The 144,179-nt window shown below is 39.8% G+C and overlaps 5 protein-coding genes and 1 long non-coding RNA gene across 9 annotated transcripts in view; 5 read left to right on the top strand and 1 right to left on the bottom strand.

The window, feature by feature from the left end:
- LOC120567532 overlaps window positions 1-1,844 on the bottom strand; it is a 4,564-nt gene extending 2,720 nt beyond the window's left edge. The window contains exon 1 of the long non-coding RNA XR_005640593.1: window positions 1,677-1,844. This is a non-coding gene — a long non-coding RNA (uncharacterized LOC120567532). The remainder of the gene's footprint in view (window positions 1-1,676) is intronic.
- A 10,482-nt stretch (window positions 1,845-12,326) lies between these two features.
- Window positions 12,327-25,829, top strand: LOC120564966 (proline-, glutamic acid- and leucine-rich protein 1-like). 2 transcript variants are annotated; one of them, XM_039810241.1, is made up of 6 exons: window positions 12,327-12,727; window positions 16,022-16,066; window positions 16,425-16,469; window positions 17,925-18,069; window positions 18,663-18,824; window positions 20,658-25,829. In XM_039810241.1, exons 1-6 carry the CDS (start codon window positions 12,677-12,679, stop codon window positions 21,782-21,784), a joined length of 1,575 nt encoding a protein of 524 aa, XP_039666175.1. In that variant the 5' UTR covers window positions 12,327-12,676; the 3' UTR covers window positions 21,785-25,829. The 2 variants fall into 2 exon arrangements, with proteins under 2 accessions (XP_039666175.1, XP_039666183.1); XM_039810249.1 differs by lacking the exons at window positions 12,327-12,727; window positions 16,022-16,066; window positions 16,425-16,469 and having other exon boundaries at window positions 17,960-18,067.
- Window positions 25,830-28,833: 3,004 nt separating this feature from the next.
- pdcd4a (programmed cell death 4a) lies at window positions 28,834-46,302 on the top strand. Of its 2 annotated transcripts, XM_039797508.1 has the most exons (12): window positions 28,834-29,285; window positions 31,320-31,382; window positions 35,616-35,918; window positions 36,054-36,151; window positions 38,473-38,586; window positions 38,776-38,997; window positions 39,101-39,198; window positions 39,507-39,621; window positions 41,071-41,178; window positions 43,558-43,668; window positions 43,784-43,923; window positions 44,568-46,302. In XM_039797508.1, the coding sequence occupies exons 1-12, from the start codon at window positions 29,240-29,242 to the stop codon at window positions 44,617-44,619; spliced, it is 1,470 nt and encodes a 489-aa protein (XP_039653442.1). In that variant the 5' UTR covers window positions 28,834-29,239; the 3' UTR covers window positions 44,620-46,302. The 2 variants fall into 2 exon arrangements, with proteins under 2 accessions (XP_039653442.1, XP_039653451.1); XM_039797517.1 differs by lacking the exon at window positions 31,320-31,382 and having other exon boundaries at window positions 28,835-29,285.
- Window positions 46,303-46,737: 435 nt separating this feature from the next.
- On the top strand, window positions 46,738-55,504 carry mogs (mannosyl-oligosaccharide glucosidase). 2 transcript variants are annotated; one of them, XM_039797487.1, is made up of 5 exons: window positions 46,738-46,846; window positions 48,126-48,489; window positions 49,658-49,881; window positions 50,048-50,241; window positions 52,926-55,504. In XM_039797487.1, the coding sequence occupies exons 2-5, from the start codon at window positions 48,141-48,143 to the stop codon at window positions 54,694-54,696; spliced, it is 2,538 nt and encodes an 845-aa protein (XP_039653421.1). In that variant the 5' UTR covers window positions 46,738-46,846; window positions 48,126-48,140; the 3' UTR covers window positions 54,697-55,504. The 2 variants fall into 2 exon arrangements, with proteins under 2 accessions (XP_039653421.1, XP_039653428.1); XM_039797494.1 differs by lacking the exon at window positions 46,738-46,846 and adding an exon at window positions 47,299-47,320.
- A 12,889-nt stretch (window positions 55,505-68,393) lies between these two features.
- On the top strand, window positions 68,394-72,187 carry LOC120572938 (early growth response protein 1-B). The gene is made up of 2 exons (XM_039822485.1): window positions 68,394-68,736; window positions 68,996-72,187. The coding sequence occupies exons 1-2, from the start codon at window positions 68,580-68,582 to the stop codon at window positions 70,324-70,326; spliced, it is 1,488 nt and encodes a 495-aa protein (XP_039678419.1). The 5' UTR covers window positions 68,394-68,579; the 3' UTR covers window positions 70,327-72,187.
- A 16,827-nt stretch (window positions 72,188-89,014) lies between these two features.
- Window positions 89,015-143,918, top strand: fbxo41 (F-box protein 41). The gene is made up of 14 exons (XM_039805653.1): window positions 89,015-89,120; window positions 103,989-104,794; window positions 106,154-106,383; window positions 123,808-124,015; window positions 128,140-128,213; window positions 131,756-132,144; window positions 135,467-135,705; window positions 135,831-135,946; window positions 136,408-136,560; window positions 136,722-136,817; window positions 136,938-137,056; window positions 137,445-137,603; window positions 138,458-138,573; window positions 139,696-143,918. The coding sequence occupies exons 2-14, from the start codon at window positions 104,246-104,248 to the stop codon at window positions 139,756-139,758; spliced, it is 2,511 nt and encodes an 836-aa protein (XP_039661587.1). The 5' UTR covers window positions 89,015-89,120; window positions 103,989-104,245; the 3' UTR covers window positions 139,759-143,918.
- The last annotated feature ends 261 nt before the right edge of the window (window positions 143,919-144,179 follow it).

Genomic DNA, 144,179 nt, shown 5'->3' with positions numbered 1-144,179 from the left:
ATTGTTCATATTACATAGCCATATTTATTCTGCTCTTATAACATTGCAATATATTTCTTGTCCTGCCTATGCACCACCTGTCTATACTTTGTATTAGGGCTGGATGATTAATCTAAAAATAATCGAAACCGAAATTCAGAGCCTATAACCGACGTAATTTTACCAAGTCGATTATTTCGGTCTTTTAATCCTATTAATATTTCCGCGCCGCCCACTGTGTGTTAATGTACTCTCCCCTTAAAACATATTACGCGGCCGGCGTGGTGTAGTCAATGGACTACCGCGTTTACATTAAAACTTAAATTACTTTTTTATTTTTATTTCATTGTAAAATCTACAGTTGTAGATTTAAGTTCAGTTGTTTGAAATATTTAATAAATAAGCATTAATTGCTATCTGTGTGTTGTTTCCTTATTTTAGATCACAAAGATTCTGCACTCTTTCATTAGAAAAAATAACCGTGAACATATTTACAGTAGCCTATAAGAAAAGAATTGTTTTTTAAATAATCGTTCAATAATCGTAATCAAGGTAACTTCTTCGATTAATCGTGATTATGATTTTAGCCAAAATCGTCCAGCCCTACTTTGTATATCACATTGCACTTTTCTGCTTTTCTGTCTTTGTACTTGTACTCTGCACAATGACAATAAAGTTGAATCTGATCTAATCTAATGTGCATTGGTTGCTGCCAAACAAACATGTACATGTTTTCTCTCTCATTACTCATTACTGTTGGCGGTTATTATTTTCTCCTAACTACATTTTGTTTTTACATTTCTGAATAATTTCTACAGTAATGCATCTGATGTCTGGTCAGTGGTACGTAAGAAAAACATAGATGAGCTTACTTAAGGATACACATGGCTCATGTGTTAATTCTTTTTAACCTGCAAGTAAAAACCTAAGTCTTTGAAATATAATATACAACATGTCGGTTGTGTTCTTTGGTCATGATACTTTGATGTGAAGCTTTGGATTTCAGGCAGTAGCGCGAGGTAACCTGATGCAAGTCTTCTCATATGATGTTTTGGTCGTTTCACTCAACGGCATGATAATCATGTTTGATAGCATGCGCTTGTATGTGTGTGTGTGTGTGTGTGTGTGTGTGTGTGTGTGCCTGTGTGTCAAGGTCTCCACTACCCTCATTAAGTTGACTATGGATGACTTGCCAGGACTTGTCATGAACCTCTATTTGGCCTGTGGTTCCAGACTGTGTGTGTGTGTGTGTGCGTGCTGAGTGGGGCGGGGTCTGTCAGTTTAATCCGCTGTCAAAGAGAGGAAGAGGAAAGTAGGGGTGCAAAACAACCTGTCAATCATGTGTGCTTTCTCTCTGAGCGAAAATCTGTTTTTGCCTCATTACATTATGTTTGCATCAACTGTTTACATAGAAACAATACTTTGATACAACAAAAAAAGAATGTAGGCGGGGTAAAATGAAATGTCAGAACAGGAAGCTGTTTGTGTCGTGAGAAGTTTGTGCACAAATTGTGCACAAACAGCAGATCTTTACTGCCAGCTCATTATTTAGCAGAGTCAGGGTGTGCTGTCTTTCCAACAGATAGTGACTCACATAATACAACTGCCTCTATGAAACCAAATACCATACTGAATGGGCACACATCAGCAAAAATACTTGAAATACTAACAGTGAATATCGCATGATGTCTACTCACATCAGTTGAGATAATGATGATGCATCATAAAGTAGAACAGCGTAAAAGCAGTAAGGCCTGCTGTGTCTGTGTAATGACATACAACAATGCATTGTGTTTTTTTTTTTATGTTTGGTTTGCGTGTGGTAGATGTAGGGGTGTACCACGCCACATAATGACAAATGTTTGCAGCCGGATTAGTCCTGTGATCCTTGTGTATCTGTTTCCTTGCAGTTCTGTTTGACAGCTGTAGAATATGCTATTAGCGCAGGGACAGCTGATTTACATTGCTGATGATAACACACTGCAGTCACACTTCAAACAGAGGCCAATGAGACTGATCCATTGACTTTGTCAGACTTAATCAGTGACAGCTGGTGGAGGATCATCTAGGGGGCATATGAAGGCCTTGTGCTGGATGTCAGGTATTATTGGCAGGTACTTGATTGATGGGACAAGTGATGACAAGGTATCTGAGTAAGTTTTAAAGCACCTGGAAACTTGTTTTCTTTATAACATTACATATTTTAAACAATGATCAAAGATAAAGTTATACATTAATAAGAGTTAAGCACTTACAACAATCTGCTTCAACAGTGACATCTCCCTGCCAACACAGACAACAAACCTAAACAAAACAGATTCTGATTCCTACGCTGTGTCTGAAATCACTCCCCGTTTACTATGTAGTGCACTTATATTCCGTTATTTTTTTTTTTTAAGATTATTTTTCGGGTTTTTCCGTCTTTAAAGTGGCCATATTATGCTCATTTTCAGGTTCATAATTGTATTTTGAGGTTGAACCAGAATAGGTTTACATGGTTTAATTATCAAAAAACACCATATTTTTGTTGTCCTGCACATTGCTGCAGCTCCTCTTTTCACCCTGTGTTCAGGTTTCTGTTTTAGCTACAGAGTGAGACATCTCAACTTCTGTGACATCCTTGTTGGCAGTTGCACATGCGCAGTAGCTAAGTAAGGCTCATACTTGCTAGCTAGCTGTTTCTTGGTTACATGCTGCCAGTCCGACATGCCGCCACTCCGACATGCTTCTATTCAGAAATGCTGCTATTCCCTAACCCTAACCCTAATGGAAACAAAAATTGTCGGAGCAGTGGGACGTTTGAAAACAATGGAAGTGCCGCCACTCCTACAATTAGACGTCAGTGTCGGAGTGGGGGTATGTCGGAATGGATGGCGCAACCCCTGTTTCTCTAACTGCAGTCAGTACGACGCAGGATTAGCCGGGAGACTTCTTCTAAACGAGGGCGCACTTCCAACTTTGCGTGGAATACCTGCAGAATAGTAACATGTAAGTAGTTCTTTTGTAGATTATGGTGAACTTGTGTGTGTTGTAGCAGTGCTTTGCTATTGAGAACGAGGGGGCTAACCGCTAGCATGGTTTAACCCCCTCGTTTCGGCTAGTGACGTAGAAAGCCCTGAGATTCCAGCTCACCCGGAGACTGAAGGCAGGTTACATTCGGAAACCTGTGTCTCACTCAAAACAGCATGGATGTTTTTTTTCCCAAGTTTGTATGCGTGTGGAAGCACCAGAGACACAAAATAACACCCCAAATCCCAGAAAAAGTGATTTTTTCATAATATGGGCACTCTAAGTTTTGACAGTAAGCTAAGCTAAGTGACAAAAAGGGGGAAAACATGCAGGAAATCATCACAGGTCAGATTCAAACCTTGGACTTCTGCGTCAAGGTATAAACCTCTCAGTACATGTGCACCTGCTCTACCACTGACCCAAACCAGCCACAACGCTGATATTAGGCCTACATTCTCTCATGTGTATCTCATGTGAATTCATGCACAATACAGTGCCCTAAAAATGTCCCAAAGTGGAATTTAAATAAAAAGTAGCATCGATGTTATGTACACTACTTTTTGCTAACAACCCAACAATGTCACATTTATAGATGTGATGAAAAAGACATGTCATGCAACACTACATCTTTCAGTGAAGATGTTAAATGATGAAGATTAGTAAAGATTCATAATTCTGCTCACTAGAGAGTAAACTATTCAGTAATATAGGGCATTGGTCCCCATCCATTTTGGCTTGTGACCCCTTAAAATGAAAAAAAGTCTACTTGTACTACCCTTCACCAGAGGTTATATGAGTGGTCAACATGAGTACTGAACTCTCTGACGTAGTTTCATTTGAAGGATTTTTAAAGCCCTGAAGAGGTCCAAGTATACAGAATTTCACAAGAAAAACAAATTTGATTTCGGATATAGCCTTCATTCTTATAAGAGGATGGGTGAGGATCACAGACAAAGAGGATCCTAAGAGGTTTTTCTTAAGAGGATATCACAGACAAATACAGATAATAAGATTTGGTTGACAACCAAATTGTCTTTGAACTTCTGAAGATCTCTGGTTAGGTATCTCAGTAAATAAAGAACCTGTGGCTTTGTATGTTTTCGAGTCTCAAGTCAAATGCAGTGCAAATTAGGGCCTTCAAAAGGCCCCAGGAGAATCAACATAAAGAGAATATTAGCCTACTTGCTTGCATATTATTAAGATTTCTGACACTAACATGTTTTCAAAGGCACAAAAAGAGAAAAAGAGAAACATAAGTGGCTGTAATTCAGTGCTTCTTATTGTGCTCCTCAGATGGAATTTTTCTCTCCCCTTTGGGGGCCCATCGTGCACTGTGCTGTCATTTACAGTGGCATTTTTTAAATGTCACATCATGTCCACGAGGCACAGGATGTGACTTGACTATGTGGTAAAAGCAGGCAGATGCGTGTTGCAGCACCAGACCTCTTTGCATTTCCCGGCAATGGCATTGGCAAATTATTAAGCTTTGGTGGTTGATTTGTGGACTTTATGTTTGGCATTTAAAGAGAAAAGGGAAGTTTAAAGTTGCATGACTTGTGTTTTTATCAGCCTTCCAGAGTGACATCACTGTAAAGACTTATGACTGTTATTTGATGGGCGGGTTTCAATTATACAGAAGCCACAGGAAACATTCCTTACTGTCTCATAAGGGTTTTATTTTTGACAACTCTGTCAAAGTCCACACTATAAACTCTTGAGTTGGGGCCGGGCCTGCATCTAATCTCCCACAAAACAACCTGTTTTTTGTCATCATCCCCCATGCTGTCATAGAGCATCCATTGTGTGTTGTAAAGACGTGACTGTCAGCTGTACATATGACAGTGGATGTTTCTGTACAAGCACCTACAGTATGTTGGTTGTGCAAGTGAGATTTTATCAGAAGGTGGAACAAAGAGGAAACAAACAAATATTTGTTTAACAAAAATACATTTTATATCAACACATTAATAAATACTACTACTATTGGTGCATGCTGATATAACAAAGTCATAGTATCATGACTAAGTTGTTAGCAGTTTACAGAATGCAGTAACCTTTTATTAATATAAAGGGCTGTCACAAGTTAAAAAGCTCTCTTAATTTTGGCTCCTTCGCTTTGTGGAAAGCAGAAAATAAATCACCATGTGCCAAGAGACGATTTAGTGGTTGTAACCATGTCTATTGAACCACACATGCGCCTGGCTCACATGGCTCAGGAGGATCTCCCCTAAACTGTCACTTTAAACTGTTCTCCAAATCTCTTTAAATAAATATAATGTATTTGTGAGAGTTCAAGAAATATAAACTTGCTTGGAGAAACATGCTTCTCATCAATCATCTATTTTTCTTCATGTATTTGTGGATGTATTGCTGCTGCTTTGTAGCTACACCCCTTCTGTGGATAGAAAGGGGTGATGACTCCGATGTGAGATAAGAGAGAGGGGGTGAGAGAGAGAGAGAAAGAGAGAGAGAGACGTGCTGCAAGGCCACATCTTACATACTGAATGCCAGTTTGCCATTTCTTCTGGGAGAAGCTATAAAGTAATTAGCAGAAGTAATTACTGCATAAATCACATGTCTAACCTCACCATGGAGAGGAAAACAAAATATAAAATGAGTTTCATTTTGAGTTTCCTCTATACTACATAAATTGTATAAAATTGAGTTTCATATCAAATTGGGCCGGATGGATGAAAATGGATGGATGGATATTCATATATTATGTATACATCATGTTTTAATGTTAAACACTGTATCTTTCTTACAATACCACAGCATGGAGCATTTATGTATTAGTTTTCACTAAAATAAAAACATAACTTCCCTTGCCCTTTAACATTTGCTATGGGTTTGTTGTTCTTGTGTGTGTGCCTGTGCGTGCACATGTGTTAAGATGGGTCAGAGGAAGTGTATTTCGTCACATTGTGTCATTGAGCAAACAAGTTGACCAAACATCTTATCTTTAATACGTGGGGAAAATACAGTAACTCAGGTTACAGTGTTAATATTTTCTCACAAGAAATAATACTGATCTATTTTATTCCAATGTTAGTACACAAATCCAAATGTAAGAGTATTGGAAAGCTAAGGTTTGTTTTATCTACTTTTAGTTCTTGTTTTAAGCACTTGTTCCAATGTCTATATCAGCTTTTTTTTGCTCCCATTTGAGTCCTTCACTTCAGGTTTTTAGTGTAGATCTACCAACAGTTTTGAAAAATAATTCTTTACAAATTCCTGTCTGCATGTGGTTCATTGACATGGTATGAAACATTGTGTGGTTACCAACCAGTTACCACCCATTACTGCTTTAACACAATATCTCTAAGGGGCTAACACACCCTGTTAGTAAGAACTCCCTTTAATCCAGGTGGTACAATGGGTTTGCACTCAAATACACATCCAATACTGGTGAGCAAGAGCTCAAACTTGTACTTCACTACCTGTTTAACCACTGGTATTAAATATGGGGAAAACAATGTAGGGCGGTGGAAATACTTTGGAAATACTTTGGAGTTTCATGTTCCCCTTTTGTGACAAGAGAAACAGAAAGAGGTGCATAGGCGGACTGGCAATCTGGCAGTTCTGGCAAATGCCAGAAGGGCCGATGCACTCTTGGGCTGATTTGGACCGCTGAAAAAAAGAAAAAAAGTTTGTAATAATATGTTTTAAATAAGGAAGCATTTTTGTTCTATTCTAAGATGGTGCCATGGTAGTTTATTTGAAGGTTTTATAAATTGTGTGTATTATTTAATTATGAAAGCCTGTAAGTGGCCCCCTCATGCTGCTGGTGCCATAATCTCACGTGAGCCTGGTTTTTGCAATTATGAAGCAAATAATGTCCCTTTCTGAAATTGGGTAGTAAGGGACGGACTTGCCAGGGCCGAATTGTTGTTCCGGTCTCCCCCTGAAGAGGTGTATGGCGGATAGAAATGATAAGCGATGATGGATAGATGAGTAAAGATAAACATGTCTCAAATAAAGTGCAGTTTCATTAGTATTGCTTTTACTGTAACAATACAACTGTAACTGTTTGCCCAAGTCTTACTAAGCTGTAGTGCTATTTTTCTATGAGAGGTCATTCAACCCTCCTCAAACATGCAGAAAAATGACTCAAAAAACAGCCTGTAGTCTGTTGCCCTCTAGTGACTAAAAGACACAAACTGTCATTGATGACCTTGCTGTATTTGTATAGTACATTCTCTAGTATCTAGTAGGTTTTGGCTGTGATGCGGATCAAGACACATGCCAGCCAATATTGTAATAATACAGCTGTTCATCTTCTCAAAAATTTCCACTATGCCACCAAAAAAAGTATTACATTTCTGAAATAGATTTGTTGATTTATTTCATTTCACTTTTATTCTGCCAGGAATATTTCCATTGGAATTAAAAAGTAGTTTACAAGGGTACAGGTCAAGACAGAAACATAACATTTTGTAAAATCAAATAATAAATTATGAACACATGCAATCTTAGAATGGACAATTCCAAACAAACAACATTTTAGCTACAGGGCTTGTGTATTTGATCTTTACAGCCACTAGAGCCAGTCCCACAATGAGCTTTCCTTAGTATGTGCCATTTCTGTGTCTGTAGATATTGAGGAGAGAGGAAGGGGGTGGGAAGGTGGGGGTGTGGCTTTGACCAACTGCCACTTTGCTCGTTTGAAAGCCATGATGTCTCTCTCTCATGGGTGGGCCAAATTCTGTGAGCGGGCAAAGCAGAGAAAGGCTAGGTAACCTTGCTCCTTATGACCTCATAAGGAGCAAGATTCCAGATCGGCCCATCCGAGCTTTCATTTTCTCAAAGGCAGAGCAGGATACCCAGGGCTCGGTTTACACCTATCGCCATTTCTAGCCACTGGGGGACCATAGGCAGGCTGGGGAAACGCATATTAATGTTAAAAAAACTCATAAAGTGTTTCATGCCATGGGACCTTTAAATGTAGGCTGGGTTGATACCGGATACTAAGAGCTGTGGACAGCCATGTGATAAGAAACAAGCTGAAAAACCTTTTTATTCCTCACTGCTCCATCCAGCTCTTGCTGTATTTCCTCTTTACCGACAATGCAGAGGAACGTCTGCACCAATTAAGGATTGCAGTTTTTCTAGCTCCACCTTTTAGTATTGGATCAATGTGCTAGGTAGGCTACCTCAACAGGGGGGTACCGATGAACAGAAGGGAATGTAGTGCTATTGATACCATCAACAACTTTTCACAATAGAAACGCAAAAAATAACCGTTCTAATGTGTAACGAACTGAACTGAACCGGACTGTCAGTTATGAAGTACTCGAGTCAGACTTGAGTCGCTATTCTCTGGAGTCATGACTCGACTCGCACACTAATGACTTGGACTCGAGGATTTATGAAATCTGACTCGAGCATTCATGAAATAGGACTTGGAAGTTGGATAAAGTTTCTGACTACTTTTATGTGTAAAAGGCAGCGATGGAGTACTCGAGTCCTGGACTCGGCCTCAAGTCGCTATTCCCTGGACTCGTGATTCGACTCGGACTCAAACTCAGGTAGCCTAATGGTGATTCGACTCGGACTCTTCTTTGGTGACTCGAGACTTGACTAGGACTCAACAGTTGGTGACTCAATTACTGCACTGCACAGAGTAGACTCAAGCTAACACTACGATGTTAGCTAGAATAGTTTGTTTAACAAAATAGTAAGAATATTTTTGAAGCAGTCACCAATTTTAAACCATTCCTAGCTTAAGGCTGTTTTATGCTTCTGCGGCAACTCCACGCCATAGCTACGCTGTCGCTCCTACGGCATTGTGACCCTTTCGGAGTTCTGCGTCGAGGTTGAACGTGTTTCTTTGCATTGCAGTGCATTTCACCGCCAGAATGCTAGGGGGTGTGTGGTTTCCAGAGGGTCAATCGCGAAACTCTGCCATTTCCGACAAAAGAGAGAGAGCCAGCAAACTTTAGCACATATTTTGGGCTTCATTTAAAGGGGTGATAGAATGATTATATAGGGTATTTCACACTGTTCCTTATGGTCTCCTAATGGGGTATGTAACATTAGTTGGGCTGAAAATGGCCTGGTTGATATTTTATTGGCCCTTATGCATCCCTGTGTTTTGGCCCTATTTAACAAGAGCAATTCTTCCAAATATGGTATGGTCATGAATATTTAGATGAGCTGCGCGCTGATTGGTTGAGTGAATCGCCAATACACACACATTAGAAATGCGACAGAATCTCAGACACTGCAATGTTTCATTACCAAATTCACTTCTGAGACTTTTTTATGCGAGAAATCAACTATATAAAGCTCAAATATGGGCCGTTTTACGAAAATGGATGGCTAATTGCAAATTTGGTAAAACTGTGTGTCGGAGTTCAGCTGCCTTTGTTGCTGCCTCGCCGCCCGGCCTGCCTTCCTCCACAGATCCCAGCCTGCTGTGAGCTCGATTGAGCTCCGGCACGGCTGCTGCAGCCCACAGCACCTCATACCCGCGCAAAGTCACCGTTTGGACTAATGGACAAGCTACCAAACACCGCTGCCCTGACAGATCTCCAGGGCCTGCATCTCCTCTCTTCCTGCTAGCTAAATGGCCCGTGTGTGAGAGTGAGAACGCGGTCAGCGAGCTTGTTACACCAGCAATCTCTTACCACATGTTACACACATGTCACGCCACTTAGCTATACAACATACCTAAAGGTCTTATAAAGCTAACAACGGTGTCCGATTTCAAGTTAATGAATATTTGTGAACTGTAAGGGTCGTTAGCTGCGACTGTCCCTTCAATCCTATGTGTACAGATTGCGGCTAGTTAGCTTCATTTTGGGTCGTAATTCGAGTATATTTACAGTTTGAATTTCGTCACGCCACTTATACAACATCTAACTAAATGTTTTATTAAGCTAACAACGGTGTCCGATTTCAAGTTAATGAATATTTGTGAAGACAAAGTGTTTCGTTAGCTGTGACTGTCCCTTCAATCCTAGCTACAAATCACGGATAGTTAGCTTCCTTTTCGCCTTAATTCGAGTATATTTACAGTTTGAATTTCGTCACGCCAGTTACACAACATCTAACTAAATGTCTTATAAACCTAACAACGGTGTCCGATTTCAAGTTAATATTTGTGAAGACTAGCTAGCTATGTGTTTCGTTAGCTGTGACTGTCACTTCAATCCTAGCTACAAATCACGGATAGTTAGCTTCCTTTTCGCCTTAATTCGAGTATATTTACAGTTTGAATTTCGTCACGCCAGTTACAAAACATCTAACTAAATGTCTTATAAAGCTAACAACGGTGTCCGATTTCAAGTTGATGAATATTTGTGAATTCCAGAGGAATTCTAAGAGGAGGTTAGCTAGCTAGCTCTCATTGATAGAGCTACATCCAGTCGCAGGCTCTATCAATGAGACTCGCGGACAAGCGGCGTTTATTTTCCCAATCGTTTGTTTAAATAACTCAACACATTATAATTACACACATTAAAAGAGTAACTGGAACCTGTGGTAACAGATTGCTGGTGTAACAAGCTCGCTGACCGCGCTTTCACTCACATACACTGGGCATTTAGCTAGCAGGAAGAGGGGAGTTGCAGGCCCTGGAGCTCTGTCAGAGCAGCGGCGTTTAGTAGTCCATTAGCGGTGTTACCGGTGACTCTGGGTGGTTGGAGTGCTGTGGGCGCCTGCCGTCGTACGGAGCTCACAGCAGACCAGGGTCTGTGAAGGAAGGCAGGCGGCGAGGCAGCAACACAGGCAGCACCGGCGCGCGGAACTCCGCACACAGTCGGACAAAATTTGCAATTAGCCATCCATTTTCGTAAAACGGCCCATATTTGACCTCTACATAGTTGATTTCTCGCATAAAAAAGTCTCAGAAGTGAATTTAATGCTAAAATAGCATATGAACAATGTATACAATTTCTGAGATCTGCACGACCTAGATTCAGAAGACTAACTGATCTCAGGTCAGATGTGTAGCCTATGCAAATGTTGGGGGGTGACAAACACAGACTAGAGCCAAATGAGGAGGAGCGCAATAGTTGACATCAACTATTGCGGCTCGTTGAGATTCGCCCGTTTTCAGAGGCAGTTTCAAATAGTGAGATTTGCAGAGAAAAGAGGTGTCAATGGGATTTAGAGGTTCTATGCATGTCCTAGTTACCCCCTAAACTGTCATTATTCAACTATGACAAGGTAAAATCAGTTTTGCATTCTATCACCCCTTTAATAAACATAACCTGTAGTAGTACACAATCGTATGTGTATTGTTTTGATTACAATGTGCGGAATTACTTTACGTTGCCTATTTATTCATTTATATTTCTCACTGTTAATCACTGGCGTCTGTACAGCACATTGACACACACACATATATATATATATATATATATATATATATATATATATATATACATATATATATATATATATACATATATATATATACATATATATATATATATATATATATATATATATATATATATATATATATATATATATATATATATACATATATATATATACATATATATATATATATATATATATATATATATATATATATATATATATATATATATATATATATATATGTGTCAATGTGCTGTACAGACGTCATTATCAACCATAGACAGTATCAACAGGGGTCGCTATTGTTGTTTATGTGTGTGTGACGTCAAAAACTGTAACTTGGTGCTGCGTTCCAGACACAGTTTTTAGCGTTCTAGGCAAAGTCACCACAAACCCTTCTAGCTAGCGGCTACCTAACATTGGCCTTAGCTATCTGTTACTTTACGTTGCCTATTCATGTCTATTTATTTTCTACTTATCACTGTTAATAAACGGCGTCTGTACATTATCAACGGGGGTCGCCATTGTTGTTTATGTGTGTGTTACGTCAAAAACTGTAACTGGGAGTAGCTACAACGATCTGGTACGAGTTCACGGGTAGTAGGTTACGGGTTTGACTGCCGTTCCAGGGGCACTTTCACATGGGTAGAAGGTTGTGAAAACACGAGTTATGGGTTGCCTGGAACGCCATTGTTACCGCTAACCTGATTGTGCTTCCAGATAGATTTAGATTTCCAATAATATGAATTACATTTGTAGAGTAGGCTAGCCTGCACAAACAAATCATCAGTGGGGGCGGGGGGAAGTTTGTTTATTTTACCTTTGTGAACTATGTTCAACATTGCGGTTCAGTTTCACTACAATTAATCACTACAAAAACGCACAGGTGTTATTGTTTTTAAGGTTTTACGATCAGCAGTAGTTGCAAAAGTGTGCCGTGTTGAGGCGTCTCTGTGCGGCTGTTGCTGGGAGCTCCGGCCAATCAAAGCCGCAGTGCTCCCATACAAGTACTTTGGGGGCTGGAGAAGCATGACATCATGCGCAGCTCCGACCCCTCTCTACGATCCAAAGAGTAAAACATCTTTATTTTACTACTGCAAACCAAAGTCGACGACAGAACCGTCTGCACTGTCATACTCCGCGGCCCCATCCATAAAATACACCGTGAATCTGGCCCTGGTACTCCGGGGTGCAGCGGAGTCTGGGAGGGGCGTCCGTCCGTCGTCCGTCCGGGCAATGGCGGATGGGGATGCCACCGTGTCTGTGGAGTGGGGCAGCGGTGATGGGTGCTTAGCAAAATAACCTCCCACTTCTGCATTTACATTTTCTCTATTACGCTTGGTATTCAGCTCTCGCCATGGATCCAGAGAAAACGTTGACATTCTGCTTCGGGCTGAAGGCTGAGGAGGTAACGCACTGCACAGCTTTCCTTTGATACAAACACTGCTGCCGACAGCTGGGCTTCAGTTGTTCTGCAGATCAACACGCTTCCTTCGGTCTGTGTTGTTGTTGACAAACAGTGGCCTCAACTTCTGTTCTGTACCGATCTGTGTTTCCATTTCCATTTCTCCATCTTGAGATTTTGTGTCTTTTGATATATTTCTCAAGGACAAGATGTGCATTGATTGCACCACTGCAGCAAATGTTTTTGTGTGTGTAGTAAAGTCAGTCAGGTATTGTTTCACTGTGATGTTTGTGGAAATGCTGTCTGTGATGCTGTAGTTAATTGCAGGTCATTTGATAATACGTTTTTTGAAGCATGGGTTCTCTTATGCACAACAAAATGTCCAGAATATTATGGGATATATTTGACACATATTTTAAAATGTAGGCTACTGGAAGGTCACTTAACTTAAATTCTAAATTGAGAGGGCTACCACAGACCGACAGTCAACTTTCTCTGTGAATACTAAAGGAATGTTATTGATTTCAGTAGTAATGTTATTGATTTCAGTAGTAGTTTGTGACTCATTGGCTTGTGTAGCATAGCTGACACAATCTGCCATAATGCACCAAGGATTTAGCTGTGATTAGAAGAGCTTTAACTGCCAAACCAGCCTAATAAATCTAATGTACAACTGCTTGTCCAGCAGAAGAACAACATACTGCTGATTCAGTACCCTAAATGATGTTTCCTTTTTTCAAGTCTGTTTAAAAATATTTAGACTTATACAACTGTTCATTGGCTTACATCTATTGAAAATACTCAAGGAGACCTCTCAGCCAGTTATTTTAACCACAGGTGGCAGAGAAAGGCTCACAGTCCACAAACTAGCATGTTCGTCACAGGTTTCATGTCATCTAGGATGAAGTTTGTGTGTGTGTGTGTGTGTGTGTGTGTGTGTGTGTGTGTGTGTGTGTGTGTGTGTGTGTGTGTGTGTGTGTGTGTGTGTGTGTGTGTGTGTGTGTGTGTTGAGGCTATGCAGAACCGTGGGATCCCAGGGTTTGAAATCATTTTGTGGTTAGTCCGTGGTCTCTAAGGAAGTCTGTATGATAACTTCACACCCATGTGCGTGTACTTGTGCCGTGTGGTGGGCTTACCACAGGAACTCCGCTCCCTCTTGAAACCCCCTTGACTCTGACTTTTTATAACTGTATAAAAGCTTCCTTATGAACCAACTGAGGTTAAATGTGACAGTTGGTTATGCAGCATGACATTTCTGTTGGGTTTTGATGTGGTACACTATTTAGTGGACAAATGCACCGTTTGCAACATGAAAGCATCTTGAATCTTGCAGCAAACAGGTGACTGTCAGTGGGGATGTTACAGATGAACCAGGACTCCTGCAGGAGAGCTCTGTATTAAACCACAATACTTTTTTGGTATCCACCAAAATATGTCGGACTACCAAGCATCCAATGCTGGTGTGCTTGCTCGGATTTGTACTGTCAGATACTTTCTGATTCAAATGATAATTTTGCTGGCTTTATTTTATATTTCGTGAAGCGTTTTTTTTGTTTGTTAAATTAATAAAAATGTTTAATAAAAAAAACATAAAAAATGTGGTGTTTAAGTAGTGTATCCGCACTAGAATCGGAAAATGTACCCAGCTATAATAGCACTGCCTGTGAAGATCATGTGTTTGTGGCCACATAGTGCAGCAGAAACTAATTATTACTTTGTCCAATGCTGCCTGTATGTCCTTGGTTAGACAGTGCTCTTTCGCAAAGTGTCATGTAATGTTGTGTTGTGCAATATTGATAAACCTGTGGATGCATCAGGTCTTAAAAAAAGCTTATCCTATGCACAGTTGTATATGATATACTACAGTAAATATGATTCTAGGATGACTAACGGCTACTATTGTCATTTGTGCAACCTCAGGGCAGTGTGTGGAGGTAGCTGCTTGCTGAATTTTGGCTCTTTGTCATTTTGTACTTTGTACATAGACAGTAGATGTGATTCTGAACCTGTTAATAGCTGTGTGTGCACTGGCATGTATGCGTGTACACACACACTGCAGCCAACATTGTTCCCTATGCTGACTACATAACCAGCAGCCAGTTGTTAACAAAAGAGATCTCATTTACATGGCTCATTTAAAGCCCCCAGTGTCTCCACATTGTTTTTTTACAGTGGCCCCACATCCAGCAGCACACACACAGGCATAGTTTCCTTTTACTCACCTGTCACTCATGCCTGAATGACATTTACAGAGGCGTGAGCGACACCCAGAGAATTTTTAAATCCGCACCGCTACAGAATTGCATTTGGGTAGAGTAAATGCACATATAGTAATTATTTCCACTGCAGATAATATTTGGACTCAAATCATTATATGATCATTCACTAATGGTGCCTATTTGCTAGCACCCATCCTTATAGATAGGTCAGTCTTTGCGATTGTTGTAGGTTTCATTGCCTGCTGAGGTGCTAAAAAATAATCCCACAAGGAAAATGTATATTCTTTAAAAATGACTAGATGTTTCAGATATATGTGACTGCTTTAGTGTCAGAATGCTTTGTAGATCAACAGAAAACAAATAATTTGAATTACTGATTTGTCAATGAATTCATTTACCAAGCAAAGATGCCAAACATTTGCTGATTCCAGCTTCTCAAATGTTAGAATTTTCAGTTTTTACTCTTTTAAAAAAAAAAAAAAAAAAAGGTTTTAGACTTTTGTACAGACAAAACCAGCAATCTGAACATTTCACCTTGGGCTTTGGGAATGCACGTCGGGTGGGGTCTATTTCCTGACATTTATAGACTGAACCGTTCATCACAGTTTTAGAGGTGTACCTTTTGCATGCATGTGTGCATTTGAAAGAAAAAGTGAGAGTGTCTGGGCTTTGGTGCCTTCTGTCTGCTGTCTCGACACAGAGGAGAAATGGGTTTTGTCAAAAAGCCATTGACCTTCCCAGCTCCTTGAAGAGCCAGGAGTATAGGGTAATCAGCATTGTCAGACTGGAAACTGCCTTTGGTGGTCTTTTTTTTTAATCATGTTTGATTGCTAGAATGCCAGCACAGTATCATTTGTTTCTTGTGAAGCATGTGCCCTTGTCAGTTTTAACATCTGCCAATCTTTTGTTGTTCTTGCCATTTACATCGTATCCTCTCTCTCTCTCTCTCTCTCTCTCTCTCTCTCTCTCTCTCTCTCTCTCTCTCTCTCTCTCTCTCTCTCTCTCTCTCTCTTGCTCTCGCTCTCTCTTTCTGTCTCTCGCTCCTTCTTAACCATTGTGCCTCTCTGTCTTTTAACAGATGACCATGTCCCTGCAGGGGCTGGATGGGACTGAAACTGCTACGGTAGGGAGCTCTACCTTCAACCACAACTAAACATTTGATATCACTGGATAATATAACACATTGTAAAGGAGTTTAAAAAAAAGCCTCCAAGCGTAACCACAGTGATTGCTATGGCAATGCATAATTTATTGTTAGCACTTCTCAATCTCATGTGTGGTAACTATGTACAAAACAAATTTAGCAACCCTATTCTTGCTGCATTATTATTGTGGTTCATGGATTTTATGAGGTGTCAAACATTTATGATTTTAAATGTCTGGGTTTAGTTCTTCACTTGGTTCTCTCCCTCACACTGACTTGCTAATGATTTAAGATGGAACTGTAACATTCACAGAGGTCCTTCCATTTCTCTGTTTAGGTGGCTGTTTCTCAGAAGGAGACTGACCTGCGCACGGTTAATGAGGTGTGAGATTTTTTTTTAAAAGTGAATCTTGACCTTTAGCTGCCAACAAACATACTGTCATCTCACAAAATAATCTTAAAGCTGCACTAATTAATGTTTGTATTAACAAAGGATTAAATGTGTGATGTGAACAGGGTCACTCGTAGGAAAGAACCCATTGAGAATTATCACCATCAGGACAGCATTTTAGCGTCTTTCAGCTCACCTTCACTGTTTTCACTAGCAAGGACCACACCACAACAATAGGTCATTTAAAGGTTTAATTGAAATTCAGGAGGTATTGGATGTAGAGGACAGAGGAATGGATGTATAGGGGAGGGTGTTGTCTGTTCTGGTCTGGGAGGACGTACAGAAGACTAGGGAGACTCAGTGTGTTGGTTCTGTCTCAGGTGTGTTTCCACCCGAGATGAGTACAACCCCCAGACGGTACCTGGAATGAGACATGGGAGAGGTATGCACCAGATTGAATAGGATGGGATGAAGGGAGAACGTACGGGAGAATGAAGGGATGTGAGTAGGGATGAGGTAGGAAGGAGAAGAAACGAAGGAAAAAGGGAAGATGGGTCGAGAAATCTGAGACAAACCGAGCAGGATGAGTTTACCAGGTATAAGTAGACTGGGCAGTTGATTAGAGGTGTGATTGAGGCCTGGTCCTGAACCTAAGTTAACTAATTCACTTCATTTGGTACAGTCTCAGGCTCATATCATCTCTGTTAATAGCTGCCGCAGGCTGCTATATTCAGCAAAAAGCTCTGATAATGCCACTTTACACTACCTGCAGAGCTCCAAACAGCAGGCAGACAAAGGTAGTGACTAGCTGTTGAGCTAGAGCCTGATATTTCCCTCAGGTGGAGAGACCAAAACAGACGTCATACAACAGCAGCGAATATTGGAGTTCTATTTGTCAGGTGAAACAGAGACATGATACCAAATGTCCGCCACGGTATAGTGATAATATGTCACTGTATTTACGGCTTATTGTGCAGCTAAATCAGGGTTAAGATCTGGCACCACCTACAGCCTGTAGTGTGATTTGCAAAAATCCACAGCTCCCTGTTCAGATACACCAATCAGGGCCAGGGAGGGTGTCTAACTACTTGACAATCACTGCTCATGCACACGCATTCATTCTCCCTTGTAGGGGGAGGGGCTTAGGAGACCGTCTTGGGTTTTAGCAGAAAGGGGGGAGGGACTGAGAAGTTGTCGATGTTCCAATTTTTTGGCTAAGTCCTGGATCTTCACAATCCTACCTACAGCACCTTTTTAAATATGTCAGGTGATAACAGGTGGTCGTAAGTATTTTGTCAAAGTACTTTTGTGAGGGTCGAGAATTAATTCTCAAGCTCATCCTGTCGTCTGTCGAAGGGAGTACCATCGCCATACCAACCATTACAACTTTTACTCTGCAGTATAATTTCCCTGTGGTGATATGTGCTGCGGTGTTTTGTCCACTAGGTGGTGAAGCATCACGGGGGTTCTGGTAGCCAGCCTGTTGTCAGTCCCAACTGTCCTGGTGTAAACGACAATCCAGGTTACCTGTGTGAAACGGGGCACTGCTGCGGAGAGACAGGCTGCTGTACCTACTATTATGAGCTCTGGTGTGAGTCAACTGACTTTACCTGACTTTTGGGGCTTTCCCTTCTCCATGCACATTAACTTTCATTGTTGTTATTATGTAATTTGTTTAATTTGAACTCAAACTAAGATACTGCCATGGGCAAATATTTAAAATAAACACTAGGAGGCACCAAACAACAGTTTTAACCTGCATGTTGCATCGCTATCTAGGTAAATCTGATCATTGGAAAATCACTTGACATTTGAAACGATGTTTTTCTTGGTCAGATAATCGGCATCATATTACATTGTACATTTACAGATAAAATTAAGGGTTAAGTAATTGGTTATGTTGAAATCAAAGGCTATATCCTTTGCTCCTACAACTGTAACCACTGCATTCATGAGCTGTCCACCCGGAAGACATTTCAAACTATACATAATTTTTTTCCTGAAACAAATTCCCTACCTCCAATACGTTATTTGAAAGTTGATGTCATGGTCAAACTAATGCAAACAAAGCTCGGAAATAAATCTAGCATCTTACGGTATGCTTTGGAAAATGTAAAGCAGTAATGTAAAAACATGACACATTGTTTTCATAAAGATGTTGGGTTCATTTCCTGTTCTCTTCAGGGTTCTGGCTGCTGTGGACAATGCTGATCCTCTTCAGCTGTTTCTGTGCTTACCGCCACCGCCGGGCCAAGCTGAGGATCCAACAGCAGCAGAGACAGAGGGAGATCAATCTGATCGCCTATAACGGAGCCTGCAACTACCCTTCCTCAATGCTGGACCTCAGTAGGTTTATTTATGTTATTTCATTTCACATATTTATTTAATTTTTGATGTAGATCTACTGTGGGGTGGGGGGGGGTGCAGAGTCTGATAATCTTTTAAAACATGCTTGTGTCTTTTAATACTGTTTTTTTAAAACAGTATTTTATATATTGAAATACATTTTCCAGAACTTATGCTTTGGTTTCCTTAAGGCTGATTTATGCTTCTGCGCAAATCGACGGCGTACCCCCGCAGACCCCTATGCGCCTACGCTGTAGCCTACACCGTAGCCTGACGTGCACCTCTCGAAAAATGTAACTACAAGTCGCAGCGACGCACGTCACTCGGCTGAGGCTTGGTAGCGTTGCATTTCCCCCCGACTCATTTCCTGGTTCTTCTCCATAAACAACGTGAAATCAAGGAGAGGGTTCACTTTTCCTGCTACAGATTTCCCACCGTGGTCCGAAAACACAGGGGAGACACTTTGTTTCTCTCACGATGACTCTAGAGTCGCTACTCGCTCCAAAGCCAATCGCCGTCACTCTCTCACTTTCTCCCTCGCTCTATCACACACACACACACACACACCCACACACCCACACACACACACACACACACACACACACACACACACACACACACACACACACACACACACACACACACACACACACACACACACCAATGCACAAGTATGAACATCAGGCCACTTACATAGGTTACGGTGAAAGCTCTGCGTGGAGCCTCCACAGAACCATAAATCAGCCTTTAGTGTGTTGGTTTCCTGAGTAAACAGAGAATTTTAACACATCTACACTCAGATACTATATGTCTGCAATTTTGATGTTTTATTTGGATCCCCATTAGTTGTTATCTCAGCAACGACTAGTCTTTCTGACGTCCATTTAAAAAAAAAAGTACTGAATAGTATAGACAACAAATACTTAACCTTGCACCCATACGGTACATATGGTTGATGCAGTCATCTCCACTCATTAAGACAGTTTTAATAATAATGAATAAAATAACAAAACGTTAAAAAAATTAACGTGTATTAAATGTAACATGTATTAAGTAGAACATCAATTAACCAGTAACCATTAAATAAAACATCCATGCTGCAAAGAAATTTCATTTTCAAAAAAGGCTAAGTCATAAACAAGTAGAATATGGTGCATTCAATGGACTAAAAAGGTTTAAGGAATTTGAGGCGTGGATGTTTAATCTCATCTTCTTGGCTATAAAGTCATTAAAACATGCCTATGCGTTTCTGCCATTAAGGCCTCCATCAGGGCAAGTACAAAATGGTTGTCTAGTTGCCCTGATGAAACTCGTAGGTGTGTTTTAATGACTTTATAGCCAAGAAGATATTGAAGGCTTTTAAAACGTTACCTTCTCTAGTGCCTCAGATTCCTTCAATCTTTTTTAAACTAGTAGGATCCCCAAACTGAAAAGCACCAGAGGGACACTTTGTACACACCCAAGCAGCACTCCATAAAGACTGTATTGTGACTGAGCATTTGTTAGACTATTTTAAGTCGGAGATGAATACACATTTTGTTGGTTACTTAGTAGTGTGTAAGTGGGATTGACTCAAAATAAACTACAGTGCCCATATTAATAAGGAAGCATGTGAGACAGCAATGGAGGTCTATGGCACAGAGGACAGGCTATATCAGGCTTTAGATATACAGGCAGTACTTGTTCGTAGTTTGAACTCATTGTTGGTTTGTGTCTTTTTATGTGATTTATTGACATTAAGAAAAGTATAGCATGCTGTATCTCCAGTCTTGTCCTTTTTACAAGTCAAGTAACAGACTGCGCATTTGAGCTGTGCCATATTTCTTGTTACAGGTTTTCTGGCTTCCTTCAAGTTGCCCTCCTACGAGGAGGTGGCGGCGCAGCCCAGCACCCCTCCTCCGCCTTACAGCTCCGTCTTCGCCCTGCAGGGAGGTGCCATGGGGGGTCCTAGCTCCTCTTACCCCCATCATCACCACCACCGTCACCCCTGCCCTCCCTATCTGGGCCCCGGTCCCAGTGGCCTGACTTCCTCCCAGAGCTCTGACAACTACACTAGCTGCTCCTGCGAGTCGTGCTCCCTCACCTCCCCCTCCAGCACCTCCTTCTCTGTCCAGGTGACAGACGAGACACATGACAGCAGCCACATCTCCACACCCAGTGAAGCAGGGGGCGACTGTGCTGTCATGCCAAGGGTTGCGGCCAACTTCACACCAACTTCTTCCCCGACACCTCCGTTACAAGTTCCCCCTGATGTCATACCCGCGGCCACTCCAGATGTCATACCCGTACAAAGACGGTCCTCTAATGGCAGCGAAGGAGTCTTGCCTTCAGCTCCACCTCCACCTCTCTCTCTTCCTTTACACTCTCGTCCTTCACGCCCTTCTCGCCTCCCGCTTTCTCCCCTCATTCTGCTACATTCCCTCCCTCCTGGTCAAATCCATCCTCTCGTCTTCTCAGACCCACTTGGAGCTGTGGCCGTTCAGAGGGAGAAAGAAGAAGAAGCCCGGCCTTATGGTCCAACCCCCAGGCCCACTCTGTATCCCCCTAAACAGGCTCTCTTCTCCTCAAACGTGGCAGTTTCCACACATTGCAACAACAAAGAGCAGCAAAAACGAGAAAAAGAAGAGGAGGAAGAGGAAGATGAGGAGGAGGATCATTTCCGACATCGACGGCTAACAGGTGACTCGGGCATTGAGGTATGTCGTTGCCACGTGAAGAGAGAGGAACAAGAGGAAGAGGAGCTACAGAAGGGGCATTCTGGGAAGGGAAGAAAAGAGGCTGTGAAGGAAGAGGAGAGGGAAGACATGCTGCATGACAGTGTGGACTGTTCCCTCCGAGGGAAGGCTGCTGTTCAGTCACCACTCCTGGATGTCTGCGTTGAACAGCGCGGCCACGTCTCTTCATTCTCCAGTATCATCCAGAAGCCAGGCGAGGCCATCTTCACTGTTGAGTCCTCGTAAGCTGACAGCCTGTGAGATGTAGTCAGACAAGTGGGAAAAGTGAGATGTTAATGCTTGATAGCATCTTCATAGATCAAGACTAGTAGGTGAAAAGTGAAATCACTGAAAAAAAGTCTTGCAGGTCTTACTATGGTTGGGGGCAGGATGAGTAATGTATCCTCTTGTCTTCTCTGTATTTAAATGAGAAACTCCAAGAGAAGCCGACACCTGAAAGTCCTATTTTGTAGGTAATTTATTTATAGTTTGGGGGACAGCATATCTTCTCCTCTGAAGTGATGAAAATGCTAATGAATTGCTCTTTCGTTGTGACCATTTTCCCACATGCTAACCAAATCCATTTTTACCAGTGGATAGGTGTAAACATGTCCCTCTATCGTTTACTTTTCATCTCTCTTTTCTCTACATGACGCAAAATTGCTAAAAAAAAGAAACATTTTAGCTCCTTGAAACAAAAAACCCAAATAGTCAGTGGTTCCCAACATGTGATAACAAATAAATCAGAGGGGTCGTGACGATTAACAGTATGAGAAAGAAGAAACATAGTTGTGCTAAAGAAAATTATATGCTAATGTTTCTCTAATGTTTCTTTTTTTTTGTGAAATAGATTTTTGTGGATAGTTTTACCTCTCTGAACATTTGAAAAATTATTGAAATGAAACAATCTGAGATGCTTTAGTGGACCAATTCACAGCATCCTGACATATGCAATGTGTGATGGGGTCACAGAAATATATTTTCCCATTTGAAAGAGTCGCACAACAAAGAGGTTGGGAACCGCTTTCTGATTAACCATATTACTAAAATCATCCCAGCAGCAGACATGTTTATCATTGACTGACATTTTTTTGAATTGAAAACAATTATAATCTAGGAGTGTATATGAAGAAAAACCACTAAACAATTCATTTTCAAAAGAGCAGCTCTAACTAATTGTGTCTGGATTCTAATCTTTTGAAGAGTTTCATAACTACTGGACATATGGTTCGAGGTCACAGGACTAACCTGTGACCTTTTTTTTTTTTTGTTGCAAGGTGAATTTTTGCTTTCACCAGCCTACTTCCTTCTGTTTTAGAGGAAATAAGAAGGGAGCTATTATGACTGATTCAAGAAGTGTTTTATACATTGTGTCTTATGTTGCTCCCATAAGGGTTGCAAACATTAATGTGTGGGTGGCAAAGCTTTACAATGGTCTTATGATTTATACATTGTTGTTACAGACTGTTACATGATTATACTGTATAATGAACTGACTGTTTGACTTAGGATTTAATGTGTTTGAACATGTTCCTGGTTGGTCGTTACTGTTTTTGCAAGGCAATGTAAGTCCTCTGTGGGCGTACTGTTGAGTTTTTACAAGGCAGAAACTTTAAGCCTAATCTCATCACTGATAATGAATGTAAAAGGTTATGCATCGCAACAAAAAGATACACTGAAATTGTTTACCGAGAATTTTTATACAGCATGACGCTTGACGGAAAACCTCCTGATAAAGTGTCCAAAACTGCAGCAAGGCAATACAATCTGCCAGGTTTGGGTTTTGAGACGACACTTTGAAATGAAGTGCCCATTGTAATGTCTGTCTGAGTCAAGTAATGCTTGTGAGATTTTAAAGGTATAAATGTAGGGAGTGCAGGTTTAAAGTCAGAGTAATGCCTCTTTTATTATTGCTGTGGCTAAACTCGGAGAGTTGGACTGCTTTTCTCTAAATGTATCCCTGTTTTTTGTGTGTGAAATCATTCGTCAGTTGATGTCCAGTTGTACAGTATCTGTCAGTAGAGAATAGTCTCTTCCTCAGTGTGAGGTTGATACCCTTTTGATTGATGCTCTGCACTTATGTCGAATAAGTCGATCCTGGTCTTCGCAGTGGAAATGGCACACGTGTACTCTCTTGTAGTTAATTCTCAGTACAAAATGTACTGAAGCACAGAATAAGATTTAGAAAAAGAGAATGTCTCAATCCAATTTTGTACATGTGTGTCTTGCTGTAGTTATTGTGACACAAATGCCTCTGTAGTTCATTGACTGGAGGCCACTTTGTTGTGTCCTTGGCTCAGTGCAAAGCCAACTTAATTGTCTAGCTTCCAACTCATTTATAGTTCTGTGGACAGAAAACGTTGCCTGGGCTCAGCTCAATAATACCTTTTTATTTGTCATAGACGAATCGTGTGTGGGGATTGGGAGGTTTGGGTTTGTTATGAAGGTCATTTTGACATTCTCTGATCATTTCCGTTTTAAGATCTTTGCAGTGACTCACAGGTGTGTCTCAGAGGTGACCCTTGCTCTGACAGAGAGTGGTCACCCTCTGAACAAATTGACATAAAAGCCCTCTGGCTATTGTATATTTTTTGGCTAAAGACTGGACAGTTGTTATTGTCTTTGATTAGTTCTAGCTAATGTATGTTCATCAACGTACATGGTGCCTAGTTGAAAATAGACTTTCTGTCTGGCATTCTATAGTTTACTGCTGCTATGCGAGTGTGTGTGTGTGTGTGTGTGTGTGTGTGTGTGTGTGTGTGTGTGTGTGTGTGTGTGTGTGTGTGTGTGTGTGTGTGTGTGTGTGTGTGTGTGTGTGTGTGTGTGTGTGTGTGTGTGTGTGTGTGTGTGTGTGTGTGTGTGTGTTTTCTGTAAACTGTGTATAGTCGCACATCAAATGGGCAAACATTTTCTAGCAGTGCTTAGCAGTCTCTTTATAAAATATACACAGTGAGACTTGCAAAAATAGTATTTAGCAATAGTATTCACACTTTTTTCCTTACTCTAGTTAATGCTGGTTGATAGGAAATGAACTGTTGTGAAAAAGACATTTACCTCTTTATAACTGATCCGTGAGTTGTGCTGGGCTGAGACCCTTGATTGTACATAACACTGCATTTTAAATGCCTTTTGGCTTAAGGTTTCTCCCAACCGCAAACTCAGATTATCTGGTTTTACTTTAGCCCCAGTTTGTGCTCTCATGTATTGTCATTACATTTGGGTCACAGTGCTAAGCATCCTTGTTTCTGAAAAATTTCCAGATTCTTCTGGTCTCCTCTGTCCATTTCCCAAATTGCAACTCTGTTTCCTATTCCACACAAAGATGGTAGCTGGAAATAACATAGGTCCTTGCTTCATCTATACGACGTGAACCAAAATGTAAACGTTTTATCATCTTTTTCCATATTAATGTTTCTTTTTATTTATTTTTTATATTATCTTACAAAATAAGTTTGTTTGTCCTTGAATCATGTGTTGCATCTATGGATTGGCCAAAGATGTTGAACATTCTAAAATATTCAGAAGGGAAACAATATGATACGATATACCTTAATGTCTCCTTAGGGAATTTAGTTTGGACTCAAAAGCTGCACACATAAATAAATGCCTTGACAGTTACAAAAAAACAATATGTGAACAGTGTGATATGGGGGAAATGGAAAGTGAGTCCCATTTTGTATTGTTTATACCATGAGGATTTGTGAGTGTCAATTTTCCATAAAATGGTTCAACAAAACCATAAAATATTATGGTAGGCAAATGATTACCAATATGAATGGTTATTCTTTGTCTCACAAGCCTGGACAAGATTGCTTATTTAATTATGTATTCATATTTCTCCAGTATTACACAGTACATGTTTTGTCACTGATTTATGAATTTCATTAGAAACAAGTTCTACAAAATCTATTTTAGACTTAGTTTTAAAATGTATATGCAGCATTCTGAAACTGGTCTTCATGAATTTGTATGATATTTTAAGTTTGGACATAAAACAGAAAAAACTTAATTCATTCATATATTTTTCTTGTGTCCTACTAAACAATACGCAATATACATAGGGAATGAAGTCGAAACTTTTTTTGTGCAGCAACATAACAATGGCTAGATGGAAAGAGTTGTTAAATGACTTATGGAGTTTTCTTGTATTTATTTTTCAAACCGATGTTTAGCTCTGTGACTCGAATGCAGTGGTGGAATGTAATGTAAGTACATTTACTCAAGCACTGTACTTACATGTAAGTACAAATTTTCTTTTCATGCCACTTTCTTCTTCTAGTCCACTACATTTCAGAGAGAAATATTGTACGTTTTACTCCACTACATTAATCTGACAGCTTTATTTACTAGTTACTTTACACACACAACACATGTAGTTTATAAAATACAATGTTTTATTATTAATTAAACTACCCAACAATGTATAGGCCTACCTACAAGTACATCTTAAATGATAAGTCTATTAAACACTTACTGTAGTTGATTGTTTCTAAAATGTAAAGATTTTTCTGCATTGAGTAATTTTAATACTTTAAGTAAATTGTCCTGATGATACTTGCATAATTTTACTTAAGTAACATTTTCAATGCAGTTTTACTTGTAACAGAGTATTTTTACAGTGTGGTATTGGCACTATTACTTAAGTTAAGAATCTCGATACTTTTTCCACCACCGCTCGAATGTAATCGTAACACACAAGAGGCACAAACGGGCTAGTTTTACCCCAGCTCTGATTTTACATTGAAGCCAAACTGATCGGAGTTCAGTGTATAGAACTAGTTTGATTTATTTTGCCTTGTGAGCAGCTAGTATGTACAGACAAAAATGCCCAAACTCCTACCATCATTGCCACAGAAGGCAAAGGCCTGATATAAGACTGTTACCTCGCTGAGTTTTGACTGCAAAGGACTGTTCTTCAATTTATCAAGATAGTATTTACTCTATATTTGTACTGACTTTAATTTTGTAATGCCAATATTTTGAAGAACTGAAAAAAATATATATAAACGCAGAGCCCGCGTTGGTCCGGCTGAACTGGTTTGCCACATAAAAAAAACCAAAACATCCATCCCTGTTGATTCAGGATTACTCACGACTGTTTGTCTCCCGGGAAACAAAAAGTGTTCTCCTTTTACTCTTGCAGCTACGAGACGGCTGGATTTATAGAAGTATCTGTATGTGATTGTACGTGAAATAGTTCAGAGTAATATTGCTACAAAATGTGGTGTTCTTTGAGGGTATCCTTGTGCACTTCTACCTGCAGCTCTTCAGTGTGTCGTACGCATGTGTGAGAGAGTAATCGTCGGCCGTGTTGTTGTGGTGTTAAGTCTTTGTTGCTTATTATGAGGCCAGAGTTGATTGTTGTTGGTATTTAACATGATATTTGTCAATATAATTATCCAAACATTTTTATGTCATCATGAATATCAAGTCGATTTTGTATCTTGGTGTATAGCATAGAGATTTCTGATGCATACTCTGATGTAAAATACAAACAATGAGATGCTCTCACATTTTTAGAAACTTGTTTGATGGCACATATCCTGGTGTTTTTTTTTTTTTTTTTTTTATTCTCCTCTCCAGAAGGTGGGGTTGTATTTACGTTTCTTCTGCTTGAGTTTTTTTTTTTTCATTGATGCTCATTGGGAATTCTATCTTGTTGGACACGGACATCTACGCTACTTTATTCAACACAAACTGTGGTTTTTGTGTCAAAATAAATGCTAACAAGTGCTACCAAATACATGTCTGTACTTTTTGTAAACATTATCTATAGTTGTAGTTGCCTGGTGTACAAGCAGTATTCTGCTTCGAAATACAGCAAATGCACTAACTTATTTCAGCAAGGAATGAGCTAAGAACACCCACTCACGAGTAGCGGTCAGTGACAGTGACTCAGGATGAATCATCAGACTGCACTCACTCTGAAGGCTTCATCTTTGTAGGAGTAAACTCGCAAATAAATGAGTTTGAAATGTGTGTAGTTGACAGCACTGTGTATCAGCGAGGGCAATCATTACACGCAGTATGAGAACATCTGCAGTCTTTAGTGGTCATGCATGCTTGTAATATATCAACTTCTGCCATGTTCCTTGACAAGACCCACCAGTTTGCATCGTTCCTCTTACTCTGATGAGATGAGCAGAGCAGAGCAGAAAAAAGAATTTGCTGTCCCACTATAAATATGACTTATTATGACCAAGACTGGATAACCAACCAGGCATCTGCTTTTTTTTTTTTTTTAACCATGATTATTACAAGTCTGTGTCATGTCACAGAGATATTCCGAAGCAGATAAAAAGAGGAACCAGTAGCTCCCTTGGAGGGGACAAAACTATCCAGAACTTAGTGTAAAAACATGCATAGTACTCCAACATTTAAGTGAGCATCATCAGTTTGCAGGCCTTTTAAGGCAAAAGATAGTTGGCTGCTACTGAATACCAAGGGCACCTAAATGCTAATTGGCCATCACCAAACTTAGCTGCATGTGTTTTCAGCTCCATCTGGTGGTGTGAATGTGGATGACAAAAATACTTCAATGTGGATTATAATGCTTTTTTCATGTTCACAACAAGAAAATAAAAAGTTTACCTTTATTACTCCTTTAAATTAAGCACAGATTGTTATTCTTATTTGTTTCCTTCTCAAGTATTTGTGGGAAATGTTTACCTTTATTAGATAGGAGACAGTGGTGAGCTGCGGAATGACATGCAACAACATATAAAAGTCCCCAACCGGATATAAACTAGGAACATCAGACCCCTAGGCCACGATCACATTTTGAATTATTTAGTGTAAAATAAATAAAATTCACAAAGGCGTGTTACATCCAGCAGCCACTGTTTTTGCAGCAATTCCCACAAAAAAGCATTATAATGCTTAAAAAAACTTGACTTTTAATTAAATAATAAAAAAAATGTTCTTGATACAAGTTGATAAAATATTTAACAATGCCAATGTTGAACATCCACCTCGCAGCTTGAACCAAAAGAAGGAAAATTATATCAGAATATGCCTACCTCATAAACATGACAAAAAGTAGAATAATAAAATATGTATAAAGAATGATAGATGATGTATGCTAGAAAGGCTTTTGATACTGATTGTCCTTGTCTTTAATTAGTAATATGCGAATTCAAGCAAAAAATATACATTTGGGGGATCATTTCTATATAGCGCATTGATTCAAGACATTGACACAACAGTAGACGTGTTTTTCTTGCTCTGTGATTGGTCAGAGAGGACCAGCACCCACCCCCTCAACTGACCACTCCCCATCCGCGTTTTGTTCACGTGACTTTACTCAGCTTACACTTGCAAAGTTAAAAACAGAGTGTTTATCAGGTTGTTTGCTGAAATACTCTGCGACTAACCTAGCTTCCCTCCGCGTTGTTATTTTACTCTTCCCATCCGTAACCCCTTATTATTCCCCTCACTGGTTCTTCGAGCTCTTTGTAATTCAGTTAAATTATTTGTTTGGTGTTTTCTGCAGTTGATACCGTGCAGCACAACAAAGGTTTATCCCTACCAGCACGTAGCATTTGTCGAAAGACTGCTACACTAAATATCTTGTTCTGCAGACGTTTGGCTTGCTATTTTTTTTTGTTTTTGTTTTTTTGGGGGGGGGGGTATTTGTTGCAGCTGAAGCTTGACAGGAGGAGCTCACCGTAAGGATTTTTAATCGAGCATTTGGAGAGCGCCATGGCGACCGAAGTGGATACGTGGTCCTTGGCTCCAAAAGCTGACGGTGAGTGAATTCATTCTGCCTCGCTTTATGTAACGTTAGCGTACGTCGGTGCAAAGTATCAGGGAGCTACCGACGGGCCTGCTGGCGTGCTCTCCCTGATCCATTGTCCCTGCATGGGATGGGCAGCAGCAGCGCCAGCCATACTCCACCATGTGCTCCGTTAAATTCAGACACAAGCACACCCACACACACGAGCACTGGTGCAACGATCCCTAAACACTTAAGCAGCTTTGCACTTTTTACACGCTGCAATTACACCCGAGCTCCATTTGCATTTTCGCATTTTAGGAGCTTGGTTACGGTGTTTTGTTGTTGGGACTGCTTTTACATTTAACCCTTTCGCGTTTCTGATTGGACGAGGCCACAATGCTTACTTCCGCTTTGAGAAGTCGTTGCTTGCACATATGTTTTGTATTGTTTTGATACGCAGGGGCTTTTGCTGTTCCATTTTCGCTATTAAACTAGTACATGCATGAGTAAGATGTAGTTGTTTTGGTTCCTGTTTTTTTTTCTTCCATGAGCGTACATATGCAAGATGGTTTGGTTCCTCAATTACCACTTGGATGTCAACCTGTTTTTGTTTAACCGTTTTTTTTTTCTAATTTCTTTTTTTAACCCAGACGCCCCTTTCCTGCATGAAATTAGATATTTTGATAAGCAGTTGCTTGCCGAACACGATCGCAGTCAGTTTTGTCGTTGAGAAATACAAAAACAGGAAGCAATTTAGATTTAAATCGAACAATTCGGGCAGCACCAAACATACGTTCTTTATGCGCACGATGTCTCAATAATGGTTGTGATTTATATTGCACAGGCTTTTTTTCAATGATATTTGAGCTCATGGTACACTGGTTTCAGTGCTTTCCTCGCTCAGCCAAGCGATGACGTCGACATGCATATAGCCCATAAGAGCCAGTAGGAGAGCCTTACATAATCTCTCGGTTGCTGTGTATTTAAAGGTTACATAAATAGTAGAAATATTTTGTTAGCACTGCCAACCGCTTGCAATGTATCAAACTGAAATGTCACAGGTGTAAGTGGCATTTAACCTCAAACATAAATACCTTGAGTTGTGTTGTGAGTTGTGCCCAAAAAACACACATAACTGAAGGTTACACAGAAATAAATCATTGTACGTGAGACACCACGTGGTTTGGTGTGTGTGTGTGTGTGTGTGTGTGTGTGTGTGTGTGTGTGTGTGTGTGTGTGTGTGTGTGTGTGTGTGTGTCAGTCAAAGCAGCTGGTGCTTCAGTGCACAGACTGGCCCTTTTCTCAAGGAAGGTCAGCCACGCTTGATTGAGTTGCCTCTGTTGATGAGGTACACACACACTTCATTGTCTGTGCTGGAAAAAAAAAGCGGGACAAAACAACTCCTTGATACATTGTGGGTCAATCTGGACACTGAAGACGCATAACAGTATGGGAAATGTGTCAAACTTAGGCTATGTGGTATAGTACACAAGTCTTCTCAAACGATCAGTTATCCTTGCTTTAAAGACATCTGTATTGGGGTCATAACTAGTGATTATGGTTTATTGGGAATTCATTATGGATAGGTTACCAGAGCCTAAAAGTAATCTCTTAAATTTGCTAGTCTCACCAGAAACCAAAAACTCATTTGAATGTATTTGATTATGAAATATCTGTAAAAAAAAAAAGCAAGCCTCTCATTGCATTTTATTTGCATCATCCTGTTTGTTCAGCATGAAAGTTCCCAAGTCATCTTTTTATGACATCAACTCATTCATAACAAAACAGCTGACATGTAAATACATAGTTCTGACACACAGTAGTCTGTTCCACTAGTGCCCATTCTCTCTTTGTACAGGAGACGATAATGATTTCTTTTGTCATAAGAGCAAAATCCTTAAACAACTCAACTTGTGTGTTTTTAGGGAAGGTGCATTTTTGTTACTTTACCTTAACACATGACAAACATCTAAAAATTGGGTCTGAAAATTAGACATTCTTTTTTTATCAATGGAGTACGCGTCTTGTCAAGTAATGTTCTACTATACATAATCTTGTTTACAGGTCTGTGCTGTGAGGAGTGCAGATTTAGAGCCCCACCTGTGAGAGCATTTCCAAACTCCTTGGGTAAATACATGCGTTTAGAGCACTATGGAAGAAACCAACTGCCAAAGATGTCAAGCCAGATTTCTTCGTGGCCTGCTGAGTACACATTATGTTATGGTCTTAAGCTTTCTTCTTTTGTTAACCCTCCTCACCCAACATACATTCATGAAAACATGTTTTTACACACCATCCATTTGCATGAAGGGCTCCAGTTTTGAGCAAACCACCGGTGCAAAGTAGTGCATTACTGGGCACCAGTGGAAGAGATTGGCTGATTATAAAAAAAAAAAAAAACATGTTATCAGACTCAACCGTTTATCTTGGTTGCTCTAATCTTTTGTATGTACCGCCTAGTGCACTTTATCTGTGTTGTTGCTCTGCAGCTGTTACAGTTTGACTCAAGAAGCACAGTCAGCAAAACTGTACAAGTTCCCATTAAATGAAGTTGTTCATTTTTCTCTCCCTGCATTAATAAAAGAAGAGACATAAGTGTTTCACCAGCGGAAACCCTTGTGCTTTTATTTGTGCAGTGTGTGTGTGGCCAGTCTCCGTTGTTACTGTTTTATGTTTAAACACGAGTCACCATATGCACACAAGGTCAGGCGATGTGTCTGAAACATGTTTTTAAGTAAAATTCTGCCCGAGTCTGCTTTCATTAAATGAAATGACAGTTAAACCCCTCAGACTTCCACACCCTTTTCTCCCTTGATAGATAATCACCACAGGACCCTATACAGTAGGGCTGTTTTCTACTGTCCCCAATATTATTGTGCTGATGCTTGTTTGGCCTTAGAGGACATCACACACTTAAAAAGTATGTGCGTGGTTTGACAGAGAAAGACCCTTTCTAGTCGATTTAAAGGTTGACCTTTTTATTTAACCAGGATGTTAAACTGTGACTTAGTTTTGTTTCCTTTTTGAGAGTCCGGGCTTATTGTGATTCACAAACTGACGTAGACTTAAACACAGGGAGGAGGGAAATGAAGAATAGAAGGAAAAGTATAAATGCATAGCAAAGCAAACAAAGTTATGAATCTGTTGGTTTGTGCATGTTAAATCACCCACTGCTGCCTTACTATAAACAATTTTACACATTGTCATCAAAAGTTAATATGCACAAGTCTCTGGCAGTCTTGGATGTCTTGCAATACCTTTCTTGAGATGCACAGGGATTTATTATCTATAACTTTGCTCATTTCACAAAGTTTTTGTCTGAATCTAAGTCAAAGACCTTTCTGAGTTAGTTGAGCTTTTCACAGTAGACGTGCAAAAACAAATCTGTGTCATCTGCATAAACATGCATTGCTGTCTTTAAAGATTAAAGATGTTTTAAGACATGTCCAGAGAGCCTCTGCTTTGAATAATAGTTTGATTGTTTGTTTTTTTGTTTTTTTTTTACAAATATAAGTTTAACTAGTTGAAACTTGTAAAAATCACTGTAAAATCCAGAATTTATAAATATGCAAATATTGCTTATTTCCAAAGTTTGCCTGTTGATGTCGGAAATCCTGCTCATATCTACACACCCCATACTTGGATTTAATGTGAGCTTCAGTAGATGCATGTTGTCAACAACCTTCTAGTGTCAAACTCTGCCCGTGGCATCATTCTGCACATACAAGTGCAACAGGTTTTTGAGTGGAGGGGGAGGGATATGAAAATGCTGCTACATTTGACAGATTCCCCCAAAAATTATAATCGTGCCAGTGCATACTTAGTTAAACTTACAGCTGTGAAATCTAGGACTGTACCTCAGGAGGAATGTGCTCCACTGACCTTCTCATTCATAAACCTTACTACTGAATGGTGACCTAAAACCAAAAAAAACCTCAACACTGCTGTTTAGGCTCACTGGCTGTGGAAAGCTCCCACACAACATGTAGGACAAAGGTCCTCGGCTGTCCTGCATCTGGCTGTGTGTTTAAAATTGGTTGGATGCGGGGTTGGTTTTGAAAACCCTCATGACAGTGTTGTGTTTGGTATTCATTTTGTTGTGCTCTGGTAGGGGTGAAGGGTTCACAACAGTGAGTTTGTTCCTGGAGCTTTTTGAGACGGACAGTGACACAGACCTTAAGACAAGAACTTTTAGCAGTTGAAGTTGGTACGATCTCTGCGGTGTCAAAAAAACATAGCTCGCTGCATTTTGTTCTGCTTGTTTAGTAACTCTCGTCTTGGCAGGCGTCTCTGACTTTTTCTGCCTTCTCGTTTTTCTGCTCTTTTCCAATTGGCCGGTCGTGTATTTGGCTTGCAGCCATTGGTTAGTTTCTAATTTATTGCACTGGCGGGCCCTGTGGCCTACATGAGGATAGGAGAGGGAACAGGAGGAGGAGATCACACATGGTCGGCTGTTTACAGATTTTGAAGGCCAAGGGTGTGGTGCTGCTCTTACTGCAACAGGTTAATTCAGGGAGGTGTCCTGCTTTGGGGAAAGGTGCTTCCGTTCATTTGTTATTCACACTCAAAGTTAAACATTTGAGATATTTTTGAATACCTTTTTCATAAAGTAAGTTGCAAGTAAATAGTTTTTTCTTCCATCAGAAGTATGATACAATTACCCCAGTTGTAACCATTTGGTACTTTTGAAGCACACAGACTGCAGCTGCTTTTTAAGACTGTTAGTTTTATCTGTGGCTTGGACATCCCCCCCCTTCCCCCCCTCTGTATGTTTTCTACATGTCCTGTAATCTATAAATCCTCAAACTGCCATTTGGGCCCATGGCCTGTAAGTATTCATTACACCCTCAAACATTCCTCCTCGTCTCGCTCTCCTTCTCTCCTACAGCCTGGGCATGTGGCCAGTCATGGGCCCAACCATGCCATATGTAGTCAGATCCGCTCTAGCCGCTGCAGACATATCGCGAGAATACGGAGAAAAAAAAAAAGATGTGGTGTCAGCATTTCTTCAGCACGTGTTCCCCTTTGCTCCCTCCCTCCTCCCATGCCTGCTGGAACACTCCCATCCAACTTGTTGTCTCCACACCAAGAAGCAACCTGGGCAGACGCTTTAACTTACTATATACAGTGTTTTTGATGTGTACGTGGCTTGTTTACATTGGAAAATGAGACTCCAGATGTTTTATGGTTCTCTACTGGCTGAATCAAAAAAACTGTACAACACATACGCGCCTAATAGCTTGTGCAACAACGCGCTATTAAAACATAAAAGTAGTCCATTTATTACTGTATAATGTAGGCTATACATGTCACACCTAAATGTTGACGCCTGCTGTTGCAGGACTGTGGTTGTGAATTTGTGCTGCCATCTTATGTCTGTTTTGGGTGTTGGTGACCTTTTGGCTTGATGTGCATAACACAGCCCTAATACATGGAGGTGGCTGTAGCACACACTGAAAGAAAGCATTGTTTTTCATGCCCTGAGCCAGTGTTGCTGTGGTTTAAAGGTGTTTGTGCAGTTTTCCGAATGCGCCTGTGATGAACTTTAGTTTTTTTTGAAGTGCAGATAACAGAAAGTTAACAGCTAATATGTCTCACTATTGTCATGAGCCATTTGTTGCATACCAAATCCTTGGGTTTACAACAACAACATGCAGGACATGACTTAGTCTTTTCACCAGAACTGTAGAAATGTGTTTGCAGACAATATTGATACATGTTAGACTTGTGTTTCTCAGAGCTACGCCATAAAGCTTTTTGCTACAGTTGTAAAAATGGCATAGGTCTGAAAATTCACCAGTACGATTTGAATTATTATTATTATTATTAAGATTATTAGTATTCCATTGTTTGGACACAGAAACAAATAGTCTCTAATAGATATTTACATACTTCCTTTTTTGTTTGATTTACATTCTTGCTAATGTTTGTTTCTGGGAATCATGTCACCCAAGTAAACTTAAAGCCATAAATAAACACTACACTACATGGCATGACATGTGGACACCTGAACATCTCATACACCTGCTGTATATGTCACTGTTGAACATACAACAGCCTCCACTCTTCTGGGAATCTTTCCATAAGGGTTTGGAAACTGGCTGCAGGGATTTGCTCCCATTTAGCCACAAGAGCATTAGTGAGGTTGGACAATGCTGAAGAGTTTTGTCTCACTGTGCACCCTGGCGTTGTCGTGTTGAAGTTAGAAAGGGTATTTCCCAAACTGTTGCTATTGTGTCCACATACTCTAGTCATATACTGTACTTGACTGTCTACAGTGACTTGCACATGTTTTTATGGCCGTACAATGAGAAACCGCACCCTTAACATCCATCAATCTTTCTATTTTTCTGACCACAGGGGTGTTCTCTTTCGACGACAACCTGGCAGATGCTAACCATCCCTACACCGTTGACGATGACTTGCTGAACGAGGCGGAGGTGAACGGTAACTGGACGCCTCAGGAGAAAGCACTCCACGAGGCACGACTCAAAGCCAAAGCCAAGCGTCGCCTGCGCAAGTCCTCCTCCCGCAACTCCACCAGCGAGTCTTTCTCTGAGTCAGGAGAATTGTCTGGAAGTGACCCACACAGCCCAAAGGGCAAAGTCAACACCAGTGACCGCAAATCCAGGACGGGCAAAGGCAGAGGCCTGCCAAAAAAAGGTACATTTGAGCTACACTGGTGAATTCAGCTTTCTTTTTTTGGAAGCTGCCACAGCCTTTTTTATGGCAGTGGTTTTTTTCACATAATGATAATGGTGAACTTGCCTTTATGGTTTGTCTGCTGGTTGTCTCCAGGTGGGGCAGGTGGTAAAGGAGTTTGGGGGGCTGCTGGGATGGTTTATGAAGATGAGGAACCTGATATGCGGGACCCTAACTACGATGAGTCTGCTCAGGTAAGCGATTACGGCAGACTTTAACTGTTCAAAATATGTATATTTATCTGAAAGAGATGGGACTCTCTCAAAAGCTTTTTTTTTTTATTTATTATTATTTATTTAATTCTTTATTTTCATTTTTTTGGGGCGTTGTATGTCTGTATTAGACAGATGGCAGTAGAGAGATGACAGGAAATAGGAAAAGAGAGAAATGGGAAATGACCTGCAACAAAGAGACCGACAGGAGGTGAGCTGGGGGCGCTGTGGCTCATGGTCGTAGCTCCTAGGCACCGTGGCGCCCCGGGGTTTGTCCTTATAGTCGTAAAAACATTTAACATGATTTCCCCCCATAAGCTATCTGTGAGACTTGTTTTCCTTTTGGATATTTATTAATCATTAAAGTAGGACTGCAACCAGCAATTATTTTTAAATATTGATTATTATTTTCTCAATGTAATTGTTCAATTATGCATTCCATAAAATGTAAAATCGGAAAATGTTACATCTTCAAATAGCTTGCTAATAACCAAAAGATATTGGCCAAGATATTTGAGATTTTCTGCCTGGAAAAATAACTTTTAAATGTAAGGGAAATGTGTTCTTTTTTATGAACTGTGGAAGTTGTGGAACTTTATTTTATTAATTTCAAAATGCTTCCGTTACCTGAGCATCATCAGCAGTCCGAACATGAACTGTTTTGCCACACAGGCCATCCCCATCAGATGTTAGTTTGTCACAGCTGTTGTTGGTCTGACCTGTTGTGCGAAGCAGCGTTTTGTTCCAAAGAGGCCCACTGATCAAAGCTGACACCTTTTTATTTCTTGTGTCAAACAAACGTGCTGATGTTGAAGGGCTGCTGCTGAAACACACTGAATATAAAAGAGGCTTTGCTCTGCGAACAAGATAATAGTTGTCCACACTCCGACAGCAAGCATATGCAGCATTGCATCTCTATTGAATTAAACAATGCGTCAATCTCTCGTGATGAATTGTATTATCTTAGATGGCATACGATCAAAGAACCAGAATTTATATTGGATAATTAATCTATTGGGTTTTGCTGTTCAGATGCTGTTTTATGTCAAAACGTCCAATTGATTTTGCCGAAGCTCATTTAAAACAAACCTGCTCACGTGATTGTTTCATCCAGGTGGGTTCGTCCGATCACAATCAACAGTATTTTCCATCTTTAACCCCGTTATCAAGCTAAGTCTGTGATGCTGAAGGCCAGGTTTTGTTTGTCCCCTGTTAGGTCACGCTCACTGAATGCAGAGTGGGAACACAGCTTCCATCAGTCAAAAAGTTGATAGCGGTTTTGGGAACAGCTCAGAAAAGCACAGTGCAATTTGGCCTTGAATGTTGTGGGATTGTAGTGGAAAAGATGTCCGTGTGTTAAAAGGGAACTGGGACAGAGTGGTTTAGAAAAATATTCAGGACATGTGCAGACAGTGCCCTTTTGAATCACACTGAGGGGATCACCTGATGAAGGATTTCCGAATGGTACAGGTTGTCCTCTACGTGGGTAAATGACAAAATGTAAAAATAATTTTAGTAGCCATGCAAAGGAAAGTGATCGAGAGTAGTCCTTCCTCTCCTTTGATCAGTTCCTTGGTTAAAGTATCATCAGCCTCCATGTTGAGACAAGAAATGTTGGTTCAGTCTTTTGCCTGTACTTGGCCATAAATTATTGTTTTGGTTCTCTCCCCATCGAAGGAAAAAAAAACACAGGAAAGTGAATCAGCGACTTTGGCTACAATCCTTCTTTATACTGATATTTGTCTTCCTGTTGTATAAACTCAGGCTTATCAGTAGAGGTCAAGACAATTGAGTAATTATTTGCTATGCTCTAGATTTTACAGGACATCAAAATTGGAGCCAGCTATTCTCTTAAAAAAGCAAAGTTAGTTATATCCTTATAATTGTTTGTAGGCTCTTTTTTTAAATGCATTCAATCTTTGCTAAGATTATGATTTTATCGATGCTTCCTATTGTTCTCCAGGTTAAGAAAAACAAAGTTAGTTGGACCGGTTTTGACTGACCTTGGCATTAACTAATGCGAGCGCTGGGACAAGAGAGACGTTTATGACAGTTTATGACCTATATATAATCACAGAGGGCTAGAACAGGGACAGATAACACTGGCATTTTTTTTAAAGAAATCTCAGTGATATTAATCTCATTATTATGCCATGTTATAATTTTTTATACTCTGGTTTCCAAATAATGTGTATATATGTATGTATTATATAAATAATTTGGACATGTCATAATGAATGTGCATCCTTTGTTGTGCATTTTTGTGTATATGGGATGGAGTGATAATGTTTGTTCCTGCACAGGGGGACACAGTTTATGCAACAGTTGTGCCAGAGGTAGATGAGAAGGAACTGGAAAAAATGGTCAACCCAATTGTACAGGAGTACTTTGAACATGGAGACACAAAAGAGGTCCAGGTAAATGATTTCAAATAAAGCATTTCCTCTTCACTCAATGAGAGCTTGTCTGCACAGATCATTAGATCAGTAACCGTACTGGTTAGAAAGTGTATCGTTCAGTTTACACTTGTTTAGTGTACACTGATTCAGTATTGATCAATTGGCTCCACAGCTGAACTAAAATGTTCTTATTTGTCCTCCTGTCAGATGTTGCTGAAGGGGCTCAACCTGGGCCAACATAAGTACGAGTTCTCCTCCCTGGCTGTGTCCCTGTCTCTCGAAGGCAAGGCCAGCCACAGAGAGCTGACCTCCCGCCTGCTGTCTGATCTGTCGGGCAAGATGCTGTCACAAAGTGAAATGGCACGTGCCTTCGACAAGATACTGAAAGAGCTGCCAGACCTCATACTGGACACACCGGAGGCTCCACAGGTAGACGTCTACATTTAGTCATATTGCTGTACTTATTGGACTACAAAAAAAACAAACCAAGATGTGGAGATGCATCCTGATGTTTTTTTCTAATGTCTCTCAGATGTTAGGCCAGTTTATAGCCAGAGCCATAGCGGACCACGTCCTCCCAATGTCATTCCTGGACTTTTACAAGGGCAAAGTGGACTGTGATCATGCCAGGTGAGCCGAGACCAGCAAAACTAAAATGCAGATACAGTAGCTTATTTATTTTATATGCAACAGTTGTGATGTTGAGAAAAGCCTCTACTTTTCACTTTTTAAGAGGAACAGATGTCATCTTCTCCTTGAGTACAGCTTGTTTATCACATCATGTTTGGGTAGAATAAAACATCTATGTTGTAGTGTTAGCTTGGTAATATTCGACCTCCATGGGTAAATCCCTCTTTGCCTATAACAAACTTAATGTACATACTATATCTCCATTTCTGTGCGACAGAAATTCATATTTTGGTGTTTTTCTTTTTCAGAGTGGCTTTAGACCGTGCCGAAGTGCTGCTGAACATGAAGAGGGAGATGGTTCGTCTAGATAATGTGTGGGGTGTGGGTGGAGGCCTGAGACCTGTCAAACATCTCGTCAAAGAGGTAAGCACATTTTTTTTAAAAGACGATGAACTGATGAGTAACTTTCTCGATTCTATATTCAAAATGAGTTAATACATAATCGCAAACATCTCAGGTCAGTAGTTTGTATTGACAAGCTCTGCTTTGGCATTACATAAGGTAAACAGAAGGCAGAAATGCATGCTGGGTAGAGAGCTGCAGGCCAACCCTCTGCTAAGTTGCTGTGTCAGCAGAGCACTTTTCTACCCTGAGAAGTGGGAATTGCAAAAACGAGGGCACAGGAGGAGCCGACACAGATGCACAACCTAACCTTTAACTGCACACACACACACACACACACACACACACACACACACACACACACACACACACACACACACACACACACACACACACACACACACACACACACACACACACACACACACACACACACACACACACACACAGTAAATGCACACACTTGTTCCCTACGTGCTGTTGGCTTTGTCTCGTTTGCAATTATCGTTCCATGATGTGGAATTTCTGGAATTATTCGTGCCTATGTGGGTGTGGATGGTGTGGGAGTTTCAAGTGCTCATCTTGTAAATTGTAAGTTATGCAACAATGTAAGGGATTTTGTGCTTGTTTAGAAATGGGAGCGTGGTCTATCAGTGTTCTCAGTCATACAGCATTGTGTAGCCCTCAGAGCCACAGGCTGTCCAGTTTTGATTTCCTGCCTGGTTGTGTGCAGCCTCAGGGGAAACACACTGGGCTGCAGGAGGCACAAGGCCTCTTTCACTCGCTGCTCTCACTTGCTTTCCCATTCACGCTATTATTGTGCTTTTGCTTGCAACCTCTTCTAATCCTTTCAGTTTCTACACCCTCTCCTCTTGTCCCTATCCTGCCTGTCCACATTACATCCCCATGTTGTTTTTTCTCAGATGCTTTGACGACACATTCCCCCAGCTCAGTGAATTAGACCCAGAGTTGACTCACAACTGTCGGTGTAGCTTTGAGGGGTTTTAACTTGTTGCATCAATCACGCTCCACTCTAATCTCAAGTGGTATGACTAATTGTTCCATAAATAAGTCTTTTTTTTAGCAAAATGGTCGGTGTGTGCAGCTCAGCAGCGAGTGACATAACCAAGCATTACTAACAAATGAAGCGGACACTAAAAGATTCAAGCACAGCTTCAAACAGGAAGACATTCTTTTTTTCTTCTAGTTGACATGTGTGCTGAGATTTATTTACCAAGGAAGTCAGGTTATGGATGGATGGATGGATGGATGGATGGATAAGCAAAGTATATTCAGGTGTTATTGAGCTCTGGGTTTAACTCTGTCTGTATTCTGTTTTAAGGTTTATTTTATCTACAATTGTAAAACTCCCAATATACAGGGTGTATAGGAACAAAGGTTTGTACACACAGAAACCACAACAACAGAGACCAAAACTAATGTTTTAATTTGTGTGTGCGTTTGTTCCAGATGAACCTCCTGCTCAAGGAGTACCTGATATCAGGAGACGTGTCGGAGGCAGAGCACTGTCTGCGGGACCTGGAAGTCCCACACTTCCACCATGAGCTGGTCTATGAGGTATTGAAGACTAGTTATTGTGTCAGTCTTGGTTTGGTTTTTATTCTGTCATGAAACAACCACAATCACACTTTTCCACATATTCACCAAGAAAACAAACAAGCAAAATGTAGCCATGCCATATGTATCGCCCATATGCTCGCCTCTTTCTTCTCCATATGCCTTGCCTGCCTCCTCACCTGCTGCTCGCCTCTCTTCTAATAATATATATGCTCCATATCCAACCAACAATATTATATGTAATAACCTTCCATATATATAACCAACTCAACATATATATATACTTATAATAATAATATATGTATATATGTATATAACTCTTAATAATATATGTATATATATATATGTGCTAATAACCTTAATAACAACTTATCTCCTGCCTCTATAATATGTATAATAATATATATATATATATATAATAATAATAACCATATATATATAATATGCTCACTCCTGTAATAGCTCTCCTCTCTCTCCTCTCTGCATAATAATATATATATATGTGTATATATATATATATGCTCCTTATATAGCAATAATATATATATATGTGTATGTAATAATATATATATATATATATATAACTGCTCTTTATAATAATAACAATAACTTGTATTGATAGGCCATTATGCCACTCATATATAATATTATTAGTATTGTGCATATATATAGCATAATATATATATATATATATATATATATATATATATATATGTATCATGATATTGTATGATAAAATGTCCCTTTGGTAGTGATGACGTGTGTGTGCCATGGCAATGTGTGTGTGGCAACCGCCATATATGCCACTCTCCTCTCCTCAGCAATGATGACCCTTATATGCTACCATGGCCTTCCATGCTCTGCTCATAATATTTGGCAGCATATATAACCATATTATGTATACTCCTGCTCTGTGTGTGCCTGCCACCATATATATCCTCTATCACCATATATCTCCTCCTCTCCTCCTGCTCCTTTCTACTCTCTCTCTCTCTACTCTATATATACCATTTCCCTCTTTCCTGCTCATGTATACTCTCCACTATACCATGTGTGTATGCTGCTGCTATATATATATATATGACCGCCTCTCCTCCTGCTGTATACCCTATATGCTCACCTGCCTCCTCTCTGCCTGCTCCTGTGTGCTCTCTCTCCTTTCCACCACCTTGTTGCCCTGCCTGTCTCTCCTTCCTGCCTTATACCTGCCTCTCTCATGTCTCCTTCCACTGCCTGTGTATATATATATGTAATATGTAATATGTGTTGTCTCTTTCTTAATAATATGTAACCATATGATGACATATATGTCATATGCATATGTATGTTGACATATATGTATATATATATGTGTGTATATATATGTATGTTATTGTATATATATGTGTTGATATGCTCTTATGTGTGCTCTGTATGTGTTGTTGGCTAATATATATGTGTGTGTATATGTAATGTTAGCATATATATATATATATATGTGTTATATGTAATAGTATTATGTATGTATTGACATATATATATATATATGTATATGCTCTTATATATATATATATGTAATAATAACTGTAATAATATTGTGTGTAATGTTGGCATCATATATAACATGTTGTATATATATATGTATGTGTGTGTATATATATATATATATATATATGTGTGTTTTTGTGACTGTAATTTCTGTTGTCTGCCAAGGACCGTTTGTGTCTGGCAGGGGCGTTCTCTCATTTGCGCTACATGTAATAAAAAAAGGGCTCAGTCCAAATCAATCAATCCAACATGGAGAGGCACATTGCATAACATGGAACTGTTTATTCTCCATACTAATTGCTCAGTGATTGTTATGTTGTGGGTGTTACGGCATACACGTTTAGGTACTGGCTGTTATTAAAGAAAAGCCAATGATCTCTCTCTCTCTCTCTCTCTCTCTCTCTGTCTCTCTCTCTCTCTCTCTGTCTCTCTCTCTCTCTCTCTGTGTGACATCTCCTTTTGTAAATAAAAACAGGTGATCATGAATTCGTCACTAAATTTTTACACCGTGTACTGGTGCTATTTTTGTTCTACACATGCAGCACATTCAGTAATGATTCATCCAGCAGGAATTTTGCAGATTTTCATTATCTACAAATAACCACAAATTGAAGTGTTTTCTTAAAACATTAAGAAAAGTCTCTCTCTCTCTCTCTCAACAAAAAGTCTGTCTCTGTCTGTCTGTGTCTCTTTACCTTCTCCTTTCTCATGTATTCAATAAAATGGCAAACACTGCCGCTGTGTGGTGAAATGTGCATCTTACATCTTTTTATTATTAGACAATTGACATTGGATGGCAGCAGCACACTTCTCTTTCTTACACATATATGTTATATCATCTCTTTTTTTCAGGCTGTAGTGATGGTGCTGGAGTCAAAAGGAGACACTGCTAGTCATATGATGATAAAGCTGCTGCAGTCCTTCTGGAAAACAGGCCTCATCACTGTGGATCAGATGAACCGGGTCAGTGCCTTTTTTAATGTTCTAGTTTTTAGCTCACTTTCAGTACAGAATATATTGGTCTATGAAAGACATGATTTTAACAAGCTGTGAATTTCATACGCTGTTTTCCGTGTAGGGTTTCCAGCGTGTCTATGACGAGCTCCCAGAAATCAACCTTGACGTGCCACACGCCCATTCTATCATGGAGACCTTTGTGGACCTCTGCTACCAAGAGTCTGTCATCACCAAACAGCTGAGGGATGCCTGTCCAGCCAGGTGAGTTGGCCATTTATCAGCACTTGAAAACATTTTCCTTTTTCATATCTCATAATAAAATAATTCTTAATGGCTGGTGTCCAAAACCAACAACGTAGTATGTGTGTCTTTTCAATACTTCCTGGCTCACCTTCCCTGTCTATGGCGCTCAGTCCCAGGTCCACTTGTTCCTGTTTATGATGTACATCTTTTAAAAGGTGTCACACATGTATAGTTTTTAAGTTTAAATAAAGGCTCAGTAATTTCCTGGAAACATTGAACTGTAGCTTTTAGCAAGCATTACTTATAACAGGAGTAAATAGTGCATTTTTGGGTAGTATTTTCAGCTGCAGTATAATACACATTTTGGGGCAGTAGCAAGTACAATTGGCAGCAGGATGGTGAATGTGGTATTGACTCAAAATAAACCACAGTGCCTGTGTTTGTGGTAATGAAGGTTAATGTCACCCAGTGCAGCAGTGTGGATCACTGATGTGTTTTTAATAGTTTGTAGTCAACAATGGAGCTCTGTTGCACAGAGGATAAAAAAGAGAATGATTGACAATAAGACAAATCTAAATACATCCAGCCTTATTAACCGATTTTAATATTGTAAGGTTCCTACAAAGTTTACACTAACATGTTTCTCAAACTTCCTCCAACAGAGGACGGAAGCGTTTTGTAAGTGAAGGAGATGGAGGAGCGATCAAGAACTAATCCACAGGAGGAAGAGCAGATTAGGAGGCGGAGGAGGGGTGTCTACAGGTTCTTACCCCCGGTTTCCGCTCCAGCATGTTTTCCCCTGGATACGGCATGCTGGCAGTCTAAAGTTTCCTCGTTCCTCTCCTGATAATGTTTTCATTACACAAACCAGCATTGAAGTTCGGTGAAAGTAGACTGAAGAGTCGCCCAGGCGTTCAGTTCTAAACATCTTGTTGTTTGCTGTTTTAGACATTTTTTTGTAAAAAAAAAAACTTTATTTCTGGGGTTGATGTGCCCCTCTTGGCTCAGTCTTTGTACCTGTTTCTCAAGAATAATTTGAGTCAAAGCTGCATAAAGACATGCTGGACAGGCTGGGGTGTGTGGGAGATGAACTTGATGGTTTGTCTCTTGCTTTGCTTCAGCTGTTGCCATGTCTCCATTTTCTCCATGTAAAGCGCTATAAATGAAAATAGCACTTGAAAGACATACAGGATACTGTTGAGTAAGCACTTAGGTTTAGATCCTTGTTGAGCTAAATTACTTTCTATTTTCAGCCACAAATTATTTCAGGGACAACAAGCTTTGTACCATCGGGTTCAAGTGGTTATATTGATCCTTAATGAACAGAGTTTATTGTTCGTATTTTTTATTTTTTTGCATCTTGGTCTCTGAGGCCAAATGTTTATTTTATAAAGCAAAGCAGTCGAAGCAAGATGTTTTTTTTTTTTTTTTTGCACTATTTGGGTGGTTATTTGAAACTTGCATTAGGGCATATATACTTTGGAAGCCCTTTTCTGAAAAAAAAAAAATAATAAATAAATTGGGGAAAAAAAATGAGAATGCAATCTTTTGAGCACTATGCTTGCAATTAATGAATATACAGCTCACATGGCCAGAAATGGATTTTGGACAGGTAACCTTAAGCCAGACCTTCTGTAGAGAGCAGAAGTAATCTGGAAATTGTCTTAAACTTGTTTAACCGTCTAATATGTCTGTGAAATGGCCACCACAGCTTTTCTTGGAAGACTATATGTTAAGTATATACATATTCTTTTCTGCCACTGTCTGTAACAGTTTTTCATGTTGACGGAAGTAAAAGATGTGGCTGAGAAATATATTTCGTTCATTAAAAAGCAACAAAATGAAGTGTCTGTATTCCTTTTTTTGTCATGCCAGCAGTATTGATGAAAGAATAACTAGCAGTAAGTGATTGGGCAAGTGTGGTGGATATGTACATCAATCACATTTGTTGATCAGTCATCAGTTGTGATGCTTAATGTATATTTCAACCATGTCTTTAACATGTACCTGTCTCATTTCCCATCTTTCTCTATGACCTATGGTCAACTTAAACCTGTAACCAAAAAAGTGGTTTGAGGCCAAAGCTTGACTTTTTTTTTTCTCTGACTCTTGACCTCATTTATGGTACATTACTGGCTATGTGTCATAGCAGAGCTTTATTATGCTTACTGTGTAAATAAAGGGTTGAGGGTAATAATGTTGGTTCAAATTTAGAAACATGTAATTCAAAGGATGTTCTCATTCATGCATGCAGCTGTACACTGTCAAGAGGCTATGCTTGTATTCCTACAGTTATGTTTGTACTATGGATTTATTTTGGATCAGCTGCTCACTAAACCCTCCCTTACTCAAGTAAATCATTTTATACATTTAAATAAAATTACATATTTCCCTCAATATCATATTTGCATGATATTTTTTTTTTCTTTTCTTGCACATCTCTCTTTTATTTTAAACATTTAGTTAAATGTGTCATTTAAGGCATTCAGCAGGTCATGGACATTCTTATTCAACAATAGATTCCACTGTAAAAAAAACAACCTATTAATCGAATGATATGAAAAAGTTAATTAAATATAAAACAGGTATCTAAAAATAATAAATGAACAATAAGTCAATATACCTTACACAGGGGCTAAAGAGTGTGCGTTTACTTTTTTTTTGTTCGTCATAATCTTGCGCATGTCAGTTATTTTTATTGACAAAATCCAATATACAAAGATACAGCTATATAAAACTATATGATGATTATAAACTGAAAATAAAAAGGATCAATTACATAGATATTAGGGTAATTTATGACATCACGCGCACACACACGATGGAGCGGAGTTATGGGTGTATGAGCGGACTACACGTCAGTTCGAACGAGTAGTAACCAGGAAGTGGCTAGTAAGCTAGCAACGGATAATGAGCAGCTGAAACTCTAGTATTTTGACAGGTCGGTAACCATTTGTTCAATGAACATTAAGCTTGAACTGCTAATTGGCCCTGTATTGCATTAGCCGCTGACTAATTAAAGCCACATTATATTGCGACAGTCGGTCGGTTTCGCTAAAAACTAACGTTAACGTTACTAGCGAGTCGCGTGCAGCCTGCAGCTGCAGGCAACGTTGCATTGCCGGGGCGTATAGTAGCGAGTCACAAACTGAATGTGCTCTTGGTAAAACAGTTGTCATTGATTGCTAACGTTACTTAAATTGAACACGCTTTAAATGGAAGCTGAATTATATTATAAAATGGTCGGCGACGTAACACCTTTTCTCCCGTCACACACCAGGTTAACGTTAACCTAACTGTTAGCTAAACCGCTTATTTTAGCCTGATATGACGTGAACTGTAACGTTACCTACCGTATGCCACAGCAGGCTCCTACAAGACTTACAACAAGAACAATCTGTGATGGATATTATAAGTATGGCCATAATTTGCACATTGCTAACATTACTTATGATAGTCTTTTCCGGTGCTTTGGTCAAATCAAAACTACACTCCTTTGTGAGTTTATTTACACAACGTTAGCTAAGAAACTAATGCTGTCTAATATAACAGCAGTAGCTACAATAAAGCATACCTTCATTTGGTCAAGTTCTGGGAAGTGTTTCTTATATTGTGTCTGCCCGATTTAGCTAGCTATATCAATGATGGCATACTAAATATTGAAATGTCTGTATTGTAGTAATTGAAAAGCACCACACCGCAGCTTCCAAAATAAGCATTATGTTGAATCATCACCTCTCTGAAACCGTTTAAAAAACAACAAAAAACTCAACATTGTAAGGGTTTATGGCAGGACTGGTGTATTAGACTGCATTAGTTTTAGCTTGGTGTACCAAATAAACTGGTAACTGAGTGTAACTATAGTTCAAACAGAAAAGGTGTAAAACCAGTAATGCCTGTATGCCTGGTGTTTTTGTTAGAACTCTGTAGTCTATACCCTGTCCCTGATTGACAACAGGCCAACTCACAAGAAATTCAAGTCGATTTCATGTCAGTTTTATATATATATATATATATATATATAATGTGTGTGTGTGTGTGTGTGTGTGTGTGTGTGTGTGTGTTGTTAAAAGCACAAATGACTTGGTTGTACTGCATAAGAAAGCGCTGTTTGAAACAGACCTTCAGTTACCTTTCAGTTTTCATTGACACTGCTACACAGAATTAGACTATTAAATCACTCTTTTTTTCTTTTTCTTCCCTTCTCCACTTGTCTCCAGCTTCAGAAGGGCAGGATGGGCAGGCAGAGGAAGAGGGTGGTGACTGGTGAAGCTGCTCCGCTTCCGAGGAAAGATGAGAAGCCCCCTGCATTTCACCGTAAAGAGAAAAAAAAGAAAGTTGATATTGGCAAAGTCTTCATCAACATCTCCATTGGACTTTGCATATTCAGCCTGATATGGTTCTTTTATGCCCTCTACATGCGGTCCAGCCTGGCCAAACGGGTGGCGACCCTACACCCATCACCTCCTGTCCTAGATGCCAATTGCAGCAGTGCCAAGGTCTCTCCAGAGAGGTTCTGGGGCTCATACAGGCCTCAGGTCTACTTTGGCATGAAAACCAGGAGTCCCAGGTCAATTGTGACAGGTAGGCTGACAGAGTCAAGCTGAAGTTGCTCAGTACATTTGTGGCGGAACAGTTACAGGAAAAATCCAAACCGAAGTAACTATTGTACAGATCAGATTCAATTTGTGAATCTCTTTTATATGAACCAGTATACAGTACAAAGATTACCTTGATATGCAGTATGATATGAAATTGTGTCCATATTTTGAACTTGTTGGCTATGATGACATAGCAAGTTAAGGAGCATTGTTCACTCAGATTAACAATGAGTTTAAAAGATTAAAACCATCAAAAGAGATTTGTCTAACCTTGTAAACCCTACTGATTCTGTGCAATACACTGAGCTTTATTTAAAATTCTAGCAGAGTTCCTAAAGTTCCTAAAGATACTAAATGTATCATGCTGAATTTTGAGAAAATGTATATAAACGGAAGCATCTAGAGCATTTTCATTTTATGGAATTGTGCAGCCATAAAATGGTGTTTATCTGTGTACACATCATATAGCTTCAATGAATTGGAATAAGGCAATAAAACATATATACAATACTGTCATAGTGTGAAATAAAGTTTATTTTTTTTCCAATGTAGAAGCTACTAGAGGAGAAATAAAACTGAAGAACTGGATGTTAAGTGTATCACTATATAACCAAAATCCCAAACAATATATAATCTTGTATCACAACACAAGTATTGTGCTGATATAACAATTACAAAAAGTGACATACATTAATAGTTTTACAGTGGATTTTAGGCTGGATTTCCCTTTTAATATTTAATTTGCTTTCACAAAATATTTGCTTCGTTGCATTAATCACATATTGAATGTTTAATTGCACTAGATCAGGGAAATGGTGGGAAGCAAGCCCAGGCACTTGTCAAAATCAAGTAAATTTGGCCACAGTTTCTAGGACTGTTTACCCTGTCAGCCAATTTGGATGACCAATATTGTTTATTAGTTGACAGCACAAAGTGCACTACATTTTCCAATATTGAGTAACAACATTTAATTAAGCACTGCTGTTCTCAAAACCCAGTTGGCCGGTAACATGGTGCATGTAGCCAGTGAGTGTGGGACTTACCTTTTTATGCGAAACTGTTGACTAGTTATTTTCCAAATGACATTGTTGTGCATCATTTGTGCTGTACAGTACAATACCAAATAACTTAACTTTCATCTATATCCCCAGGTATGATGTGGATGCGGCAGTTTTCCGACACCGATGTAAACCTGAGGCACACTTGTGAGCAAGGGGATGGTTTGCAAGGCTATGGCTGGATGATGCATGACGGGATCAACTTTGGTGTCCAGGAAATCCTAGACAACGATTTCACACTAACTACGGAGTTTGTCAAGAAGATGGGAGGGGGTCACGGAGGAGACTGGACCTGGAGGATCACTGCCAAACAGCAAGTGAGTACTGACTGTTTATTCAGCCTTATGAGCAGATGTTCCCTCATGTGACCCAAATATATTTTCTTTAAAATGTACCAAGCAATTGCAGTTATTTCTTATGTTTAATGATTTTTGTTTTAAGTTTTTTGATAACTGTAGGCTTTTTTTTCTCTTTACCCACCAGAGCTCGGCCCCTCAAGCGCCTGTCATCTCTCTGATGTTTTACGCAGCAGCAGACACCCAGGGCTCACTGGAGGCTCACGTTGAGGATAGAAACCGCCTCGCATCTATCACTGGTTTCTCAGAGGAGCTTGGAAACTTTAAGATCACCTTCCGAAAACCAGTTACCGGGGAATTATCCAGTGCCAAATATGCAAGGTAAATGCATAAATACAGGAGTGAATGGAAAGTTAGGTAGCAGTTTTAAAAGAGAGTGATCACTGACTGCCAGTGCTCAGTTTTATCAGGAGTTTAGATATGCAGCAATTGACAATTAGGAATTGCCTGCAACAATATGAGTTAAATATCTATGCATAAAAAAGCATGTGGTAATTTAAAGTGTAAATCATATAAAGAAGAAAAGCACTATTCCAATGACCCTGGAATCTGGAAGTCTGTTGGACCTCTCCTGATTCCCAGCACCACGTCTTTGGATGATACTCAGTAGTAATGTCATGTTTTACTGCTGGGGTAAATAGGAAATCCAACCGCTAGATGGCAGCAAAAGCAGGATTCTCAGCCTTTGTTTCATCAATTTGTTAATCCAAAAACATTGGAGGAATTAGATTTTCTTAATTCTGAAAGTTTTATGAACATACTGATATGTAGCATGATATATATTATATATAACGTTTGAAAAGCCAAAGAAAAGCAGGCCCTTTCCATAAGGGCTTTAGTTTTTTATTAGTGAAGGTGTCCACCTTCAATAAAGAACTGTTGTTTCAGTATTTTTTGTACTGTGGATCAGGACCAATATTTCACACTTTCATGAGGGCCAGAGAAGACCAGCATAGCAAAATAAAAAGGTACAGTATGCACTGATAGAAATTATAAGAATTGTTGAATTATTAATTAATTGTAGGAAGATGGGTGGGGAAGTGTAAGTGGGAGCTTAAAGTAGATTTTACTCTGACCGTTTTTATTAATTTTATGAAATGTCATGAAGTCGCGGTTACACGACTGCCGAGCTGTCCGCTCTCTCTCCGCTGTAAGGATGAGCAGCTGGAGCAGTTAGAGGACGTCAATCACTGGCAAAGTCATGACAACCAAATAAACAACAGCGTGAGTACAACGTCTCCTCAGGCAGAAGGACAATCGGGTACGAAAGCCTCCACGGCTGCGTTCCCATGGGTCACGCAGGTCTCCGGGCACTGAATTTGCTGAATTTACTGTTTATCTGACCACAAATGAGACAAGAATTAGCTAGCTCGGTCATCCTGTTGTCCCTCTGCCTCACGCCCCACTACTGGGAGATTACTTCACTGGGAGGAGAGCGGGCGGCAGCTCAAGTCAAGTCAAGTTTATTTCATCCATAAAAATTGAAATTACAGTGCTCATACCTGCCGTAATGCCCATAAAAAGATAGAGCATAAATACAGTACAATAAATACAGTACAGAAATTATAAAAATGTGCTTGTTGTGCTGTCTGAGGTATAAAAGAGAGAGTATACCGCTTAGTTCGTGTCAGAGGCCTTAGCCTACCACTACGTTCCATACCCCTGCCAGTCAAATTACTGTGAAGAAGGTGACCTGGGTCACTTGTTATTTTCTGTCATTTTTGCCAGGCGGTCATATTCTTTATCCACTGTATTTAACTCTCCCACCATTTTTCCAGCCCTTTTAGTCACTATCAATCCTGGCCTTCTCAGTTGCTCCAGCATTCCCACCCCAACTCACCACACAGTAACTCCAAACACTACATATCACTGACATAAAAAACATTCTCACCACTTCCGTATTCACCTTAAAGGACTGCAACTTCCTCATACAATATACATGTGGACTTAATTTTTTCATCAATAAGTCAACATGATCAGACCATGTTAGCCTATCATTAAAAACAAAGCCCACATACTTGTATGTGTTCAGCCTTTCTACTACTGAACCTTTGATTTCCACTGCCTTAGTTGTCATCTTATTTCTCCTGTATCAGTTACTAATTCTTTAGTTTTCTTAACGTTGAGTACTAGGAAATGAGTGTCACAATAATCAACAAAAGCTTTTATCTCATTTTGATAGTGACTATAGTCATCATTTTCAAATAATCCAAGGAGCACTGTGTCGTCAGCAAATTTAACATCTTGACAGCTTGCCTGCTGTGGACGGTAGTCTGCAGTATAAATGGTAAAAAGAGAGGGTGATAAAACAGTTCCCTGAGGTGAACCTGTGTTTGTCATGATCTTGTCTGACTTAACTTTTGAGTTCAGCTTAACAAATTGAGACCTGTTCTCTAACAAATTTTAGAATGAAATAGATAAATACACCTGGAACCTTCATCATCAAAAGCTTATTTACAATGATGTGTGGTTGTATCGTATTGAACGCTGAGCTAAAATCATAGTACAGAATTCTCACACACCGTCCCCCCTGCATCCAGGTGAGCATAGACACTGTCCAGTTTACAGACAATAGCATCCTCTGCCCCTCTCCCTTTCTGATAAACAAATTGGCAGGGGTCAAGATAATGCTCCACATGAGGCTTCAGACTATTTAACACGATTTTCTCACATACCTTCATAGCTATGGAGGTTAGAGCCACGGGTCTTAGATCATTCATACGCTCAACGGTTTTCTTTTTAGGTACTGGTATTATGCAAGATTGTTTCCATAAATCAGGTAACACTAGCAACTCAAATTCAGCCAGCGCAAACCCCAGCGCCAGGGATCACAGCGGGCTGGTAGCCAGTGGCAGGGTCAAACCTGTGTAAAGAAAGCAACAGAAAGTTTTCTGATCCCGCAGGGAATCGGGGGCAGCTCGGGATCACCAAACGTTCTGATAATCCTAACCCTTTTTTTCGCTGCTGAAAAAAACACAGTTAACAATAGTTTCTTGTCTTTCCAGCTACAACTATCTTCAGACTGTCTCTCCTGGCTTGGAGAAGCTGACTGACATTGTGAAGCAAAGTCTGAACCGCAGGTTTGTCTACAGCCCTCCTTCTGGTGAGAAGAGGCATTACATAGCTATAGACACCTACAAGCCCCCCCACCACCAAAACCAACAGAAACCCGCTGACACAAGGAAAGAGATTGACTTTGTCGTTCACCAGGTGACCGTCCAGACGCCATTCCAGATCGAAGTTCTGTTAGAGTCTGGGAGCTTCCATAGCCGTCCCAACCAACTAGTGGGCTCAATCATGACTCAGGAGCTGGAAAAGAGGAAAGCTGAGTTTGACTCTAAGTTTGAGAAGACCTTTGGGCTTGAGAGCAAAGGTTTTAGCCAGGCACACATTAAGTTTGCCAAAGCGGCACTCAGTAACATGTTGGGTGGAATGGGATACTTTTATGGCCAGTCAGTGGTACAGTCGGTCTACAATGAATACCCACTCCTGTACCCTGAAGGCGCTTTATTCACTGCTGTACCATCACGGTCTTTCTTTCCTAGAGGATTCCTTTGGGATGAGGGCTTTCACCAGCTGCTGCTGAGCAAATGGGATCCCCAGGTGACAAGGGAGGCTATTGCCCACTGGATAGACCTGATGAATATGGAGGGCTGGATTCCACGTGAGCAGATCCTGGGAGACGAGGCTCGCAGTAAAGTCCCAGCTGAGTTTGTAGTACAGCGTAACGAGAATGCCAATCCACCTACTCTTTTCTTAGCTCTTCAGGAACTTATCGAACAGCTCTCTTCAAATCCAGAGAAGGCAGCATCTCAACCGACCTTGCCTTTCCTCCGGCGGCTCTTCCCCAGACTGAGAACCTGGTTTGAATGGTACAACACCACCCAGACAGGGCCCCTACCAAATTCTTATCGTTGGCGTGGACGTGACAAGGACACTAATCTTTTCCTCAATCCCAAGACCTTGACTTCTGGGCTGGATGACTACCCTCGGGCCTCACACCCATCAGCTGATGAGCGCCATGTGGATTTACACTGCTGGATGGCCTTGTCCTCAGGCATCATGGCAAGTATAGCCCGCCTTCTAGGGGAGCCGCATCAGGACTATGAACTCTCCCACCAGGTGCTCAGTGACAACAACCTGCTGAATGAGCTCCACTGGTCAGATCAACTTCATGCTTTTAGTGACTATGGCAACCACACCCAGGCAGTGTCCTTGCAGCAGGAGAAGGTGTATGTGCCTCCCGGACAACCTCGTCATCAGTTCCCTGTGGCACGCCTTGTGCGCTCAGTCCGCCGGGCCCCCAAGCTGCAGTATGTTAATGCTTTGGGTTATGTTAGCTTGTTCCCTTTCTTACTGCACATTCTTACAGCTGATTCACCTAAACTAGAACATATCTTCCGTGACATGAGAGACTCAAATAAGCTGTGGACACCCTATGGCCTACGTTCAATCTCTAAGGCTGATCCACTGTATATGAAGCGAAACACAGAACACGATGCCCCCTACTGGAGGGGACCAATATGGATTAACATCAACTACTTGGCAGTCAGAGCCCTGCACCACTACAGCAACATAGACGGGCCATACCAAGAGAAGGCAGCTGCTCTTTATAAGGAACTCAGGACTAACCTCATCAATAATGTTTATAGACAGTATGTTGAAACCGGGTATATCTGGGAACAGTACAATGACAGCACTGGCAAGGGCCAAGGAAGCCATCCCTTTACCGGCTGGTCATCCTTGACAGTATTAATGATGGCTGAACAGTACTGATTCAATAGATTTCATCGTTTTCTAAGATATTGGCCTTCATTTATCTGGATGTGATTGAAACAACAACATGATCAGGTGTTAAGATATATTAATAGGTCTTGTCTGGTTGATTAAACTCAACAAACTGTAATTACAAGATCCAGCTGAAAAATAGGCATTCATGATCACATTTCCACATTTAACCTTGAATTAAAATACCAGGTTTCACACAAGTATTCTTGGAAGGGCGATTTCAAACAAGTGTAAGTGCAGCTACCCTGTCTTTGCTGTATGTATAGCCATTAGTCTAGTCCTTCAGTTAATAATTAAGATGCATTTAGGAAATACTTAATGAAATCATTTCCTACATGCAACTTCATTGCGTCACACTGCAACGTTTTTATAATGAAAATCAAGACAGGTGATTACTTTATTTTTCGTTAATATACAGGAAACCGCTTGTTCATCTCTCTGAGGGATTGTTCATGCTTACACACTATTTGTGTGATGCTGTAAATGAACAACTCTTATCAGATTTGTCACAAGTCTCTATCTGGGAAAACATGCAAGGGCCATTATTCTTTATTGTGCCATTTGTCTTTAATCATAAAGTATGTCCTAAATTCTCTGTCTTAATGATTGTGGTCTTTTTTGATATTTAATTGTTTGATTTTAGTCTTATAAAAAGTTCTATGCAGTCTTGCTCAACATTTCTAAAATTACTGCTTCTTAAAGCAGCCACCAACCTGTTGGCTGACTGGCAAGAAAATACAACATTGATTGGCATTGGTTTTGTTTTGTTAAAAACAATAAATGGTTTAAATATTTTTTTTTTTTGTCATGCTGTACTTTTTCGTTAATGTTGGTGTAAGCATTTTTTAAATTAAATCTTAGCCTACAATCTCTGCTTGAAATGCAGTGGGCCAAAAAATGACCTTCTACCTGACCTGTCCTTACTTTATAATTTGAGCTTGGTTTTTATGACTCAAACCCTAGCACACCTTCACACAGGGCGCTTGTAATTGGTGATTATTCTACAGCCACTGATTTGCTGTGGATAAAAGCATCAGCTGACAGTAATCTTTCTTTGCAAACACTATTGATAATTTCTTGTCCTTAATTAACTAAAAAAGAAGGCTGTGAACAATATATGTATAAACATAAAAAAAATACAGTTCATTAATACAACTGGTTGTTCCATGTTACAGTGTTAAAAAATGCTAAAAGATGGATTTGAAACCTTTTCCTAGATGCACACAGGTACAGTGTTTATTCGTGTTGCTGTTCATCTACACTATCGACCATGAATAGAAAACGGAGACATAATGTAGCTTCTAATAAATGTGGTAAAGCTACGATCTGTGGCTTCACAGCCTATCTGCTGTTCTGCTAACTGATAGAGGCACTATTTTAGCCATGCAATCTTAGTGCACCATGCTAAGCCTTCAACTATACAACTGCACATCTAGTCCATTCAAAGGATTCATAAAAAGTCTGGAGGTTGGAACCCAGTGGTCATGCACACAGACTGAGACCCTGTATCAGTGCTCCCAGTACCTACGTTTTATATCTGGTGTCAAAGTATTAATAAGAACATTGCCACTGTATCCCCCGGTGTTACGGTAGATACATGTACTGTAAACGCACATCAGTCAGCATTACGAGGTTTTGAATGTGTGCACATTTTATATCTTGGATTAGTAAAGTTGCTCTTATTGCTGAAAGATAAAATCCCACCATGGCTCCTTTTTTCTTGTATTTTTCAAATATTTCTCATACTTCAAAAATGCCTATGGGTGAATATTATCCAAAATAATACAAATAATAATAATAATCTAAAAGTTGTATTATTTAATGCATTTTTGACAGTACAGTGGAGAGCCGGGGTATTCTATCCTCATACCCAATGTACAGCTTTAACAGTAGGAATTTGATTTGCTTGAAATATTAAGCCAACATTGTTACCTGCCTCCAGTTCCAGATATTGACATTGGTATTGACATACCCTGTTTTGCATGTAATATGAAGTATTGAAATTACAGAACATTTGTATTCAGCTTGCAGTCAGTCAACTCCTCGCACGTTCAGTACAGATGTCAGTCCTTTGTCAGTCAAAACAGACAGTAGCTTCAACACACGGTGACCTTAAGTACAGCAGCCCTGTCCTCTCTCCTTTGTTGGATTGCACATTCCAAGGCCTCTAGCTGACGTCAATCTGCTTTTTCACATGGTTTCCATGGAGCGCAGTTGCTGTGAGGACTTGGTGCTTAATTAGCTAAAATCAAAAGGCATGGAGAGTACATGGATGTCAAAATCTTTTCACTCCTTGACGTGCTGGCATACATTCACACACCAGCGGATACAGCGGCAATGTTCTTATTAATACTTTGACACCAGATATAAAACGTAGGTACTGGGAGCACTGATACAGGCTCTCAGTCTGTGTGCATGACCACTGGGTTCCAACCTCCAGACTTTTTATGAATCCTTTGAATGGACTAGATGTGCAGTTGTATAGTTGAAGGCTTAGCATGGTGCACTAAGATTGCATGGCTAAAAATAGTGCCTCTATCAGTTAGCAGAACAGCAGATAGGCTGTGAAGCCACAGATCGTAGCTTCACCACATTTATTAGAAGCTACATTATGTCTTTCAGTTTTCTATTCATGGTAGATAGTGTAGATGAACAGCAACACGAATAAACACTGTACCTGTGTGCAACTAGGAAAAGGTTTCAAATCCATCTTTTAGCATTTTTTAACATGGTGACATTCATTTGACTGAATCATGAGTTTAGATCTAAACACAACTAACGTATGATTTATCCATGTGCAATGATTGCCTTCGGGCTCAGTCCTGAGAGACACAAGCTCATCATTTGACCCTTTGACCTATTAACGCAAAACACGCTATCAAGGGATTTGGACACAGATGAGCCATATCCTCTGCCTTTCGCTGTTTCTCTCAGAGGAAATGGATTCCACATCCCCTCCATGCAACTACAGTCGAAATGCATTTATTTCTTTGAAGAGTGCGGACAATCTGTGTGACTAAAGCACTCACTGCGCAATCCATCCCCCTCACCCAAGACCCTTTTTCACAGTGAGATGGGATAATAGCCAAACAGCATCAGAGCTAACTAATGTGACTGCATAATAAACAGATGAGTCAGGGAGTATTCATTTGCATATCATCCTAACCTTATCAGAGCTTCTATATAGTGAATATTTTGTGATTGCCTACTACCAATAGATTTGCTAGTGACTGCAGTGAGCATGGAGAGAATGCAGTGTCCAAATGGCTGTTGCTCGGTGTTGAAATAGAATATTTTTATGATGGAAATCATTATACATCTGCAGAGTAATTATAAAGTTGTCTAATAGTTGCTGGAAATACCCCCCTTGTAGCACTGACTGCTGTATTGAATGTAATTACTGGGAACTTATGCTAGAGGGAGCTAATTAATAAGGCATTTGTGAGTGTAAAAGAGGCTTTTTGAATACAGCTTAGCTATCATTTTACTTACAATGGAGAGCTACTTAGAATTAAAGCGGTATAAGTGGATAATTATGCTAATGGCTCAATTTGGATTTAAGATATGATGGCAGGCTGTATTTCTAGATGATCACTGCTTCTGCATTACAGTGGCTCTCACACAGGTTTTCTGTGCGTATGTGGGCTTATATGTTCATATCATCTCACTAGAGATGTCAGATGTTTTGTCCTGAGGCCACAGTATTGTGTGTGCGTGTGCGTGTGCGTGTGCGCGCGCTCCTCTGACACAACTTTTATGCCTCCCATACACATAAACAAGGCCTTTGGGCAAACTGACAATGAACTTCTGCTCCTTGTGACGTATGCATTATCCATTTTCTGTCTTTGTGTATCCCTCAAGCTTCATGGCTATGAACTGTTTAATGTGTCAATTTTCATTAGCTCACTGCATGTTAATGTTATTCGTGGAACTCCGGCTTTGACATCACTGCCCTCCCAGGACAGCGTAACAGTGTTTGTTCTCCCTAACATCAAAACATCAAGCCGTCCTTCCTCTATTTAATTCACTTGCCATCAGCATCATCATCCACACTCACCTAATTGCTGTTTATACTTCATGTCTTTTTATAAAATACCCTCCAGGATCCAGCATCTCCAGCTCTCTGTACCCTGCCTTTGCCCCCAGAAGCTTGCTGTTGAGCACCAAACTTGCCTCAGCCAACATAGGTCTATGTATGTTATGTAAGGCCCACTATAAATAGGTTCACCCGGGATCTTTTGTCTTTACCTGATTCGCTCTTAGCCCAACAGTTTTTATTTCTGGAGAGAGCTGTGGAAGCTAGTGCAATGTAGAGCTGGCCGTTTCCATAGTTACTTTTGTTAGCTGCAAGCTCTTAACATTCTTCATCTGTTTTCTTACATGTCTGTTGCTAGCTATTTGTTTGAATCTGTTTGCATTGCATGGCCCCTTACTGAGTGCATGTTACTCAGTATTAACATTGAGATCCTCCATACATGTCGTGGTGTCAGAAGATAGGGGAAAGGGGCAACAAATAGAAATCAATGTGTGGGTGCAGATGAGTCAGAGACTAGAATATGTAGACGTTAACTTCTGTTGGTCAAAAGTATATGCAATTAGTCCCATGTTGCTTGATAATGATTTTGTGTAGGGGATTATTGAGCTTCAGTCTAAAGGGGATTGTTGTTGCATCCGTTAAAGCACATAACCTAGATGAATTCATTTTGACACTTTATCTACTGTTATAGCATACCACCAGTTATTTGGGAGTGAAGGCATTCTTTAGTTTGAATCAAAAATATGGAAATTACTGTTCTATTTCACGGATTTCTCTTGAACATGTCCAAGCCGTTGTGTAACAGCAGGTACAGTAGCTGGATCAGGCCCAAGAATTTGACTGTCAGAGTGCTGCAAGCATGTATCCAGCAGAGAAGAGGGCAAGGTGGGAGCCATGCGAGTGCAATGTGTGTGGAGGAGTCTGGGGGCATGGTTAAAGAAACACTGGGGCATTCCGCAATCACGATATGAGAGCTGAATATGATTCTCACCCATCCCTGTTGTAGAACCAAAGAGTACAGGCGGCTGGGGACCAAAGTGGGCGAGTGCGAAAGTATTTTTGGATTGCACGGGAAACCTGCCACACAAACAGCAGCAGCATCGGGGCCTGGTACCGGGCTTCCCTAACCCACTCCCACTCTCAGAGGAAGAGCAGGAGAGAGATGTTCCTTCAAAAGAAGAACCACGCTTCCGCTGCTTTTATTTTTCTTATTTGTGCTATTTTTCTTTCAATTGCCCAGTGTTTGAAAGATGATGTAGTATATATAACTATGCAGAGCTCAACATGACAGAGAAGAGAGAGAGAGAGAGAGAGAGAGAGAGAGAGAGAGAGAGAGAGAGGGAGAGAAAATAACGAACTTGGCAGCTGAGGCGAGTATCTTGTATTTATAGAAAGTCGTGTTTCCGGCAGAGGTTTCTGTGGTTTTAGCACTCCCAATCCATTTTTGCGGTGTCTTACAGGCCCTATTGTATCCAGGTTTAGATTGAAGATGTTCCCTCATCTAGCGCCTAGGGGGGAGATTTGACTGTGAGACATGTCAGAATGTGATTTGGGGGAGGCAGATGGATTTCTCCGGCTCTAGTCCAACCCTGGCTTTCTTAGGATTGCTCCAAAAAATCTGCTTTAGATCCACAAACTTAAAAAGGCATTAGTCAAAAGTACAACATAGCACTTGAGGCTGAATGTAAATGCGTGTACTGTATGATCTATATGCATTTCATTACTATATGGATGCAGGCAAAGCTGTAGCCTACCTTGTCTTTTTTAAATCTCAGTTTTTCTATTTATTTTTCTTGTAGATCCAGTACAGTATTTCCAGTATAACCTCTTCAGATCATGGTAGGTTTGGAGTGCTTTTTTATTTCAAACAGTAAATGGCAGCCTCTGCATCTCAGTGGATTTCCTGGTATGGATAATGTTCTTCTATTATTTACTCTCAACAGTGTGGGTTGCATAGTTTGTTGACAAAATGCCAAGGCTTTGAGACTCTAAGGAGCTACTGTACATCAAGTGAGATATATTTCATTTTGAATTAAGAATTATTAAGTACTAAAGGATTTTTAAAAGTTTTTTTATGCTGTTGAGTAGTAATGTGGGTGTGACAGAATCAGCACTTCAACACTTCAATTCTTATTAGCTTGAGACAACAGTTAGTCTGGGTTTTAAAGGGCTAAGAAAACTCAAGCTGTACTGTACACTTAATTTACTCAATTTAGGATTTAGTACACTCAATTTAGGATCCCTATTGCAAATCCATAGATGAACAGAAACTGGCTACTGATTTTCAATAATGGGTGAAAGTCCTCCACTTACCTGATTTGGCTTACACCAGAATTACAATTTACTTTTCAGGAGAAAAGCAATAGTTATAACAATAACAATTAACGAATAATAACTGTGATTTTGCCAGCATTACTGCTGAATGGCCTCTGGTCACCTCTGGTCTCTGGCTGAGACTTGAGGTCATCGTCACATGGGGATTTGAAAGTCTAAATTCTAACATAGATAGAACCCAAAAAGATGGTATACGATCCATTGATGTACCTTTAGTTTATGTCAATAGCTTGACTGCTGCACAGTTTTGCAAAATCAACAACAAGCCACAGCTTGTTCATCCTTACATTTGTATCAGCTTTGTCTGAAGCTGAATTTAGTATCTTTTAAAAGGTAATGTTTTTATTTTGATATGTTGTTTGTAGTTCTGTTTCAGAAAAGCTCAATACAGCAAGGGACAATTTGTCCCTGGAAGGTTGGAAAGTTTGTCTGTATTACTTGGTTAGATTATTTTAGCGTTGTCTGCATAGCATCTTTTTTTCTAATTGTAACTCCAATGGACACTAACGAATAGTATTTGAAGTCAAAATATGAAAATATTGAACAGACATTACTGTCCATCCTATCCTTCGTCTTGCAGGTGGTGATCTCAGAGGGCAGTCACTCCTCACTGCCTCTTCAACTCTATCAGGCACCCACCTGCAAGCAAAACTCCCACACCCTGTCCAGGAGTGAACCTAAAAAATAACAAGGCCAGGGGGTTACATATGCAGTATAAAGAAAAGTATTTACATCTTCCTGGGGCACAAAGCTTTCACGTCCGTTATAAAAGCAATATTAGGCATCACACACACAATCAATACAGCAGGAGTAATGTAATCAACCATTTAATCAACAGAGACTGAAATGTGTTCTGTTTGGCAGTTAACATGCAAGTCAGAGTAGGTCTGTAATTGTCAGAACATTTTTTAAGAATGTAGAGACTAAACTACTGTACTTTGAAAAACACAGGATTTATTTGATGTAAAATGAGCTGTGTTTTTTGCTGTACAGGAGCATTTCTTTTAGCAATGCTACTGGAATGGCCCTAGGGGTGGCAATGTTGGTCTGTCGCTCCACTACATTGGTCCAGACTGAGATATTTCAACAACTATTGAATAAATTGCCATTAAATTGTATTCATGGTGCCCAGAAGATGAAAGTGCCACCAGCAAGTCAAAGTTTTCACTTATCCTGTGAAATATGTCAACATCTACTGTATGGATAGTAGGGCTGGGACGATATGCTTTTGTCCCGATTTGATTGTTTTACAATACGTGGCTGCCGATTCCATTTGTATTGCGATTCGATAATATTGAGTATTGCGAACAAAAGTTGAATAATGTACTTCTAGAGACAATATATGAGATATTTCTAAAAACTAAGTGTTTTCTAAGAAGAATGCATATCACATGTCAGTCAGTCAGTCAGTCTGACATTTATTAATTTGTAAAGAAGAACATAACATGGCATTTTCTGCTTTCGGTCTGTTTTCCTGGAAACTGATATGATGTAGTCGCTGTCGGCAGTACTGTATACACACAAAATATTTAGGTCAATCTTTGGTTTAAAAAAGAAGGAAAAGAATCAATTCTAAAATTGTCACAAAAAAATCACAATACATACAATTTTCGATAATATAATTTAATGTTGTCACATTTCTGTCTAAGTCTCAAATGCTATGCAGTGGCAGCAGCACAAACTTTGAATAACGATTGGACGACTCAAAAAGCTCCCCGGTATGTGATTGTCATGATGCAACTCCTTGCTATGGCAACACGTAACATCAAAGACCTGTAATGAAGCCTCATTAGTCGGACCAGACCACCACAACGGCTGCGTCTCTGCCACGAGTAATCACTTTTGGATTTAAAAGAAATAATCTGTTTTTGCTTTGATTACATTCATTTAGCTGAATATCAATAATTATAATACAGATTATATTAATTATCATACTTTTTGTTCTAGTGTCTTTTCTCCTTATAAAGACAGGATACTACAGGTAAGAGTGCTTTATCTTGGGTGTAAAAAAAATTTGACTTGATTTGGGATTTGACTTGCCTTAACTAAAGGTCCCATGGCATGAATATTTCACTTTATGAGGTTTTTTAACATTAATATGCATTCCCCCAGCCTGCCTATGGTCCCCAATTGGCTTGAAATGGTGATAGGTGTAAACCAAGCCCTGGGTATCCTACTCTGCCTTTGAGAAAATGAAAGCTCAGATGAGCCGTTCTGGAATCTTGCTTGTTATGAGGTCATAACAAGCAAGGTTACCTCCCCTTTCTCTGCTTTGCCCGCCCAGAGAATTTGGCCAACCCATGGGAGAGAGACATCATGGCTTTCAAACGAGAAAAGTGGCAGTTGGTCAAGGCCACACCCCCACCCTCCAACTTGCCCCGCCCTATCTCCTCCTCAATAGCTAGAGACACAAAAATGGCACATCCTAAGGAAAGCTCATTGTGGGACTGGCTCTAGTGGCTGTAATTCTGCACCAAGGCTGAATTTCGGGAAAGAGACTTCAGATATAGTATTAGGGGACCACTAAGGTCTATATAAAAATATCCAAAGAGCACCATGTCATGGGACCTTTAACTAAGGACTTGACTTGACTTGACATAACTTGTGACTTGACTTGACTTGACATAACTTGTGACTTGACTTGCCCTCAAAAAATAACTCATAACTTGCTTGAGTCTTGGACCAAATGACTTGAGACTCGAGCAAAGATGACTTGGTCACAACACTGCTAGGTTTTTTTATTTGTGGTTTAGTGAAATATCTCAACAACGGTAGGATGGATTGCCATGAAATTTGTTACACACATTCTAGTTCAAATTAATAAGACATACTACAAGTTGAGCCTATTTTAGATCAGGACTATATTAAAGCATTCCACTTGTGCTTTACTGCAACGATCCATTCAGTAGACATGCCAAATATCCTTTCATTAAAGCAATGTTTCATCTTCTGTCCTTAGCCAGTAGTACTTTGAACCTCTTTTGAAGTCAATATACTTGTTAGAACATGGAATAATCCTCTACATTCTTTCTCAACCTACCACCCCGTTCCCTAAGAAACAGGAGCATTTTGTCTTACAGTGCTCAGATGAGGAAAGGAATAAAACAAAGGCTTTCATTTAACTTTCACAGGTATGGAGTTACTTCTGCGCTATAATGTCAGTAAGTGCTAACATTACATAAATCCATTACTTAGTCCCTGTGCTGTGGCATTTTATGGAGGAGAGAGGTTAGCCACACTGCAGTTATCATAACAGCATCTCGTGATCTGAACTCTGTGTGATCAGATTGGTTTTAATAGACTCTGGATTACTTGGAGGCAGTTCCTCAAAGCTAAACATCTCTGGGCCTAGAATTAGAGTGCACATCTGAGGTGAAAACGATTTGTTCAGTAGAATGTCACTGCTGCCATGAAAGAGCTTATATGCTATTATCATACACTACCTTAAAAAGATGACAGAGATCCTTTGATACAATTTCCACTGCTCCTTCAGTATTAAAGGAGATAACATTACATTTTGAGTAGTCTAGTATAAGCAGGCTGTGTATTTTATCTAATAGTCTCTTTGCATTTGTGCTGCAGTAGTCACAATATATTTTATTCCATATAGGCCACAAGCTTTCTTATCTTCAGTTAATCATGTCAATAACAGATCTGTGATACTATTCAAATGGCCAGAGCTCACAGGAGCCTTTTCAGTACAGTTAAAGAAATGATGTGGTTATTAGTAAAATGCTGCTGTCTGTAGTTGTGTGATTTTCTAAAGCTTTGGTCCATTTATCTTATACATTCTTGCTTGTAAACTCTTGACCTCTCATCACGTTCACATGTTGCTGTCAATAAAGGCTATACACACACACACACACACACACACACATATATATATATAAATATATACTGTACAGTACAGGCCAAAAGTTTGGACACACCTTCTCATTCAATGTGTTTCCTTTATTTTCATGACTATTTACATTGTAGATTCTCACTGAAGGCATCAAAACAATGAATGAACACTTATGGAATTATGTACTTAACAAAAAAGTGTGAAATAACTAAAAACGTGTCTTATATTTTAGATTCCTCAAAGTAGCCACCCTTTGCTCTGATTACTGCTTTGCACACTCTTGGCATTCTCTTGATGAGGTTCAAGAGGTAGTCACCTGAAATGGTTTTCCAACAGTCTTGAAGGAGTTCCCAGAGATGCTTAGCACTTGTTGGCCCTTTTGCCTTCACTCTGCGGTCCAGCTCACCCCCAAACCATCTCGATTGGGTTCAGGTCCGGTGACTGTGGAGGCCAGGTCATCTGGCGCAGCACTCCATCACTCTCCTTATTGGTCAAATAGCCCTTACACAGCCTGGAGGTGTGTTTGGGGTCATTGTCCTGTTGAAAAATAAATGATGGTCCAACTAAACGCAAACCGGATGGGATGGCATGTTGCTGCAGGATGCGGTTGTACCCATGCTGGTTCAGTATGCCTTCAATTTTGAATAAATCCCCAACAGTGTCACCAGCAAAGCACAAAGACACGGCGGTTGGAACCAAAGATCTCAAATTTGGACTCATCAGACCAAAGCACAGATTTCCACTGGTCTAATGTCCATTTCTTGTGTTTCTTGGCCCAAACAAATCTCTTCTGCTTGTTGCCTCTCCTTAGCAGTGGTTTCCTAGCAGCTACTTGACCATGAAGGCCTGATTTGCGCAGTCTCCTCTTAACAGTTGTTCTAGAGATGTGTCTGCTGCTAGAACTCTGTGTGGCATTCATCTGGTCTCTAATCTGAGCTGCTGTTAACTTGTGATTTCTGAGGCTGGTGACTCAGATGAACTTATCCTCAGCAGCAGAGGTGACCCTTGGTCTTCCTTTCCTGGGGCGGTCATCATGTGAGCCAGTTTTGTTGTAGCGCTTGATGGTTTTTGCGACTGCACTTGGGGACACATTCAAAGTTTTTGCAAATTTCCGGACTGACTGACCTTCATTTGTTAAAGTTATGATGGCCACTCGTTTCTCTTTACTTAGCTGATTGGTTCTTGCCATAATATGAATTCTAACAGTTGTCCAATAGGGCTGTCGGCTGTGTATCAACCTGACTTCTGCACAATACAACTGATGGTCCCAACCCCATTAATAAGGGAAAACATTCCACTAAATAACCCTGACAAGGCACACCTGTGAAGTGAAAACCATTTCAGGTGACTACCACATGAAGCTCATTGAGAGAACACCAAGGGTTTGCAGCGCTATCAAAAAAGAAAAGGGTGGCTACTTTGAGGAATCTAAAATATAAGACATGTTTTCAGTTATTTCACACTTTTTTGTTAAGTACATAATTCCATATGTGTTCATTCATAGTTTTGATGCCTTCAGTGAGAATCTACAATGTACACAGTATAAATATGATGGTGGATGAAGTATTCAGATAATTTATGCAAAAAGTAGCAATACCACACTAAAAACGCCATCGCAAGTAAAAGTCATGCATTTAAAGTATCAAAAGTAAGACATTGTGCAAAATGGCTCCTGTCTTTCATACATTAACATCTGAGCAGTACTTTAAGGTTGTAATTAGTCATGGTGGAGCTAATTGTTTCCGGGTTTTTATCCATAAAAATGCAGCATATTTTACATTTACATATTTTGAAGCTCTTATGTAATGGAGTAAATGGTACAATATTACATTCAGAAATGTAGTGGAATTTAAGTATAAAGTAGCAAATAGAAAATGGAAATACTCAAGTAGAATATTTATTTTTTGGGGCTGTGTGTGTCTTGCATCATTGGTATAACTAAAAACACTAAAATCATTACATACATATAAACAATATAGAATTAATATAAAATCATTGTGTAAGCATTTACTTTTTTTCATAGTCTGATTGGGTTGATTTTATACTAAAAGAACGCCATTCATATGAATTCAGAACCACAGGAACCATTGAGTATAAAGTGAAAGTGTAAAGTGTTTGTGTGCTGCTGGTTCATGTGTGGCGGAATGCTGCTGCAGCGTCGCTATCCGTGGTCCTGAACTTCCAACCGGTGCCAGAGGTCTGCTACAGACTGCAACATCCTATAAAAGAGTATCGACTTTTTGTAACAGGAAGTGTGACCACGGAGTGCACCCGGCAACAGAAAACAGAAGAAAAAAAATGCTTTGGGGGTTGAAATGTCATGTGAACAGTTGGGTTCAACTACTGAACACCTCAGGGGTGTTATCGACTCCCTTCAATGCTTTTAAAGGCCAGGGGTTCGTTTAGACTGGGCTTTGCAGTTATTCGCCCTGATGGTTTAAGCGACCACAATTTCCAGCGACCACAAGAGAGGGAGAGCATTTTGTGAAAGTAAATTAAAAAGGTGGACTGCCAGGAAGAGTTCAACTGCTAGAAAACATGTAGGCCATGCAGTCTGGCCCAGATATGAGGCGGATAGGGAGGATGTCAGGGGAGAAATTAGTTAAACTGGACTGCAGGGTTGTTTTTGTATTGGTCTTTAAAACGAAGTAATTCATTAGTAGTGTTTACTTCAAAGACAGCCTGGCAGACTCAGACTTAGGATAATATCTTATTATCTGTTCAGGTTCTCGGAGTTTTAGTCTATTAATCGTCCTTTAGTTTGTTGCTTTACTCTTTTATATACCACATCAACACTATATCCTGAGTATTATATCCTTCAAGCATATCCTGGAATATTCGAAGATGATGACATTGTCTGCCACCTTTTTCCCTATTCTTATTCCAGACTCCCTGAGAGTATATAAGTCACATTACTCGTTACGTTACCTCCCAGTAAGCCCCCTCTGAACTGGCGGCTGCATGGCTTCTTACCTCCAAAAATCCCCTCCTGTGAATGATCAAGTCAGTCAAACGGCGCTGCTGTCCACTTTTCTACCATGTCTTACCTCTCATACCATGAGAGGACGGTTAAAACTAAATCGGCGGATACCTACGCCGTTTGAGACCTCCGTGTTATTCTGAGAGGTGGAGGGTAATACCAAGAGAAACGAGACCGTCTTTACTTTAATATTCGTTTCACTGAAATGATAAGTCTTTACTGTGGAAAGAAATACCATCATTACAACGGTTCACCAGTTGCTGCCACTTGTTGCAACGTCAGACTCCATCTCTCCAGTACAGGAGGAGGGAGGATTAGGGGAGGGAGGACTCCGTCACATCCTCTGTCCATATATGGGCATGAAGTTTACACGCAGCGGGGAATCCTCTCACTGGAGCTGATGAATGGGGAGGAGGGCCGAGGGAGCTGCCAATGTGTATATAAGGAGAGAGAGGGGAAGTCGCTGATGTGAAATCCACAGCAAGCAAATACCTACCGAGGAGCAGAGACGAAAAGGAATACCTTTAATTGCTTTTTACACCTTTTGACACATACCACTTTGGATCATTTGTTGAAAACCATCAAAAGGGGGAGTTGAAAGAAAACATTCACCTGCATAATTTGTTTTACATTTTTACCTTTTTCACTGGGAAAGACGGACTTCTAAGTGCATCAGAATGTTGAACAATATGGATTTGAATGCGAAAGATTCTTTTTACCCTCAGTTTGAGAATTGCAACAGTTCTTCCCTGGGAATGGAAAACAGCGTGCGGAAAGATAACCAAGAGGTGTATGTCGATGCAGAGCGGGGGGTACCTGCCCAGTTTGGCCACGGTGAGTTCGCATCTTTGCACAGTCGATAAAATGTGCATGCATGGTAATTTAAATGTGTTAAATAGCAATGGTACCACAGGGATAGATAACTCTCTCAGTGCAGCCGTGTATATCAAGGGATCTTATCAAGGCATTTCTGTGCCAAAATACGCATGAATGTTTATGTAACACTGATTTTTCTTCCTCGTTTTAATTTGCACTAATTCTGAAATATAAAACACTCGCGATGACAAAGTTTTCTCTCTTGCTAATTCAACAGAAGGAACCCCTGCAACCCTCAAAACCGAAGCCTCCAACTCGGAATTTGCTTTTAACCCCTGCGAGTGTCCAAAAGACACCTACACCCCCTCCTCGCTCGCCTACTCTGGCAGTTTCTATGTTGAGGCATCTCAGGGAGCGCCGTGCAGCACCGAAACACTTCTCAATATGATCACTGAGATTGTGGGTATATCCACACTGCCACTTTCAGAAGTGCAACACAGCGGCAACAGTCGGGGAACTTATCCATCGCCTGCTCCGATGGACAGCAGCAATGGCAATTTTGGAGACCCCGGCGTCAAGAGGCAATCCTACACCTGCTCCGGACCTACCCCCCCTGTATACTCTCCAGATCAGACGTGCCCGAGGTATGCTGATGATCAGGCCGGCGGCCAGGGCCAAGACCCGTCCACTTCCCAGCTGAGCTTCGGCTCCTCCCGAGCTTCAAACCAGGAGAAGGATGAACCAAAGTCAGAGGCTGCTTCTTTCCCTGTCGTGGTCAAGAATGAATTTGAAAGCAGCTGCTACGAGTGGGGAACATTTAACAAATCTGGCTGTTTGGAGACGAGTTTCCAGATAGAAACCTTCCCAATGTCAAGCGATTTCCCCCCTGACCAGCAGATGGACGTTAAGGAACTCTTAGACACATTCCCCCCAATGTGTCCCAACCCAGAGATGGAGTTTAAAGTGGAGGGAGGTATCAAACAGGAACCATGTTTCTCTGATACCTGTTCTCAGAGTTACTCCAGCCCCCTGTACAATAATTACCTCCCACCACCTCCGATGGGCCTCTCCTCTAACCTGAAACCCTTCCCCGAACCTCCACAGCCATCTAATCAGTGTGATTCCTTATACACATCACCAGCTTTACCGAGCACCATAGACTCCATCCTGTATTCTTCCTTGTTGCCAGATTCTTTCGCCCAAAGTTACACCACCCGCGCGACGAAACCCCCCAGGGCCAGGAAGAGCCCCGCCGCCTCTCACGGCCCAGCCAAAGAGAAACCCTTCACCTGCCCCATGGAGAGCTGCGACCGGCGCTTCTCCCGATCGGATGAGCTCAACCGACACATCCGCATCCACACTGGCCACAAACCTTTCCAGTGCCGCATCTGTTTGCGCAGTTTCAGCCGTAGCGATCACCTTACCACCCACACCAGGACTCACACCGGAGAGAAGCCGTTTTCCTGCGACGTCTGCGGCAAACGGTTCGCCCGGAGCGACGAGAGGAAACGGCACGGACGTGTACACCTGAAACAGAAGGAGAAAATGGAAATAAAGCCACAGGTGACCACCGGTGCGTGGACTTTCACTCTTCCCGAGGGAATTTGAAGACAAAGCTATGTGTCCACACATACAACATTAGGATCTTTCCGTCTTGGAAGATAAGCCAGCCAACTACAATTATATGTCTGAGTTAGTTTGACTGGCAAGCCAATGCCTGGCACAAGACGTTTTTTTAGGAGCAGAAAGGAAGAGAGAGGTCTGCTTCGGCCTTATTGCCTGCTGCTGATGCTGCTGACTTTATGCAAAGATGCATAAGTTGTAAAAGTCGGTAAACAGATCAGCAGTGACTTGTTGCTGTTACTGTCAGTAGAGCCAAACATCTCTGCTGCGGCATTGCATGACTGCTGTTCAGCACCTCTTCATCTGGACAGCTCCAACCTCCATGCCTCTGAGCCTGGATGGATTGCACTTACAGATTATTAATATCTCCATTTAAGATTCTTATTTTCTGCTTTTAGCATTCTTAGAGCAATGGTTTGGACTATGTTTCTTAAAATGCATGTTTATGTCAGTGTTTTCTTTCCTTTAAGCGGAATATCAACCACTGTCAAGGTACTCCTTCACTCCACAGGGAGGATTATTGACATGAATGTAGGCTAACATATTTATGGCTTTGACCATAAAGCTGTCCATCTTTGATCAAATTTAGTGTTTGTTTAACTTCTTATCATTTGGCTGTCAGTGTTTTTTGTCATTGGTCTTTGTGTTGTGTTACAATTGTTTGGATTATTACAATTGTGAAAGATATATCATAAATGGGAAATAAATATATTTGTATTACTGTACTTCTTTGTATTTTTATAGCTAACTGTATATTTTACATTTATCGCATTTGAGCGTCATTTATCAAGGTGAAATGTATTCTAAATCATTAATAATGTCTTGGTTTCCGAGGGCTACTGTTTAGTAACACAATATTTTAAATCTTACAATTTGATATCAGAACATTTTTCGCACTTCATCCCTTTGTTGGTATGATAAGAGTTATTTAATTGAACAGCTGATCTATTAAAAAGGACCAGTATGTACACTAGTAGTGGTACGGCTTTTCAACAAAAATGATTTTACAGTATGTACAGAAGTATGTTTAATCAAGCTAGAAATGACTAGCAAATCATTTAAACATTGCTTTTGAGTAATCAGGTAGCACACATTGCTGCGAGTTTTTGTGGACTTTATCTTGGACTTTACCATGAAAGGGTTTTGACACCTGGTATATTTTGCTGGATATACTGTATGCTGAAATGTTCATTTTAGCAAAAAATAAAAGTTAAGTGTTGGTGAAATTGTCACCAACGGGGTACTGCAAATAAGTAATTGAACTCGCCTTAAGTTATATTAACTGTTCAAGTAAAGATTTTGTACATACACAGTTTCTACTATACGTTAAATTAATATTGATGTTGTTATTTTTATGAAAAGTTTATGAACAAAATAAACATTTTCTGGAAGCAACAAGTTTCTTGTGCATGGTTTAGAATAATCAAAATGACTATTTCCCCTTTCTCACTTTGCCCAATCTGTTTCATACGGCATTGAGACCCCCCATCCCCCACCCAATCAGATCACTCAGATGAGTGTATCCCCTCCCAAAATAGACATTGTAACAGTCCACATGTGGCACCACACTGTAGCCCTAACATTAGACATCACAGTTCTGCCCTGTGACTCACAAGGCTTTTGACTCAAACACATTAAAGTGAAACCCTATTACTCAACGCTGTGATTCTGAATCCCCTCGACTTCAAAGACCATGTTTCTCGTGTTCTAAATGTAGAGATGAACACCATGGGCGCCATGGTAATCTCTACAGGAAACTTGTTTAACAGGACATTTTCTTGCCATGTCAGTGAGATGATCTGATGCTCTCAATTCATTCATTCCTTTGTTCATTCACTCATCCATTTTTGCAATAAAAGGATATTAATTTCCACTCAATTGCTGAACGTGATTATGGTCTATTATCATGTAGTTTTTTCAAATGCTGGTACTGAATTCTCCTCTTGTCAAAACTGCCTGTGCATTCTTGTAAATGCAGTTAATGGTGCCTTAATACCTCTCTACTAGAATAAAAAGGGTGGTGCAAGCCATTTCTTTTTGTGACAGTGTGGGATTTTTCACGTGAAGTGGTACAATTTTCAGCACTTTGAGCATAGCACAAGTAATGTTTAACGTAAGCAAATGTGACTTATAGAGATTTGGGGGAGAAGACGGCACGTCTATACTTAAAATGGTGCCCTGTGCATCTTTATAGGATGCCAAGATCTTACAATCTGTCATTGCAAACCATGCAGGCCAGGGACTCCGCTGTGGTAGGTAGGACATGCATGTGCCCATGACGCTGTCGGCTGGCAGAACACTACTTTGCTTGCCCACGGCAGTGCGTAAGTGCCTGCGTTGTCTGTAGCTGACAAACATACTGTACCAGTGTGAAAATGCAAGCTGCCACATGGAGCACTGTGAATAGTATGCACCCATCCTCTCCTGTCCATCACTCATCATCACTTACAATAGCACAGGGCCCAACGGGCATCAACACGCACTCCCTTATCCATGTTGTTTTAGTGTCAAACATTGTACAGTGATGGATAGTTGGGGTTTTGAATTGCAGTGATGTGCAGTCACAGTGACCATTATCTAGACACTTGAAGACTGAAGAGTTATTGAACTCTGGCCAGTGATGGAATTTCTGCATTTGTGCATTTGGAAGCTCAAATTCACATTTGCATACTGTAAATGGTCCTTGATATATCTACAGCATGTGCATACGGCTTCAGCTGCATTGTCTTTATTGGATACGTTAACCATGTCATAAACCATCCTAACTCATGCTCTGCTGCAGACTAAAGACATAAATCTGTTATTTTCCACTGACTGACATTTATGTTTTTTACTCCTGTAGATATGCGTAATTGCTGAAGCCATTAAGTAATTGTGCAGAGAGGGCACATGACCACCACTGAGAACCATGATTTCTCAGAACGCAGACCTCTGCTGTAAATGGTAGCACATCAAGTCCATTAAATACTTGCCAGGATGTTACTAATGCAAACATGTTAACATTAGGACTGTGGGGGAGGGGTTATTGCCTGTGTGTGACTAACATATTCCATATGAAAACCATAAACAGATGTGATTTTCCTTCTTCATTGTCTCATCCAATTTATCGCTTAATGTAGGATTGCTTCTGGATAAATCAATTGGACTAGTTATCTGCTGTACCAAATGAGTACTTTGGCTCAGGATTAAATAAAAGAAATCCTTAAAAAGGACAGTGAAGGATTAGATGGGCCCATATTCTGAGGATAAGTGTCATTGCAGAACGACATGTACTTACATGTTCATTACTTGTAAGCTTTCTCTTTCCTCTGATTGGCACACAAAGGTTTGTTTTTCTGCATAATCTATTTTTTAATACACATACACAAGTAAATACTGAACCCCAGTACATCTATATTATATAGGCTAATAACTGAAGCATGTCCTCCTCAGTGTCAAGCCCATCCACATCTGTGCTGCCATTAAATATCTGAAGTCTATCTCAAGAAGGACAAGTACAGCCCCAGTCGTCTCTGAAGAGCCCAACATCCCTTTTATCCATGCTTGAACTCTAAACAATTCTCCCTCTACAACAATAATCCAATAATGACTTTCAGAATGTATGAAAATGAATTCATTTGCTTATATGAAGGATCAGAGGCAGTTTCAGTGGTTCAAGCTTCAGGTATCAGGTCACTTCAAGTACCTATTAATAATCACAGTCCTACTTGAGACGCTCTATATGGCCACACAGTCTCATTCGCTCGTGGATTGATCTATTGTGGGGTAATCACCACATAATTTTATGCGCACCTTTAAAATGTGCACCAGGGCAGTCATGGTCCTTGGGGTGGGCTCAGTAATCAAGGTGCATAATCGCATGGCGGTAATGGCAATCAGGCTTAGCAGATTAATTCCTCGGATCATACATCAGCCCGTCGGTCCTGTATCTGATCATGAAGAAGGGTGTAGGTGGTCTGGAGAGTGCAAGTGATTAAAAAGAAGAGAACCATTGTGGCGAGAAGGAGCTCGTTATGCAAACATTTTAAAGTGCCTAATTCTGTCCATTGTTTCTGGCTCCCAAATTCTTCATTTGTATTACTGATCAGGCAAAGCACAAGACTGAGAAAAAAACTTGTTCTTTGCCCCTTCATGTACTAAATGTCAACTCTAGGGTCAAGGAATGCCATCTACCACTTTTGTCCTGGGCACGACATCTCTATGGTAACTACTTAGAGACCTGCAGTGTATGCTGCTTCTAAATTGAATGCAAAGCGGCAAACATAACTTAGCTAGCTGAATGACTTATAGCAATTCAGTTATTCAGGAAAATGTACAGCTGCCCTTGGAACATTCCAGGTTTGAGCCCTTACAATGCTGCAGCATCCCTGTTGTATAGCTGTGTGTATACTGTGGCAACCTCTGGTAATCTGGACAGTCAATGGGAATAATGATTTCAGTCCATACAAACAGCTTTCTATGTATTTACTTATTCTCAACCTGTTGGTCTGTATTTTTTATATTAACAGATAGATCATAAATCAAATGATTATGTGTAACGTAAAAGGGGACTCTTGTAGTGACGAACCCGCAGAGTTATCACCTGATACTGTGGTTCACCTCAGTTCTGTGGAGCATTTTAGCATCTTTCAGCTCATTGTTTTGGTGTTACAACTCAGACCTTTAATGTTTTGTTTCACTCTTACTACTGTCATATCATTATTTTGGTTTGTTTTAGCAAGAAAAGCTTTAAAAGCCCACTGTACACTACATGCTCGGCACCAAACAGCAGACAGACAAAGTTAGCAGCTAGCAGCTGGACATAGTGGAGCATTAAGCAGCTAAAGAGACAGATATTTCCATTCGTCATTGGAATATTGAAACCTTATATATAATATATATATTCAGCAGGTAGCCAGAAACACAACTCCAAATCAATGCTAATGTTGCTGATTGTGGATGTTTAAATGAACAAGTTTGCCAATATTAACTTAATGAGGTGAAAATATGTGTTGTGTTTACAGTTTGTTTCCGGCACCTACAAAAAAAATCAATGTTTTTTTTTGTTTAAAGGAAAAATGGAAATGCCATCAAAACAACCTGCTATTGTCCTTACAACAACACAGATCTGATTAGCTTTTCTCTCCCTCCTTCTATCATGAATAAATGTATATGAATGAATAAATGAATATTTTTTATTCAAGTGTCATACAACTAAAGTTGCCCAGCCCCCATGGTCTTACAAGACACCACTAAGAGGCAAGAGAAAACAAAGAGAAAGCAAGGCAATACATGGTACTGTATACATACTGTATGTCAAACACATATCAGATATAAACTTACCAAATTAAACATACAACACTCTCATACATTGAGTAAGCATTTAACAAAACTGCATTTAAACATGTCTTTTAATCTACATTCATATGTCATATCAAATGGGCTAGGATGTCTGGCATACATTTTTAATAAAAGCTTAACTCAAAGAGCATGATAAAAACAACAGTAGAATATAAAATGCATTTCACTTTTAACCTCATCCAAATAACAAAGGTGACTCTTTCCGTCCTCCTCTGGGACTGAATGGAAGCATCCAGTTTTTACAGCCGAAGGCAGAATGCTCAATCTTAACTGAACACAAATACACCTCTGAGCTCTGACATATTGCTCGGTATGGTAAGTATGCTTAATAGCACAATAAGCTCTCAGTTTTAGTTTGCTTGGTAGTTCTTCTGACCATTTGTCTTTACAAGTTTTAAATAGCAGAGACATAAAATAACTAATGCTTCAAGGTAACTTATATATCTGTGGCTCAGTATAGTTTGGATGGCTATGACAGCACTAGTGACAATAGGATGAAATGTTAAACATTAACCCTATCAGCTGGTGGCAGAGGACTACAGCTTCCTCTAACAGTGAATGATCATTCAAATCAGTCATGATATATGTCAGAGGTGATGTGCACACACACACACACACACACACACACACACACACACACACACACACACACACACACACACACACACACACACACACACACACACACACACACACACACACACAAAAACACACACACACAATCCACCTATGCTCTCATTACTTTTTTGTAAGAACAGTTAACCTGTTAACAATGAAATGAACAGCAGAATAACTTTGATGTTTGTGGAGGAAAATAAGCCTTGGGTGCACAGATGTCATCAACTACCATGAGAGGACCATACACAGCTGGTAGCATCCTGGATTGACAGTAATGACTCTGAAGGAAGTTTGTGCTTGTGGGTAAAAAACTATTACTTGTTGCAAATATCTAGAAACCTGCTGTCACATTACCATACAGCCATCATGCAAACTGTCTGGAACAAAAAAAAAGTGTAAAATCCACTTATCTATATAACATCACCAAATACACACAACTGTTAACCCCTCTTCCCATAAAATCAATTACCGTATGACCATGTGTCCAGTAGAGCTGTGAGTGATTACTTTAGTGCTTTGACATTTGCAACAGCAGTAATGAGGCATGTCTTTGACAGCTGTGTCACTACCAGCATCCTATGTCTCGGCTGTTCAGTTCAACGCTGGAAAGGAGGCATACTGTGGCCAAACACTGGCACTCTCTCTAGATAATGATGGCTCACCCATAGAGAAGCAGAGAGAATGTGTCGAAGTCTGAGGAAACTGTGCGCATGTGTGTGTTTTCACTGAGAGACAGAAGTGAGGCCGATTGAGAGTGTATGTGAAGTGTATTAGTGTGTGTGTGTGTGTGTGTGTGTGTGTGTGTGTGTGTGCGTGCGTGCGTGCGTGCATGCATGCATGTCTGTCATTGCCAAGATGGAATCAGAGACTGTGAGAGGAGGCTGGGCTGGGACATAAAGACTAGTAGTATAAAAATGAGTGGGCTGAACATGCTCAGCTCATACAGTGCACCCTCCCGTCAAGCAGGGCGACGATTTGCATGTGCACACCAGCCTCGACGCCAACTACAGTATGTATTCTGCATCTAAATTAACCATCAAAATCAAGCATCGCTCTTTGGAGCTCCATGAAATGTATGCAAAATGTAGCTACTTCAGCATTAGCGGCTTGCTTTCTCTGCCGCAACAGTTGTTTTAATGCCTGCTGAATTCTGGCTATGAATTGGAGCCATAAGTAAAGAATAACAGAGAACACAGAGCCTCATTATGTTCAAGTCAGGTTTATGAGTGACCTAAATCATACACTAGAAGGTTTATTTGTTTAGGGTATGTTGCTACTTTGGCATCTGGTCCTTTGTCCTAAGTAATGGTGTCTTGTAAGCCGGTGTGGGCTGGGCATATTTTCTTGTATGCATGACACAATAATACAATTATTCATTATTCATTATTCATTCGTGCAGATGGAATAAAGGGTTAACATAATGTGTGCTATTTTGTCTTGTTTTAATCTGTTCTATGGTATTTAATTATATTCTGTTGTGTTCTGTTAGGTGTTCTTTCTATTTCTATTATGCTATGCTCCTTTCTATTATATTCTGTTCTATTCCATTCTATGAGTTTGAATTGATTAGGTTTTGCTGTAGATGTACAGATCAAGTTTTTATTCAAGTCCATCTCAGGGATGACAGGATCACCAGACTCCAGTCTTTTTTATTTATTCTGTATTCGGCTGATTTATAGCTGTGACAATTTTAAAACAATCATATCATATAGAGTCTGATCCTTTCTGTTACTGTAAAGTTACAACAGCTGTAATTTCCATCTGTGGGTGGAAGAAGTCAGATAATTTATTAAAGTTAAAGTAGCAATACGAAAATGTATAAAACACCATTACAAGTAAAAGTGGTTTCAATTTCTAATTCTGACCGTTGAAGCTTCATATTAACCCCAGATAAATTCTATTTTCTGTTACTTCATACCTCTACTCCACTCAATTTCAGATCTCATTAGATTGTATATGTTGCATTAATACAGATTAAACTGTCCAGTAGTATATACAGTTGTTAAAATACCCTCCACTTTTTCCAGCTACAGCACTAAAATGGAGTAGTTTACATTTTTGTATGACTACTTTTACTTAAGTATAGGCTCTGAATACTTTTTTTCTACCACTGCCTACTTGTTCCTGCTTCTTTACCCCCCTCTGGTTAGAAGCATAGCAGAGCTATGACACAGTTCCCTCCCCTCCTTATTCCTTACTGTTCCCCCCAGTGGTGCATAATGGCCAGCTCTGCCCCCCCAGTGGCTTTTAGCTGGTGAGAGTGACATCTCTCCCTGTCTGAGTATATAGGAGCCATGCTGGGGTCACTCAGGGGCGTATATGATGCAGTATGTTTCCCAAGCCTAAAAGCCCTGGCCATATATCAGACAGAAGCTGTCTCTGATCTCAAACCTGTAGAGTGTTGGAACCCTAAAGAGACGCGTTTTGTCCCCCTCCTGTGATTCTTGGCGCTTTAAATGGGGGCTTTCATATGTATGAGTCAGATCAGCAGTACACATTTAAAAATCAAAACACTTTCTGCTCACTGCAGGCCCCAAAGTCTCTTGTCTTGTGTTGTAAGCAATCACCATGTGGATTAACAATGTGATTCAGGTTGTAGTTTTTGTAATTGCTTTTGTAGCTTTGTTATGGCAAGTCATACCTTTGCTCAATATGGAGAACCTAAGGGACTTAAAATTTTAATTTATAGTGTAGCACACTAGATACGCATATACAATGCTATAAAATGTGTATGTATACATTACATTACATATGTACAATTTATTTCACAACCCTCCGATTCAGGCATTACGGCATAAATGCACACTTTGTGTCAAGGTGCAAATCATTTCATTTGGTTTCCCATGAATCATTTTCCTACATCAAGTTTCCTGCAAATAATAAATAAATGGATTAATGCAACAGCAGCACAAATGCTTAGTGAGGAAAAAGAAGAGAGAAAAAAAGAGTCTGCTCTGTTGTCAGTCATCAGTGATCCTGTCACTCAATGCTGTGGCGGCATAGGGTCTACTTCCTGTTAACAAGATATGTTTACAGCATCAGCATGGGTCTCCCACTGTCTGTGTATTTGTGCATTTATACTCCTTGTCACCCCTCAGGATTGATGACTCCACATGTCCGTTAACTATTAACTAATCAAGAACTGCCATTTTGGGGAGACTGATAGTGACAGGGCCCCTGGTCCTCCTCAGTACTCTGTGGCTGAGTTAGGCCTTCCTTTGTTATGGAGCCAAAATGGTGCCCAGTGGCAGGATGCTGTGTCTAACCATTAACTAGATTCTTGGCACTCTGACTTACTACTGAGGTGACAAATCACAATGTCCCCCAGAACCTAGGCTGGAGAAATATTAACCCCATCTCAGCTGGGGCTCTTCCTCTATCCTTCTGCAGATAAATGAAGAGATGCTGATCCTTCCATCACTATCAGTTTCTCCCTCCTCCTACTCATCCACTCTCTGTGTTTGTGTCTCTTCTGGCACCACTGACAGTGGCGTCTTGTGAAGGAGGAAGAGATTGATATGATGAGAGGTAGATGTGCTGCTTCCTGCCTCTGGACGAGCAAAAAGATAATTTATGGACTCATCACTTTGCTGGTCGTGAAAACAGTATTTTTTCGAACAAAGAATAACCCTCAAAGAAATTATCATTATGAACGAATACAGAAGTATGATTGAAGTTGAACAATCACTTAAACAGTCGCAGAGCTCGTACAATCAAGGGCTTTAATTTATGTAGCAGATTCTCTTCATTTGTGATCCCCTACTGCACCTGTACTGTACACAGCCCTTTTTAATGTGACCGTGCTTCTGTTCATATGGCCCATTCACTCTGCCCTCGGATGTTGTAGGTCTCCCTGTGTTTAACACCTCTGAAATATATTTCCTCCCTCCTTCCACGAGAAGTTAAAAGGGTGACAAATTTAGCTGTTGCCTCCATCATTAAATTCCGTACTCCTTCATAAAGTCAGCAGACCTCCACAGTGTCTCGGTCCCCGCGCTGTAATGGTCGCTCATGGTCCAAACGGACTGAAGAGCTTTCATGCATCCTGAACAGTCTACTCCTCTCATTACAGCCCATAGTGGTCTAACATCAAACAGTCTCATTATTTTCATAGAGGAAGGAAGCGCACATGTGTGACAAGTTGTAGCTACAAAGTGACTACAGAGTTCAAATATGCTGCAGAGATTAAAATGTTTCTGTTCTGATGTTGCTTGTATATAGAATCTGGTGGCATCAGTGTGGAATCAGACCCTTTAATATTTTGGCTTCTTCTGCAACAGAACTGCAGAAATCCTGCTTTATGCATGCTGAGCCATAAATCCAAAATGCTGTGATCATGATGAACAAGATTAACATCCAACATCAGCACCTCTGAATATCCTCTATCATAAATGGCTTTTCACAATCTGATCATTAAAGCGCAGCAAAAATGTTTTGATATCACATGGACCATCATATCAGCTCTCAGACGAATTATGCCTATTTATAGTTTAAAGCATTTTACATCATTTGCATAAAAAGCCTCTATTACTAGGCTAATTTAATATTAGCTGACAACAATTTGACAAGGCAAGATCAAAGGTTAAGCTCACACACAATGGCTGTTAACTCTATTAACATGGAAATGAATGCAACAACTCAAAAGCCTGTTGTCATACCTACAGTGAACAGCCAAATAAGTTGCAGTGAAAAATCACAAGGGCCGTACTTGATAAGACATACTCGTGTTACTATGGCAACATCCATGGCTCAAGCAAAGAATGCAGAGATGTGGATAACCGTTGTCATTCTGATACATGGGGTTTTGCTATAAGGCCTGTGTATTACTATATTGGGACATTAATGCGTTTGCAGTTTCCATTCAGAAATCATTTCAACAATGGTTATACATACACTGAGCTGCCTGCAACACAAAAGCCTCTGTCCATCATTATGTCTCAATTTTCAAGATGAATTTACTCCATATTCTCCTTCCTGTAAAGGTTTGAGTTGCGCATTACAGTAATCTCATCAATGACAATATTGTGGCAGTTTACACAAACAAAGAATCATTTTAGATGTTTTGTGTTACACATGTAATATTTGCTGATATATCCTGCAGAAATTATATTGGGTTGAATGTAAGATGTATAAAATGACGTATAATGCATTTATTTTATTATGCATGCATTGTATTAAATGGAGCATTGTTGCAGGTGTGCCAGTGTGTATTTTCTGTCTACTGAAGGAAGGACAACTTTGCAAATCAATCACAGAACACATTGGAATCTTTTTTTGCTCATGTTTGGTTGTGCATTGCATTTTGACGAATAAATTCAAACCGTCAGCCAATAAAAAAACATCTACAGTATATTTCTAGGTGTGATATTTTCATGAAAAGGAAAGCTTGCACTGCCTGCAACACTTAGAAACAATTTAATGGCTGTTGGACCAAACCACACTATTGATAGACTTTTAAATATACATTTTATATATATACATATCAGTGGAGAAATTAGATGATTCGTCAATGGCTGACGTTATAGTCATTTCTGCAGAATACTGATGCATTTGTTAAATGCCAACTGTAAGTATTAGCAGCGCTGTTTGCTGTTTCTTGAATAGTTCTTGAAGTGATTTCCAAATGTTTTATATTTGGCCTCTCTCTTCAGTGTGTTGGCACACACTCATTTTCATAGCTGGACTGCTGTTGATGATGAACTGTACACTTACAGTTGAGTTGCATTGTTGTGCAGCGAATGTGTTAATGATTTGAGGTAATATATTGATACTGGCTGAGCTCCCACTGGCTTGCATCTTGTTCTATTGTGTTACGCTTAGTGTTAACAGACGGCAAAAGCCTATTTGACTTACTGATGTAGCAAGAATTCCTCATCCTTTGAGGGAGCCAGGATGGCTGTCATTTTGCATTGTGTGAGGTCTCTGATCAGTGAGTGTATAGCTTTGTGAAATTTCTCTCCAATGTTTACAGAAAATGTGATGGCAGTCAGATTTTATATACATATTACACTGCAGCTGATCATTTCTGAGCATTATCTGATTTAAGAAATAAGAAAAATACAGGCTGACAAAAAGACAGCGGTAACAACAGTCAACAATTACAGACATTTCTAATATTTGATTTGATTTTGTTCTTATGATTTAAAAAGTACTTTTGTATTTCTCTCAGCAAATGGTATAATGTTCATCAGTTAATCCTTGCATATTACCGGCGCCCCCTACTGTTCAAAGTTTTAACTGCTTTCTCTCTCTCTTTTTTTGTTGTTGACATGTTGTTGCTACATCATACAGCCTTGGCTCAGTGATGTGTTTAAGGGTGGTTGATTAAGTCTAACATGACCTACTAAATGACATTAATCTTAAGGTCAAATAGACAGGCTCATTTATTTTTAGAATATAATAACAACTACCTTGGGGGGTAAGTATTGTCCCTAAACTTTAAAGTTAGCTGTTCCCTTAAGATGAATTATATCACCACATGTTTGTCCCCTCCATTGATTTCACATTTGATGTTGACTTCACTTAAAAGCGTGAGTATTAAATAACTTCAACATAATGTTGAGTAGCATACATAATACTAGTAATAATAAGACTTTTCATCCAACCTTACAGTCCTTTTCTCCTTTTCACCCCTTTTTTTTGTTTTAAAACAATCCTCAGCAAAAATAAAATAAACTCTGGGCAAAACATTTTCATTGTACAAAAATGTCAGACATGTGTTGTGGTTGCTAAGCAAACAGTGACTAATAATATCTACATGGAAGAGGTTTGCATTAGTGCAGCAAGCCAAAGCACAGCATGTCTCAGTCTCTACCAATCTAAAAACAATGAAGGTTCACCACACTGTAATTACCAGACAATGAGTTTGTCAGTCACTTCTCATAAATATGAATAAGGAGGGATGGATAAAGGTGTTCGGTCTAAATTTGCCATGGTTTTTGACGTGAGAACGAGAAAACAGCCTAGCATCGTATTCATCCTATCAAAATCTCCCGAGGGAGAGCGTTTTTTTAAGCTTTTGTGTGTCAGTCTTTCCCTGTCATGACTGGATGAGAGCGGCATGTAGAGGGCGTAGAGGGGTAGAGATTGATGTATCAGGTTTTGGTTTTTACTTCTTTTTTTTCTTAATTATGAAAGGGGTTATATGTTTTAGAAACAGCCTGAAGGTGTCAGCTGTTAACTGTGAAGTGCAGGGAAATCTCAACGATATAGCAGACAGTATTGCTACATGAAACAGAAAGATGCACCTGTGATTGTTTCATCATCAAGTAGATATAATTATTATTGGCATATATGAAAAGCACCACTTAATCTGCTGCATATTTGTCACTTAGCATCTATGGAGAGTTCTACATTTACATTTCAAATTACCACTATAAAAAGTTATTTGTCATCAGAAACCATAATCATCAATTCATCTTTATTTATTTAGTGAACTCATCAGGTTGTGTGTCTGGCTCCTTGTTGTTGAATGGATACATTGCTATACAGTGATTTCAGGACAGCGTTAGGCCCAACTTAAGGTAGAATAAAGCCCCCCTGGCTGCTCTAAAATGACTAAAAAGCACAGCTGAATGGTTTCATACTGTAGTTGTAACAGCAGGTGTAGTCATAAAAAACAAAGCGCTGTTTAACAAACCTTGCATGCTTAATCATCGTTAATGAAATTATATTAAAATTATTATATTATGTGCAGTATTGACCTTGCATGTTAACTAAATAAAGGTTATTAAGGTAATCAACACCCCCCCTAACCTGACAAGATTATAAATTACAAGACTTGGTTTTTACATAAATAAATAAATAAGATTTCTTTCCATTTAATATATATATATATATATATATATATATATATATTACTAAGGATTTTCAAAATGCCAAAGTTTTAATTCTACAGCAACAGATTTGTGTGATGTATGTTTCCTGTGCATACACAATGACATTTAAAAGAATAATTTTAGAGCAGAAACATTTTCTCTCTATAACATCAGCGTGCATGACAATAGTACACTGTATTTACCGCAGTGAGAAAACCTTTAAAATGAATACTTGTTGGCTATAAAGAACACACTGTATCTTTGATCTCCTGCGGGTTTTACTGAGAGAATTAGTGAGGAAAACTTTGACATTTGGCATGAATAATTTGTCAGGTGCAGGAGTGTGATGAATTATGGACCAGTTGACACCTTAATGTTCTGTGTACTGAAGGCAAGAAGGGTTAGACTTTTTAATTGCAATTTCAAAATTAAGCTAGAGTTAACACATTTTAGACATCACTGAAAAAATAATAAAATGTCTTAGTTGAACGAATTGTATCAGATTATTTGGCATCCTGATGTAGAACACCATAACAAAACAGGTTGTTGTCTGTTGTTACAGTTGACAATCGTATATGTATCACAAATGTTGAAAACTGTTATTTTGGTAATGATGCAAATCGTTTTTTTTTTCTTGTTCTAATTTATTACATGACTGGGGATAGCTTTGAGTTTTTGATGTCACATGATTTTTGTGTCTCTTATAGCAAAATTGATGTCAGTTTACAACAAAAGGGCTTTCTCACAAACAGTTGTGTGTTTAAATGCCAGTACTTAATACATCTGGTGTCCCTCAGTAGAGCGTGTTGTGTATTGCACAGTAAAATGAATAACATATACCACACTTCATGCTATTTCAATTCATCACATGTACCGAGAACATTATGGAGACAATGTGGGAAGTGTTAACTAATATTTAAATTCTGATATGTACATGGTGTACTTCTTGTCTTTGACCAGTAAGTGGTGCTTGAGTTCATAAATGGGATTTCTGGGGTTCTGCAACTCTCTCTCTCTCTCTCTCTCTACACACACACACACACACACACACACACACACACACGCACACACACACACACACACACACACACACACACACACACACACACACACACACACACACACACACACACACACACACACACACACACACACACTTTCTGGTCATGCCTAAATACATATCTAAGTTACAGGTCAAATCAAACCTTACACTGTACATTCACTCTGAAGTCTCCAGTTTCATCTTGTTAAAGCTGAAAATGTTACCACATAAAGAAGAAGATCTAGGGTCTTCCATCTCGAGGTATATTAATTCAGACATTAATACATCATAAAAAACTTGCAGCAGTCAAGGCATAATGAATGCCTTCATTTAAACACACCCTTTTAGTAAACTATTATCAGAAAGTGTTGCAAATGTTCCCACTCCTGCTCCTGCTCTCCTCAAATAAGATATGCTCATCCAAATATTGTATGACACCCTGAGTGGACCAATTAACATCACATGTGTTTAATTAAATTTAAAAGGAGCCCAATCCAATAAAAGAGACTCAGAGTAATGTGAAGGTAGATGAAGGAAAGCATTCTCACACCAGGCAACAAAATCATGGTCCAGTGGTTGATGATTTTGTTGCCTGGTGTGAGAATGCTTTCCTTCATCTAAACATTACAAAAACTAAGGATGTGTCCATTGATCTCAGACGTCATCCCAATGTCCCCTGTAGTAGTGTTATCAAGGGCCAGGACATAGACATGGTGCCTAATTACAATCATCTGGGCACTTTGATTGTCAACCGGCTTAAATTCGAACTGAACACTGCTTCTGTGTGCAAGAGAGGCCAACAAAGACTTTTTGCACTCAGGAAACTTGCTAAATTCCAGGTGGACAAAACATTAATGACTTTGTTCTATAGTGCTTTTATTGAGTCTGTCCTGACATTTTCTATCATCTGCTGGTATGGAAACCTCACCATCAAGGATAAAAATGCGCTTTTAAAAATTCTGAATTTTGCCAGGAAGATAGTGGGTGAGAAGTTCAGTAACTTTACTGACAGTTTTAACAAACAGATTTAAAAAAAAGCCATGTCTATTTGCAAGGACACCACTCACCCTCTGTACGGAGAATACATGTTATTACCATCTGGCTTACGTTTTAGCACCCCCTTCGCTCTGAGATTCAAAAACTCTTTCATTCCTTTTTCCATTCAGGCACTCAACACAGTTAAGAGGAGGTGATAGCCCTTGCTTATATTAATGACCCCTGTATTTATTTGTATTTATCTTTATTATTATTACCTATTGTTTGAGTTTTTGTAGTTCCTTTTACTTTCATTATCACTCCAATACAACTCTGCAACTATTTATTCTATTTATTCTTAACTCAGGCTGAAGCTGCTGTTTTTATTGTGTTAATTGTTGTGTGGTTTGTGTTGTATATTTTTCATGTGATATCTTCCTGCTGCATACAAATTGCCCTTTTGGGACAAAGAATAAACTGAACTGAACTGATTACATGAGATTTAGGATTCACCAACTTAAAATACATTGCTTTCAGTCTTGTAGCAAGTTGTTTCATCATGTACAAATATTCTTGGCTGGTTTACAAAGGCAAATACTAGTTGCTGTAAATATACAGATATTTTTTTCCTGATGGTACAGAACATATCCCTGGGCTGTGATGCATGGGACCCAAACATCAGCTGGAGAATGAAGCACTGTGAGCAGATTTGTAGTTGTGTTTCTCTTTTCTTCTCTTTTCCGTCACCACATAACACCAAGAGTTGTCATGACCCCCACACCAACACCCTGCATACAAAGGCCCAGAGCATTCTCAAAGTTTGTGATGTCAAGTAACCACAAATAAATAAACAGCATGCAAGCTGATCTGACAAGTGTTTTTGTTGTTTATGTGACCACATTACATTTCATTTTAAGTTGATGTACTCCATGGTAATATCTAGCCCATATTAGCTACACCAATCAATCCAGTCTAATAACACCATTAAACACACAAACTCCGTTTTAGAAATATTAAGGTCAAGAGTCCAAAGTCCCCAGTGCAACATCACCTACCCAAAGCCATTTTTTTGCCCTAAAACAGTCAAATGCAATAATCTACTGAAAAAACAAATAACCCCATTATGTTTGATTATGATTGCAATGTGCAAACTCATCTTCAGGTCATTAAACCCCCAGATTCTCTGACACAATACAGGGGACTTGACCTCAGCACAATACCTCTCTGACAACTGGGGCTGCAACTAACAATTATTTTCATTGTCCTGACCATTATTTTCTTGATCAATCCATTTATTATTTGGTCTATTAAATGGCAGGAAATAGTGATGGACATCACAGTTTCCAGACTTCAGAGACAATCAGTCCAAAAACCAAAGATACTTACTTTACAAGGATATAAAACACGGGCCTGATTAAAGATTATTATTTTTTTGGGCTTTTCCGCCTTTCATTTTGACAGGACAGCTAGGGGAGAAAGGGGGGGAAGACATGCAGGAAATCGTCACAGGTCGGATTCAAACCCTGGACCTCTGCGTTGAGGCATAAACCTCTCAGTATATGTGCGCCTACTCTACCCACTGACCCACTGACCCAACCCGGCCACAACAAATGCCTGATTAGAGTTTGTTTCAGCTTTACTGACATCAAAAACAGAACAATAGAAGCTTCTCAAAGGTACTGTTGATTACGGGGATGTTTTTATAATGGACTACATTATATTTATACAGCTGCTAATGTTAAAACAAGACTGTTTAAATTACAAAATAACACATTCCTTTATTTTATTTTTTTTTTTTTAACATCCTCACTTGGTCTGGTATGACCAGGAGCTTATGGTGGCACATTTTTGGTAATGTTAGATAGATAGTAAAGGGACAATAATGGTTCAATTTTCTGACTTGAAGACGCTTCTTGTGCGGATGTTTCATCAATCGCTGCATGATAATCACTTGTGGCCACAGCGGCTACAGTTTTATAGTATTGTTTTAAAGTGTTCATTCATTTGTTTAAACTTTACGTGACCACCAGGAACAAAAACAGCGGGGGGTCCATAGTTTGCATGACTCCTCATGTTCCCTTTGTATCAAGGTGAGAAACATATTGTTTGGATGAGTGACAGGATGCTAAACAGGAAAAGCTATGACACATGGAGGGTGTTTCACAATCCCCCCCCCCCCCTTTACTTTTTCTTAATTATTTATTGTGGCAATACATATCGTTAGCCTAGCTCATATTTTAAACATCTTGACAGTTTTAAAACCTTTTATCCCTCACCAAAACAGAAAACACAGTGCATAAACAATAATACATATATAAATACACACACACACACACACACACACACACACACACACACACACATACCTACATATACACATACAATTACATACGCATGTACACACAAACACACATCCATATACTGTCACACACACACAAAAATAAAATAAAAGTAGTAAAAGGGCAAAAAAATAAAAAGTTAGGCTCTGATGTTTACAGTTTCATATGTAGCCTATTCCTTAAATACTCGATATTTATAAACGATATGGTTATTCAGATTCAATAATGGGGTTTAACATGTCAAAGATAAGCAAAAATACAGGCTATTTGTGTAGAACATATATTGAATACGCCTTTTCCTGCCTTTTAATAAGAGAGATTATGAATGTACTTGATGCCTATTGATTTACAAAGCAAAGCAGCAGCTGGCAGGACCAAATAGTTTTAACAGCTTGCAATTCTGAGCTTAAGAAGATGGGAGTGATGTTTTATTTTTATGATTCGTGTTTTTGCATCTGTTCAAGCATTCTCTCTCTCTCTCTCTCTCTCTCTCTCTCTCTCTCTCTCTCTTCTCCTCCCTTCCTCTCCTCCCTGGTCGTCCTCTGCAGGCCTTCTGCTCTCTGCTGCAGAGAGAGGCTGCGTGACGTCAGCGAAGGCTGGAACGGTTCCTTGGTTGAAGCGGAAAAAAAATGGGGAGAAGATTGCGAGGTAAGTAAGACGGACATTTCTTTCAATTTTTTAACCCCCCTCTTCTAATCACAATTGTGTCGGCGTGTGTTCGTGTGTGTATATGTTTTCAATTATCGCTTCATTGACGCCGCTGCTCCTGTATATGGAGAGTAGGCTATGCAACGAGTCCAGTCCAGCGATGAGCCAGTGCTGCTGTGAAAACAGGAGGAAATCGGGTACATGCCAGGCTGTTGCCCTTTCCTCCGAGAGGGCACAGCTGCTGCCATCAGCATTGCTGTGCATTAACCTGACTTCAGGCCTCTTAGTGCATTTTAAAGTCATTACGGTGGCGTGCGTTGCTTAGGCTACACGATGACATTTGGTGATGCCGCTCGTCCACACCCACATTATACGCTGCTTGTGATTGATCCATGTGCAGTGCAGATATGAGGATCCATGTGGGTTGTTTTTTTTTAGCGCTAAATGTGGCAATGTTTACTGTCACATCGTTAAGCGGTTATCAATCGAGAGCCTGACCGACAGGAGACTTTGACCGGCCTGGATGTGTGGGGGATTGTACCTGCTATTGCTATATTTATTAGAATGAGCTCTATTATAAGTTAACGCTAAATGTGTCTGCTTATAATAGTGCAACCCGTTTAGCATAAAATAAATGAATATATTATATTCTTGCAGTCACGTTCACAGACTGGAGGTTTCATGCACATTTCAGGTTTTTAATATTCATCTGAGCACATTTGGATTCAAGAGGAAAGAGTCCAATGAAATCATGACTGTAATATTCACACTCCAATAAAAATATTCCCATGGGACGCCTCAAACTCTCCTGAGCAGCACACACTGCTGAAGTGACAGTTTGGGATTACAATGTATAAGAAACCTGACTCAGAGTCAGTGGGCCGTGGCCTATTTGCTGCTGTGTTTTGTAGAAATCAGATGTGACAAAAGTTGGAGCAGTCATGCTGAAAAGAGGAGGAATAACTATAAGAGTAAAATCAGGAAATCAACATGTTTGATGGGATTTTGTGTAAAGTAAGATTAGATTGAACTGTCATGAACTAAGCTGTGTTCTGTATCTGCACTGCAGCAGTAGCTAAACATGCACACACATGCTAGTGCATGTGAACCCATGGCTTCTTCATTCACTAGTCCAAGACCGGTTTTTGTGATAGCAAACCTGCAGTTTTTAGCCGTCATGTAAATATCACTGCAGAGGGTTTCTCACGTGAGGCAGGTTGCAGAATATTTTACTGTACAGTTCTTAGCATTGAATATTCCCATTGGTGTGTGTTTGTGTGTGTGTGTGTGTGTGTGTGTGTGTGTGTGTGTGTGTGTGTGGGGGGTTATATTACTTTGTGTATATGTGTTTTCATTCAGTGTGCATGTGTGCATGACTCTCAGAACTGTGACAGTGAATCCCATATTCAGTAGCCTACCACAGGGGATAGAAATCCTCTGTTGGAAAACGTTTGAATGTGTGTTTACAGTTTTGTATTTGTGCCATTTTAGGACAGTAAGGAAAGTTTAGTCTATCTATCTATCTATCTATCTATCTATCTATCTATCTATCTATCTATCTATCTATCTATCTATCTATCTATCTATCTATCTGGCTGACTGACTGACTGACTGGCTGAATGACTGACATTTACCTCTCTGGATGTGAGGTTCACAGGTCAGACAGGGATGCAGATCCACCTGTCATTGCATTGCCACATTTTCAAGTGAGTTGTAAGGACCTCAGGAAGAATAGCACCTGCAATGCAGGAGCTAATGAGGATCCTAAATAAACAAACAAACAAATGATGTCAGTCAGTTCATGCGTACAAGCTATAGCAACACTCACACTAAAATTCACATATCCCACAGGTATTTCAGTGCAGGTCCTAATGTTAGACACTTACCACCTAGCCTTTTTAAAGGATAATTTCCTACAAATTCCATGAAACTACCAAAACAAACACTGCACATGTGTGTCTCTCAAAACTTTCGGACTTCCTTAACCTCTCCAAGCTCATTCGCGCCTGCTGACAAAAGTTTCATTCAAAAAAGACTCAGTATTTTCCTAAAATAGCACAAAGGAATAAACAAAATCAGACTTTGGTTACACAGTCAATAACATTTTCCAAGAGCCAAAGTTGATGTCTTTGAATGTCTTGTTTTGTCTGACCAACAGTCAGAAATACAAAGATATTTAGATATAAATAAACTAAGAAAATGACCAAATACTCACATTATAGAACCAGAGAATGTTTGGGTTTTCCTCCAAAAATTAGTCTTTCTGTCGATGAATTTATCGTTTCAGCTCTAAAGAGAAATACAGAATATAAACAGCCTTATCCTTCAAAACAACAGCACTCTCTTCCCCGATAAGTCCGGACTCATTTTCAGTTTTGTGCCTAATTTGAAACTTGTTATTTTATTGTTATCTTGTGTCATGCCTTAAGTGTCCATTCTCTTGTGATCAGACAGTTTCTCCCTTTAGCTAATCATTAATTTATGACTCATTGTGTCGCAGTATTCACTTCTATTATAACAAGACTGTGTTTGTGCCCATGCATGCACAGCTGGCTCAGGCATCTTTGGGCTGCTCTGTTATTGTTGTGTAAAATGGTGTTCATCCAACCATCACTTCAAGGAGATCAAGGATCAGGCTCATGATTCTGGCCTTGGGGCATTTAAACTTTTCTGACAGCTTGTGACGTCCAAAGACAGGTTGTGGAAAAATACTGACACTAATGTGTAAATTGCACTAATGCAATGTTTATTGACTCTTCAGTTCTTTTATTGTATTTTAGGAAATGCTCTCTCATTTGAATTATTTCCTCAGACAGTGTGCCATAAGTAAGTCAAGTTGAAAAAGGAAATATGTAATCAGCACTGATTCTCTCACTTCTCTAGCAGCAACTTGAATATCATGCCAACACAGGCTCAGGATTAATGAGTATAAGAGGACCTAAGAGACTGTTGAAATGCAGCCACAAATCACAGAGGCCATTTTCTGCATCATTTCCCACACACGTCCTTTACAGAAGCTATGTCCCCAGTCTTGTTTAGGCCAGCACAGGGGGCTTAACGTACGTACATAAGAAGCTTGCTTGTGTTTTAAAGAAGATAAGAGATACTGAGTATCTTATCCAGCTCTGACTGATTTTAGCACTCCTTGCTGTTGGTAATACATGTCTAAGCATATACGAGAGGGCTACCTGCATAGGCAGCAGTAGCTTAGAGTAAAGTCACTAAATGCAAGGTAAACAGTTGGTATGACTTATTAATGGATCTTATTACCTGTTGTGGAAACTGTAAAATCAATTAGTTTTTTTATATTCCTTCCATTAACAAGCCGGTATTCATCTAATCTCTCTTCCTTGTCTGTGGAAATAAGCAAGCAGAATATTAACAAAGCTACCCCCATGCTTTATACATGTCCAACAATGGACCCATACTGTACGTGTTCATGCTTGCCGACATACATAGTGATTTCAGAAGGAACCTGGGCCGTTAATGTGTTTAAAGTGCCCATATTATGAAAAAAACACTTTTTCTGGTATTTGGGGTGTTCTTTTGTGTCTCTGGTGCTTCCACACAAACTTTGAAAGAAATCCATCCATGCTGTTTTGAGTGAGATACGGTTTCTGAATGCGTCCTGCCTTCAGTCTCCTAGTGAGCTGTTCAAAATCGGCTCGGACTGTGACGTCACAATCCGAAATGAGCTGGCTAACCGCAACCGTTAGCTCGTAGCGTTAGCATTAGCATGCTAACGCTAATGCTAACACTAGCATGGTACCTCGTTCTCAATAGCAAAGCACTGCTACAACACACACAAGTTCACCATAATCTACAAAAGAACTACTTACATGTGCGCCCTCATTTAGAAGACTCCCAGCTAATCCTGCCTTGTAACTGACTGAAGTTGGAGAAACAGTCTTTTACTTCTATGGAGCTAGCTAGCTGACATGATCTACATCTGAGCTACTGAGCAAGAGCGAGCGCAATCAAAGATAGTACAGAAGAAGAAAATGAAAAGAGGTCTCACTCTGTAGCTAAAACAGAAACCAGGTGAAAAGAGGATCTACAGCAGTGAGAGAGAGCTGTGCAGTACAACAAAAATATGGTGTTTTTTGAAAATTAAACCATGTAAACCTATTCTGGTACAACCATAAAATACAATTATGAACCTGAAAATGAGTATAATATGGGCGCTTTAACAACATCCTCCTGGCGTGTATTGTTGATGTATGTATACTGGAGGATAATTGTTTTATGTGAACAGCAATTTGGATCAATAGTAGACAGCGGTGAGCCGGGGAATCAGTCTGTCTATCAGCTCACATTTGTGAAAATCAGTCCATGTCATTCACTATCCCTGCCTCACCCAGAGCCGAGCTCCCATTCGGTGTCACTGCAGTGAGAGCTTTAGCTTTGTGTTTGTCTTCAGTCTCACATGTGGCAACTGAATGTTAATACTGCTTGTCTCTTGCATAAGTGTTGGCCAAATGACAGATAGCTACTTTACGTTTTTACGTAATTAATAACTTTCATCAACAGTTACAAAGTTTTCTTTTTTTCTGGAAAAAGTAGGGGGTGCATTATACTGTTGGTTTAGACAATTGCAGTATGTTATCATAAGATCCGTTTTACACTTTGAATAGAGGGACAGGCTGTTACTTTAAACCTTCAATAACTGATAGGGGTTACCTTTTAGCTCATGTTAAGTCTTAAAGAGTGAAAATGAGGGGAAATCATCTCCAAATAGCGTAACATAATTTTTTGTTTGAAAATGGGAAGCTTACAGGATAACCTGAGACGAGTCAAAGAACAACTTGAGCCTGACAGCATTGTGTGAGAAATGTTATATCAATCAGGAGAGACTTCATTTAAGAGTGAAATAAGTTTAATGAACATGGTGCATGATAGGTTGATATGTTAGAGTCTTTGGCAATTAGTCTCCATCGCAATGTTAAATTATAAGGAGTATAGAGACCATGGATATATAGCAATATCCCCCCGATGGAGTCTAGACACTTCACGGTGATGAAGGGATTAAGGAAGCCTGAAGATCTGGATGGATGTGATGTGAAGCGGGGCTTCTGATGGAGGAACCCTGGGCACTGGGAATGATGAGAACTGGAGGTGAACATCATCACATTGATTTTGCCTGAAATGACAACTGACAGCAGCAGAGAGTAAAACAGATTTAAAGTTTGAATGCAACAATGCAATAGCTGACAGAGACTGTGACAAAATCTGGTTGGTTTAACTGAAAGAGTAAACGCTTCAAATTCAGCCGATGACAATGCAGCTGATTAGGTTGGGGAGAGAGAGAGAGAGAGAGAGAGAGAGAGAGAGAGAGAGAGAGAGAGAGAGAGAGAGAGAGAGAGAGAGAGAGAGAGAGAGAGAGAGAGAGAGAGAGAGAGAGAGAGAGAGAGAGAGAGAGAGAGAGAGAGAAATGTGAAGCTTAGAAGTCTTCCTGAATGAACTTACGCTGAGCTTCATGCAACTATAAAACATTATAAAGAAATGCCAAATGTAAGATAACTTTCTGGATGCTTTATTATAACAATTTATAAACAATAGGTTTTACCATTAGAGTAGAAAATAGGACATCCATGAGGACAAACTAATGAGATGGCTTTATCTCCAACTACAGCCAAGACAAAGCTGCCCTAAAGGAGCGCGTCAGTCTTGAACTAGTCTGGCTCAACGGTGTACATTGCTGACATGAGATGCGCCGGATGTCCCTTCCCTTCCGCTATCTCCTCTATAATGTATGCAATACAAACAAGCCAGAGTGTTTTTTTTCCCCATATCCCAGAATAGATAAGCGGTGTAGCCAGACCTATCTCAAGTCTTCGAACAAGGTTAGGTTCTTAGCAGAGCTGTTAGTCAGGTCAAAGCTTTGTAAATGACCACAAAGCTGAATCCACTGGTTAATTCTTTAGATGGTTAAATGGTAGATATGAAATTATTTTTGTTGGTTATTTTGTGTTCATTGATTTTGATTATGTTTAGGTGTTAAGTATGTTATATTTGCCTGTCTTCAAAAGGGGGTTGTCATGGTAACACTGTCACGTGAGATGAAATGTTTTGCTCTGGTCTTCTTCAAACGGAAAACCAATGTGTGCTGAGTTCTTTTCCACATAAGTGGTTAGGTTTGCCCTTTGCTGTCAGGTGAGGAGCCACAGGTCGTGAGATTGTCCTGTCATGGGAGTCCCATGGCTTTTCTCAGGACTAACACACTTTGACGTGCACATGTAGGAGCCTAAAAGGCATTAGGGGCTTTCACTAAACCTCTCATTCAGCTTCTAAAGGAGTCTATATATTGTAATGCAGCCTGTCTGGGGGAACACGTCAAAGGGTTCTCGTCCATGTCGGCTGCGGTCACAAAGCTTGCAGTCTTTAGCGCGCATTTTACACTGATGCTATCATACTGTATGATAATGCAGAGGGTTCAGCAATGTGAACTATTTTGCTTTATTTACTTGGATCTTTAGTATCATCGTTGCATTGGCTGTGAATATAATAATGTGGGAGTGGGAAGAGCACATTATACACATGACAAACACAGCTCCATTGTTGAGGCGTAGGCTGATGCTCGTGTCACACCTCTCATACCTTGCTCATACAGTCACTGCACCTCCAGTATGTACAGTAGCTTACTGCTAACTGCTAGCTTGAGTTCAGCGCCGCAGCATCTCTAGGTGAAGAGGAGTGACATGGCTGCTATGATACACTTTGACTCACTCTGTTCCCCCCACACCTCCAAGCAAAACAAATCTTGATCATGGAGCACAGGCACACAGGAATAAATCTCATCTGACTGTGACATGGAGCTCCTGGCCTCAGAAGCTGAGTGACATTTGCTTTTAACTGGCGACTTTTATTATTTATGAATGAATTCAGACAAAGTTTAATAGTTGGTGTTCATCCTTTCGAGCTGAACATTTAACAGTTGCGTCATTAGTGTAGCTTGAGGGCCAGCTGGTGTTTTATGCACATGGTGCAGAGTTTAAGAATTCAGTTGCCAAGTCTTCACACAGATAATGTAAGGAGTTTGAATTAAAGGGATACTTTATTCAATATAGATATTCAACCAACTTGGTATCATCATAATGTTGGTAGTATGTGTAAATGAACCATGTTAAACTTCCTTCCATCATACCAGTGCCCAGATCTCCCTACTTACAGGCAAGCAGAAGAACCATCAAGTGATATGCTTGATGCAAAACTTGTCACTTAGGGTTTGATCGAAAGAGAGAGAGAGCTGCCCCTCTCTCTCTTCCTCAAACTCAGACCGAACTCAGATTAAACTGTAAAACTAGGCAGCGCTGATCAAATATAAACCAAGATTCTGTTACCGCATTGCCTATTTCAAGCCTAAAATGATTTCAGAAACATATTTTAGTGTACTGTTTAACTGTTATACCAAATCGTTTGTTAGCAGCTGGCCGCCATTCTCTGTAAATACAGAGGAGCTTGACGTGCCGCAGTATGTCACCAACCAGTGGAAGCGTTTATTTGTCCGATGCGGCGCAGTAGATTCTGGTAGCTGTAGGCTTTTGAGCGAAAGGGAATATCACAGCTTCTTCTCTCTGGTCATGTAGCAACGATTTAAAAATGTTTTTGCCATTCTACTGCATAGAAAGTCCAGTTTTATGAAAAGAGCCTCTTTCCAGAGGTAATATACTTCTTTAAATCATTTATTAATGTAACTGGGGATATTGTCCATCTATGCCTCTGGTAATGCCAGCTATCATGGTGTTGTTAAAGCTATAGTGCGTAGTTTCTGCTGCCCCCATGAGGAATTCTAAGTAATGACAACAAAACTGTCGGCGCGTCCACATGATACAAGCCTTTCGTGACTGTGCACCGCCCCCTTGAATGAAACAGACGTTCATTGATATCAAAAAGTTACGCACTAAAACGCTTTAAAGCCTTGTTTTTCAAATGTAAGCACAGTTTAGTCAGACACCCACATCAAGGAATTGCTTATTTATAGAAAATGGGTTTACAGTTAGATTTAGCACAAAAGGCTCTGCTCTTTGAAGGAGCTCTCAAAGAATCCGAGCAGCTACAAGAATTCTGCTGGGAGAACTGATTCCCCCTAATAAACACTGAAATGGACATTACATCTTAGTTAAGTCAACTATAGCAAAGATATAGCACTTAAGGAGGAAGCTGGGGACCCTAATTCAGACGTGACTTTGGTGCTGTGCCTGAACTAACATGATGCTTCCATTTAGTAAGAGTCATATCATTAGTTCCTCAGGCCTCTTACATTGGTGGCAGTGCTGGTGTAGTTTAAGTAATGCAAAAATAATCTGGAACATTTCCAGTAATCATCTCCTTCTCCTCAATAACCAGTGGTCTGTGAAAACCAAAAAAACATATGTATTTACAAAGAAAATTAAAATTTGAGAAACAGACGCACAACTAAAGCCAAAGAGAAGCATTTAAACAGAAATGTCATGGTTGTTTGACCTATATATTCATTTTCTAACTTGTTTATAGAGCTAACAGCTGTGCAGAGCATTGACACCCAAGTTAATTTGCTTACGGAGTTCGAAAAACCTGCTTAGATCTAATAAATCAAGAATGCATAACAAAATGCCAAATTGTTAAATACAGTATTCAAGTCTGTACTTTTTTTTTTTTTTTACCATGGGTGGTGTCAGAAAAAACTTTAAAGAATTCTGCAAAAGTAGAAAGAGACTTAAAAAGAGAATGACCTTGGGTAGGCTGAGTCAGAGAGGGATCAGCCACTGAGATGGTTGTGCTTGCAGTGAGTGTTGGGTTAAAATATTAACATATCTGTTAGCATGGATCTGTGAAGCTTGTGGGTTGAAACTTGCGTTAGCCTCTTCTACTCTTAAGGAGATAAAATGCTTAAAGTGCTTTTTAAATGACTTCGATTTTTTTAAATTATGTAAATACATGTTCAAGAAGTTCAGATAGAGCCTGTATCAGGGTCATATTTAGTTCAATGTGTTATATGTCACTATTTTTGGTAGCCTACTGTACTTCAATGGCCAGTGTGTACTTTATTTTCTTTATTCATTGAAGCCTCTATGTTTACAGGCTTGTGGTGATGCACAATGTGCTATAGATGCCAAAAAAAAATTCTATGTTTGGTACTGCCCATTTGTTTTGTTTTGTCATGGTTCATGTGTGCAATAAACATTACACATCGTGAGAAAAAATCGTGGCAGAGAATCGTGATATCAATTCTAAGCAAAAAAATCTTGATTCATATTTTTCCCAGAATCGTGCAGGCCTACTGTGCACACAAACTGTTAGCCAGTGACCACATAGCTGTAGTGCTTAGAATTAAAATATGCAGTGATATAGGGAGAGGGTGAGGATGAGTATAAATGTATATCTGTAATAATTTCTGATTAAAAAGCATCTTATTCCGCCAGAGAGTTAATACCTGCCTCAATGTTAACGTTTCCAGCTGTGTCTCAACACTCTGATACTGAAGGCTGAGGCAGGTCCTAAACACAAAAATCATATTAAGTACACTTACACCATACTATTAAGTATATGGAAGCAACATATTTATGTCTCCAAACTATGACTGAGTGCTTATTCGTTCTTGATTAGGGCTGAGCGATGGCTGTAATCAAATGGAAAATGGACTGCATTAATATAGTACTTTTTATACTACAGTGCTTTACAGTGTGCCTCTCATTCACTCAAGCACACACCACTGGCGTTGGAACTGCCATGCAAACTGCTGGCCTAGCTGTCAGCAGCAATTGGTGATCAGTGTCTTTCTCATCTCCAGTTTAAAAATATATATCAAAATATGGAAAACAAAAATAATCGCGTATAAAAAAAACAAAATGATGAAACGGATTGACCTCATTTTGCTACTTTCAAATGACAATTTGCTGGCAGGATTTTATAAAATGATAGCGTGATATGATCATCCCAATACGATTCCACTGAAAGTTAAGGTACCCTGGAATATTTCATGTTAAAAAAGTTTTTACTTACCGAAATGTCTCCTTGAGGCCTAATAAACCTGTGGAATGCAATATAATTTCTGCAAATGTGTTATCAGGGATGACCCTGATAACACATTTGCAGAAATTATATTTTGAAGAATTTTAAACCTTCATTCTTTACATTCATGTTTGCTTGCTAGAAGTTTTCTTCTTCCTTCCACGCTTCCACCCTTCTTAACATGTTACTGTGACCAACTGAGGATCAGTGGAAAAGCATGAAACCGTGCATGCACATGTCGGACCGTCCTCACCCAGAAAACGACCGTATAGGTCGATTGCGGAAGAAGCTCTTAACGACCCATCTTTACGTTTGCTGTTAGGTGGCGGCCTCTCTTGGCCGTAACAATTATCACGGGAGCAAACGAGGAAGTAAGGTGACAAAGTATAAGAGTGCCAAATTCAAAGTAAGGAGGGAGGTTGGGCTGGTGGAGGGTTTCAAACAAACACAGGACTTTCACGCAACAGACCGTGGTTCTGTGTCAAACAAAAAGTCAACGGTCATTTTTTGAAATTAACCAACTTTTATGGACCTTAGTCCATGACGCAGGTTTTACAACATTAAAAAGATGTTTAAAACGGCGGCCATTACGTTAAATCGAACAGTCACATAATTAAAACAGCTGCTGCGGTCACGTTTTATCGTCACGTCATGTTTAAAATGGCCACCGAACTACAGTAAATAGAACGGCATATACAGTATGTTGCTTTGGGAGTGATTGGAAATCGACCTCTTCTAATGTTTAGGTATGAGAATGTGTTGCACATGTGCATCCTCGTGGATATGCACAAGATACTAACAAAACAGGCACCCATTCATAAAAACACTGCTCCACACTGCTTCTAGTTGTGGAAAACTCCACAGGGTGCCTTTTAATAAACAATAATTGTATTATTGCCCTACTCTTGAACAGAAAAATACAAACCTTCTCCTGTTGGTAGGCTCACATAATTTCAAACGTATTTTACAGGGGCTATGTGCTCTTGGCCATCCATTACTTCTTTATAATTTGTAAAACTCCTGCAGTATCTATATAGCCTTCCCTATCACTGTGAAACACTTTCACTGTCTCTGTCTCTCTCATTCTTGTAGCTTCACCTCTCTTGCTCTTTATCACCATCTTTCTATACCTTTATTCTCTCTGTCCATTTGAGAATACCCACCTGGGACTCGTTACGTTCAGAAACCTTTATCCGCGCAATAGAATGGATAGTGTGTGTTGACAACCTCTGAAGTTCCACCTCCATTTTTAAACATCCCTTGACTTCAGGTTACTGCCCTGATGTAAAACAGCAATATATAAAGAGCCCTTTAGTCATGCCCTTGTTGTTAAAAAACAAAAACCATAGTCAAATTGAAGCCTGTGTTCTGATTTATGTAGGTCTATCTATGCCTTGACTTAAATGGCTTGTTTGACCGTGTGGAAGCTTGCGTTTGACAGACAATGAAAATGACATTGTTTCTGTTTCTCAGCAGAGAGAGCTTTAGGAGCCTTTAAAAAAGTACTTTTCCATTAAAGGTTTGTACATTAGGGTTACTCAAGACTCAACAGAACTCAAACAGAAATAAAACAACCAATTAGGGTGATATTTTTGATGGCCTGTCATGTCTGTCAAGTATGTGGTCTGTAGCAGTAACAGTATCCCGATCTTTACTAATGACTGTGTATTCCCATCAGCCCTGGACTTACAGTACATAAATCAGAGACAAACTAAACACAGTGCATATACAAGTGCCTAACTGTGCATACAAGTTCAAAGGAAAGATAAACCTTGTAATTAGCATCAATACTAGTACAGTATTTTCTTAATGCTCATATTAAGCATTAAAATGTTTTTAAACACTGTGCCTCTTAATGCTAAATACTATGCCACTCTGTGGTATATTTTGCCATAGTACCAGGTGGCTGCTCTCAATTATTATGACAGAGCTGTTCTGTGCTGCATGTTTTTTATCCCAAAATAGTGCCACGACACAAAATGTGGCCTTGGGATTGTGGCAGATGTGCTTTTGATCAGTGCACGAGTGACAAAGAAGCACTGAGAGTTTCCTGTTTCCAAGCCCCCTGCCTTTACTTAAAGGACCTTTGTATACGGCATCTGGTCCCACAGCTTCTCAGTTGGCAGTTAGAAGGTAGAAGTTAGAGAGCACTGTATACTAGATGCAGATGGGACAGCTGGTTTGGTAAGGCTGATGGTTTTTGGTTGCTACTGATTTTTACAGAAAATTAGTATATTGGTTTCAAATCTATCGTTTGCATTATATATATATATATATATATATATATATATATATATATATATATATATATATATATATATATATACACATCTTACTTGGTATATTGTTTGTCTCATTTTATGGATGATTTGTTTTATTGTTGATTCTGTAATTGCCTCAGATGTTTGTGATGTGCCTCCTCTCTTGAGTGGTTGTTGAAGCATGTACTTAAGCATAACAATGGACAGAAAAAGAATCTGCAACTATTTTGATAATCAATTAATTGCTTGAGTTATTTTTCAAAACGTTAGATGACACATTAATCGTGTTCCAGCTTCTCGAATGGCAGGCTTTTCTGTTTCTCTTTGTCATTTATAAATGTAAACTGAATACCTTTGAAGATGTTACTTTGAACTATTCCCAGGCTACCTCATGTGTTCCCATGCATCAAACAATTGTTGTTTCTTACTACAGAACACCGTTCACTGCAGTTACAGGGTCCTCTGATGGTGAGGACCACTCAGAATAGGGTTCCTATAATATAAAGTAAACAGACAATATGGGGAGGGGGGGCAGGGGGGACAAAAGAGCTGCTGCTGATGCATCTGTCAGTGTAAAACCACTCTAACCACTAGTTGCATTGCAAATGGTGCTTTTGTAATTTTTTTTAAATATTCAAAATAAATGCAGAAAACTTCACTCTTTGGTGCTGGTAGCAATGAGGAAAGCTGAATGGCATGGCTAACTGTGTGTCTTATGTTACACACACATCCACTATTCACTAACAATTAATGAATAAAGACAGTCCTCTGGGACGTCTCAGCTGAGCTCTATTGGCAGGATGTGACATGAGGCTACCAAAGCCTCACTTCCCTTCCATTTCCTGCCCGGTTAAATACCTCACTTCGTAATTTCAAGCAGATGAGAAATGCCTGCTGTCTGCAGTGTAGTGACTGGGTCTATGAAATCCTCCTCCTGTAATAAGTGGGCACGGCTTGCCAGTACACTCCCTGTTCCAGCCTCAGCAGACTTCTAATAACAGTCTCAGTGACTTCTGGGGAATTCCAGTGTATAAGCCCTCTGTAAAGACTGTTCTGCATCTGTGATTTGTGATCACACCGCCAATGTCAGTGCCTACTGCTTCTTTCATTAAAAGCTGCTGTAGAAAGTTAAGCGAGAGAGAATCTTTTTGGTTCAAGTGTCTCGGATTGGTGTACAACACCGTTTCTACGGCCGGGGGAAGAGTCCAAATGGTCCGTGTTGAAATACAGACTGTGCCCACTCTACTTGATATGCTGACCATGAGGGTGGAGGCGGCGTTGTACACTAAGTTCAAGGCTTTAATATTCTTGGTTCTTAAACCAGCACCCTTTGATTTGATTAAAAAAAAAAAAAAAACATATAGTCAGCAATACTTGAGGGTCAAGAAATTTGCTATATTGGGCTAAGCAACATTAAACATGGTAAAGGAGGAGTTCAGCAGATCTTAACTATTAATGCTAGAAATGGTCAAGGCAAGATGACATGATATGACGCTTTTACATAATAACATTATATGGCAGCAGCCCATTTAAGATGGTTCTTATCTAAATAATACAAAAGAAACTGCATTTAACAGTAGCATTTTTTTCAAATTATTCCAAGGAAAATGGTTGAAGAACATGCTATGTTTTTTTTGGTGTGCACACTGATCTTTTCTTCACTTCTTACTGAGGTTATTAAAAATATAAGGTGGCATTTAAGGCTTACAAGGAACTGCAGAGGCTAAGGTGGAGAACGAGAACACAACTCAGATAACAGATGGTGGAGGTTTGTTTTAGTTACCAGATGCCCTTGTAAAGAACTTGGAGTATTGTCCAGCTGACCTCATAGACTTCAGACTAGAAGATGGTGTTAGCGCTAACAAGCACTCTCACTAATGGAGCCATTTCCTTTCCCCAATCCTCCCTCTATTCTTCCTCTGAGTATTTTAGGGTACAAGTGCAGGAGTTTGCTTTTTAACCCTTATGTTAAAATGCAGGTTTCATGTTTCTTGACCAGTAAATTTATAGATCAAGATTCCTACTTAGAGAGTTCAGACGCAGCAGGCTACTGGAGGGGTAAATATAAATGATATCTATAATCATACGTATAATCACATTTTACAAAGATGTCTAAGAAAGCTAATATCATGCTATTAACTTCATGAAAGATTATTTCATAAAAATGTGTGAATTTGTCTTTTTTTCCCTTGTTTACAATTGACTAATTGCACTGCATGCTTTCTACTTTTTTCTGCTCAAATGAAAGACGAAAAACAAAATGCTTAAATCACAAGTTGTAGGTGTCCATAAAAGTTAAAGCAGCAGGATTAACTTGATCCTGTTGCAGGAAAATGCTGGATATATTTATCAAATTTTGTTCTGGAGTACACAGTTTTCCCCCAGTTTATTGTTTTGAAGTTGCACTAAAATAAGATAGAATAAGATAAACTTTAATAATAAACTTTATTTATCCCAAGGGAAATTTTAGGAATGGCCTTTGTCATCAAGTTTCTGTCATTTATTTAACTTGATTATGTCCATTTGTTCATTTGATTCTCTTTCTCATCTGATGTTATACCAAAACTCACAGTATAAAGCACTGTAACTCACTTGTAATTTCTTTGCTTGTTTCTAGGACCTCAGGCAGGGGAACAATGACAGATGAAATAAAAAGACCAGTTGAATGTTGCCACTATGTGTGCTCATGTGACTGATCTGGGCTCTTCCATAGGACATGGGATCTCTCTTCCTCCTACCGACTTGCCGTTGTCACCCTGTTGCCATGTTTTCACCATGAGAGGATCTGTCACATGCTTGACCTCTGTGCCCTCATACTGGCGCTACCGTTGTGCCGCATGAGCGCTCCCTCTCCTCCGGCAGTTACTGCACGGAATGGCCTCTCTGGACCTGCCATACCGCTGTCCTCGCTGCGGGGAGCACAAGCGCTTCCGAAGCCTGTCGTCCTTACGTGCCCACCTGGAGTACAACCACACGTACGAGACCCTCTACGTTCTCTCCAAATCCAACAGTGTATGTGACGCTGCTGCTCTGCTGCCGCTAGTGGCTGAGGGAGCTATCCTCGCACCTGCCAACAACAACGACCCATTTGAGCCCCTGCGGCCGTCAGCTTTAAAGGAGCGGCACTTCCCTTGTCGGGAGCTTCCTTGTGCGGACGACTTGAGTTTGACCCCGGCTAACTCCAACACTGCTGCCCGGTATATTCCCAATGTGGAGTTTCCCCTGGGGGAGATTTTTATGAAAAAAGCCATGACATCCGCAGACCCGGGTCCCCATGGAAACCCCAGCACAGCTGTAGCAGTGGCAGCTAATGTAGCGGCGAGTGCAGTAGAGGCGGCCTACGAAGAGGGCCTGGCCAGGCTGAAGGCTAGGGCGTTTGAACGGCTGGAGCTGGATGAAAGGCTGGAGAAGCTGTCTGAAGAGGTCAGTATGATAATTATTGTTATCAAAATTAACTTTTTTTGTCAAATGTGTTCACATTAAAACATTCAAGTGACTCAATATACTTGCGTAAAACAGAGAACAAATTTACGTGATACAGATACAAACATACCACTAATACGTAAAGCAGCAAATTAAGCAAAATAATAAATATATAGCTATTAGGTATACAGTTAGAGCTGGACACACTCTATGTATATTTAGTGGTAAGATTGTTACTATGTTCAAATAATGATTTTACTGGATAAATCTTTTTAAATAAATGTTTTGAATTTGAAGATTTCTCACTTCAGCACTCCCTAGTGTTTGTATCAAACAATACATTCCAATTCATGACCCAAGGATCCAGCAGGGCACGTTAAGAATACATAGGATAAATGGATAGGATAAAAAAATACATATTTTCACAGGGGTTTTCTACAAACAACAATTCTTTAGATTGATTTGAAAGATGCTGTAATCACATAGAATATACTACAATTCCGAGTTGTTTGAACTACAGATATCTATTTAGAATTATCTTAATGAATAATGCCGAATGAATAAGGACAAAGCATGTAAACTGCGCTGTTTGTTTATTCAGAATGGAATGGATCGCAGATGGATCCGAATGAAGAAACGTACAAAAAACCCTCCAGTCGAATAGTGTGGGTAACAGATCAAGGCAGCAACATAATCAAAGCCCAGTTAGCACAGTTTACCTCACACTCAAGTCAGTGCAGGACATATACCCAGAGCTACGGGAGAAGTTGGAGAGGCATAGCTTTCTCCCTACCGAATTAGGCTAATAAAGTCATGATTAAAAAAACACAAATGCTTGATCAAGGGCCCGGCCCGGCCCGAGGATAGTTCGGGAATCTAACCTCTAATTGGAGTGTTGTTGAGCAACACAGTGCTCAGTCCTGCCACTAATGACTGAAAGCTGTATTGCAACAAAATGTAATGCAGAAGTAAAGTATATTGTAAACTATGGAAATCACCTGCAATCCCTCAGATCTTCACATTTAGAATTTCGGATATTCATATTTTCAACACTCTTCTACTTCGGAACTTAAACCCCTGAAATGGGTGTGTTGCTTAATAGCACTCCAAGATCGTAACACTCTTGCTCCTGGTTGCTAGTTTGATGTCCGCAGGTGGGTAATTGCACAGTCCAGAGGCCCTGAAGGAAAATACTCTCTGTCATTAGGTTAGACATTAAATTAGTCTCAGTCTGTTCTCGGTCTGCTTTGAGAACTTTGAGCTCAGCAGCAGAGGGAAAATTAATGATCTTGTTGCGTTTCATACAATGTGGGGATTATGGCGGGACATTAGGCAGCTCAAGTGCCTCTTGTCTTGTAGGTGGAGCAGAAAATAGCGGCCCGTGTCGGTCGTCTTCAGTCAGAGCTGGAGAGGAAGAGCTCGGAGCTGGAGCGGGCCAAGCTGGAGAGCGAACGGCTGAGCCAGGAGAAGCAAGACCTGGAGGACAAGGCCTCGGAGCTCTCTCGGCAGGTGGACGTCTCTGTGGAAATGCTAGCCAACCTCAAACAGGATCTAGTGAACAAGGAGCAGGAGCTCAATCACAAACAACAGTAAGTGATATATCTGTTCTTCGGACTGAGTGTTGACTTAGCGCTACAGCTGGCCTGTTGGTGTGCTTTCCTAATATCTAAAGGAAATCAAGAAATGTATTCTCATTAGAGCTGAAATTTTGATAATGGATTAATATTTTCTTTTAGTTCACTGGTTGCAGTTTCTAAAATGTAAATATTTGCTGGTTTTCTTTGTCTGCTGTGATAGTAAGTTGGAATACCTTTAGGTCTTGGTCGGACAAAACAAGCAATTTGAAGACATCACCTTAATCAATGATGAAAATAATCCTTAGTTGCAGCCCTAGTTTTCATTGTGTGTCCAAAAGAAGTCTCACTCTCACATGCTACTGTTTAGATGACGGTGATGACAATGTCGGTCGATTGGTCTATCCATCTCTCTTGTTAATACAAAGGTTATAGTCCACATGACTTATGGTGGAATGAAATAGCAGGAAAGAAGTAAAACGAGCACACTCGGATGCCAATTTCTTCACCTTTGACTTCTCTACAGATGGCTCCTAACTATTCTCCTCGTTCTTCCTTTCATAAAATGCATTGTCATGCATACAAACCCTCGTACACTCCTCTTCTTCACCTCTACCCCTCAGTTTATGGTGTAAGTGTCAGTAGCATCCACCCACCAGATGTGGTCAGCATCTGTCCCGCTGCTGTCTCCATGCACCATGGCCCTCCAGGGCTGGTTAGCTGTTCATGCTGAATGGAGATTTGGACAGGAGCAGCTGGGTCGGCAGCAGAGACTCACGCCAGTCCCTCCATGAAGCTGCCATGTTGCTTCATGCACTAGTTAAAAGTATGGCTGCTGTAAATAGAAGGAGCGCTTGGATATAAATCATCAGTGTACTAATGCAAGTTATTGCTGGCTCTGAATCTGATGAACATGATTTGGAGCTCTCCCACAGCATGGCAAAAAGAGTGAGCAAGACTGGGCTTTATTTATTTGATTTTCAGAGCTTTTATTGAAATGAATCCCGGAGTAATTTATTGTGTGCTCCAAACATTGATGCTATTTTTAGTTTGACAGGCTAGAGGCATCGCATAAAATATATTGTGTTTACTCAGTCTATGTTAAAATGGAAGGTAATAAATGAAAAAAATGCATCCTCTACGATTATATTTTACAAACTGTTTGCCTTTTTCCTCTCACTATTTTCTTTTTTTTTTAAAGATGCATTGAATTTCCATAACAATATTTGACCAGTCAAAGAGTCACAGTCACAGTTTTTACAGTGTTTACAAAAGGGACTTATGAGGCACAATGACAATCTAATAGGAAAAGACGACTCTAGAAACAGAAGAATGTGACAGGTTATTTATGTTATTTATGTTTAGGTTATTTTGTGTTCATTGTTAGTTGGGTGAACAGATGTTTAAAACATAGTTTCTGTCTACTTGTGTAGATTAAGGTGTAGCACTTTACTAGCTGCTGCATCCACAGACCTATTTGTTTTCACCTATTTGCTTTGTTAAAGTGATCAACAAGTGTTGACAAGTGTTTTTCAAGGCTCATATTAAAGTCATCTGGAATCTGTACTGTGTCTATCTGACAGGACAGCCAGCCTCATCTTTCTGTCTTCCTCTGCGTTCTTTATCACCTCTTCTGTTTCTTTATCAGGCCTGAATGTCAACAGTAGGTCGGGGACGCTTTACAATGCGTCTAATCTCATCACAAACACACAACTGCACATCTCAATGCACTGTATGGAAGCGTGTGATTCCTTGTAAAGGCATCAATGAATGGCACAAAAGTGATGTACATTTAAAGGCATGTGGGTATTAATGCTGAAGCATTATTATGTGTGTCTTGTGCATCTGCAATCAACAATCATTTTCATTACCCACTGTTACATGTGCCTCTTTTGTGTCTTGATTACTCCTCCCTCTCTACCTGTTGCACACCTGAGAGTAATCAGTGCTCAGGTAGAGTGGGGGAGGTGATAAGAAGGCAGAGAGTGGAGAGCACATGGCAGAGCACACTGGCAGCACACCAGTGAGGAGTTGTCTCCTCATCTTCCTTTTTCTCCACAAGCAGGTCTGTTCTTTTCCCAACCTCCATGCACATTTAGGTGCTGGAGTTTTGTTGTTTTAGTTTATTGTTTTAGTTTGGGCTGGAGATTACCGGTAGTTCAGTTATTCGTTCTTTTTGTTTGTTCTAGGATTAGTTTACCCTTTTTAGTTAGTTTAGGGGGAGACGCGGGGAGCGACGGCCCACTGCGAGGTTGGTCCAGCGTCTTCCCATCTTTTGTTCTTTTTGGCCGGGGTCTCCAGTCCCTTTTGTTTCTTTTTGGTTTGTTACTTTTGGGAGTCTGCATTATTTAATAAAGCTTGTTGGATTATTGTTAACATGGTGTTTGGCATCCTTCTTTTCATATATGTTGCATCCTCCATTCCCTTTTGAGCCTTTGTTTGTTCCTTTTAATGGAGGCCGTAACACCCACCATAATGTGTTGATTATTTTCGATTAATAGTTTCATCTTTAAAATGTCAGAGAATATACCTCATCATGATTTCCAAGAGCACAAATATCAAAGTTTAATAACATTATCACAAGGTCCACTTACTTGGTTTTCCCCTAACTTTCAGCCACATCTCATATCCTTCATCAGTGGATAAAATTGCATGTATATGGGGTAAGATCATAATGTCCTCTTTGATTTTTCTTTGGTTGTCCACCGACTTTAACCCCTTCCCAGTTGATTTTTCTGTTCTGGTCTGGTGTTCACAGAAAGTTCATGTTAGTTTCCAGTGTTCATTCAGTCTCTTGTCCAGATTCCTTGCTGCTTCACCGATGTTCTTCACAGTGAAGTCTGACCAGCAGCTCTAAAACATCAAGATTAATTAGTTTGTTTAATCATATAAATCAGAGAAAAGAGAACAGCTTTTATCAAGCAAAAATGTTATTAGAAATAGCCTAAAGATGAAATAATCGATTACTTGACTAACTGTTTTAGCACTAGAGTCGTCCATTGTGTTTCAGTGCTCCTGAGATAATGTGAATTTAGCTAATGCTGCTGTATGACAATAAATATGTACATTTTCAGTTGGTCATCTTGGTCCCTCCAAGTCACAGCTAACTCACAAAAGTGTCTCTTTGTGTCAACATGACAAAACTATTGTATATTTTTATATCTCAGTTTTATAAAAGAGATGGTAGTAATAATTGTAATGGAAGCTGACTTGGCTGATCTTGTGATAGTAAGATACAAAACAGTGTTTCATCGGGTCAAATGAGCAGAAGACAAGTGTGCTTTTCTTCTATTTAGTCCCGCCTCTCTGTTGTAAAGGGTACTGTGGTCATGCATACCAAACGTGGCAGCATCACACTGGGAAGGTCATATTCCTAAAATCCCCACCTGGGCTGTGTGACAACACACACACACACACAAACACACGTGCGCTCACACTCACTCACACACACACACACACACACACACACATTTTCGGTCTCTGTCTCTTTGAGGAGAAGCTGGCAGTCAAACAGTGAGCTCATTCAGACTTTAAAATACAGAGTAAGTCTGAGGTGGAAAAAGAGCATCACAGTCGGTGAATGTTCTGCCGAGTTGATGACTAAGCAGAAGTTAACAGACACAGAGCAGCTTATTGGCTTAAACATGGCTGCCCAACAACCTTATACACACAGCTGATTCTTTAAAAAAAACAAAACTTTAATACCCGTGAGTGACTTTGGAGAGTCTGTGAAACTCCTTCAAGGAGATATGCATCATGTTGTACATCAGTCGTGTCAAATGCTTAACATGCGAGTCACCTCACTGTGAGTTGCCATGCAACCAGAGGAAACTCCCACGAACTGCCTTCTGCTGCTCGCAGCGCTATTCATAAAAATATGAAATGGCCTAATAATTTATTCTGCACTCAGAAACACTGTAAATAATTATGAAAAGCATACAAAACGTCTCAGGTAAACTTGTTCGATTCAGCTTGGTCCTCATTATAATCTCAGCGTGCAGTTTAGTTTACATTCATTCACAAACAACATGCACAAAAACACACTCATAACGTAACAGTCACTGAAAACATAATGATAAACATCACTGTAGCAGTCAAAAACTAAATGAATAACAGAGTCCCTCAAGCACGCCTTTGATAGCTGTTGGAATAAATGGTAGCAGCTGTGATCAGCAGAAACTGGAGCCTGAGGAGAAATGAAAAATGGTGGGACGATTATCTTCATCATTTCAGTGTGCTACAGACTCACTTAAAGTAGAAAAACAGCCTCATTTAGTGTCTGTCACAGACATATGTTGAATACTGTTGTTATCTTTCCAGCTATTAGGGATTGCTTGATGACATACAGCAAGGTTTATTTAATTGTTATGAAATGATTACAATTCCTAATATGCCATTTGTCTTGTTATTGTTAAAGTAGATAATTTTGAAGAGCTATTTCTAATTAAATTTCTTGTTCTTCAGTTTGTGATCCGTTTCATATATGGAAGTGATGGCTGGCCTCACTGAGTGCTCCTGCAGGATGACATAATACTGCTCCAGTGGCAGCCAGATTATCAGACATCCACTCTTCTTTTAATACTTGAGTGTTTCTGTTCTTGCTGGAAAAGTTTGTATGTGACGTACAAGCGGGTTAATTTAGTCATTATTTAGACCTGCGCAGTGTTTGCAATCCAATAGTCCAGCCCTGAAACAAGTTAGAGCTAAAACATTTATTGATTTATCAATTAGATAATCCTCAGAAATATTCAGCAACTATTTTTCAAGTAAAAATGGCGAACATGTTCGTGTCCCAGCTTCTCAGTTGTGAAGACATCATTAAAGAGGCACTAAACAGCAATGATTGTTTATTTATTTACTGGTTAATTTAACAGCGGCAGTCTTACTTTTTAATTACTTTTTAATCACCTTAGATTTGCAATACCTCTTTCAATCGGTCTGTCTGTTTGTATGTCTGTCTGTCTACAATGAACATTGCTGTAAATGCAACACACATGGACCGATATTACAAAGTCACCCTAAAAAAGAATAGAAAGAAGATTAAAAGATTGATATTACTAAGTTATTGATAATTCATAAGCATGTAGAGCAATAATAGAGTAATAAATATAAGAAAATAATTAAAGATAGAGGCTGGACCAAACCAATTAAGTGAGAAAATAATTGGCAAAGTAATAGACCATATAAATAATTGTTGGTTGCAGCCCTATGACCAACAATTCCTTTGTGAAGCTTATAATGTTCCATTGTGTTTTGAAAGGTGATTATTATGGTAATTTTTTCTAGCTGTACATTTTGGCATGGTTGTGTCGGATTGTGTTCTATTGCGATTGGTCTTATACACCCCTCATGTGCTTTACAAACGGGAGCGACTAAATGTTGCAATGTTGCAGTTGTTTGTATTAGATTGTGCAGGTGTTCATAGTCTCTGTATTGAAGAAGGAAGATAGCAGTACAGAGAAAACTCCTGTCAGGTTATTATATCATATTTAGCACACACATAGCATGCACAGTTGCAGTAGGCCTCAACATTGAGGCTTGATTTATTCCTACAGCCAGCTATGACAAAGTAAGAGTGCCCAGAAAGAAAGAAGCTGTAACGGCTCCACAGAGCATGGAGGAATCTGGCTATTTGCTGTCACAGTGCCTCCTCTCAAAAAACAAGCTCGAGCAGCAATTTTGAATGCAAAGTGAAGCTGTCAGGGCAGAGATAGAACTCGCCCTAATTAGTGTCTGAGAGAGAAGAGCATGTAGTATTCGATCGGCAAGACTTCTGAAGGCTCTCTAATGAAAAGAATTCAGAGTAAGATCGTGATGTGGTACATCTAAGAATGTTGACTTGAAAATTAGTAGGAAACCTCTCACATGAGTGTAATCTAGGGTCTTTGTTTTAATATAAACATTAAAGTGCAATTTGTCTCGAGTAATATTTGTCCACACAAACCCCGGAGGAACAGATGTAATGTAACCCAATAAATTGTTCAGATTATAGGAAAAGATTGCAGTGCTGCCGCCAAACACAGAAATGCATGCCCAGAATGCATTGTACATCATTTGTAATGTGGAATATGTTTATTAATTGTAAATCTACTTGGCATTCACTTTGTACTAGCTGCATTGTTACATACTTAAGACCAGCTGGACAATAAGACCAGCCTAATTACACTCTGTGTCAAACAAATGTACATACGTAGACATTCAGATTTCCAGCAGCGATATAAAGTGTTATATAGCAAGATAGGGTTCTGCATATTAGATAACCCAGATTGTAGTGTATGGATGATCCAGTGGATGTTAGCACTCAGAGCAGGATTTATGAGTGGATGGCTGCTCATGTCTACCATTAGATGGAAGAAAGTGACGTGTGTCCTTGAGATTGGATGAAAGGTTTTGAACCACGACGGACAAAGGGAAATAGGAAGGATGCTCCAACCAGTCTATCAGTGGACACGTCTGTCTTCTTCCCTGTTTTGTTAAGACTGATGTGAAAGGGTAAAGTAACCAGTCAACGTAGCAGATGCCAGATGTTTGGAGGATGTGCTGTACTGGGGTTTAGTGTCAATAGCCTATGTGTGTGCTTCTTCTGTGGAAAGGTCTGGCTCAACGGATGTACATTGCTGGGATGAAGCCTGAAATCTGGTGCAGCTCCCTCCCCTTCTGCTATCTATTTTGCACATGATTTTGCAAGTGCACTGTCGTACCGCCCGTGTGTTAGCAGAGATTGGTTAAAAGAAATACAAACAAGCCAGAGCATTTTTCCCCCTATCCTAGAATGTTAACGCGGCGTAGCCAGACCATAATCCAGCGCTGATACAGGGCTGTAAAGGTCTGGCTATGCAAGACTACTGGAAAGCTGATATTGAGGCAATGCTGTCATGATTTCTTTCTCTCCTTTTTTGAGCTGTCAAGCTGTCATAGAGCTGAATGAGGGTTGCTGGTGTGTATAGATTACAATGTCTGTATGCCTTACAAAAGTCTACACTAGGGCTGATATGTTAGCCAATTTATCTATTAGTCAATGGTCAGAAAATGATTTTGTATATAACAAAAAATGATTTTATATATATATATATATATATATATATATACACACAAATATGCCCAAATTCTCTGGGTACAGCTTCTCAAATGTGCAGATTTGTTGCCTTTCTCAGTTTTATATCACTGTAAAATGAATATCCCTGAATTTTGGCCTGTTGGTCGGACAAATAATCAATTTTAAGACGTCACATTGGGCTCTGGGAATTTATGATGGACAAATGACAAGCAAACCATCAGCAGATTAATTGATAAATGAAAATGATAGTTAGCTGCAGCCCTACTACCTATTTCCTTAAGAAGCCTCATCTTGACCCCACAGTGTTGTCCAATTTTAAACCAGTCTCTCACAGGGTTTCTCGCAGCACTTTGCAGCTAAGGCGGCCGCCTAAGCAACACACGCCTTCCGCCTTAACTACGTCGTGTGGTATCTCCCTTTCATTCCAAATCACACAGTTGACAACCTGCAGGTGGAGGCGGTGGAGACAGGCTCGGACATAAACGCCACGGGCTGCTGTGGACAAGCAGTTTCAGGAAAGTGTCTGCATGTGTCCGACAATGCGCAGAACATTAACCGGTACAAGCCTATAGCTGTCCGCGGACACAGATTGCGGAAAATTGTGTGTCAGAGCCAAATGTGTCAGAGCCTCTGTTAAGAAAAATCTAAAAGACGTGATCGTTTGATTTCTGAGGAGGAAGGAGAGGCTGGGATCGAATTGAAAGTTAAGCAAAAGGTTTAATGAACAACACGATGAAAACGACATGACAAAAACATAAAACATGAAACACTGCCAGCAGTGGACTGAAATGACATGCCTCCTCTTCAGGAATTACATCAATCAGTCCTAAATCATTCTCAGGTTCGGAATTATATTCCTTTGGAATTGTGGGTGTTTCCTTGAATGGAAACTGTCCCAGGTTAAAGACACATCTCTGATTTCAGGTTTACTCCAGTTCACAGACAAAGGTCGTTTATCATGGTAGTGCCGATTCTGTTCAAGTTTACAGAGATACGCATTTCCTTTGTTCTAATCAAGTCTGGCCCTGCAGGGAGTGGCTCCCCAAAAGTTGTTTAAACAATAAGTCTTCTAGAGCATCTACATTCATGCTAAATAACAGACATGACCTAATTAATTCTTTAGAAGCTTGAGAAGGTGTGAGCCAGACAAATGCTAATTAAGTGTGGTGTGATGTAATCGGTTGATTCAGTGTTTTTTTCTAGCTACAGTGTTCATTTAACTAAAAGTATATTTTTTAATCAGACATCACCAATGTTTTAACTTTTTACAACCTAACACCTCCCGGACGGGTGAACTGAGACTCCGTTTCCTTCTTGTCGGTCAACAGTTAATGATCGGTTAACATTTCATTTCATTGTTATATCTTTTGGAAGGCTGGCTGCCAAAAATCGCCACTTACTAGCTAATTAATTAGCCTGAGGTAAACGATAGCCTGAGGTAAACAGAAGTGATGTGGTGGCTGGCGTCTGGTGTGTACACCAGAGTGTGTGTGTGTCGGCCCGCCCCCCCATGAAGCTCCGAAATGCGGACAGCAGAGCAACAGAAGAAAGTAGCTGCACCTTCGCCAAAATGATGACTATTTTGGTACAAACATTTACATATATATATATATATATATATAATTTATTAATTATATATTGTTATTTAAATTTAATATTTAGTGTTTAATAAATAATTGTTAAATGTAGTACAGAGTCAGTCTATCACACAAACAAGGTATAAACTGTGGGGTGATCAGGCTTTTCCAGTTGCTGCCCCAAGACTCTGCAACAAGTTACCCCCTGATATTTGCACTATTACAGATGTAGCTCTTTTTAGATCCAAACTCAAAACCTATTTAAAATGGCTTTTAATACGTAGTAGTGGTGTGACAATTTCCTTCTCCTCCTGCTGTTTCTATGTAACCTTTTCTGATTTTACTGTTTTCTATGTTTCATTCTTTTTATTGTATGATATGTTTTATTCTTGGTTCCTGATGTAAAGCACTTTGGATACCTGCTGGTTGCTGTAAATTGCTATATAAATACATGTTGATTGATTGATTGATTGATTGATTTCCATACATATGTCTGTTTTTCCCCAATTTAGTTCCAGTTGCACTTCTGTTTATCAGAAAATGATTGCAATTACAAAAGCAAAACACATTCATTATTGCAAACAATTGTTCTCTGTCTTATAGCTGAATTTCAGGTGGCCTTTTCTTTCATAATGATATAATAATCCATTTCTGTCAGTGCTCCACGTCATCACCTTGCTGTTGGTTCTCTGGGTGACTCATCCATGTGTGATTTGTAATGGGAGTTTAGATTTTGAGAGTACTGGTCGAGCCACAATAAAATATTTACTTTCCCCTGATTGACCAGAGCTAAAACATGGATTAGTGGTTTCTTGGGAAAACAGTCATGCTTTTTTTCCGTCTCTGAGAGGTTTTAAAAACCTGCGTCTCTCTTTCATCATCCCTTTTCTCTCACCCTTTCATCATTGTCCGTCTCACATCTCCTTTTCATGTAGCCATACTCTCGACACATCTCCTCATTCTGCCTTTCTCTTTCTGTGTTTGTGTGTAATGCATACAAATGTGTGACATTATGACATGATGATGACACAATGTAGCCTAGAGATCTGTCTCACCCCCCCCACCCATCCAAAAAAATCACTATTTGATTCAGGTGTCAGAACACAAAACACAAGCAGCTGTCCTTTGTTAGAGCGGAGAAAGCTCGTATTCATGCAACAGCCTTGTCTTCCACATGCAGGCCTTTCAGTCAATCATCTCTGCTGCTCTTTAATATTAATGAGGCATAATTTTGAATTAATGGCCAGAGATGATGACAACTGTGAAAGGAGGCTGACCAGTGGTTGTAATTAACATTTAAACAGAATCCTTCAGAAGACCATGCCTTATTAATCATGCCTGTCATAGCTGGATGTCTTTGCTATACTAGACTATTTGTTATGTCTGTTAAGTGTTAGGAAAATGAAACATTATTGGCTTAGCTTTCCATTATTCCTCTGAGCATATGCAGTAGCATAGGACATTTATTATGGTCTTCAAAGCCAATTTTCATTTATTTGCTAAAAAACTGTAGCTTAGATTTTTGTTAGCAAGCTGTGAAGTCCTAAATTTAGCAAGAAAGGAGCTTTTTCTATTTCCAAGAGTGTAAAGGGACAAGAAGTTCTCAAATTTTAAATGGATATCAGGCAACAATCCCCTTATTCTAGTATCATGGGGGGAAAGCAGCAGAGATTAAGAGCAGTCTTTGCTGTTTGGGCACTGACAGGGAATGTGTGGTAAAGCTTAAATGTAGCACTATGGCCTTATTCTTTGTAATCAGTGGTATTGATTGTATCTTAACTGCTGTGTGTTAGTGTTCGTGTTGGGATTTAGTGAGGCACATTGTTGCATCAGAGCTTAGCTCTTGTATTTAATTCAGTAGGGACAGATCAGTCCTAAGTGTATAACAATATGAAGATGAGAGATACAGGATCCCCCAGAGACTAGACACAGGTAAAGCCAGCGGGTGGATGATGGCTGCATCCTTCACATCCTGGAGGTAATAGTGATGATAGGAAGGTGGTGGGTTGTGCAATAGTAGGTCTTTATAAACGATTTAACCAATATTTGATTGCTGTATTTACATATGAGGCACACCGTTCCTAGCCACGTAAATCATTAATCATCTAAAATAAATCTAATTACAATGAAAAATGTCTTGGTCTTATGAGCTCACTTTACACAATTTAATTCATTTGAGCCCTTCATCATAATACAGTGTGGTAAGATCAGTGGAAATTAAATCAAATAAATCATATCTGATAGGAATTAATGGTCAAACGCTGAATCCTCTGTAGTTTATTCTGTGCACCACGTAACCCTGCATGAATCTGTGAAATGTCATTTTTGCACTGAAGTTGTTATACGGATTAAACAAATGAGATACACAGTGTTTAGTGATCTTTGGAGGTAGATCTTGTTACCTTTTGACAGATTCAAGGCTAGCTTGAATCCCTTCCAGTCTTTATGCTATGCTAAGCTAAGCTAAGCGGCTGCTCGCTCCTGCTATAAATTTACGTACAGATATGAGAGTGGTATCCATCTTCTCATCCAACTCTCGGCAAGTTAGCAAATAAGTTAATATAGAATAAAGTCGGTATCTGGATGCTCTGTGTGTGTGTGTGTGTGTGTGTGTGTGTGTGTGTGTGTGTGTGAGAGAGAGAGATGGAAACAAAAATAAAGAGACACAACTCTCTGGCACCATCAGCAAACTGTAAACAAGGATCACAAAAATTTGGTTTCCTCTCACTCACGAGCATGAATCGGTGTTAGGAGCACTGTGTGGATCCAGCATGGAACCACTGGCCGAGTCATTGTCTCTGAATTACGCCCCAGACTTAACAACCTCCATGTTCATCACCCAGAAAAGATGGCGGTCTTCCTTTCCAGCTCCCCCAGCGCCTGGGCGAACACGCAGGTTACGTTTGCCACCTTGGGGCGTTCTTTCTGAGGTGTTGGAGTGAGTCACGCTGAGAGCGAGGTGTGTGTGTGTGTGTGTGTGTGTGTGTGTGTGTGTGTGTGTACATCTGAGTGTGTGTGTTGAAATTAGGATTGACAACAGGAAGCAGCCACATCTCGTTTCTCTCCCCTCCTTTGTCAAACCTCCTGTGCTTTCTGCTTCCACATGACTGCAGATTTCTGATGTCTGTTGCTTTGGCCTCTGCAGTGTTTTTTTCCTCACAGTCTTGTTTCCTCCTCTTTTTTATCAGCTTCAATCCTCTGTTTTTTATCTCCTCTTTATTTCTGGATTTACCCCTTTCTCCTCGCATGTCTCCCAGGATCCAGCAGAGATATCATTTTCTCCTTCTCTCCCCCTCTGCCCACCTTCCAACATCTTTCTCAGTCTTTTGACCAAATTCCTGATTCCCTTGCTTCTTCTCTATAAAGATTTCCATGCTTAGTGAGGTTCTTTCAGCTGAGTGGTTAAGCTGCCAGGCGGTCTGATGCATCCGTACATTTCTTCCTTACACACAGAGAGAGAGGGAAAGCTTTCCTGTGTTGCCTCCAACACGTTCCTCCTCATGGGGATGGTGCTTCTGTCTCCAGTAACAACAAAAATCTAATACTGTTAAATAATTAACTAAGACTAATTATACATGCATTACAGTTTGAATGCCAAAACACAATGCACACCTTGCTTATCCATAGCAGTTTTAAGATGGCTGTTTATCATTATACTGTACTGCAGTCATTGTTGTTCTCCGTTTAATAACTTGAATTACGAGAGCAGAACTTTTGCTATATGCTGCTTAACCATACACCACATTAGGTACAGCTCCAATCATCGAATTAAAATAAATTATACTTTTCAGTGCATTTTTTTTATGTGCATAGCAGTCTCACAAGCCTCATCACTACAGTGATTCTCTAAAATGTACCAAAACGTTGTTGCATGTCAGTTTTGATTTTGGCTTTAAGTTTTGAGCAAATTCTACATGTATATCTAATTATTTATGGACGCTGATCTTGTGTTTATATTGCACACACCAAGGAAATTCACATACATATTTTATTAGAAGTAAACAGCATAGAAACATTGAAACACAAATTGCTCGAATTGATAGAAAAGGATTTCATAGAAATTAAAGAAAAAGAAATGCATGAGAGGTAAAGATGTAACTTGTAAGTGCTTAAAGCTGCACTCATATATGTTTATATTTACAATGGACTGAACATGACGAATAATGGATTGAATTGCTGATAGTGATGAACCCACAGATATTTATCACCCAACTCTGCAGCTCCCCTCAGTTCTAGGAAGCATTCAAGCATCTTGCAGCTCATTGTTTTGGTTCACCCTTACTGCCCTCATCAGCAGTTTTCAGCGATAAAGCTCTGTAGACTACCTGCACAGCATGAAACAGCAGGTAAATATAGTGGAGAGTGAATATTGGACTTAATCTGCCATCATTTCAGAAAAAGGCTTCTATGTGAATGCTATTGTTGCTCTGTGTCTGCTGGATGTGTTAATATGCTACTGTTATATGTCTAATATGTCTCAATCTCTCAAATGAATGCTCCTTTAAAGTTCAGTCACAGTGAATGGAGAACATAACATTTTTAACCAGGATATAAAGGTAAGCCAAAGTTGGGTAAAACATAGGTTTGTTCTAGCTTTAGTACCCTTAATTGATGAAGCCCATTATGTCCCTTCATGTGGTTGAAACCTGGACCTTGGCTGTATGTATCTTCAGTTTGTCCCTGAGAGAGATCCCTGTTAGCACAATCGTTCTCTTGTGTTCTCTCCTTTTCTAGAAGCAGAGAGGAGAGTTTATAGTTTGACAAGGATGAGAAGGATGATGGTTGAAAGAGCTTGGAGCTGAGACTGTTAATGTCTCACACACAAACACATTCTTCACGTTTTCTCTGTAAATGGCCACAGTGAGAAGTGTCATCTCCAGCAGTGGAGGCAGTGTACAGTAAAAGGCCTCTTTCAATCACTTTACACCCAATTGCATAGGGCCCTATGAGCCCAAAGTAGATAAAAATCATGTTATCTCCCATTATGAGCAATTACCAAGAGACAACCTCTAAAAAGGATTGATCACAGAGGAAAAGAAGAGAAGTTATGGCCACTTAATTTTGATATTGTTTACGGATTCACTGATTGCTTCCTCACAGATTTGATAGTGCTTTTGTAACGCGAGGGTTCGGTATGTGGTGGTGGATCACTCTTTATGAGAATAAACAGCAGGATGGAGACGGATAACTTTCTCAAGCGGTACTTTACTGAACACCACTCACAAGAACAACAACACTTCCTTGTTCGGACCTTCCACGTGACTGCACTAACCAATCAGAAGCGAGAACTTAGACTGAGGTAAACGTGAGGGAATCAGAGAGGCAGATTCAACAGAATATCCTGACTGTGTTAAATATGTAAACATGTAAATATGTAACTAATAATTGTGTAACATAAATATGTAAATGATTTACTGACTAAACATTGTAAATACATTTCTAGTAAATTAACTCATCAATCAAATCAACTTTCATTTCTCCCCTGAAGTCAAACACCTATACTGCTTTTGGATTTTTTTTAATAATTTTTGCCTGAGGATAAGAAAAGTTAACTGTGCCAGACAGCAAACCTTTTTTTTTTTTTCTCAGCTTGCCCCAATTCTAGAAAATTCACTGCGAGTGTTGTTACTGTTTTTTGATGGATTCTTGATTTTATAATGGTCAGTAGTAGAGCCAGACCGATATATCGGCGGGCCGGTATCTGTCGGTATCGGCATTTATAATGGCCGATAAATGAATATTTAAAAGATAAAATAAAAACGGACGAAACACCCTTTAACCATGTTATGAGTGTTGGCGTTGCATAGTTTGTCCACCAGAGGGCGCTCTACAACATCCCTGTTGGCAACACTTGTGTTTAACCCTTTACAGTCCTTCCAGAAAAACGCAGAGTTTTTTTGTGATTGTTGCGTGATGGCAAAAATCCTTGATCATGCGGCACGTTTTCTTAAAAAATGCGATGGAATATGCGGGATATTTATGCAATTTTATGCGATGAAATTGCGGGAACTTGCAAAAAATGCGGGAATTTGCAAAAACTGCGGTTTGATGAAAAAGTGATTCCCCCAACACCCTGCTTTTTTTAAACTTAATTTCCAAAAATAGTTTACAGATATTCAGTCATTGCAATAAGTAAACAAATAAGATACAAAAATATATACAAATAATATAATATTAAAGTAAAAATAAAAGTAATAGTCTAAACAGAGGGAATTAAAAGATACAAAAGAGACAGACTTTCAAAATCGTTAATAATATAGACAGCAGGAGCACTTAAACAAAGAAATTTGAGTAGACATCAGATATTAAGATAGGTTTCTTATTGGATACCAACTTAAGAGACTCAAAGTACATGTCAAATTCAACCTCCAACACCTGCTCTTCGATGATGTTCACGTCACGTAATTACGTCACTTCATAACGTTCCCATGGCAACAGGGGAAAATGCCTGCTCTTGTGTGAAGTAATCGCAACATTTTTTCAACTTTCTGCTAAGATATATGTGACTTTTTTGCAACGAAAATGCGGGATTATAAAATCATGCAAGCGGCGCATGTTTTGCGCGGAAATCGGCAATTTATGCGGCGAAAGTGCGGCATATTTGAAAGAATGCGGCCCCCGCATGAATATGTGGACTTTGGCTGATTATGCATTGAATTATGCGATCGCATAATCGCGTTTTTCTGGAGGAACTGCCTTTAAGTTTCATATCTTAAGTTTGTATTTTTATACATTTTATTTATCAGAACTTTAATATATTTTGATGTTCCTCTGTTCTGTTGTGACAATAAAACAAATACGTTTATTTTTAAACTGCATTATCATATTATTTTAGTGAGGACTCATAAATAACTAATGTTAAGGAAATCTGTTTATGTTTTGTTACGCGTTTCTGGATTTTTTAAAAATATATATATCGGCCGATATATCGGAATATTGGATTTTTAAATCACCAAATATTTGTATCAGTATCGGCCTTAAAAATCCTTTATCGGTCGGGCTCTAGTCAGTAGTAATGGATGTTTGCCATCAGTTGGATGTAAAAGTATCCATTTACTTTATTCCTAAGAGTGGCTTGGCTTATTTCATGAGCATGGACCGATTTAAACTGGAGGGACACAGATTTTGTGTCCTCATTTCTGTCTGCAGTGTTGGTCTGAAGCTTTTAATGGTTCCTTTGGCTTTGTCAAGGTCAGATGTCTGAATAGTCTTGTTGAGCTCTTCTGACTGCATTGCTTAGACAGTAAAGGCTGAGTCTGTTTATAAGGACACAGCAGAGATAAATAAAGAAAAATACAGCCTGGAGGATGTCTGCCGCTTCTGGGAATTGTATAAGTCCCATCTGGAGACAGTTCCACATTTACAGTACAGGCATTCAAAGAGAAAATAAAGTTCTGTAGAAGGGGGATGTGGGATGTTGGGTTGGGTGGTGGCAAGATATTCATATATGAAATGGTTTGCAGAAAATAATCAACAACAGTCTGTATTAAGGAAAAATGCTAAACATTTGCTCGTTCCAGCTTCTTAAATGTTATAATTGGCTGCTTTGTCTTGTAGTATATCATGCCAATTTAATCTATAGGTTTTAGACTGTTGGTTGGACCAAACAAACAAAGCTCTGAGATAATGATGGGCATTTTTCATGAACATTTTAATTATTGTGATTTTACTGATTAGATGATTCATCAATTAATCCAAAAGTGAACAACAGACTCATCCATAATGGAAATTATTATCAGTTTCAGCCCTTATGAAGGCATAGTAACAGTAATGAGTTATAATTTCACTGCAGGCAAAGCTCTGATAAACCCACTGTGCACTACCCGCTCAGCACCAAACGGCAGAGAGACTCCAAGTCTCTCTGCCGATAAATAAATAAAATAAAATCAGTTATTGCAGGTTGAAAGGATGAATAGATCTGTATATGGACAGAGGTGGCATTACTCATTACTCGGGCGAAATTTATCTGCATGTCTTTAAGTTTTTTTTAAGTTAAACAATAACATTTTGACATTGACATTTTTAAATTTGTTATTTGTGGCTGATTTGGACATATACCAAGTCAAGGCCAGTTCCCACCGATGCAGACACTGCTCATTGGCACTGGACATAAGGGGCCGCTTATATAATTCACAATCCAAGCTTAAATGTATTGAGTTAATATGATCTGACTAAACCCTTCTGAAGATAATCTGATTTTGTATCACCAGACCATCAACACACATCATCATCATCATCATCATCATCAGTCGCACAGTGATTTTCTTTCAGAAGACACTGAAAAGAAATCACTGCAGGGACTGCAAGAAATACTGTATAGTCGGCATACCGTATACAGTGTATACGGTATGCCGATCAGGCTGCAGACCATTACTAATGCTGTCTGAATTTTTGTTTGCCTCTGTATCTGAGTAACACACTGTCCCTTAAAATGACAGGAATTTGGCCCTGCTGTGCCTGCGGCGGTATAAATATCCAGCTGCTCTCTCACCCTCTATTCCACTTTTTTCTCTGCCTCCCTTTGTGTTTGTATTATCTCTGTCCCCAACCCTCGGTGTGTATAGTCTCCATGCAAAAAGGTGCAGAACAGCTACTCATGTGAATGCGAGTGAGGGTTAAAAAAAAAAAAAAAAGGGTCCTGCAGCAACCATTTAAGCTGAACATGTAAGTTAAGTTTTCACCACAGGCGAGGTTCAGCAGATATGTAATTTGCCACCTGATGAGACAGATTTACAAAATAAGCTTTAAGAGTGCATGCCCCCGAATTTAAAGACTGTCCATTGCCAATCCACTCTCTGCCCTCAGGGAAGTCGCCCAGATTGATCAGTTCCTTCAGGAGACGGCGGCACGTGAAGCCAATGCCAAGGTGCGGCTACAGCAGTTCATCGAGGAGCTGCTGGACCGAGCAGACCGCGCGGAAAAACAGCTGCAGATCATCAGCAGCTGTGGCACCACGCCGAACGGCAGCCTGGGGCGCTGCAGCCTGCAGGCCTCCAAGGGCAATGGACGCCAGGTGAGGATATCCAAACTTGTATCTTCTGTTGCATCTATGAGTTGCTGCTCAGAACACACTATGCAATGCATTGTGAGATATTGTGTTTCTTGTGTTTTCAGATTAGACTTGGCTGTATTGATGATATTTAAGACATTTCCTGTTTTCAGGACTGTTTGGGCAACACAAATAATACAATGTACACATATACAATACATAATATATAACATACAAATAGTTTTAAAAATGCTGAATTGATCCTGAAGTGATGCAAAAATGTATTCAACTGTTTCAGATCTAATTTTGTGATACATTTTAAAGGGATAGTTTGAATATTTTGGGGTTGTATGAGGTACGTATCCATAGTCTGTGTATAGATGGCTGTCGGCACACCCCCGGTTTGGAGAAGCAGACAGGAGTACCAACACGATAGCTAAGCAATGTACTGCTGTGGACAGGGGCTGCAGAAAAACGTATTTTAGCCACCTAAAAAAAAGCCCCCCTATTAAAAAAAAAAAGACGCAATATCAGTTTAAGTGTATGCTATATATTTACAATATTTTCACTGCTTTAATTTGCTATCAGACAGCCTTTCCAACAGGGAACTGAAGCTGTTATATCCATCTATGCTCTCTTCGAAGCCACCAGACTTCTTCTTTGATAAAAACAGTCATTTTTGCCTTACAGAACACAGGAGATGCTGGTCTACCACTGCCTTGATTGGTTAGTTTGTTTGTTAGTTTTGTTAGTTCCTAATCTTTTTAAAATACCAAAGTCACACAATAACACAAACTAACTAACCGATCCAGGCAGCGGTAGACCAGCAACTCCTGTGTTCTGTTTTTGTCAAAGAAGTCTGGTGGCTTTGAGGACAGCATACTGTAGATAACGGCCTCAGTTCCCCGTCAGAAAGTGCTGTGTGACGGCAAGGTAAATAAGTAAAAATATATAATATAACATAAAAATAACTCTGTTAATTTCAGAATCTAGGTTTCTCTCATTTAGTTATTCACATTTCCAACGTTACATTTGTAACACCCATTTACAAAGTTTGATAAACTGGCTAACACACAAATACCCAAACACCTTTATATGTGCTGTTAAACTTTTTTGCAGGAATTTTGCTCCCATTCAGTCACAAAAGCTTGAGTGAGATTGGCGCGTTGATGTTGATTGATGAGATCTGGCTTGCCATTTCCGTTGCATCCCAAAGGTGTCGACGGGGTTGAGATCAGTGCTCTGTGCAGGCCAGTCAAGTACCCCAAAATTGGAAATCCATGTCTCTATGGACCTGGCTTTGTCTACAAGATGTCATGTTAAAACACTTAAGAACACTTAAAGAAGCACGTTATTGTCTAAACTATTACTGTATGCTGTAGCTTTACATGTAAGATTTACCTTAACTAGAACTATAGCCCAAACCCTGAAAAACAGCCCCAGACCAAGATTATATAAAATATGGTGATTGGAGTGTCTACATACTTTTGGCCATATAGTGTTTGTATCTACAGCATTTTTGTATTGTAATCAAAGTGATGCTCATCCACCATCGATTGGTCTTATGAGGCTTGATCCCTGTTTGCTTTACCTTCAGCATCAAAACGGTGAAAATAGTGAAGCTTACACAATGATAAAAATGAAAAAGCAGACACATTCTGTTCTTTAAAAAAAATATTCAAACAATCATCCAACACCACTTACAAAAGGGGTGACCTGTTTCAGTGCACAAATCTGTGTGCTGCCATGGAAACCAGTTCTCGTTCTTGCCTGACGTTCCAACATGATTTTGAATCACATGTAATGTGGTACAGACCTGCCTGAGAAAACATTAGCTATTTCTTTTTTGGCTCATTGTTGGAGAGATTCTAACTCTAACAAAATTTTCTCTTCAAATCACTGTCCAGTAGTGCAAAAATATTGTCCACATCACTTTATATAGTCATACAGTACAAGCAATAATGTAAGTGATACCTCTTTATAATGCTGTTAAGTAACCTGCTGCAAAGACTTCTGAAATCGTTAAATGGCATTGTTCTAGCAAACAAGAATTAGTCGGTCATGTTGAATATGATGGAATGAAATATACCTTTTTTTCTCAGCCATTTGACCTGCGATTGAACTGAAACACTGCTACCTAAATTTAGATGTCCTCTCTTTGGATTTAAACATCAGTCAGTTTCATGCAGGACTGTGAATAATCAACATGACAAGTACAGGTGTGGAGTCACAGACTGGTTGGCACCTTGTTACACTGTCAAGGGAAGCCCGGACACTCTCACAACCTCACTTTCCGTCTCTCTGTCACGACATCAGCAAGTTCACCCTTATCTCCTAGGAGACAGGTTTTTAGAGCCACAGAGTAGAGAGGAATTTTAGGACTGACAGTGAGAGATCAGATGGATGGCTTGTTTTCTGCTCACTCTAGTTCAACTCGAGCTGAATCTAATGCATGTGTTTACAGGAAGTGCAAGGTGACGAGAGATTTAATTTGATGGTAGATTTTCATAAACGTTTGGCCTTTTAACAGAGAAGACGACAGGAGGACTAGAGAAAGACTCAAGTTTAATAACAGATTGGAGTTTTACCCTCTGGTGAATGGATTTTGTACCATCCATTTCTTGGAGTTTTGTCCCTGTTCTGCTTTCACTGCCGGCTGGCCAGGAATGAGAGCCACGGATGGTTTGCCTGTTTCCTCCATGGTCCATTTTCACTGGCACTAGGCCAGAAACAAGCTGTGTGAGTAGAAGCAGAGAGAGAGAGAGAGAGAGAGAGAGAGAGAGAGAGTCTATGTCTATGTTTGTGCACATTTTCCCTCTGTGGCACGTCGCCAGTCTGGTACACAGAGTTCCACCTGCCACTACTTCACACACACACACACACACACACACACACACACACACACACACACACACACACACACACACACACACACACAAAACGCTACAGGCTGCACACTTCAATGCACAGGCAGCTTTGAGTGGTGTACGAAAGAGTGACTAGGAGGATTTTGCTCTCAGGCAAATAGAGAGAGTGAGAGTCCGGCTGCACACCCAACCGCCATCAACTTCACTTAAACCATTCTCATCTGCTTTCAGATCTACAACCAAATATTTTTGGTTGTATGAAAGATGTTGAGGGTTTTTGTGTTGCTCAAGTGAAGGGTCGGTCAGGTAATCTGTCCATTCAACACTTTGTTCAAGAGCAAGATATCTTGTCTACTCCTGGCCAGAGTGCCGGGACGTTTGTCCTGGATATTCATGATCCCCAGTGGATGATTCCTAATGGTTTTTGGTGACCTCCTGTAGCATCACTACATGAAAAGATTTACACTTTCACAAAATAAATATGAAAATCCAATGTACAGTAAGTTTGGCATTACATTTATTGAGCTCCGTCACTGGATTTCCATGAAATTTGCTGTAGGAATTCCTGGTCCCTCTGATCTGTTGTAGTGCCAAAACTTTATTTTGAAGGATGAGAAATATCCCTATAAAATAGACATGTCATTTATCCATTACAGTAATGCGCAAGAGCCCTTTCCATTTTCTTCTTCTTTTATTTTGTCACCCTCAGGAGAAAATCATCCCAATAATCTTAACAAGCTTCTTCTTGCCTAACTTATCATTTGTGACTGATCATCATTTATTCTTATTGTATTGGGAAAGGGTTTGTCCATTGATGTCCTCGATTTATGCCTGATGCTGTCACCAGCCGTAATGTCGCTCAAATCTGGAAGCTGAAGCGAGATCAAACCGTACTACTAAACCATACTGAAAATGTCTTTAATTTGAAGATCACTAGTGTTGCTTGTTTCAGTTTTGATTATTTGAACTGTCACATAAAGAGAAGCTTCCCATGATAACAGCAAAATAGGCTACTTTTTGATTTTATTTACCATTTGATCTTTTCAGTGAGAATTTGTGAATTTTTTAATTGCAGCCTCATGAAAAACTTCTAATTTTCACAATCACAATTATCTAAAGGTTTCATGTAGATTGTGGAAAAAATAATGGTACAGCCAAAGTATCTAGGCTGCTATCAACTCTTCAGTAGCCTACTTAGGAACACATTTGAGCCGGACATGTCTAAGGAAGTTTAGGGGTACTGAGTAATTTTATAACACTTGCATGTCTGTGTTTTTCCAGAGAAACTCCAGCAACTCTGGGAGCACAAGAGGCATGTACCAAGTGTCAGAACGACGTTCGTCCCCCAGCACAGGGTAAGTCAGCACACTGCTCCTTTTCCACATTTACAAATGATTTCCCACCTCTGAAATGTAATGCATCCCGACCACCACAGTGCCATAAGGAGGTTTAGTGGTAGACCCTCACTAGGAATCATTTTATTTTTCAGGGAGAAATCCTGTCTGGATTGATAGAAGTAGTCTGGGGGAAAGAGCTGGAGATTTTGTGGCTCTTGGCTGACAATTGAATTTGGTGCACCTCCTCTTTCTTACCTTGTGAGAGCTGATGTAGTGAAACACAGTCTGTCAGTTGTGTGGAAATATAACAGAACCCTTGGAGCCGCAGAGCTTTTAACCACCATCTACTCTGTTCGCCACCTCTGGCCTTTGGGGTACAACTTGTCAGTCCTGTGTATGTTTGCAAGCATGGCACTTGCAGTTACAGTAACTCAGAAAAAACAATGAAGATAATGGAACTGACATGGTTACAACCTGTTACAACCCGCTTTATATTAATTTGTCTTTTCCACATTATTTGAAATTGAAACTACAGAGATTATGTTGTACGCATATAAGGTTTCTGTGACATTCATAGACCAATGAGTGTGCTCGGATGGCAGGTTGACACTATGGCTCCTCTACAGAAATAGAGCTCAACAGTGTGGTTCCGGAAGTAAAAATCCCATGGATTTTCTCCATAAGGATTTAGATTATCAGCCATAACGTATAAACCATTCGAGGTAGACTGACCACAAACTACGTGTTTGTGAAACGAAAGTTTCTGTTCCTGTAGAAGTCTGTATGAAATCAACCTTGTTTTAAGAAAAACATGTTTTATCTGCGATCTTATGAAGAAAAAACTACACTACCCACAATCCTATGCATGACAACGATGTCTCTGTTACCATAGAAACGTTTGCTGTACCCATGAGCTTCTGCCAGTGAAGTCTATGATAGTTTCTGTACACAGACTTGTACCTTTGCCTTTTTTGCCATTTTCAAAATATTTTTTTTTTTGCGCCGAATCAAATGTTTTATGCTCACTATTCATCTCGTAGCTGGTTGGCTTGGTTCCAGACTTAAAACTCTTTATATAAGCAATTTTTGAAATGTCAATGAAACAATCGAATGGGGAAAAACACTTCCGGAACTAGAGCCGTTGATAAAGTACTACTACTAAATCTATTTGTCGATCGACGGGAAAATAGTTGTCAACTATTTTTAGAATAATTGATAATAATTGTTAAAGTTATTAATCAAGAAAAAATTGCCAAACATTTGCTGGTTGCAACAGCTTCTCAAATTTGAGGATTCGCTGTTTTTTTATTATTGTAAATTAAATATATTTGGGTTATAGACTCGTGGATGGACAAAACAAGTGAATCGAAGATGTTGTCCTGGGCTCTAAGGAAATATTCCACTATTTTGCGTTTTGTGTGTTGTTTCACACTCACACTTCCATATTAAGATAGTCATATGTAGTATATTGTTGAACACTGTGATGTATAATGGAATAGATCCCATTTTCAGTCAGACTCATTCAGTAAAGGCGGTGAGGTGCAGATTGGACGTTTCTCTACATGAGGTGTGACTGAAGTATTTCTGTGTCCCTGCTGGATATTTCCGACACACGGCTGTGCCATAAGACTCTGACTAACACAACTGTCCTTCCCAGTTGGTGTGTGAATGTATTTCCTAACGTGACGTCACGTAGAACCTGTCAGGCCTTCCCCATTGAATCATTGGTGGCACGACACACACACACACACACACACACACACACACACACACACACACACACACACACACACACACACACACACACACACACACACATACACACACACACACACGGTAAGACAACAAAAACTCTCTTAGCCTTCTGTCTTCTGGTTAATAATAGCTCTTTATCTGGGATGAAGGTCATAATCTCAAGTGTGCAACAGCTTTAGTGATTTATTTATATTGACCTCACAGTCATGAGTCTACATGTGTCGATTTTACACCAACATGCCTCAAACAGTTTTCTCTTTTTTACATTTTATCTCTTTAATGATCACACATTTCCTGTATTACATGTTTCACATATGATAGTAATAAAGTTAAGATATGCACAGATTTTATCACGGTATATGATAATTTTCTCTAAAAAATGTCTAAATCAGTTTTGTTTAGGCTCCCGTGCTCCCATTCAAGTTAGCATAGAAAACCTGTCTAAAAGCTTATAATGTAAATGTGATTCTTCTCTATTAGAATCAGGACATTTAACTTTTAAAATGTGTAAAGCTACCTTTTCATTTTGATTTGCACATTAGGGGACAACACAAGCAGTGAGATGACACGGGGGGGGGAGGGGGGGTGGGTGTTGTTTCTTGTCACTTCTGTTGATGTTCCAAGTAAATTTCAAACAAAACAGAGCAAGCTCGCCCCTCCCCCCGTTTCCCTAACTGTCATGACTAACTGACTAACTGTCACCCCCTCCCCCAACCATCTTGTCGGTGATTGGCTGGAGTGGTTTGTTGTATTTTGGTGCACAGCCTGTGCCCCTAGTGTTCGTTTGACGTTTACGACCCCTGTGTTGTCTCCCGAGACCAGGCTTTTTCACAGCATATTCAGGGGGCAGGCAGCTAGTGGATCAAGGAGAGATGCCTACAATTTGAGACAAAAATGAAATTGCGTTGAAACCATGCAGGAACTCATAGTGCACCTTTAATGTTGACAAAACATTCAAACAGTTTTCATCAGGTTACTGCTTTACAACCAACTCATTAAACTATAATACGTCACAGTTTGTCATTGACCCAGTTCAGATAGTTGAAACCATAAACAGGCCACACTGTTTTGGTTTTACATAATCTAAATTCATATTTGTGGCATGACATGCATCTCATCTTCTTTGCATCCTTTCCCCCTACAATTGCTGATAAGTGCTACCTGCAGTATCATCTGTTATTCTCTTTCATATTTATTCCTAAAAAGATGCATGCACTTCCACTCTTCTTATTATGCTGAGAGAAAGAGGAGGGAGCACTGAGAAGGCAGAATGGCGAAAAAGAAAGAAAAATGTCCTACTTTTTGAGAGGCTGATATTTGTAACTGCTCATTACTTGTATTGGCTGGGAGGTTATTTTAAGTACTGTAGCAAGTACGTACAAAAGCTGACCTCATTCTACTATAAATCCTCTGAAATGCAGCTGTTCCTTATCAGTCATACAGTACCTATTTGTGGTTCACTTTTGGTTTCAGAAGTGCATCCACTACTGTCAAATTAAACACCAATACTGCTGTTGTCCTCAGTGGACCTTTAAGAATTTTCAGATGAGAGTGCAATCATCCTCTCTTTTAACGCTCTGCAAGAAAGTGAATAAGCTAATTTCCCCAAATGCCAAACTGTTCCTTTAGTCTTTTGTTGATAGTAATATTGATGTTTTTAATATGTTCTGTTGTTGATTATCATTATTGTGATTATTCAGAATACAGTATGGCATGTTATTGGATATTAGTATTGAGTATTCTATTTCAAAAATATTAATAATTCAATCATTATTTATAGTACACTACCTTCTCTTTTCCTGCAGAGCATCAGGGCGGATCAAGTCTGTCTCACAGGGCTCTGGAGGTTACGACAGTGACAGCGTGGAGATGCATCCCATGGAGGACTGTCCCGAGGCTCAGTTCTATCAAATGCAGTGCCGGCTGGGTGAGGGGGGTTATGAGCGCTCCCCTGGGTGTGGCGGTGGTGGATCGCGGAACTGGGGTCTTCGTAAACAGGCTATCCAGAACTGGCAGCGGCGACCTTACAGGAACAGCACTGAAGGCGAGGAAGGAGACGTATCAGACGTGGGCTCCAGGACCACCGAGTCTGAGGTGGAGATGTGGGAACAAGAGAGGAGAGCTGTGGCGGAAGTCCAGCAGTCTGCCCCTCCATATTCTCACCACGGCAGGGCAGGATATCGCCCTAACACAGGTAACGGCCCTTTGGAAGTTCTTCAGACCCGTTATTTTTAGAAATGTACACACTGTCACACACTTTCTCCAATCTCACATCCAGACACATGGGAGCCAGGATTCACATAATAAAAGCCTTAACATGACTCCCATAAGAGCAGTGACTGATGTGGATCTAGGTCAGGTTGAGATGCAGTCGCTGTAATGCTGCTGGCGCTGTGTCCCTGACCAAAGATCCTTCTACAAACAGAGTGTGGATCAGTCATGAGCATATATGGTAAACATGGAGGAAAGAGGCCCCATATCTCCTTTAGTGCGTAGACACAACAATGTAAACACTTCTAAGGACAGAGGGTGTAGTCTAGTTTACAGCCCTCTGATTTTGGCCTATATTAATGAACTTGACTTGACCTAACTTGACTTGCTATAAAGCCAATAAGTAAAATTGTCAGCTATTAAAGCTACATTGTGTAAGAATTTCTCCCATCTAGTGGTGAAATTGTATATGACAACCAACTGAATATTACTTTCTAGCCCCTCCCATTCCGAGCGCATTTTAACTCCTACGGTGGCCGTATTATAACAAGAAGTACGACTTCGTCCGTGAGTGTTCCTTCCAGTGTAATAATAGTTATTTTGGTACCATTTCATTGCTAATATCAGCTATCAGGTTCCCAAATATATGCAAGCTAATGTTAGTAAAGTATCAGTGTTATTGTTATTCTGTATATTGTACAAGATTAATAGTGTAAGGCAATGTTTACAGCGTAGGAGAGAAGCAACGGAGGTTTGTGTTTTTAATAGAGATGTTCCGATAATCGGCTCCGATACTTTCAAGTTTTCAAGCTTTCAAGTCTGCCGGCAGTCGCGAGTAATCTCTTTGGCTAATGTATTTTAAAGATAGAGGCGCTACATGGCTGCCGTCATTCGAGCGACTCGCTCATATGTATTCTGAATGATTCTGAATGGCAGATTCTACGCGTACGAGAATACTTTGATTAGTTGGTGGAAGTAATTACACATGAATGAACACATATTTGTGAAAGAACAAAGGGGGTTTTGCTAAGAATCAACTCAAAAAATTACACAATGGAGCTTTAAAAAAGGCCAGCAAGTCAGCACTTTGACGCATAATGAGACAAATAACCAAAATTATACTGTATGTGTCCAAATTGCAGGTGCATCAATGAGAAAACTGAAAAAGTATTTAATATGTGCAGCACTGCATTGACATTGATAAGAAGCTGATATTAACTGAATGCATTTCATTTGAATAATCAGTTCAGGGTGTATAATTCCTGCTAATTGGCATACAATCTAATACGATCCATCTTGGCTTCAGTGCTTACAATGTGATTTTACCAGCTCAGGTTCTCTTTTCATAAGATGATTACACTATTTTGTTTACTACCAGCATGTCTGTTATAGATGATGAGTTATCCAAGTTGTCCATTGCTGTTGTTGTTATAAAATTTCTTTGTGTGTCTGTGACTTTGGTAGAACATATTGGTATTTGCGAGAGCGCTGTTTGCCTGTTTTGTCATCTCCATTCCTCCTCTCATTCTTAGCTTTGCTTCTACGAGTGAGCCGCCAAGTCAGATGGCCAATCATGCCCGCGCATTTCTTCAGATCCACCACAGATTGTGCATCTCTCTGTTAGCTCTCTCCTGTGCTGCCAAAATCCTTTAATTCACTGCTGCTGCCCTCCATTATTCTTCACCTGCTGTCCGGTTTCTTCTAAATACCAGGTGGACTGAGGCAGTCTGGGAAACTGAGCCAGAGCCCGATGACAAATTGTAATGAACTGAAAGGTTCTCACGTAACACTCAAGTTCTCAAGTCATGTAACTGGTATTCCTTTGCTCTGACGTAGTTCTCCTTATTGGGAGAGTCTCTGCCAGGTTTTTATCAGATGGTATGTATCTACAAGCTCAGTTTTTTTTCTCAGCATGTAACGCACAGCTCGGCTTTTTTAGTGCATTTGGCAGTCTTGAGCGTAGGTGGTGTGTGTGAGAGAGAAAGAAAGAAAGAGAGAAAGAGTGAGAGTGTAAGTAATGGTTCATAGCCCTGATGGTTTCAAGCAGACGCCTTCCAAGGCCATAGATGAAATTAGTCATCCAGGAGCAATCTTGCTGGGAGGAATAAGATAGGCTTGGATTGGACACATGGTATCAGCCAATAGATAGCAATAGAGAGAATGCAAAGATGGAAAGAAGAAAAAAAAAATTATGTAACCTCATTTAGTGTCTTGTTGAAGGTTGGCGCCACCGTGTGACAGAATATCTTTTAAACATTATTGTTTGTGGCATTTAAGTGTATTTGTCTTTAGAAAATTGGTCTACAGTAACAGAAGTAAACTAAAGTCCATTTCTCAAGCTTCGAGTGAAAGAGTTACATTAATTTGGTCTTTTTTTATGTGTGTGTAAGTTTACATACTTAATCATAATCAAGTTTATTTATGTTGCAGTTGTTCAGTATCAAAATCAACGATTACAAAGTGCTTTACAAAAAGCAAACATATAACAATAAAAAACACATTTGTTAATAATGTAAGTGAAATAGTAAGAACAAAATCAGGAAATTGACTAATAAAATACCAGATATTTACATACAGTACATATAAACAAATGAAGGTTCCTACCTGAGGACCTCAGACTAATACATAACTAAGAGATTTAATCTGGGGCCAGGCCATGAAATGCTAAAAGTAATGAAAAATCTATTCTAAAACACACTGGCATCCAGGATTAGAACATTTAATAAAGAGTAATACAGGATGTTCTCTTTTCTTAGTTTTGTCAAGAGTCTGACAGCTGGGCAAATTGTTTTCTCATTTATTCCAGTTAAAAATGAAATGAAAACATGTATGATGTATTCGATATTATTTCAACATATTATGTTTTATTTTTACCTTATTTATTTGTATTTTCATACGGCAGTTGCAATTTTAATCTTGTTGTACTTGTACAGTGGTTTTTATGAGACGGTAGAGACAAGATTGGATGACTTTGCCTATATGAAATTCATAATTGAGGGTGGAATTTTACACCTAGCCTTCTGACAGATCTAACGAAGACTGGGTTTGTCGGTGTAGATGGTCGGCGCCAGTGATAAGGATTTGAACTTTATAATCTTGCATCAGAATAAACTAAAACCTAAAAAATATGGAACCTCCCTATCAACTTTAAATCCGAAATCCAAAAAAACATCATTGATAGCTTTTAAATCCAAATTGATACAGGGCTCTAATGATCCAAAATAGTCCCTTTGTTTTAACATGGGGCGGACCACTCCCCCACTGTGTTAAAGGGGTTAAAATACTCTGGCTTTTTCTTCCCACAGGTCGGTCTGATGGAGTCTACAACAAGCCATGCCGCCATGAAAAGAGCCCGTCTAAATCCAACGAGGTGATCAGTCCAGAAATCCTGAAGATGCGTGCAGCTCTCTTCTGTATCTTCACCTACCTGGATACTAAAACCCTGCTGAGAGCCGCTGAGGTCTGCCGTGACTGGAAGTTTGTGGCTCGTCACCCAGCTGTATGGACCAGAGTGCTGCTAGAGAACGCTCGCATTTCCTCCAAGGTGCATAGTTAGCATTTAAATACTGTATGCAGTCTATAAGTCAGTAGCATTATCAAAGCAGTAGCATGTAGCTGTTTTGTCTTTGCTGTTTATTACAATCACTGATCTCAATGTTTCTACCTTAGTTCCTGAGCACATTGTCTCAGTGGTGCACTCAGACGCATTCCCTCATCCTGCAAAACCTCAAACCAAGACAGCGGGGCAAGAAGGAAACCAAGGATGAGTACCTTAAAACCACACGGTGAGACTCAGATATACATCTGCACACAGTTTCCAAACAAATACCTAGTCACTTTGGGCTACTTATTATTACTGCATTGTGTATTATTTTGGCTTTGATAAGCACATTGCTTTGCAAACTATTTAAGTGAGTAACACTCTAAATGAATGCTTAAACAGTGATTGGAGGAAGCCAACATAAGTGATTGAATGCTGTTTGATTATGATCAGCATGTAAAATATCAGTTTTCATTTCCTGAAAGAAGACGAAGTAGAAGTTTGATTTGAGCGGGAAAAGTTGTTTGTGTTTAAATGTTTTGTCTGAGGAGATTATAGTGCGGCTCCAATCTGCTCTGACAGGAACACTGGAGGAACATTTTGTTATAAATGGTTGGAGTGCTGTTCTGAACGACAGGAGAATTACTTCCTCTGCTCTGTCTGTCTGTCTTTTTCTGTTGACCTTCCCTCACATTTCCGTCTAAGTGGCTGTCTGGAGGAAGGTCTGGAGGCGTTGTTAAAGGCCACAGGAAGTAACCTGCTGATACTGAAGATTTCACACTGCCCCAACCTGCTGACCGATCGCTCCCTCTGGCTGGCCAGCTGCTATTGCCGAGCTCTGCAGGCTGTGACCTACAGGTAGACCAGAACACCCAGGTCCCGTCGCTGCACAAACAGTACAGTTTAACCCCAGTGACTTTGCTTTAATGAATCCATAAGACTGCACCCAGGTTTGTGCTGTAGTAAGTGCCACGTGTGTAATATATAAACACAAAGTGCGAACATGTCTTGTGTTCCAGAAGTGCCACAGATCCAGTTGGCCAGGAGGTGATCTGGGCCCTCGGAGCAGGTTGTAGAGACATCATCTCCCTACAGGTGGCGCCGCTACACCCATGGTAATAGACAGAGAAATATACTAACTTTTAAATGATAACTAATATTCTCTCTAATAATATCTGTTATGATATCATTGCTTATTAAATCAATGAACATGGACTGTATTTTGTCTCTTTTAGCCAACAACCTGCCCGTTTCAGTAACCGATGCCTGCAGACGATCGGAAGATGTTGGCCGCACCTCCGTGCTCTTGGTGTGGGCGGGGCTGGATGTGGCATTCAGGGGCTGGCCTCTCTCTGTAAATATGGCTTTATAGAACTACTATTCAATGTTTTGTTTAATTCCTCTCAGTGATTTTAGCTACAACATGAAAAATACATTATTCATGATATTTATGAAGTATTCAAATACTGTCACACTGTTTTTTAAATCGTGACCATAACATTTGTGTATTGTCATATCAGGATGTAAACTACATTTAACCAGTGTCTTGTTCATACTTCCGTTTTAGAAAAGGAAATGTATTCCCATATTCTTTATAACAATGTGCATTTTAAACACCATTGGTTAAGACCTTAAAAAAATGCTTGCATGCACTACTGTAACATTTACTGTTTTCTATTATCTTGACACTCCCTAATCTTCCCCATCTCTGTATTTCCTCATCAACCCCCCGCCACCACCAGCGAGGAACTGCATGCGCCTGCAGGTGCTGGAGTTGGATCATGTGAGTGAGATCAACCAGGAGGTGGCAGCAGAGGTTTGCAGAGAGGGCTTGAAAGGTCTGGAGATGCTGGTGCTCACCTCCACACCAGTCACCCCCAAAGCCCTGCTCCACTTCAACAGTGAGTTTGAATACTGCTGTACTGATTTACTGTCTAAACCTCCTGTTGTGAATATACAACATTTACAGTTAATGTAATGTTGTCAGATTTAGTACTTTACTACTGGTCACACAACACTGTGCTGCAAGTGTGCTTTAAATGTACTGAACAGTGTAATCTCTCAATATATCACACAAATAATGCAATATTTTTGTGATATAAAGGTATTATTAAAGCTTTAGCGCGTAACTTTTTTATATTAATGATGTCCGTTACATTCAAGCCATCGCCAAATGAGTTGATACAAAGCTAATTAAGACTATCAGTTCCACACGACTCTCTCTGTATTTCTCAGTATGGCTATGTTCAGAAGATTGTGTCGTCCGGCGACATTTGCATGCAGAAGCTCGAGTCAAGATAATTACCTCTTCTGAAGAGTTCATCATGTTCTTTTAATCCTCTGTGTCCTCCTTGGCTACTTGCAACTGCGTGGAGGAGGGGTGGGGGCGCGTGCGCGATTACGGAAGGCTTGTGTCATGTGGATGCAACAACAGTGGTGTTGTCATTACTTAGAATTCCTCATGGGTGCGACAGAAACTGTAGCTTTAACATCAGGCAATAGAAATATTTTGGGTTCTGTTTAAGGTTATGCTACTAAAACAATATAGGTTACGGTTACATTTAGGCAGATACATATAACTGTTAGGGTTGTTTAAAAATGGATAAATCTGAAAAAAGCGAAAAAGAAAATAATGTGTATTTACTTTTCATAGTCATACGTACAAATGTATTATGAGAACACCCTGTTGAGGCCAGAAACAACCAACAACCACCAAAAGCATTCAAGTCCCTAAATCCTCCTTCCACTCATGCAGGTGTTTGCCGCAACCTGAAGTCTGTCGTGGTTCAGATTGGTATAGAAGACTACTTTGAGGACCCCAACAGCCCTGAAGCTAGAAAACTGTTTGATGAGATGGTTAACAAGCTTCAGGTACCAGCACACATCACCCACTCCTCATATATGTGCACATACAAGTTTCCATGAGGAAGAAAAAGTCTTTCTTCTAACTGGACAATGGCAATCAATTTTTGGATGATCTGTTGTAAACGGAGACCCATAGAGGCAAGCCAGAATTTATTTTCAGGCAAATATTTTTTTTTTTCACCTATTTTCACAGATGAAAATGAATAAATAAATAACCTCTCAGGGCTTCTGTATTTGTAAGCACATACCTACATAATAGTTTCTGTGCACATTTAGGCTCCCAACAGGAATATACATATTGTTTTGGGTTTTCCCACACATAACTCTGCCGTCCATCAAGTGCACTGTTGACTTTGTGAAGGTAATGGCTAACAGGGAGGTGAGCTGTGTTAACAGACGTCTGCACTCTGTTAAGAAGGGTTTTTTTTTGTTTCTAAATGTACAGTAGGTTCTTTTTTCTGCCACTATGTCTTTTGAGTTTTGCACCCCAGTATGCACATGACTAACAGCTTGGCCAATACTTAAGATGCATCTATTTTTATCACAACTACACATCGTTTAAAACCATGACTCAGTACTTGAAGTCCCAGTGCTGGTTGGTTGTGGATGCGCTGGTGCTAACTCACTCAAGCAGAGGCTTAATGTGAGAGGCTCGGGTCATTCTTACAGCTGACCACACAATAACAGAGATATAGAAGCTGTAAAATCCCGGGTTTTATTTATGTTTTGTTTTTATGAGTCAGTTTACAGTGTGTTCCTCTTGGATATCACACCCAAGATGGTGGGGTTGCTCTCAGCAGTTAGGTAACCTCTCCAAAAGCTGCAAACGGCTATGATTTATTTTTATCCGTCGCTTTTTAAGTTTGCTGTGAAAAGGAAACCAAAGTTCTCCACTCGTATTTAATCATCCATTTTCTGAAGGGAGTTCTGTAGAGGTGATGCTTACAGCCGTCCTTAACCTGCTGCACCGCAATGCTTCACAGTTATTGTACACAGTTACTGCTAATGAAGAAAACAAACATAAAGGTATGAAGACGAGAGGGAGAGTCAGATATTTAGAAAAGAATCCCACAGAGGTTGCCTTTGAGAAAATTTAATTCTGATATCCCTTCCTCCTTTTTCTTTCAGGCTCTGAAGAAGAGACCCGGCTTCTCCAAAATCCTACACGTAAAAGCAGACAGTCTCTGCTAACATCTTTTGTGCAGATTTTTCAAGTCTTGTAGAGGGGCCATCTTGGCTCCAGTCAATCAAAAAGACCCAGCTGTTTTGAGCCTGCTCCACTGGGTTTGAATACGTCTGCAGAAACAACAGATGATCGCCACGGTGAACCAGGACCAAGGCTCAATGTGCATACTCCACAAGTACAAACATCAAACAGAAAAAAAACTCATTCACTATTCCAGTAAGGGGAAATCAATATCGCCTTCGTGTTTCATTATGATTGAAAATGGTCGGGAGGCTTGTTTGGACAAACAATGGCAGTATATATATACATATATACCGGTATATATACATATAACAAGAAAGGCCTGTTTTAAAGCTTACAAACTCAAATAAGACAACAAAACTGTCAGATTCCTCTTCCTCGTTTTCTGCTTTCACCGTACAAATGGATTGTGTCGTCGTACAGAGCCAAATTCCTTTCTTGAAACGCCTGGAGCCAGGTGACAGCACTGTATTTAACTGTCTGCATCTCCACAATGCTTGACATATACTCAAGACTACCTTCAACACCAACAGCTCGTGGGCAGGAACACATTATAAAGAGTGCATACTTTCCACAGGAAGTACATGGAATTGTGGCAGGAGTAAGAAAGTACAGATAAATTGATTTCTCCAAGCGATCTTGAGTTCTTAAGAGTCTCGAGAAAGGAGCTTTATGTTTGTGTGTGTGTGTGTGTGTGTGTGTGTGTGTGTGTGTCGAGGATTCAATAAATGGTTTAACAGCTTATCTGCCCCGCACTGCACTGTGTGTTGAAACTGTACAACTTTCAACACGTTCTGCTTTCACCCAGGACAGAAACATGCTGCACCAGCTCCAGGCACAGTGGAGAAGCAAGGACAGCCTCGCTGTAACACACAGACCTTGACATTCTTCTTAGCCAATTGCATGGCAGCGATGCATTTACCCTCTTCTACCATCTTCTCTGCTTCCCGTATGTGAACAGCGTCATATCACAAACCTGGACTCAGTGTTTCTTTGATAGTTGTATTTCTCTCAAAAACTGGTGCCATTTGTAACAGTGTGTGTCCTCATTCCAGTGAGCGTTTTCTCCAATGTGCCATTAATGAGGGAAGAGGGACCATGTACAGTAAGGCAGATGTTTAACCTCTTCAATCAAATGTAACTTGTTGGAATTTGATTTGAGTCTAAGCAGCTCTTACTGACCATAAGGGTGTTGTGTTTCATATGGAACATGGTTTCCAGGTGTATACAGGTGTTTAGGTGTTTATATATGATGTGACTTTCATACTTTACCATACTAATAACAGTGCCATTCCTATTAATAGTGCTCATCATGGCCGAGGCCCTTATCAATCCTGATTTATATTTTTTATCTGACATCCTCTGGCTCCCTCTGCTGGTTTTACACAAGGATTTACACAGCCAACAGCCAGCTGGTGTGATATGTACTCTTTGCAGCAAGGAACATGTATCACCATTACTATTTTGCAGAACTCACAGTCCTTAGTATCACCTTCAAATTAGGGATTTGATTTGATTCAATCCATGGCTACAATTAAGTTAAGCCTACATTGCAGAAATTCTCAAGAAGTATGGGTAGCAATACTTACAGTCGTGTACACTCCTCTGCTGCAGATAACTTAAAGGGAGTGTTCCAACTATTTTACACATCAAGATTAGTTTATTATTCACAAGGAGTACTACTCAGTCTGTAAAAAACAGTTGTATAATGTCTTCGAGCTCTGGAGGAGTCAAGTCTGAGAAAATAACCCTCATAACGCTTATCTCGGCTTGGAAACTACAAATTTATAGCACAGAAAGCTGCATTACAAGCTGGGTGGGGGGGGCATGAAGGTTGAAAAATGTAAAAAGATGCGTTTACAAGGCATAGAGGGTCCAAAGAAAAGACTATTTATGGGAATTTTTGGAGCTCGACTAGGGACCAAAAGTCAGGATTTTTCTGACTTTGCTGCATTGTTTTATTTTCTCTTCCGAGTCCACAAACATTATAAAAGTGCAATACTAAATCACTGGAGCTCCTATTAGCCACCTAATATCACTTCACTTTAAAGAAATTGTGCACACAGTTTTGAAACAGGTTGTAAAATGATTTACACATCTGGTGGAACATCACGTCTCTTTCCTTGCGACACGTTTACCGCAGGTTGCTTAACAAATTTTTCATTTAACCTTGCACACCACATTTGTCTTTACAACACACGTTTGTGAGCGGAGTGTGCAACAGAGCACAGTGACAGTTTCCAGGAAGGCTGAGCAGGCGCCTGTCCCAGGGGGCTCTTAAAAATTCAAAAAGTCACTGACGAGGAGAGCTGTGAGCTGATGTTTTTGGGGGTTCTCTGCTTTATTGTCAAAAAATGTTTGTGAGGACTAGTGTAGCTGCCTATTGTAGTAATGATGTTCCAGGTGAATGTGTGAGAACGGTTGTCGGTGTCCATTCCTTCGTGTTCTTCCAGTACTGCATATTATTATCCTACACTGGTACTGATTCGGTCGAGGGAAGTCGGTTTGTGGGAAAGGTGTAAAAACTTGGCTGACACAATAGAGAAAACACAAAGCACTTGTTTATTTTAAGTTTTAGACAATCCTGCCTTCGCTATCAGCTACTCTGTACATAATGTTTGTAAAAAAAAAAAAAAACAAGAAGAAAAAAAGGACCAACATTTGATGTTATATAATATTAAGGTCATACTTATGAGTGGAAAAAGTTGAAGTTTACAGGTCTTCATTCTGTAAGCTTTTTTCCCCAAAGTTGAATGAAAGATAAACATAGAGAATTATATTATGTATACTAGTAGTGTTGAAATGCAGTTGTGTATTAGATACTTTATATTAAATGTGCATCAGAGTCATATAGAGATGGAAATTATATAAGAGGATAAAGATGATAATTCAGCTATTTATTTCTATAAAAAAGAGCGATGTGTATAATGTTGGCATGTTTGTGTTCAAGCATCAATCATTAAGTTGCCTTCTTAACTGTTCTGCTACTGTGAAAAGAAAATTATTAGATGTTTAAAGAGCTTTGATTGCCTGCAGGTTAATAACGTTTCTCTTTATTTGATCCAGTCTGTTGTTGCACTAGTGAGAAAAAAAAAAGATATTTCAGATGTTTATTATAAGAGTGTTGTTTTTAATGTTCAGCTATTTCTCAGTATTTGACAAAATATGATGCACTTTTTTTCCTGAACACTTTTATCGGCCCGTCGGTCATTGGTTTAGTCAGAAACGACGCTGGTTTCTGTCAGCGGGATGCCTGGCGGCGCCTGCTGTTGTGGTATGAAATCGATCGGTTTCATGGGAGGAAGATTTTGGAAATACAGCGATTACATATAAACTTGACTGAACAGAAATACAGTTTCTCTTACACCATCTCTCATATCTCATCATTTGGGAAGTTAAAGATTGAAACTGATTCAACTACATTCAAGTGCTTTTTCGGTTTCATTGCCAATATGACCTTATGCTCACCTTTGTATTTGTTACAGCTGTTTTGCATTATACTGTAGATTTCACACTCATACATTTGCTCCATCGTGAAAATGGACCTGCTAAACATGTAAACTGCAGATTAGAGGTGCCAAGAATAATTTTTGGCTTACATCTCCATTCTCTGCCTCTCCAAATATAAAGCAGAATCATTTCTAATCTATTTATTTTGATTCAGAAACGGAAGCATCACTTATAAACCAAGGTGCTTCCTCATGTTTATTTCATCATTTAATAATTCAAATCAAGTCGTATTCCTCTTCTGTTGCAGTTCCATATCATGTATCATACTGTGCAATTTAAAAAACAGTGTCTGAGTGCTCATGTACCTCTCTGTACATATCTTATGTATGAATGATTGTACTCTGCCCATTCATCTGAATAGTATTTTACACATTACCTCAACACTTATCTGGGCAATTAAGTGTACAGTTTGTCTTTGTAATCTTTTTTCATTTCTGACTGTCATAGACAGGTATGCCAATTGACCCATGAACTTCATCCATGTTGCTATAACGACAAAATAGATTCTGTCGCTAAAAAAATAAAACGTTCCCAAAAGATAATCAGCCTTCTGCAATGACTGCAATAGATGGAAATGTTTTACTACTCATTTTCACTAATTTGTTGTCATCAATAAAAAATGCTTTAAATTGTATTTGTTCATACTTTCATCTATTTAAAAAAAATTATGTTTAAAAGTACTGTGCAAATTCATTCTTGAGCTAACTATCACTAACACCAGTTCACAGTGAGGAATGTGGACTATACAGAACTATGACATTGTGTCTTGAAAGATATGTTTTCTGTTGAATTTCATAAATGCAATCTGAAAAAAACCTCTGCACTCACGACACAATGCTGAGGTTCAAGAGGGTCAAAAACATTGCATATAGAGAAAGGAAGCCTTTACACACTG

The sequence above is a fragment of the Perca fluviatilis genome, chromosome 1 (assembly GCF_010015445.1).
Source record: "Perca fluviatilis chromosome 1, GENO_Pfluv_1.0, whole genome shotgun sequence".
Lineage (NCBI taxonomy): Eukaryota > Metazoa > Chordata > Actinopteri > Perciformes > Percidae > Perca > Perca fluviatilis.
The sequence above is the reverse complement of the archived record's forward strand: the minus strand, read 5'-3'. Positions and strand labels throughout refer to the sequence as shown.

Bases quoted from the DNA above. Each gene is read 5' to 3' on its own strand.
- fbxo41 (XM_039805653.1), top strand. From the start codon at position 104,246: ATGGCCTCTCTGGACCTGCCATACCGCTGTCCTCGCTGCGGGGAGCAC. The intron at 135,947-136,407 runs GTGAGACTCAGA...TTTCCGTCTAAG, and splicing joins GAGTACCTTAAAACCACACG to TGGCTGTCTGGAGGAAGGTC. The intron at 136,818-136,937 runs GTAATAGACAGA...TGTCTCTTTTAG, and splicing joins GTGGCGCCGCTACACCCATG to CCAACAACCTGCCCGTTTCA.
- pdcd4a (XM_039797508.1), top strand. From the start codon at position 29,240: ATGGCGACCGAAGTGGATACGTGGTCCTTGGCTCCAAAAGCTGACG. The intron at 29,286-31,319 runs GTGAGTGAATTC...TCTTGTTTACAG, and splicing joins CTTGGCTCCAAAAGCTGACG to GTCTGTGCTGTGAGGAGTGC. The intron at 39,199-39,506 runs GTGAGCCGAGAC...TTTCTTTTTCAG, and splicing joins GTGGACTGTGATCATGCCAG to AGTGGCTTTAGACCGTGCCG.
- LOC120564966 (XM_039810241.1), top strand. From the start codon at position 12,677: ATGGATCCAGAGAAAACGTTGACATTCTGCTTCGGGCTGAAGGCTGAG. The intron at 16,067-16,424 runs GTAGGGAGCTCT...TTCTCTGTTTAG, and splicing joins ATGGGACTGAAACTGCTACG to GTGGCTGTTTCTCAGAAGGA. The intron at 18,070-18,662 runs GTGAGTCAACTG...TGTTCTCTTCAG, and splicing joins CTACTATTATGAGCTCTGGT to GGTTCTGGCTGCTGTGGACA.
- mogs (XM_039797487.1), top strand. From the start codon at position 48,141: ATGGGCAGGCAGAGGAAGAGGGTGGTGACTGGTGAAGCTGCTCCGCTT. The intron at 48,490-49,657 runs GTAGGCTGACAG...CTATATCCCCAG, and splicing joins TCCCAGGTCAATTGTGACAG to GTATGATGTGGATGCGGCAG. The intron at 50,242-52,925 runs GTAAATGCATAA...TTGTCTTTCCAG, and splicing joins TCCAGTGCCAAATATGCAAG to CTACAACTATCTTCAGACTG.
- LOC120572938 (XM_039822485.1), top strand. From the start codon at position 68,580: ATGTTGAACAATATGGATTTGAATGCGAAAGATTCTTTTTACCCTCAG. The intron at 68,737-68,995 runs GTGAGTTCGCAT...CTAATTCAACAG, and splicing joins ACCTGCCCAGTTTGGCCACG to AAGGAACCCCTGCAACCCTC.